The sequence below is a fragment of the Glycine max genome, chromosome 1 (genome assembly GCF_000004515.6).
Source record: "Glycine max cultivar Williams 82 chromosome 1, Glycine_max_v4.0, whole genome shotgun sequence".
Classification (NCBI taxonomy): Eukaryota; Viridiplantae; Streptophyta; class Magnoliopsida; order Fabales; family Fabaceae; genus Glycine; species Glycine max.
The window spans coordinates 53,677,329-53,818,335 of record NC_016088.4 but is presented as its reverse complement, the minus strand read 5'-3'; the positions used below and the strand labels follow the sequence as shown (position 1 = coordinate 53,818,335).

General features: G+C 32.7%; 16 protein-coding genes and 1 pseudogene across 32 annotated transcripts; 11 read left to right on the top strand and 6 right to left on the bottom strand.

The window, feature by feature from the left end:
* The first annotated feature begins 2,119 nt into the window (after nt 1-2,119).
* On the top strand, nt 2,120-3,582 carry LBD5 (LBD domain-containing transcription factor). Its single transcript, NM_001353947.1, has 2 exons — nt 2,120-2,443; nt 2,547-3,582. Exons 1-2 carry the CDS (start codon nt 2,260-2,262, stop codon nt 3,092-3,094), a joined length of 732 nt encoding a protein of 243 aa, NP_001340876.1. The 5' UTR covers nt 2,120-2,259; the 3' UTR covers nt 3,095-3,582.
* A 16,452-nt stretch (nt 3,583-20,034) lies between these two features.
* On the bottom strand, nt 20,035-22,284 carry LOC100815654 (peroxidase 51). The gene is made up of 4 exons (XM_006573592.3): nt 21,968-22,284; nt 21,631-21,831; nt 21,338-21,503; nt 20,035-20,557 (listed from the first exon to the last, which is right to left on the bottom strand). Exons 1-4 carry the CDS (start codon nt 22,181-22,183, stop codon nt 20,154-20,156), a joined length of 987 nt encoding a protein of 328 aa, XP_006573655.1. The 5' UTR covers nt 22,184-22,284; the 3' UTR covers nt 20,035-20,153.
* Nucleotides 22,285-30,531: 8,247 nt separating this feature from the next.
* On the top strand, nt 30,532-33,353 carry LOC100815123 (uncharacterized). Of its 2 annotated transcripts, XM_003517289.5 has the most exons (3): nt 30,532-31,069; nt 32,301-32,484; nt 32,569-33,353. In XM_003517289.5, the coding sequence occupies exons 2-3, from the start codon at nt 32,404-32,406 to the stop codon at nt 33,133-33,135; spliced, it is 648 nt and encodes a 215-aa protein (XP_003517337.1). In that variant the 5' UTR covers nt 30,532-31,069; nt 32,301-32,403; the 3' UTR covers nt 33,136-33,353. The 2 variants fall into 2 exon arrangements, with proteins under 2 accessions (XP_003517337.1, XP_014631748.1); XM_014776262.3 differs by lacking the exon at nt 30,532-31,069 and having other exon boundaries at nt 31,101-32,484.
* A 1,533-nt stretch (nt 33,354-34,886) lies between these two features.
* On the bottom strand, nt 34,887-38,830 carry LOC100814596 (BTB/POZ domain-containing protein SR1IP1). 2 transcript variants are annotated; one of them, XM_003517288.5, is made up of 5 exons: nt 38,262-38,830; nt 38,051-38,120; nt 36,990-37,604; nt 36,337-36,873; nt 34,887-35,683 (listed from the first exon to the last, which is right to left on the bottom strand). In XM_003517288.5, the coding sequence occupies exons 1-5, from the start codon at nt 38,360-38,362 to the stop codon at nt 35,150-35,152; spliced, it is 1,857 nt and encodes a 618-aa protein (XP_003517336.1). In that variant the 5' UTR covers nt 38,363-38,830; the 3' UTR covers nt 34,887-35,149. The 2 variants fall into 2 exon arrangements, with proteins under 2 accessions (XP_003517336.1, XP_040872624.1); XM_041016690.1 differs by lacking the exon at nt 38,051-38,120 and having other exon boundaries at nt 38,262-38,387.
* A 5,223-nt stretch (nt 38,831-44,053) lies between these two features.
* LOC100814070 (ribonuclease III domain-containing protein RNC1, chloroplastic) lies at nt 44,054-48,453 on the top strand. Of its 4 annotated transcripts, XM_041016685.1 has the most exons (6): nt 44,945-45,070; nt 46,134-46,250; nt 46,587-46,788; nt 47,015-47,215; nt 47,775-47,861; nt 48,034-48,453. In XM_041016685.1, exons 3-6 carry the CDS (start codon nt 46,633-46,635, stop codon nt 48,352-48,354), a joined length of 765 nt encoding a protein of 254 aa, XP_040872619.1. In that variant the 5' UTR covers nt 44,945-45,070; nt 46,134-46,250; nt 46,587-46,632; the 3' UTR covers nt 48,355-48,453. The 4 variants fall into 4 exon arrangements, with proteins under 4 accessions (XP_003517335.1, XP_014631738.1, XP_040872619.1 ...); XM_003517287.5 differs by lacking the exon at nt 46,134-46,250 and having other exon boundaries at nt 44,054-45,070; XM_014776252.3 differs by lacking the exon at nt 46,134-46,250 and having other exon boundaries at nt 44,110-45,070; nt 47,775-47,907; nt 48,034-48,173.
* Nucleotides 48,454-52,656: 4,203 nt separating this feature from the next.
* LOC100813528 (casein kinase II subunit alpha-2) lies at nt 52,657-58,292 on the top strand. Its single transcript, XM_003517286.5, has 10 exons — nt 52,657-53,143; nt 53,557-53,686; nt 54,487-54,681; nt 54,949-55,106; nt 56,044-56,134; nt 56,266-56,331; nt 56,638-56,720; nt 57,238-57,301; nt 57,383-57,451; nt 58,064-58,292. Exons 1-10 carry the CDS (start codon nt 53,058-53,060, stop codon nt 58,121-58,123), a joined length of 1,002 nt encoding a protein of 333 aa, XP_003517334.1. The 5' UTR covers nt 52,657-53,057; the 3' UTR covers nt 58,124-58,292.
* A 2,358-nt stretch (nt 58,293-60,650) lies between these two features.
* On the bottom strand, nt 60,651-62,217 carry LOC100499939 (uncharacterized protein At2g23090). Its single transcript, XM_003517285.5, has 3 exons — nt 62,001-62,217; nt 61,780-61,820; nt 60,651-61,046 (listed from the first exon to the last, which is right to left on the bottom strand). The coding sequence occupies exons 1-3, from the start codon at nt 62,074-62,076 to the stop codon at nt 60,927-60,929; spliced, it is 237 nt and encodes a 78-aa protein (XP_003517333.1). The 5' UTR covers nt 62,077-62,217; the 3' UTR covers nt 60,651-60,926.
* A 919-nt stretch (nt 62,218-63,136) lies between these two features.
* On the top strand, nt 63,137-67,053 carry LOC100812452 (acyl-CoA-binding domain-containing protein 3). 4 transcript variants are annotated; one of them, XR_001388599.3, is made up of 4 exons: nt 63,137-64,137; nt 64,304-64,409; nt 64,740-64,829; nt 65,851-67,053. XR_001388599.3 is itself a non-coding variant. In XM_003517284.5 (3 exons), the coding sequence occupies exons 1-3, from the start codon at nt 63,398-63,400 to the stop codon at nt 64,776-64,778; spliced, it is 885 nt and encodes a 294-aa protein (XP_003517332.1). In that variant the 5' UTR covers nt 63,137-63,397; the 3' UTR covers nt 64,779-65,170. The 4 variants fall into 4 exon arrangements, 1 of the variants encoding a protein (XP_003517332.1); XR_005892079.1 differs by lacking the exon at nt 65,851-67,053 and adding an exon at nt 64,925-65,170; XR_412928.4 differs by lacking the exon at nt 65,851-67,053 and adding an exon at nt 64,921-65,170.
* Nucleotides 67,054-70,372: 3,319 nt separating this feature from the next.
* LOC100805871 (molybdate-anion transporter) lies at nt 70,373-87,482 on the top strand. 5 transcript variants are annotated; one of them, XM_041016633.1, is made up of 12 exons: nt 70,373-70,842; nt 71,191-71,335; nt 71,976-72,144; nt 72,414-72,669; nt 73,602-73,690; nt 74,027-74,209; nt 74,298-74,383; nt 74,460-74,544; nt 75,537-75,774; nt 75,952-76,084; nt 77,787-77,884; nt 86,592-87,482. In XM_041016633.1, exons 1-9 carry the CDS (start codon nt 70,641-70,643, stop codon nt 75,669-75,671), a joined length of 1,350 nt encoding a protein of 449 aa, XP_040872567.1. In that variant the 5' UTR covers nt 70,373-70,640; the 3' UTR covers nt 75,672-75,774; nt 75,952-76,084; nt 77,787-77,884; nt 86,592-87,482. The 5 variants fall into 5 exon arrangements, with proteins under 5 accessions (XP_040872567.1, XP_040872565.1, XP_040872572.1 ...); XM_041016631.1 differs by lacking the exon at nt 86,592-87,482 and adding an exon at nt 78,812-78,948; XM_041016638.1 differs by lacking the exon at nt 86,592-87,482 and having other exon boundaries at nt 77,665-77,789.
* Nucleotides 78,483-84,070, bottom strand: LOC100811904 (probable prolyl 4-hydroxylase 9). 3 transcript variants are annotated; one of them, XM_003517283.5, is made up of 8 exons: nt 83,794-84,069; nt 83,538-83,669; nt 83,073-83,230; nt 82,389-82,491; nt 80,639-80,734; nt 79,894-79,959; nt 79,695-79,814; nt 78,483-78,909 (listed from the first exon to the last, which is right to left on the bottom strand). In XM_003517283.5, the coding sequence occupies exons 1-8, from the start codon at nt 83,929-83,931 to the stop codon at nt 78,823-78,825; spliced, it is 900 nt and encodes a 299-aa protein (XP_003517331.1). In that variant the 5' UTR covers nt 83,932-84,069; the 3' UTR covers nt 78,483-78,822. The 3 variants fall into 3 exon arrangements, with proteins under 3 accessions (XP_003517331.1, XP_014631721.1, XP_014631719.1); XM_014776233.3 differs by having other exon boundaries at nt 78,861-78,979; nt 83,794-84,070; XM_014776235.3 differs by lacking the exon at nt 80,639-80,734 and having other exon boundaries at nt 83,794-84,070.
* A 123-nt stretch (nt 87,483-87,605) lies between the features above and the next one.
* Nucleotides 87,606-90,380, top strand: LOC100811371 (protein CONSERVED IN THE GREEN LINEAGE AND DIATOMS 27, chloroplastic). Its single transcript, XM_003517282.5, has 7 exons — nt 87,606-88,056; nt 88,324-88,476; nt 88,628-88,705; nt 89,068-89,163; nt 89,681-89,716; nt 89,842-90,020; nt 90,102-90,380. Exons 1-7 carry the CDS (start codon nt 87,826-87,828, stop codon nt 90,262-90,264), a joined length of 936 nt encoding a protein of 311 aa, XP_003517330.1. The 5' UTR covers nt 87,606-87,825; the 3' UTR covers nt 90,265-90,380.
* Nucleotides 88,488-95,619, bottom strand: LOC100805332 (uncharacterized). 3 transcript variants are annotated; one of them, XM_041016620.1, is made up of 8 exons: nt 95,193-95,617; nt 93,336-94,229; nt 92,750-92,835; nt 92,034-92,174; nt 91,268-91,415; nt 90,654-91,125; nt 90,125-90,252; nt 88,488-89,219 (listed from the first exon to the last, which is right to left on the bottom strand). In XM_041016620.1, exons 1-5 carry the CDS (start codon nt 95,547-95,549, stop codon nt 91,268-91,270), a joined length of 1,626 nt encoding a protein of 541 aa, XP_040872554.1. In that variant the 5' UTR covers nt 95,550-95,617; the 3' UTR covers nt 88,488-89,219; nt 90,125-90,252; nt 90,654-91,125. The 3 variants fall into 3 exon arrangements, with proteins under 3 accessions (XP_040872554.1, XP_040872561.1, XP_014631697.1); XM_041016627.1 differs by having other exon boundaries at nt 88,488-89,193; XM_014776211.3 differs by lacking the exon at nt 88,488-89,219 and having other exon boundaries at nt 90,140-90,252; nt 95,193-95,619.
* Nucleotides 95,620-101,224: 5,605 nt separating this feature from the next.
* Nucleotides 101,225-102,968, top strand: LOC102660882 (uncharacterized). The gene has a single exon (XM_006573588.3). The coding sequence runs from the start codon at nt 101,625-101,627 to the stop codon at nt 102,615-102,617; it is 993 nt and encodes a 330-aa protein (XP_006573651.1). The 5' UTR covers nt 101,225-101,624; the 3' UTR covers nt 102,618-102,968.
* Nucleotides 102,969-109,728: 6,760 nt separating this feature from the next.
* On the top strand, nt 109,729-113,372 carry LOC100809958 (probable protein phosphatase 2C 63). The gene is made up of 4 exons (XM_006573587.4): nt 109,729-110,073; nt 110,724-111,109; nt 112,574-112,810; nt 112,974-113,372. Exons 1-4 carry the CDS (start codon nt 109,815-109,817, stop codon nt 113,223-113,225), a joined length of 1,134 nt encoding a protein of 377 aa, XP_006573650.1. The 5' UTR covers nt 109,729-109,814; the 3' UTR covers nt 113,226-113,372.
* A 4,164-nt stretch (nt 113,373-117,536) lies between these two features.
* LOC100809424 (probable esterase KAI2) lies at nt 117,537-119,207 on the top strand. Its single transcript, XM_003517278.5, has 2 exons — nt 117,537-118,250; nt 118,508-119,207. Exons 1-2 carry the CDS (start codon nt 117,883-117,885, stop codon nt 118,956-118,958), a joined length of 819 nt encoding a protein of 272 aa, XP_003517326.1. The 5' UTR covers nt 117,537-117,882; the 3' UTR covers nt 118,959-119,207.
* Nucleotides 119,208-127,158: 7,951 nt separating this feature from the next.
* LOC100808879 (suppressor of RPS4-RLD 1) lies at nt 127,159-137,689 on the top strand. Its single transcript, XM_003517277.5, has 23 exons — nt 127,159-127,437; nt 127,546-127,655; nt 127,952-128,613; nt 128,688-128,732; nt 128,895-128,996; nt 129,086-129,166; nt 129,691-129,757; nt 130,112-130,212; nt 130,333-130,440; nt 131,010-131,080; nt 131,216-131,272; nt 131,985-132,093; nt 132,173-132,253; nt 132,705-132,791; nt 133,091-133,297; nt 134,929-135,266; nt 135,351-135,437; nt 135,508-135,607; nt 136,106-136,197; nt 136,277-136,315; nt 136,424-136,514; nt 136,820-136,917; nt 137,004-137,689. The coding sequence occupies exons 1-23, from the start codon at nt 127,316-127,318 to the stop codon at nt 137,290-137,292; spliced, it is 3,144 nt and encodes a 1,047-aa protein (XP_003517325.1). The 5' UTR covers nt 127,159-127,315; the 3' UTR covers nt 137,293-137,689.
* Nucleotides 137,690-140,176: 2,487 nt separating this feature from the next.
* The window catches only part of LOC100804796 (uncharacterized), a 1,948-nt pseudogene continuing 1,117 nt past the window's right edge, over nt 140,177-141,007 (bottom strand).

Genomic DNA, 141,007 nt, shown 5'->3' with positions numbered 1-141,007 from the left:
AAACATTTATAGAAGACTAACGTTTCATGAGTGAGTAAGAGCGCGAGAGCAAGAGGACGAAAATGACAGTGCAAGAACGAGATGATAGCAAGAGCGAGAGCGATAACGGTGTGACTACACTGCTACAGAGAATGCGTGAGAGTGAGAGTGAGAAGGAGAGTGCAAGAGTGAGAGATGATTCAGAATGAGCATAAGAAGTAAAAGAGACAAATTTAATTTAACTAATACAATATCGATATTTCAAAAAACTGATGTTAACATGAGTTTGGTAATGTCAATTTTTGAAAATATCGATGTTAACGAACTCATGTTAACATCAGTTTTTCCAAAAATCAACATTAATTAACTTGCGTTATTTACAAATACGCCACCATGTTTTTGTTAATATCAGATTTCTAAAAAATCGATGTTAACATAATAATGTTATGTTCATTCTTTGTACTTGTGCTAGTGTGATAGTTATTAATAATCACCTAAAATCACAATATATTGTTGAAAATAAATTTTCCATAAATTAACATATGACTATTACTTACAAGTATTTGAAATCACGGGAGATTGTTGAATACATTTTTCATACAGAAATATTAATCTAATGTGACAGTTACTAACAAGTATTAAATACGTTTTTCATATATACACATGAGAGAGATGTCAACCTATTTTGTTAAATACATTTCTCATACATTCATAAGAAAGATATTAACATATATAGTTATCAACATACACATGAAATTAGGAAAGATTGTTACATACAATTTTTATACATTCACATAACAATAGATGTAAATCTAATGTAACAATTATCAATAATCACCTGAAATCTCAGGATTATGGTTGAATGTATTTTCCGAACATTCACACGAGAGAGAATCAACCTAATATGACATTTATTGACCAACACTAAAAATCACATGAGTTTTATTTAATACATTTTCATATATTCACATGAGAGTTGTTAATCTAAAGCACTCAAAATCGTGATACTAGTAGTTAATTTGTTAAATACACTCCTAATACATTTAGAGTGTGTTTGGATGGAGGAATTTAAAATTTTGTGAAATTTTAAATTTTAAGAATTTCAAATATTTCAATTGAAATTCTTTTATTTTTAAAATTTTGTGTTTGGATAAAAAAGTTAAAATTATGAGGGTGAAAAAAAATAAATGAAAAAAAGAAAAAATATGATTGGTGTGCTAGTTATACGTGTTCCTCACTTAGACCAGATAGATGTTCTAAAATTGGGTGTTTCTTGAAGAAGAATGTAAAAAGAGAATTTCAATTTTTTCTTGGAAGGAAATTGAAATTTCAGATTTTTAGTTGTTTAAAATTCTATTTTAAAATTTTAAAATTTTGACAAAAAAAACATCCAAATAAATTTTAAATTATAGAAATTCAAATTGTTAGAGATATCAACTTAATGTTATAATTATCAACAAGAACCCAAAAATCACGAAAACTCATGTAAATACATTTTCCATTCATTACACAAGAAACTCCGAACTAATGAGTACATGATCATTCTATCGCTAACTATCATCATTTTCTACAAAAACTTAAACGCCAGAATTATCACATATAACATACTGCAGCTCAGTACGTAAATTTTTACCGGAAATTCCAACAACCCCGAACAAATATTCTACTCCCTCAATGCCAAAAATAAAGCACATTAAAAATTCTTCTGCTTCATATTTCTTTCTTTCTCGTATTAACAAAGATATAAATATTAGTAAAATGTAGAAGCATTATTATTATTGGTGTTAATTAAAAAAGGCAAGATTAGGAACAGTTGCATGGACGAAACGCAAGTAAGAGTATAATTCCAGAGGTGAAAAGGACGGGCAGCCATCAATATCGGAATTGTGTGATGGCCAAAGAAAATATAAAGAATCCAACGGTGGAGGAACATCCATCCGCGGAGACACGGAGCCGCTCACGCCCAAGTCCTTGGAATCTCACCCTTCCATACAAACCTAGCACACGCAGACACACTCAGTCTCACTCTCAACTAACCTAACCCTAGTTAATTCTCAACTCAACCCAACCCTCTCCTCTCTTCCTCCTCCCGTCCCGTTAACGTTTATTTATACCCCAAATGCACCTCTCCTCAATTTCCATTCTCCGTTTCTCAGTCTTCCTTTCCTCTCTCTCTCGTTTGCATTCATGTGAGGGTGATTTTGCAGAGAGTTAACAGCACAAACCACTCACTCTCTTAACTTGAGGTTATTTTTTTTCTTTCCCCAAACCCAAAGAGGCATGAGTTGCAACGGGTGCCGCGTCCTTCGAAAGGGTTGCAGCGAGTCTTGTATCCTGCGGCCGTGTCTACAGTGGATCGATACGCCCGAAGCACAAGGCCATGCCACTGTCTTCGTTGCCAAATTCTTTGGCCGTGCCGACCTCATGTCCTTCATTTCCAACGTCCCTGAACCCCAAAGGCCCGGTAACTAATTTCTTTTTTTTTTTTTTTTTACTTTTAACTTAAACTTAACCTCACTTAACTCGCTCTTTCGTTTTTCATCTCTGATAACTTTTCTTTTTTGCAGCTCTGTTTCAATCTCTGTTGTTCGAAGCGTGTGGAAGAACGGTGAACCCTGTCAACGGTGCTGTTGGGCTTTTATGGACCGGAAACTGGCACGTGTGCCAGGCGGCGGTTGAGACGGTGCTCCGCGGCGGCACCGTCAGGCCCATGCCGGAGCTTCTCGGCCTAGACGCTCCCACTCCCACTGCCGATGACGCTTCCGAAGGGGAAGTTACCTGTACCGACAAGTGGAGAGTCCGAGATCCGAACCCGAATTTCCCGGGAACCCGGTTCCCGGGTTCGAGGTCCGATAAGGCCGGTTCTGGTGGCAAACGCAAGCGATTTGAAGAGCTCGCCAAGCTTCAGACGGCGACGACGGATCTCAATCTCCGGCTGACGCCGAGTTTTCTGCAGAACGCGGCTAGCTACGGCTGCCGGCAGGAAATTCGCTGGCCAGGGTCGCCGTCAATGAATTCCGAGGAGTCCGGGACGACGACGGCGTGCTTGGAGAGCGGGATCGGAGATCACTACGCTCACGACGGAGACCGGAAAGTGCTGAACCTTTTCATTTGAGAGTTCTCTTTCGCTCTCCGAGATTCGTGTTTGAGGGTTCTCGCTGACGCGTCTTTTTGCCTTTTTTTTATAACGCTTTATTTTGAGAAAGAGGTTTTCCCGGAATTGAATCCGGTGAGATTTTGTAAGAATACCGGCACAGGATTTTTCTCTCTGTTGTTCTTGCTAGACAGGGAGAGAAAGATGAGGGTTAGTCGGTGATGATTTTTCCTTTTTTCTTTTCTTTTTTTTCCCCTTTGAGCTATCAAACATGTTATGATGGTGTGACATGAATGATGAAATATTAAATAACTTAATACATAGTTCTTTTATATTCATCGATACTTTTAACAGAGTAAAATCTGGACAAGAAATTTGTCTATCCCATACATGTTTGAACGTTAAATATAGTTTTAGTGGTAATTGGTAAAATTTTAGATAATGGAAAAGCTTAATTTGAACGAATTGATAGAGTTAAGAAGAATGATATGAATATTCAGCTTTTGATTATTTGTGTATGGTTTACCAGCTACGCCCGTAACTAAAGAATTTGACCTGATCCATTCATAAACGGCATGTGGGAGCTGTCTGATGACTCAGACTCGATCCATATGTCGTTGTTATTTCCCTGCCATTCAAGCCTTCAACGTAGTACAATATTGAATTGCTTTTGCATCCATTTAGTTTTGTGCTTTTTTGATGTATAAAAATAAAATAAACAGGCATCTGCAGTTCAAAATGACAGCATCTGATAATATAATTTAGAGTCAAATTCCTTCAGCATAATTTTTCGAACAATTTCTAATCGAATTCTTAATTATGATACAAGCCATTAACCAAAGCCTTATTATGCATATATTTTACTTGTTTAGGAGGACTGGAATGATCATTCTCGAAGCAGGTCTGATTAATTAAGAATACGAGAATAATGCTGTGATAATAAAATGTTGAAGGTTTTAGAAGGCAGAGACATAGTATTATTAGTTTGAAGTTTGAACAACTTTATGGACAGTGGAAAAAGAAAACTTTATTGGTAAGGATCATTTTTTGCGGAATCCTAGACTTTGTGAACAGTTGAAATTAGTCTTAGAAGTCGCATTTACATGAACTTTAGCGGATGTTGTTGGGGAAATACGTTGCCCGTAAGTGTGCAAGTGTACACTAATATCTTGTTGTTTTGGAATCATCTTAGGACTCCAGCCCCCGCCTTTGATGGGGGGAGTATATATGATAAAAGTTGCGCAGAAACGAGAAAATAGAAAAATACTTCTATTTGGATTTATGTGTTTATCCAGCGATAAGTAAATCGATAAATTAATCAGTAAAAGGGAAAGGGTTAGAAAGAGAAAGAAGCATAGCTTGTTAGGTGGCTTTTGGAGTATGCAAAGGAGACGTACAAATTTACAATGACAGAGTGGGAATCGAGGAGCTACAAAAAAAACTGGTGATTGCTTCTTGTCCTTGTTCGTTTGCCTTTACCATAGACATAGCCAAAGAGCACGGCTGGCGTCAGCCTCTAGTTTTGGTCCTCTTCCTGTGTTGTCCAATTCTCTTTTATTTTTTTTCTTTTTTCTTGATAAAGTGTTGTCCAATTCTTACTGGATAAAATTTAAGAGAAATAGTATTTAGATTTTGTGTAATTTCTTTAAGGATCATGAGATAAATAAGAAAAGAAGAAAAATGTGAAATAAGATGATGAGAACTAGAGAAGTAAATAATATTTAATATATATCAGTATTTTTAGACACAATTATTTTTTTTATCATTGGAGAATGTTGAATTGCTTAAAATTACATATAACATATCCACACGTTTTATCATAAATATCTTGAAGTTGAGTATTTAAAATGCAATTTATAAAAAGCTTTGATTAAAAATATACCAAGTTTAAATTTTAGATTTGAATTCATCTTTATTATTTTATTAATTGGATCTTAAAGAAGTCCAAAAGAGAAACTAGCAAGTAAATTAGATTAATTACAAATGAATTGTTGATCAAACCAGTATTAAACTCAATCTTTTAAATAAGATCTCGTATTTAAACTTGTAAATAATGAAAAAATATGATTAAAAAAAAAATCTTATCAAAAAGTTAAATTTTCTTACAAAATTAATCATTAACAAAACTAATAAAAATATCATTGATATGAGAACCCTTATAAATAAACACATAATTAGAATTTGCATTAATATTTATTTTGCTAGTTATCTTTCACATTGTGTTTTTTTAATCTACTTCTAAGCTAGTAAGTCATAAACATTTACAACAATTTCAAAATTTTACTTTTTTTAATATTTTTTTTACTTATTTGTAGTATAAAAAAATGTGTTTATAATGGTTTCAATTTGATTAAATATCTACTAGCTTTGGTTTGTCTTCCAAGTCCAAAATGGGGGGAGCGAGTGGGAGCCACTTCACCACAAAGCCACTCAAATTACAATATTTTGCTAAATCGCGGATAATCCAATAATAAGAATGTGGAGAAAAGAAAGTAAACGAAAAACCATTTGAGGATGAGGTGAATGGAAAGGAAAGGAAAGCAAGTGCAGCAAAATGGCTTTATTAATTTATCTGCAATGCTGCGTCTCGCCGCATTTGGCATGGACCCCACGGAACCTTCCCCCATCAAGCAATGAGGTTCTACAGTTCACATACACCTCTACTTCCACTACATAACATGTTCAACGTCTGTAGCTATCTCCTACTTCCACCTCAATTTCTATCCACTCTCGATGCGCCTCACCTAGCCTCGTCTCCTCCCTGCGTTGGAAATTGAGTCACTCACTAACACCACCACACCTAATCTACACCCATTTATCCCATCATATACTTCACTCGGGTTAAATAGTGGCTCTTCACTCTTCAGAGCATTTATAATAAAAAAAAAAATTCATGGTTATGAATTTATTTTTGATATAGAGTCACTTTTGTTTTTAAAAGTGTAATTTATTAATAAATGTATATTTAAAAGATAAAAATACAAAATTTAGTCCCATAAAGTATGAAAAGTACGATAAGTATATCTGCCCGTTAATTTTTGTTTGTCATCGTAGTAAAATAGTCTACATGACACAGAGGGATAAATTTGTCACTGAAATGATTGTCAACGTAACCATTTTTAATTGTTAGCACAGGAGCATATTTGTCATATAATATTTTGTTGACTTTCGTCTCTCCACCGTGCAAATAGATGCATCCCTCAAAGATAAAAATACAAAATTTAGTCTCCGAATATGTAAAAAAGTACGACAATACATCCAACCGTTAACAGTAGATTATGACTAATTATTATACTTTGTAAAAATTTATAATGATTGTGACAAATTTTTTAACAAACTCGTAAATTAAATTGAGTCTAAAAGAAAAAAGAATACTCACTTTATAAACTCGTAAATATTTTTTTATACTTCCATGCTTGATAAAAGGTTCAAGTAAAAAAATGTTTATTGTAAAGCATGATAGTTAAATTAGATCCATGAATAATTTTTAGGAAAAATTACAATTACAATAACACTTTTAATTTGTAAAAAAATTCACCTCCTTTTGAATGATTTTTTTTTTAAGATTATGATTTTTTAAATGATGAGTCAATAAAAAATAATCGTGTATATAAAAAAAATTTAAAAATCAACAAACTTTCATTATAATTTGTAATTTGATTTCATTGCATATACTAATAGACATTTATATTTGATTATAAAAAATTTATAAAAAAATAATTAAATAATTGTGTTTAATTAAACATAAACAATGATTTTCTTATCGTTTTATAGTAAAATTTCTTCTTTTTGTGTGGATAAAATTTATTCAAGAGTTAATAACCAAATGATTGATTTTTTTGTAGCTGAAGAAAAGTAAGAAAGATCCGTCAAAGGAATAAAAATTCACTTTCATTGATAATATTTTATGCATGTTTCAACTATTGATGAAACTTAAATATTATGACAGAAATAGAGACCAGTGTGATATAACTCTCCCAAAATTTTGTTGTAATCATTATAATTTTTTAAAAATTATAATAATTAGTCATAATTTATTATTAACGTTCAGATATATATGTTGCACATTTTACACTTTTAGGGACTAAATTTTATATTTTTATCTTTCAGGGATACATTTGTCAGTGGAGTGAGAAGATGAAAAGTAAAAAAATATTATATGACAAATATGCTCTCCTATGCTGGCAATTTTCAGTAACAAATTTATATCTCTCTGCCACGTAAGCTATTTTATTAACGGTAACGGACGAAAGTTAACGGTCAGATATATTTGTCACACTTTTTATACTTTTAGAGACTAAATTTTACATTTTTATCTTTTATGAATATATTTGTCAGTGAATTATACATTTAAGGACAAAAATAGTTATTTATCCTTTATTTATAGTACGACTTAGAGTGTTACTTCCTCTACACTCGTATATAAATAAGAATCATTAATTTCACATTAATTAAAAAATAATAATTTAATAAAATTATTTTTATTTATTATTAACTTATTTATAAATTTTGTTGTTTATAATTAAAATTATAAGAAATATAAATAAAAAATTATGATTAATGTTATATTGAAAAACTAAAATGAAAATTACTATTTTAGAATAATTTTTTTTCCTGAAATACAAAAATTATAATGGGATGGAGGGACTAGTTAACATCATTTAATTTTATTAATTTCAAGTCCTTAAAAAATAAAATTATTTCTAAAATATTATTTATTGAAACTTGTTATCATAAAAAAAATAATTAAAAATAAAATTAGAATTAAATAAATACTATTTTAGGAATAATAACATTGAATAGGTTAAAATTAATTATATTTATTTATATTTAAGTCTAATATATAATATCATGTTTTTGCTTATATATGAATCCAAAAAATATATATTTTAGAGTAAATTACTCTAAAACCATCTAGATACAAATAACTCAACTTTTTTTTCCCACACTAACTTCCTTTGTTTGAAAATATTACACTAATATTTCCTTCTATGTTTGAACACATTATAATGACATTTCCTCACCACTCTTTCAAATCTTATACTAATACTTTTTTTAAAAAATATAATGAAAAAAAGGAATTATTTATATAATTTATTCTTTATTATATTTAATATGAAATTATATTTTTATTCTATTTTTTAGAGTTTCTTGTCAGAAATTATTTTATCAACATTTAACTAAGTTGTGTAATACAGTCTATTAAATGTTTCAGGAACATAATTTTTTAGGATTATGAATCATCATAAAATAAATTTTCAAAAAAATATAATAAACAAATAATAAAATTAACGTTATATCATCATTTAGTAGACTAAACGATGTTTTTGAATCCATTTGCAAACATAAAAAATAAAAAAATAATTTTAAAACATAAATGACGAAAAATATATAATGAACTAAAATATATTTTTAGCCAAATATGAAATTGTCAAAATTTATCTCACAATGTGGTTCAGATATTCCAATTAACATCTATCTTACTTGTAGCAATTACCGAAAAAAAAGACCAATTCATTGCTGACGCCTCACAAATGATAAAAATAAAAAATAAAAATTCTTAGTTGTGTCCAAATCACGCCTCAGAATTTTTCAATCTCACTTTTTCATTCGTTGTAACCAAAATGACTGCTAATCTAGAGCCTTTACTATCTTTCATATTTCACTATTAACTTTATATATATAATCCTGTTCTCCACTATTTCTCAAAAATCCCACTTCTCTATAACCTTCACCTCACTTTTCAATCTGGTTTTTTACTCTAAAAAAACACACTTCTCCATTCAAAAGTTTTCACTTTTATTTTTTACATATCTTTAGTTTTGACATGATTAATATTAACACTATTAATAATGTTAGTATTAATATTGTCATTACATGTGCCGATAAAAAAATATTGCCATTGCATGTGTGTGTATTATTTTGTTATTTTGTTAAAAGTTGTGTGCAAGTCTAAATATTAATCTGGAAATTCCCAGAATGTTGAATCAAACTCAAAGTGATCAATTATATTTAGATTTAAATTTCTGTATGTCTAAAAAAAATTGAAAAATCAAAAGGATAATTATATAGCAACATAACGATGAATAATTAACAAAAATAGTCAAGACAAAATAATTGTCAGATAATTATTATAACGTATGATAAAATGACATTTTAAGTGGAAAAAATGGTTAGAATATTATTATATAATTTTTATATTTTTTCTGATGTTTGTGAAAAATCCTTATTTTTTACCCCAAAAATTAAAAAAAAAATACAATACATGAGTTATTTTGATGAGAAAGAATAGGTGCATATATATATATATATGGGTCTGACACGTGGATAAAAACATGTGGAATATGAAAAGTGGATGCGGCAAGCAAAATTATTCGAAGGAGAGCAAAGGTGTGACGCGGATTTCACCAACGTTCCCTTTCAAGTTTCAACAATTAATTTTGGCGAACACGACAAATTCCAAGCTTCTTGGTGTGGATGCAGTCTCGCTATTGAACAAAAAGATATCTTCTGGTAATTCTCAACTTAAATATCCTTCTCTGAAATCTGAACTGTAGGTCCCGACTCGTTATTAAATACTATTAAATAATAATGTTTTCGTTATTTTTATCTAAGAACTGCTATAAAAAAACGAAAATTTTCCAAAACTAAAACCCACTGCCACTGGACTGTATTGCTTGAGACTTTTACTTGAAAAGAATTTCATTAAAAAAAATTAATTTTATCATATTACAAATATTCTTAACTCTAATGAAATACTTTTCTGTTAAAAGAAACTCTGTTGATGAAAAAAAAATTAATGGAAAATCCCTCTAAATTGAATTGGGTTATATATATAATTTTAAAACTTAATAAAAATATACTTTTAGTGTGACCTTTTGCAGACATCTAATTACGTATTACCAATTAAAGTAATATTAACATTTTTTATAATGATCATTTTAAAAAATAACATTAATTTTTTTAATTAATAAATTAAAAATTTACACTCCCTTTAATCCCTTCTTATAAAACCCAATCAATAATTTACAAGAATTAAATATAATAGTAAACGTAGTTAGTAACAAAAATATTGTTATAAATTTATGTGCTATTATAGAATTTCTCTTAAAATTAATCTCTTTCATCAATAATATATTTATTACTTTAATTTTTATTGACTATGCATATATTCATGTAAAGTGGTACAGTTTCTAAAATGTTAAAGTTAGATTCTCAATAAGCTTAACATTAATGTATTTCACTAGAGAAATACATTAAAGATATTTTTATAAATAAATAATTAGAGATATTTTTAAATGACATATTTTTATAAATAAATAATTAATGGAATAGATTATTTTAGTTTAACAAATAGTCTCATGTTGAAGGTTTGAACATGCACGTCTTAAATACTCAAAAGAAAGATTTTGTTGCCCATACTTTACTTGAGCATGAATATCTTGTCTGAAAGATACATATAATCCATACCAAAACAAAATTAAGAAAAATTATAACATTGACTTTTTTAACCATTTAATACTTTTGACTCTTTGGTCAAATTTTGAGACATCTTTACAAAGGTCAATTTTTTGAAAAGTTATGGAGATCGGAGCATAATTATACTTAAAATTTCTTATTCCTTCAGAAAAATGTATTATGCATAGATTAAATTTGCATTTTTTCCTACATATTTAGTGTGTGTGGTCAATTAAGTCATGAGTATAGATGATATCAACTTTCATATTATATATTACATTTAGTTATACGTTTTTATAGAGACATATAGGATACACTTAATTTTATTTAAGAAAAAGATGTTTGCCTGTTTTTATGATATTTTAATTTTTTTTAAAACAAATTTTAAAAATATAATAAAATAAGTTTTTTGAATGCTTACTAATTAGTTTCAAAATTATCTAATTATTATAAAATTTTAACATACTTTTTATTCAAAAAATTATATATCTTAAAAAAAACCATAAAGACTTTTATTTATGTTTCCTTGCATGTTACATCTTGTTATGGAAGGAAGAAAATAAATAGAAAAGAGAAAAAATGTAGATAATGATAATTCTTCTTTTATTTAATTGAATAAAATAAAGTGAAAAATAGATAAAATACGGTTCAGGTATATATATTATTTAATTTATTATTCGTCTTACTGATACGAGTATATGATGAGCGATAATTGGGGGTAATGTTTGGAATGTTTTTTTAGTATTTGCAAGTTGTGCCGACCAAGTTGGCACCTTGGGTCTACCTGAAAGTGAATTAATGCGGATGACGTTGTCACACTATAATTTGCTGCTCTAAGATTCCCTTGGATGTGCTATATAATGCTTAGCTTGGCAGTGACTAATTAATATAATTATCTTATTCTTTTTTTAGGAATGCGATTGCAACTCTTGAATGGCTATGTTATCTGTTTGCACGCAAGACCCCCAAAACCTGGCCCTTCAAATGATTTTAAAGTCGCTTCTTCTATTCCACATTCCAACTCCACAGGTTATATATATTTTCCAATTTCTATTATTATGATTACGATTGGCTCTACTCCACCAGTTTCGTCCAGGGTATAAAGGTACGAGGTCCTTACATCCAAGTTGCGACAACAACAACTGCAATTATCGAGATATAACGCCTGATTATCCATTTGATTTACTATTTCATTTTCTATTTAATATAACTAATGCTCAACTAGTACTGAATAACGCTCCTAAATTTTGAATGAGTTCCACGTTATTATAGCCACTGCAAAAGAAAGTAGCATAAAGTATCGTACTTGTAATATTCGTAAAGCTTTTGCATATGTTTCTTTCCGAATCTGTGACTTTGCATCGTGGTTATGACTGTTTAACGAGCATTATTACATGTAAATCTGAGGTGTGGGATTAATATTGGGACTAATATTCGCGTGTCCCCTCACCACATCATTATTTCCTTTTGTGTTGCCCAACTCTCTTTATGTCTTCAGTGAGTGATAATGATAGGAGCAGTAAAGAGAAAACTTCAGTACGTTCATAAGTAACACGCACCAGAAAATTTTAGCCATATACGATACTATTCTAAATTTGTAGATACGTGCTCTCAGAGCAATGTGGGACTATATCCATGACCATACATGGGTTGAGAACTTGACATCAATTCTGATTGACCATCACCCACCAGCAATTTTTTTTTTTATCACATTGATGTAAAACATCAATTAGTTAATTAATCTTTATAAAAAATTTGACCAATTATTTTTAATAAATTTTTTTAAGCATTTTATTTATTTATAATATTTAAATCAGAAATCTTATTTAAAAAAATGAAGTACTAAGTCACTCATACCAAAATCTTATTCATGCACCTATTAGCAATTGAATTTTGGTCCCATTTCATTACAATTTCCAACCACCCTTAAAAGGTAGGAAAACTCGTTTCATATGTTTCTTTTCTCCTTCCCCCCCTATTCATATCATCATGTGGTACCAGTGAGTTGTACTTCGTTTTTAACATTGATCTTATCACATTGTCTATGTTTCTTTCGTCTTTCATAAAGCACCTAAAAGCTTAAAAAAAGACGTCACGATAATATAATGTTCAATATAAATCATATGATAAGATAGAATACAAGTATTAAAACGAGTTGAATTCAATGGATCAATTATACAAATATTTAAAATAAAAAATATGTTAAAAATGATAATCCATGAATTAACTCATAAAATTAATTAAAATATATTAAAAGAAAAAAACATAAAAACTATTTCAACTAATCAAAGAGAGTTTCAAAAGAGAGAGTACTAGTTTATTAGAGAGAACCCCTAGCACTTCGCCTTATATCATACGTAATTAAATTGTAAAATTAATTAAGTAAAAAATAAAATTGTAAATATTTTAAGATAAATGACATCAAATAAATTTAATATTATATTATACAAACATTCTAATTAAATAAATAGACAATTTTTTTATTCGTACATAATTATTGCAGTTTTTTTAAATATAAGACTTCAAACTAAATTGCAACAATTTAAAGTAGAATATAAACTTATTATCAATGCAAAATATATCAATTTTTATTTGTAAAACTTAAGACACCGAAATTAATTAACTTTAAATTAAAATTAACGTGACAAGACAAGTCATAAATATCACTAACATTCAGAAGGGTCAAGATTTATAGGAAAGGGTGCTAAGGATGGCAAGATATTTTGGTTCTTTTGTTAAAGCAAGTGGATATGAGAAATTTTTTAAAGAATTCCGCGAATCAAATTAGCAGTAGTAAATAAAATTTTAGTAAACTTCAAAATTAATTTGATGAATTCTATGACCAACTTTTGAATGAGTAGTTGAAAAATAAGATGTGGATTTTGTGAAAATTTGTACATAAATCTTTTGTACTGATAAGCATTAATTTTTTTTAAGATATGAAACCATGAGGTTTTTTATATAAAAATTTCAAAGGAGTTTCAAATTTCTAGAAGAATGTTTTGAGACTTGGAAGAACAGTCTTTAGCCCTAGAACCTATTTTTTTGTCTTCTTTCAATCTTTCTTGTTCTTTTGACTAAATAAACAATATTTTAGCATAAAAAGAACTAGCAGTTAGCTAGGAGAGAATATAATCTATCCCTATAAGCAGGCATAGTCAAAGATAAATGATACCATACCTCACAAATATTCTTCAACAAAATGTTAGCTCTTTCACATTGTTATGGGCTTTAACCCTGAAACGTTGGCGACATTGTGCTTCTATAGAAAGGAGAAAAATAAGGGCCAGCTCAGGGTTAGATCAATGGAGCCCAAAACAAAAAGGAATGTTTAATTCCCGGCCTAAAGTTATTTTCCTTAGTCTTTTGGGCACTGGTGCGATGGTAAAACCAGAGTATATTTCTCTGTCGCAGGTTTTATGAAAACCACTTATGAACTTTTGCATTTGAAATCTGGCTGTCACCCAATTTTTCGCATTGTATGCAAATTGGTCTTCATATGTATAAACACCCTGCTCCTTCCTCCATTTAGTTTTTTTTAATAACGAAACAGAAATTCATAAGAAAAGAGAGAACTAAACGACTTAGAGAAAATGATCAGCTGCAGTTCTTGTATTATTCATCAATGGCGGAAGCTTATATACATGTGATGAAAGGTTGTTATAACCGAAAGCTAACCATCCTAACTAACTTCTTCACAACAAACTTAACTAACCTAACTGATACCGTTAAGAGCCCCCCTCAAGCTGGGAATGGATATTCATCATTCCCAGCTTGTTACAAAAATGCTGAAAAATGGTAGGTGTTAGGGCCTTGGTGAATATGTCCGCGAGTTGTAGGGATGATGAAACGGGAAGAAGTTTGATGAGACTTGAGTTAAGCTTTTGTCGGACGATGTGACAATCTATCTCAATGTGTTTGGTTCGTTCATGAAAAACGGGGTTCGTGGCTATTTGGATTGCAGACTGGTTATCGCAATATAAGGTTGCTGGTTGAGTGAATGTGGCGCGAAAATCTTGAAGCAGAAAAGTTAGCCATTGTAGCTCGCAGGTGGTGGAAGCGAGAGCTCGATACTCAGCTTCGGAGGAGCTGCGCAACACGGTTGATTGCTTCTTTGATTGCCAAGAGACAAGGGAAGAGCCAAGGTAAACCAAGTACCCCGTAGTAGATTTTCTTGAATCTTTGCACCCTGCCCAATCCGAGTCACTGAATGCTTGAAGTTGGGGAGTGCCTGTGGCGGCGAAGAAGAGTCCTGAGCCTGGCGTACCCTTAAGGTATCGAAGGATGCGAAAGGCAGCTTGAAGATGGGTATCGGTAGGAGTGGCCATATACTGGCTGAGTTGCTGAACTGCATATGTTATGTCGGGTCGCGTGTTGGTAAGGTATATGAGTTTGCCTATCAATCTTCTATAGGAGGAAGAAGAATCTGCTGAAAGAAGATTTTCGAAATTTGCTTGCAGCTTTGTGGAGTAATCCATAGGTGTTGAGTTGGGCTTGCAACCTAACATTCCTGAATCACATAAAATATCCAAGGTATACTTACGTTGACACAGATGAATTCCCTTAGAGGTGCGTGCAATTTCGAGTCCAAGAAAGAACTTCAAATCTCCAAGATCCTTAATTTTGAACTCGCGATCCAAGAGCGTGATCATAGTTTGTATCTCAGCCATGTTGTTTCCCGTGAGGATGATATCATCCACGTATACTAGGAGTATTGTAGTGATGACTCCGGTGAAGCGCAGAAAGAGTGAATGATCTGCATTTGATTGTTGGAACCCATGAGAGCATAGGAAGCTAGATAACTTCATGAACCATTGTTTGCTAGCTTGTTTAAGCCCGTAAAGTGAGCGTTGAAGACGACACACAAGCTGTGGATTGTCAACTGAAAGACCTAGTGGTATTTGCATATACACTTCTTCGTCAAGCTCTCCATGGAGAAATGCATTGTTAACGTCCAGCTGCCGTAGATGCCATTGGTTGAGTGCGGCTAACGCAAGGAGAAGACAAACTGTAGTAAGCTTTGCCACCGGAGAGAATGTGTCGAGGTAATCCAACCCCTCCATTTGGGTGTACCCTTTTGCAACTAATCGTGCTTTGTGTCTCTCTATGGAACCATCTGCCCGATACTTGATTTTATATATCCACCTACATCCAATAGCTGTCTTGTGAGGGGGAAGACGTGTGAGTCTCCATGTGTTATTCGACTGGAGAGCCTGTAACTCGACCTTCATCGCCTTAATCCAACAGTCATGGCGGGAAGCTTCGGCATATGAGGAGGGTTCTGCTGTTGAGGAGATGCTTATGAAGAAATTCCTGTGTGCAGGTGACAAACGTGAGTATGAGAGTACGAAACTTAGAGGGTAACGAACAACCGCCGAAGTGTTTGGTGTAGATGAAGCATGTTCTCTGTGATAGTCCTAGAGATATGTCGGGGCGTGTTTGGTTCTTGTGGAACGCCTAAGATGTGGAGGAGATTGCTCATTTAAAGGTTCATTGGATGAAGGTATTGATATCGTGGGTTGTGATGAGCAATCTTCTATTTGTGGGTCAAGGTTCTTGCCGGAAAAGGAAACCGGAGAAGGAGCTGAATTTTCTGAGTTTAAATGCTGGGTTTCAGAGTAGTATGGGAAATGATTTTCATAAAATGTGACATTGCGAGACACTGTAACATTATTAGAATGTAAATCATATACAAGATATCCTTTTGTATGCGTTTTAAAACCGATGAAGATGCATGGGTGTGCCCTAGCATCAAGCTTTTGCCGATTTGCTTTGAGAGTATTGATGTAACAGACAGCCGAAAACTCGAAGATGAGAAATATCGCATGGATGCTTATGCAACTTTTCGTAAGGAGAAACATTATGCAAATATGGTGTGGGGATGCAATTAATCAAGTATGCGGCATGTGGCAAGGCATAACACCAGAAACTAGGTGGTAGACTCGCCTGAAATAGGAGTGCGCGTGTGATGTTGAGTAGATGCTGGTGCTTTCGTTCCGCGACACCGTTTTGTTCTGGGGTCTCAACACATGTAGTTTGGTGTATGATACCTTTTGATGCATAATAATGATGCATGAAGAATTCGACCCCATTATCACTTCTTATGATTTTAACCTTGCCATTATACTGTGTTTCAATGAATGCAATGAAATTTATAATGACCTGTCGTGTTTCAGCTTTAGACTTCATGAGATGTACCCATGTAAAGCGTGAGCAATTGTCAACTATGGTTAGGAAATATTTGTGTCCATGCATTGATAGTTTCGAGCACGAACCCCATATATCCATGTGAAGTAAATCGAAAACGTGAGATGCATGTGAACTGCTAGGAGAAAATGGCATTTTCTTGTGCTTTGCATAATGACATGTGTTGCAGACAAAATTTTTGTTATTTCGTAGAAGAGGATATTATGTTTTCATAAATTGTATTCTTTCAGCTGAGGGGTGGCCCAACCTAAAATGCCAAAGATCTATGGGGATTACATTGCATTGAGGATGAGTGATAGTAGAGTTTACAGCTTTGGTGGTCAACTGGTTTGGTATTAAGTGATAGAGACCGTGCTTTGCTTCAACTATATCAATCTTCATATGGTTGTTCATTTCCTGCAGTATACACGATGTGGAAGAAAAAATTAATTCACAATTAATAGAAGAGACAAGCTTTGAAATCGAAATGAGATTGAACGTGAAAGCGGGTATATAAAGAACATTGTGTAAGGTTATATTGGGTGAGAGCTGAACTGTTCCTGAGTGAGTGGCATGAACATATTGGCCGTTCGAAAGTTTCACTGTGATTGGATTGATTCGTCTATGGGAGTGAAGGTTATGCAAGGAGCAGGTTACATGATCTGTGGCCCCTGAATCTAATATCCAGGGGGTGGAAAGTGCACTGGGAGAAAGTGACATACCTGAGTCTATTGGGGTATTAACTGTGCACGATGAAATTGAAGCAACCTGTTTGGGTTGAGTAGATGCCGTGTTCCCGGCGAATGGCTCCTGGATTAAGGCAAGAAGTGCCTTGTATTACTCGGGGGAGAAGCAAACGAACTCATGGGACTCGTGATGCTGAGCTTGATCATCAGTAGCTTTGCTTTCAACTGCCACTACATTGTTCACGGTGGTCCTTCCATTGTAAGGTGGCCCGAGGCCCAAGCAGGAGCCTCTGGGGGCGCCTCTCCTGCTTGGGCCTCGTTGCCGCAGTGGGTGCACGTTTTTCTTCCACTGTTACTCTTATTCCTTGAACCGTAATTAGAGGGCACACCATGCTTCTTATAACACACACTTTCCACATGACCAATGCGTCCACAGAAGTCGCAAATGGTCTTTGCAGCGCTAATGGAGATATCTTTGGGTTCGAAGTTAATACCTGGTCCGGTGTTGCCCAGCAGTTGCCTTTCCTGTTGAGCTACATAGGAGAATATTTTGGATATGGCGGGTATAGGATCCATGAGAAGAACGTGGGAACGAATATTAGTGTATTGTTCGTTCAAGCCTCGCAGGAACTGCATAGCTCTATCCTCGAGCTTTCGTTGAGCGATAACGGTGAATGCATTGCAGGAGCATCTGATATTACAAGAACAGATGGGATCAGGCCTAAAGTTCTCGATCTCATCCCAAATTACACGTAGACGAGTGAAATACTCAGTCACTGTGAGTGAGCCTTGCTTCATCGTCGAAGCTTCTTGCTGGAGGTCGGAGATTCGAAGAAGATCACCCTGTGAATATCTTGATTTCAGATCGCGCCAGATTTCCTCCGCTTTGTCCATCCAAAGTATACTTTGACGTATCGAGGTAGCCACTGAGTGAACTATCCACGAAACAACCATATTGTTACATCGACGCCACGCTCCATGCATCCTATCTGTTTTCAGTGGTTCAGGCGCACTACCATCTATGAACTCTACTTTGTTCATGGCACTTAATGCAGTGATCATGGACCTACTCCATGAGTGGTAGTTAGTTGAGTCTAGGACTGGGGAAACGAGGGCAGTGGCCGGGTTCTTGCTTGGATGGAGGTATTGATAACTCTCCGTGTTGTTGATGGATGCTTCATTCATGGTGGATTCTTGTGGGCAGTGGAAGAGGGAACGTATGCGCAGCAGAACTCTTCACTAGAAGAGCTCTGATACCATAATAACGAAACAAGAATTCATAAGGAAAGAGAGAACTAAACGACTTAGAGAAAATGATTAGCTGCAACTCTTGTATTATTCATCAATGGCGGAAGCTTATATACATGTGATGAAAGGTTGTTATAACCGAAAGCTAACCATCCTAACTAACTTCTTCACAACAAACTTAACTAACCTAACTGATACCGTTAAGATTTTTACCTTTTATTGTTAAGGGGTCTAGAGGTTTGAATTACCTCAATGTGATAGTCTTGTAAGTTTTGATCATTATGATATAACAGTTGGTCGGTAATGTAAGGCTCTTTTTGCCACGGGTTGAAATTCATTAAAGTTGAAATGCATGCATGCATCACTCAGATGCATGTGTTTTTTTTTTTTTTTTGACGGGTACAACACAAGACTTTAATGTGCAACTACGTGCTTTTCATTAGCTACCCAAGCAATAATTTTTTGGACTTTTGCATGGTTTGGTTGAATTTTGATTTGATTCAGAGTCTTTAACTCATTGTGTTTATAGTTTTATTTTGGTGCTTGGGTATGATGAACTGTACGATGTATGTTTCACAAGTCCATATACAAAACCACACAACAATGCAGACGGAGCAGTAAATTTGTCGGCATTGAAAGAAACCACAGGGCATTATAAGAAAAGATTATGATCCTGCCGAAACAGCTATGTAACTGCTATGTTAGTTATCAATTAAGAATCTGAAGGCCAATATACAAAATTTTAGCACTTCCCATGATAAGGTGAGCAGCAAGCTATGTCGTGTAGAACTCGAAAAAAATATTGTTTACCTTTTTTTCAATTTTCATAGAGACTAATACCTTAATGTTAATTATCGAGTTGCACATAAAGTAATAGTGGAATTTGTGGTTGGTTCTATAAATTATATGGTTTTCCCTTGCTTATTATCTGAGACATTTGAAGTTTATGTAATTGCTTGTGTCTTTGCAAGGTTTAGTGCTTGCAGAATATTTGTAGTAGCCCATTTACACCATATTGTGAATTAAGCCATGAGATGGATGAACTAGCATGCATTCAAGTGAGCAAAACCTTTATGTATGGGTATCCTAACCATGCCCAAATATCTTTGCATATATTTAGAGATCAATGAGTTTTTCTACGCAAAGAAGGTTACTATTAAGGTGTTTGATGTAGTTAACCAAGTCACACTTAGTGTGCATTTTACTGTTTTTTCAGCAAGACAATTTGTCTTGCAAATTATTACTTCCACATTACTCAAAATATGGTCAACGAATTGAATAGTTACAAACTTGCTTTGTTATGCCGCTATGATCGTGGTGGAATAAGTTGATAATCTAAAGGGAACAATTAAAGAGAAAACAAAACAGAGGAATCATGACAAATGAGAAATTAAATACTTTCAGTACTTATTATTTTAAACACAGGGTAAATAATATACATAACGAATTCCCCTGACTAGATAATAATGTCCCTCCTTAACATGAGTTGTTTTTATCGTAAATTAAATGACAGAACAATCGGTGCGAATGTTTCCATTCTGTGCATTCTTGACTCCAACTCGGCCCAATTTGGTCATGGCAGCAGCGAAGTTGGCATGAAAGATATTGCTGCTACTAGCAAAGGCATTTACTGTGGCCTTGGATCTTGAGTCCGTGAAGAGAACTTGGTCTGAAGAGAAGAGGCCCTTCCCTTGCTGAAGATTCTTGAAATAAACATTGTCGAATGACCGTGGAGTGGTTGGGTCCATATCGATTGCAATCCTTGGATCCACATTCCTTGGGCACATTGACCTTAGCTGTGTTGCGTATTTCTCGTTCAGTGTAGGGTCCACTCGACTTTTGCTCTTGAAATTGTATACTCTGTTCGTGAATTTGTTGCAATGGGAGAATCCAACAGTGTGAGCACCTGTAGTGTAGAGTGAATCAATTATCATAAAGAAATTCAAACTATGATTAGCTTGACTTTTCTTTTTTTCTTCTTTTTCTAGTACGAAATTTTAAATATCCTTTTACGAAAATAATCCTACACTAAGTTATATTTATGCTGTATTTTGCATTCTTATTTAATGAAGGAATTCAAGAATACTAAACTAAGTAATGCTGTATTCTTCGACAAAACTTCCTGCTACTTTATAAAAGAATATTAAATAAAAAAATTCAATATCTTAAAAATGTAAAAAAGTTCAATACTTCTCGTATAAAAAAGTAGAGAGATTAATAATAGGATTTAAAATTATTCTACCAAACCCTTTTCAAAATATTACTTTCTGTCCATTGTTAGTACTAAATGTAAAATTTATTTATAATTGTGTATTTATTGAGAATAAAAACAATATAAATATTTATTTTGTTGATGACTACTGTGAAATATTTTTTCTACGTTTTTTAATTCACAGTATTCTAACATACAAATTTGATAATAAAGAAGTTAAACTGATTAACAACATATTGGTTGCACGGAATTCATTTGATAGTAAAGATCATGTTAAAAAAAAGATTAATTCACGTATTTAGATTTGATTATAATTTTTAAATAGCATAATAAAACATGATTGAGAGTTAAAAGATAGTGGATGAAATTTACCCATTACTTAGAAACCCAATAATGGGATTCCCTTGGGAATACAGATCATGTGTTTAGAATTGAGTTATTTGGCTGGCACTCTTGTATTGGAAAGTGCGTTACCTGACAGAGCTATCATTTCAGTTTGGGTGAGGCCGTTGGCCGCAAACAGTGAATTCAGCTGGTTCAAGTTGAACTCTGCCTGAGGCAGCCTCCTATTTACATCTGAAGATTTAGATCTTAGCCCATCAAATCTTCCCAATTCAACCTCGTAGAAAGGCCCACCAGCCTGAAGAATGTGCAATTGCATTATAAATTTACAATTCAATAAAGCTTCTAATAAGTCACATCTCAAAAAATCAAATGTTTTTCACCGGAATTAGAGTCAGCTAGGAGTAATTCATGAACAAACAAACCAGTGCAATAACATCACGGGTTGCCATAGCTAAAATATCAGCACATGAAACTTTGTTCCTGCACAATGGAACTGCATCCACTGCTTCTTTTGCTTTAATCACTGTATCAAACCCATCTCCAGCTAGTGAAAGATTATCAGGGTGATCCTTCTCTGCTTTGTTGTTTTTTGTGGATGCAACCAAAACCGAGGCATCACAGCCCTGCGTAATATTACAAGCAAAGCATAAATAGAATTTGATTAGTTCAACTAGAAGACACTGTGATGGGGGGATTTTCTCTTTTACTTTCTTTTTAACATTTATGCGGTGAATGAATCAAATGCATGCAATTGATTACCTGCACGAAGCAATCATGGAAGAAGAGACGAATGGTGGCAGGGACCGTAACAAATGTTTGATGAAACTTCTTTTTGACTGCTTCTCTGACAATGTTTTCTACATTGGGGCAAGTTTTTGCATAGTGGTGTCTACTTAACTGGGCCGAAGTAGGACACGAATAAAGACACAGACTCAAGAAAAATAACCAGACAAGTATGAGGTTAAGCAGAGCCATTTGCTGTTTTTGCAGGTAAAGGAGGACTGCAAAAAGCAGAGAGGGGGAAGTGAGTGATGTCTTAAGTGGAACTTCCAAAGAGGGGAATATATTAGTACATTACTATACGAGCCAGTTGTATTAGAATCTTTTAAACTGTTTTTACGGCAAGAAAGTTAATTTTGAATAATAATAGAAGAATGATGCACCTTGAAAGTGACAACATTAATTACGGCCAAAAAGAAAGAGACCGACACTAGTGTAGTGAGGTTGGTTCGGTTTTGATCTGCCTCCGCCTTCGTTTCAGTTATGTAGTTTTGTCCCAGTGAAATTAAATTGCTTTGCGTAAAATTGCATTTAGCCTAGGGAGGGGAGGGACCTGGTTCGAATCCTAAATTCCCAAATTCTAAAATTTTGTGGACCAAAGTTGGTAAAGTGAGATATCCCTTTATCCCACTCAATCTGATGGTTAAAAAAAATATCACTAATGTTAAAACTCCTTAACATAATGAGTGAGTATATAATTATAATGTGACTTCCAATTTTTAAGACAAAATCAAATTTAAATCCAAACTTGCATCTTTTTTAATTTTACGTTTTGTTGCCTCTACTAAGGATAGAATTTCGTCATATCGTTATTATCTTTAATAATAATGCGGATAAAATGTTTTTAACTTAATACTGTATTGTTATTTTTTTAATATTTAAATAAGAAAAGTCATATTTTTTTTTGTAATTATACATCTAAAAATATTTTTATTAGTATTATATAAATAATACTTATTATGTTGAAAATAATAATGTGTTCTCAAATATAAATTAAGTTATTCGTATTTATTTTTAATTAAAATCAACTTTATAATATTAAGTTTATCTATAATTAAGTTCATTAGCTATAATTCAAATACTAAGCAGTAGTCAAATAAAGTGCCATTGAAATATACTACTATTAACACAGAACTATAAAATTTTATTTCAGGTGGCTGCTGGTGAGAAAAGCAGTAAACCAGAAGGACACATTTTGATTGAGGGGAAAATTTTAACAAATAAAAAAATATTAAATAATTATTTAAAAAATGGTGTGACGCGTCAAGAACGTGAGACAATCCGTGAATATTTCCGATCTTGATAAATTAACAAAATCAACAGACCTCGCCTTGCAGCGGATAATATGTGTTTTTTGAGTATGAGAACCATCACACACGTATACATGTACATCACGATGAACAATGATGCAGGAATCTTTACTATTATCAAGAAATTTTAACATTTTTTTTCTTTATTTGAAAGTTATTCTGTTGCGAGCAGAAGTTTAGTTTGACTGTTGAGACACGGGTCCCTTATACTGCGTGTAATGTCATTTTTTTGTTGGATATACTTCCCCTCTTTTCTACTATTATTTGGATAGTAATATCTTGTGCTGCCTTAAAATTTAAAATCTGTCGTTGGCATGTGAGTAGGGTTATTGACCGGCCAATTGATTTGAGTATTGGATATATACTTGAAGTGGTGTGAATAAGTGTGATTAGGTCTTAATTTAAAAGTAAAACCAATGTGGATTGATACTGTGTATTTGATTGATCAGATTAAAAAAAATATATATTATCTGTTTCAAAATAATTATTCTTTATTATTTTACACAAATAAAAAAATCAAGAAAAATAATAAATAAATAAATAAATAATCATTTTATAAAATTAACCTTACATCATCATTAGTTTATTTTTAAATTTTTTTAGTTCATCATTAATATATAATGGATATAAGTACAAATATTAATTTTATTAAAAAGATAAAACTATTATTATTTTGAGAAAAAATTATTTTTTTACACAATAATTATAATAAAATAAAGGAAGGAAGTATTTAACATAACTCCCTTAAGTTAGTCATAATTAATTAACCTAAGTATCAACAAGACTGTTTTATCTCCCCATTTGAAATTACGTGCATATTTAATTTCTTAATTTTTTTCATTAATTAAATTTATTTTTAAATTCAAGTAAATCTAATCTAGCTTTCAATGTTATTCTTCCTAAGATTCTCGAATTATTATTTTTTATCTAAATATTAGTGATGAATTTAAATATAAAATATTTTTAAAAACTTATAATTTTTTTTTAAAAAAAATACTTCCTTTAGATTCATATATAAGTAAACAAATATCTTATATATTGGATTTAAATATAAATAAATCTAATTAATTTTATTATGTTTAATGTTATCATTTTAAAAATATTATTCAGTTAATTTTAATTTTATTTTTAATAATTTATTTTTATTCATGATAACAAGTTTTAATCAAAGACACTTTAAAAATAACTTTATTTTTAATAATATTTTTGTCATCTATCTTATTTTTTATTTTCTTTATTTTTTATTGTATTGCATAATTTATTATATTTATGTTGTTTTCATCCATATATAAAAAAGGCGGGTTTATGATACGTTTTTAATTTTATTTTTATGTTGGTCATCATTGTGCAGTTAATTAACCCATTTATCTGTGTGGGAGTGGAGGGACTAGATGGGGGAAGTGAGTTACATTGTTGAGGGGCTTAATTTTGTAGGGTAAAATACTAAAGTGCTCCTTTTACCCAAAAAAATTAAAGAGTTTGTTATTTATATCTATATAAAAACTGTTTAGTTAATTATCACCGCGTATCAACTGACGGAACAGTTTTATCTTTTTTATTTTTGAATAAATTATTTTTTTTCTCACTTAAAAATCCATACATTTTCATGGGACCCACTCCAACTTTTATAGTGATGAATGATCAAATTAGCATCGATAACACTGTCGGTGATTCGTATCATATAACCTTTTGAGGTGATTTTGAACTTTTTAGCCGTTTGACGTGGCATGGATAGGTAACAACGGTCGTCTGCTGTGTAATTGTTTAACTGCACTTGATCATGATAGTTAAAATAAATTACTTTTACAGAATAAAGAACTATATAAATTTCAAAAACACGTGACGGTGGGATTATTATAGTGTATGGACACGCGTGATCTTAACATTTTTTAGATTTTTACGTGAAATGCACTTAATGCAGAGCCAAAAAAAAAAATGCAGAAGCTACTGAACAGAAGAAGCGAATGCACAATGCAGATTCAAAGATACATATGATGATTTCAGAGGATTGGATTCACTTTCCATGATTAGGCTTATGCTTCCAAACTGTTGACGATCGCGAGCTGGAGAATATTGCACATGGCAACCACACTACCAATAGAAAAAGACCCCATAAGGATATTCTCAAGTTTAAATTTATATCTCTTTCTTTATAATTTTGGTATACAATTAATTTAGATTATATGCACTGTTATTAGTGTAAAAAAATATCAATCTATTAAAAATTATGATGTCAAGTATAATTTTTAAGATAGTTATTAAAAATTAAACAAAATTATGACAAGTATTTTAAAATAATTAATAATTATATTTTTTTAATTAAATTTCCTATAATTATGAAAATACTTTACTGCTTATACTTTACTTTAAAAATTTTTATTTTTTAATTCTTTAATGAATATTCGTAAACATTAATTGACAAAAATCCTCCTTTAAAATTGAAAACAAAAGGATATTGCTGGCGATGCAATCCATATAGAACGTGACGAATTAAATTAAAGCAGTTTGTGCATCCTGTTCTTTACATTGCCCCATTGATTGTGGCAATTGCGATTCAAAAATACATATGCATACCGCAATTCAATTATCATGGTTTTCTTATTCTTACTATGGGCACCAACCTGCATAATTATTGGGTGTTCATGCACGTAAGATTATTCTTAACTCCATTTATGACTTTTCCACCTCTTTTTGCTTCCTTTATCCCTCAAACATGGCTGCTCAAGTGGAGTCCGTTGTTTTTGGTGTCCAGTTCTTATCCATTGTGGGGTGACTTTTGCTGGTATGAAGATTTAACTTTTGGGTTTCTTGGAACTTTTTCATAGTGCTTTTGCTTTCATCTCTTTTAATTGTCGTTGTCTTGCAGCAACAAATTATTCGTGTTGTTTAAAAAAGAAAAAAACTCCCTAGTCTCCCCTACAAAAAAATACCCTTTGCTAATAATTTTTCTTCTTCTAATAATGCATATATACACACGCAGAGAGACGCACACACTGTGTGTGTATATGTTTCAACTTATTTTTCTAAGAAAAAAAAGCTATTTTTATTCTTTTATAGGAAGTTTCAAATTAAAAGTAATAATCAGGTTTTTAACATATACTAATTTAAATATACACTAAATTGACAATACGTACATTCAGATATTTTTCTAGGAAGAAAGGAAAATTTATTTTATGAATTACAAGTAATGTAACTAAATGAATTGCTAGTAAATATAATAATTAGAAATATAAAATGATTTTATATCACGCCAGGATTTGTATAATTATTTGATATAAAATTATAATGCGTTAATTAGAAAAGGGCATGCATGCATCCTATTCCTAGTCTCCTTGCCACAACGAAATTAAAGTTCAAGAAATTTCCATTATATTAAACACACAATGTTATTATTAATGAAAGTATTTACATAGATTACAATTATTTTAGTGACTTGATAAAGTTGAGTAAACAGTAATAGGGATAATATTATATAATAAACACGATGCCATTAATACAAAAATATTCTTGAAAGCTTGTGTTGTGACTTCTGGGCTATCAATTATCATGCACATAGATCCGGCCATCTCTGCCGGACAAAAAGTCTTCAGCAACCGAATGGGAATTGGCTGATTCAATCGGTCATTTTCTCTGATAGTAGTATAAAGCTAAGACTAATTGAGATTCAATTTCAAGGAAATATAAAGAAAATAGTATAAAAACAATCAATTTCAAGGTAATTTGTTGATAAATACTAGTAATACATAATTTTATTACTCATTATGAGGTGAGCTTTTTTTTTCAATGTATAGAAAAGGTAAGTTTTTAAATTCATCCTTAAAAATATGAAAATTATTTTGGTCTCCAAAAATAATTAATTTAGTTCTTTAAAACAATAAATGTAAAATACGTACTTTGTTCTTTTATTTTTTAAAACTTTTAACACATTTTTTTATAAAAAAAATGGGAATCATGCAGTAACTTTATTAATCCTGATAATATTATCAGTAAGCTTTACCAATTTCTGGAAATATTAATTCAAACAAATGAAAGGTTTAGCATTAAGTAATTATTCTATTTGGTTTGAAATCGAAGTGTCTTTCTTGTTTTATTAATTTGGACATCGCTAGTAACAAGTAATCAACAATTATCTGCATGTGAAGTGTGAGTTGTAATGAACACATTATATAATTAGTCTTGGCTTAATGGTTGGGTTAGGGAAAGTAATTATGTCAATCATTTATACATTTCGAAGCTAATAATGTCCTGTGAAAAAAAAAGGCAGAATATTATGAGAACAAATATATAGTTATTTAAAATTTTGTGCCTTAATTATATGAATAAATGTTTTAAAATTTTATATGAATAATACAAATAATAATAAACCTTTCTATTTCATATGATAAAAATTAATAAAAATAAAGTAATTTTTTTCTATCCACAATAATCAAATTAGTATTAGAAGATTTATAATCATTCACATTATTTATCAATTGAGTTAAATTTTCTTAATAATAAAGTGAAAAAGTTAAAGAAATTCTATTCAGGATTTAGTATGTTTTATGGTTCCAAAACTTTTTAGGAATGTTACTTTTAGTTTCTAAATTAAAAAATAATCAATTTTAATTTTTATATTTTTCTTTCGTTATCACTACTATCATGTATCATAATTATCATAATTAAATGAGGTGAAGATGCGATAATTATCTTGATAGTATTCCCACATTATCAATTAGAATGACATGATGTCCAAATATAATTTTTTTGGTCAACTATATTTTTAGTATGTTATATTTTTTATCACATTCACTTAGCTCCTCAATATTTTTTTGGCAATCTTAATCCTTAATCTTTATCAAAATTCACTTATAGTTTCTTATCATTTTTTAAGCAGACTTAATCAGTCAATTATGTTAGTTATTAGTTTTGATCCCTTCTATCAAATATATCTATTAAGATATTACTTGATAAGTGAGGTGACATTTCATGTGGAATATTAGTTTAACATAATAATATGATAAAATATTATTAGTTTAAGAAAATTTTTAAGTTCTAATGTGTTATAAATTTTTTGACAGTGTTAAAGTGTCATAAAATGATTTGAAAATATGGAAAAGTATTATTATATATATATATATATATAAATATATTTCTTAAATTATCCTTCTGTTCATATCAAATAGACTCAAAACAATAACCAGAGCATGCCGTTTCGCGTCTAGGTGTTTGCCTTTTCCGGTTCTGTAACTAATGGACCCAAATTTAAAGTCTGTTTCTATTTCTGAATCCAAGACCCATGCAAATCGAATAGTCAGCAATGTGGGCTTTGCTTTTTCATTTAAGATTTTTTTTTCTTTTTATGATAGTTTTCTCAGTTTTTTTCCTTTGTCTTTTTGATAAATTTGGCTCGTCGACTGCTCCTATTTTTTCATAATAATTTGAAACTCAGTAGTTAGTACCCCTTAAATTCATTTTGAGTGTTAATTAAATTATAAAAAAATCTATTACAATAAGTCAATAATGTTCTCACATATCAATAAAATATTAATTTTGAGTGTTTTAGCTTTATCCTTGTATTTCAGTAAAGTGGATAGCAGATGCTGGGTAGGTAGAATACTTCGTTAAAAAAAGTCAAATAAGAATAATCTGTAAAAGTTAATAATTAATATTTAGTTTTATCTAAATTTGGGAACTTGGATAGAAGTAAAAATTGTCATTCGGGTCAGCAGTATTTTATTATAGACAAAAAGGTATATTCATAGAAAATTATTTTATCTTATTATTCAAACACCCTCCATAAGTTATTAATTTTGATAATAATTATCATAAAAATCACAATAAAACTAATTTTTAATTAATTGACTATATACATGTATACGGCCAATTAATTAAAAAATAATTTTATATTGACAATACATATTGATATATAATGGTTGTACTGAAGTTAAAACCTATAACATCATGTTTATTAATCAATTTCTACCATTAGGCCAACCTAAGTGATTCCAAGTGTGTTATAATGAGGGCAAAATATTATTATTTTTAGAAAGTCTTTTTCAAGTCTAGGAGACATGTTGCACAATTTCCTTTTTATTTCTTCATTATTTACCTTTATAAAGATCCATCCCAATAAAAATGTAAAAAATTCATTTCATAGGAGACAAGCATAAATGTAAAAATGCATAGGACATTTTTAATTCGGAATAAAAACAGTGTCACACTGCTCAGGAATATATACCTGAAAAAAAAAGAGACATAAAAAATGAAAGAGAATAAAAGTGATAAATAGCATGATATATGCAAAAATAGGACTGTAACAACTGTGAATTTAATTTACAAACAAGCTTTGGCATCAGCATTAGCATATTTCCTCCTCCTCGATTTAGCTATGTTCTTCATAGGCATGGATCAAGTGGGACCGAACAACAGCATAAGCCCGTGCAACTCTGGCTTTTCCCTTTAGGACACCCATAGCATAGGACCCACTGCTCCATACAAATGCACCTTTCTGCCCCGGCAACGCGTGCTTCCATTCCATGTCCATCTCTCTCAATTTCCCGGACCTACATTTTCTCTAACCTTCTTGTACTGTATAATCCACATTCTAAAAAGAGATAAGCCCAACCTAACAAGCATGTGGTCACCTTGATAAGAGCCAACATACATACATGTATCTAATCTGTATTTTTCATTACCTTTTTTTCCCATATATTTCCCATGGGATGCATGTAAGTTGTTTTATATAAAGTATGTCAGGTGTGTTATTGATGAGTTTGACTAACTACTGTTTTGTCTTGTTAAGAAATTAAAAAAAAATTATTATGAAATTATAGAAAAATATAAAAAGATCATAAACAATACAATATTTTGTATGACAATGAAAACATTTCTACCTTAAGAACACCCATTAATATTTTCTATTATTGATTAGCACATAAACATCAACTTACCAGTTACCACACACATGGCCAATTAACGTCTACAATCATTGCGCTGGGTCTTTGTGCCAAGTCATGCTAAAATCCCGTCAAACAGCATACTGTATCTATATTACATAGTGAATTAGTGTTATTGATACGATAAACCTATCATTGCTTGTCCTTTTTTTAAAAAAAAATAGGCACCAATTAATCGTACGGTCAGGATCAACTTGTCAGCGGAAAAGGAGATGCCAGTGCCACCCAAGTTCTTTAGTATAAGCAGCACGCTTCAATTGAAATTTGTTTATTGTTACTATAATCGGGATTTGAAACACAGAAACTAAGGTGCATGTGATTCACCTCAGCAGACTAAGCTGTTCTATTGATGATTTGTCTCGTGATCCTAAACAATTATAAAAACTAGTACTCCTATGTACTAAGTAATGAATTATTTCTTCTTTTCTTGACAGTTAATTTAATATGCCCGCATTGCTGGACCTGTCTGAAGCATCTCCTCCATAAAACTTGAATCACATTGGTCAAGGCACTGGGGTTTGTTTGGCATGCCTCAATCCTCATGCAAATAGCACTTTGGTTTCCGTGACTGTCTTTCAGAGAGAATCTTAAATTCTACTACAACGGTTCAGTTGTATTATTATATTTAATCTCCAACAGTATACATATTATATACTGACGATTCTGATATGGGAGTGTGAGAACAGAGTAGCAGAGAGTGTTTCTCAAACAAACAAGGTTGTCTCTGAAGTTGTTGCGAAAGGAGGATCTTCTTGCCTTTGCTTGAGAGAGTTCTTTTTTGTTGTCTTCCTATACAGGACAGAAAGTGTTATGGTATCTTCGGTTCATTCTCACAGGTCAGAAGCTATATTCTATTTCTTACAACTTCTTGTGTTGGAGTTCAGTGAATTTGTGTCTGTTAATTAGGGGAAGGGGTTCTTATACAATCAATTAATCCAATGTTCATGATAGAAGTTCTGTTCCGTATTCTTTTTTAATTTCTCCTGCTGATTGTGAAATTTATACACGTCTCCTTCGTCCCCTGTGGCCTGCTTGCAAAACCTTTGCTTTATCCCAGTCATTGAGTTTTTGCCATTTGCGTAACTTCAATGAGCGTGCGAATATTAATTTTGTTAGAATTTGATATCATGTCATTGGTGTGATAATTTATAAGTCAGGTTGTAACATTAGATTGGAGCGTGGGTATATATATAACAAGATCCCCGTGAAAATGTCGCTTAAGATTGAAGTTTGTTGTCTCATATACGAGGAATATGGTTTGTCAACCTTAATTCAGGATAAAAAAAATAAAATCAGTTGTTATTTGTTAAACAAAAGAATTGCGGAATTACTTCACTTTTTAAAACTTTTAGAGTAACAGAAGCCAATTGTCTTGAGAAGATTTAGTAAAGAAAAAAAAATTCAAGTATGAAAAGAGACAGAAATTTAATGATGATAGCAGGTACCAAGATAAATGAGAGAAAGGAATTCGTGAGTGTTTGGGCTAAAAAGTCAAATGAATAGGTTTCTGTAGGGTCATGACTTTCTTTTTTTTTAAAAAAAACAAAAAAAAACTCGGTATTCTTCCACAGGAAATTGGGAATTAATTTGTTGAACTAGTGAGATTTATTTAAAAGATTAACTTTTTAAAGCAGAATTAAGGGCCACGTGATCAAACCCTAATTGCATACTGTACTTAAGGAAAATTATTTGTCTACCATGCTATTTAATGATATTACATTAATCATTTTTAAACTGGGCGTATGAAAAGAGAAAACATTGCGTTGATTAACTATTAAAATACTGCAGCAATTGGAAGCATAATGTGAATAATGACATCATGTCTATATATTGAGCTATGCGGAAAGTTATTATGGTAGGAAAATTCGACAAACTAAAGGTATCCGAAGATTTTTTTTTTCTTTTTTTGTTGTTGTTGAGAGTTTATTTCATTTAATTGTGGTCCAAAATCTTGGAAGGAGATAAGCAACTGAAGTTGATGTCATCATTTTGATTAGGCTTCAAGGCTACTCTATAAACATTTTCATTGATCAACTACTTTCTAAGTTAGGATTTTCCTCATTTCAGCTAAACAGTGGTAACTAAAATGGAGGTGAAGTGATACCATAAAAATGCATGCCTGAACATTCCAACAAAAGTAGTTAAGGTACACTAGCTGAACTGATCTCCGATGGAGAAGCTTATTAGGCCATGCGATAAAGAATACATGAGAATTACCATGCTAAAACACCAAGACACTTTCAAAGAACAGGTACTAAATCTCTTTCTGTTACTTTGAGCCATTTGTCCTCAATCAGTGTCAATAGAGTCTTGAGTGCCCTGAGAATGTTTTCAGGTGTACGAACTTCACCGTTTGTATCGGATTCAGAACATATTGATGAAAAATATGGAAGCCACTAGAGGTAATGAAGTAAATCAACGAGGATGGAACTTAAAAAACGTGATTAGTTTAACTCAAAATGGTTATCATAAAGGCGCGCAGCAAAATCCTAAGTTGAACTTTGATCTTGAAAGACCTGCTAAGGAGGACATGGCAGAAGCTGACAGCGATGGAGTTCTGGAGGTTATAAATGAGACTGAGATTGAGCTGACACTAGGCCCTTCAAGTTACAAACGTAAAAAAGTGGAGACACCACTAACTTCAGATTCGGCACATAGGTTGTCTTCTTCTTCTACTGGATCTAGCCTTATAAACAAGACAAGATTGAAGACCCGTCATAGCAGTTATTCAGCTGCAGAAGAATTAAGTGGAGGCTTAATTGGCCTTGTCCATGTGCGACATTCGACCGCAGGGTGCCAAAGTGGAATTAGAAGGAGTTATGAAATTGAAGAACGATCAAGAGATGAGAGAACGAAACAGCCACCTTGGTTTTTTCAAGTATTGAGTCTGAACACGAACTAAAAATATTCTAAGGTCAATGTGATGTATATTCGATTACTGTTTAAGACTAACTTTGTGAATGATGTTTCTGTTAAATTTTCTTCTTAGTTACCAAGTGTTGTGAGGGTATGATGATGTCTTGTATAGAAGTTACTTGTTTTCATGGTTAAACAAGCCAATTATAATTCCGGAATCACATATGACTGATATTTCTTTGGTCTTGTGACTATTCATATTTACATCATAATCTTTACCTCCGAAACCATGAAACATGGAGCTAATATTGTTAGCCCCGTACCTGAAAGAAGGCTATATATGCTAGTATCCTCCTTTATTAATCAAATCATTTAATTAGGTTCCCACCTTGAAATTCTGCCTTTGTGGAGAGCAACTCTGGATATATAGTAATCTTTCCATAATGATAAAATTCGTCCAACCTTCCTACTTAGTCCTAACTAACACTGGGGCGTTTCTCACAGTGCATCTCTCCAAAGCAATTGAACTCATACAGCTAGTTGATTTAGTATATATTTGGATTCAAGTTGTGTAACTTAAGTTTGGATGAAAATTCATTTTGCAAACTGAGTTTGTTAAAACAACTCTCTTTTTCCTTCCATTTCAAAATGAGTTTTAAGGCAAAATTGTAACAAAACTCAATTTAAAATTAGACTCAACTGAAAACCAAACAAGATGGTTGGTTTTTCAGTTTTACTTTTTGAACATAATTTTAGGCTTTCAAACTGAAAACCAAATATGCACTTAGTCTACTCTAGATTGTGCTTCTAAGGAGACAAACCCGTGGTGACTGAAGATGCTTCTGTCAATGTGAAATGGAGAAAAAAAAATTCAAGGTTTTTTCAGCTCATGCTTCAATTGTACGGGTTTCATATGCAGATTGGTGAAAAAACTACGTAAGTTGTGGGTGAGGGGTCATTCCAAATAGGAGACGTGATAATATTATTGTTGCTTATGGAAACATATTAGGTAGGTACGCAAAATTTATTTTCTCATTAATCTGATTTTATTTTCCATGATGATTCATGAAATTACAAGCCAACAAGAAGTAGGAGATCTAGTTCCTGCCTAGTGACTACCATCAAATGAACAGCATATTCTCTTCCAAATACTTAAACATCTTTTAACATGTTCTGGTAAGGTTTGTCCCAAAACATCAACACCGAACCATGATCTCTTTCTTTTCATCATGATTAGGCTTTAGACATCAACACCGACAATGCAAGGCTGTCACTTGAACTATTAGTCTATTATTCCCTTTACCGAAGCTTTTTATTCCCAAGGACAAGGACTTAAATAATTTATACATAGACCCCACCAACTGCTGTTATCAGATGTTGTATTCTTCCAGTGATTTTATGGTCCATTTATCTTTAGGAAGACATGATCTCACTGTGAGAAGCAACTGACCCACCTAATTTTATGATATCGTGTGTGAATGTGAAAATGCTCTGGGTGATATTTACACCCTTGATTCGCGATTCATTATTAATATTGTGCGAAAGGTAGATGATTTCCGTTCCTATCTTTCTCCTTGATCGCAGATAATAGTACATAATGAATTTTATAGGGCTGTTATTACAACTTTACAGAATTATTTTCAGCAAGATGCTGTGAAACTTAAATATGAGAGAACAAAATAAAAATCCATTCTAGCGTGTTAAAAAAAAAATCCCTTGATATGCTGATATCTGGGATTCTCAACTGATTTATGCAAGATTGATAGGAAGAATTATGATTCTTGCTTGGACTGCCAATGTTAAATTTAGTTTATTATTCTTGTATTACAACATTATTACTGCCACTCACCGGCTAGACAGCAATCCAACTCTACAATTATATTAAATTTTCATCACACTTTACAATATAGTTCGCACCAAAGGATCATGATCATTACTCATACAATCTAAATGGTATCACATAAATGAAGCAAAAAACTTGGAAAGACTAATCCTGTATTTTCAAACCCCTGAATCTAAGGAAGAACCTTTAGTCTGCACACCAAGAACTACCAATGGCCTCAGGAAATGGAGTGGCGTCGATTCTTATTTGGTTTTGTGCGACCTTTGGGAAAAGGCAAGACACCATCGGCACGCACAAAAGGAGAAAGCCTCCCAAGTTTTTTGGACACTGAACTCATGAATGATCTTCGAGGCAAAGGAGGCTTATCAGCAGAAGGTGAAGCACTTACAGCAGGACTATTAACCGTTGACTTAAGCGTGGAATTTTCGATCTCTTTTAATCTCATTTTCAGTTTCACTAACTCTAATTTCAGGTCTTCATTTTCTCTTCGTAAGGTGGAGAGCTCATTTGAAACTGGATGAAGATCAGTGGAGTATACGTTCAGTTTGGAATCAACCGAAGATTCCCCACTTCTACTGCCATTCATGGCATTGCGAAGTCGTTGCTGTTCATAATAGAGAACTTGAACCACTGTCTGGACAGGTAGCCGGTCATTTTGAGCGGCATGCGCACATGCCTCTCGCGATAACTTCTGACAGTCCATCACGCTGCAAACTTTCTTTCTGTCCATGTCACTTAGAGCAGGATGAGCCTGAGAATCAGCAGTAATTCAAAATAAACTCAGGTGTAAAAAATTCTATATCAAAATAGTAGCAAATGATAATACTGTTTAGTCCTTGAATTTGATGATAATACTGTTATAAATCCAATTGCGTAATGTAGCAAATGAACTATGATAAGGTTAGATCTAAAGCCAATTCAACTTGATGAATAGTGTGTTTGGATAATACACAAAAATAAATTCTACCTTACAAAATCATGGTGATGCCACGAAAAAGTAGAAGTAACTACACAATGAAAAATAATTGATTTTCACACCATGAAACTAGTCCAAAAACACTAGAAGCCTGTGAGAATACTCTGTAGGAGAGGAGAAATTATTACATGGTACAAGACTACCACATGTTCATGGTCTAAGATTAGTATTTAGACAGCATGGAACTGAATATTCCAATTAACAAAAAGGTTAACAAAACTTAATTATGTGTCATGTGAAGATTGTCTAGATCATGATAATCTCAAATTATGTAATAATTTCTCGTAGGAGACAGGTATTTAATCTTGGTTAGTGAATTGTGTGTGTTAATTCTGTTGTTCAAATAAGAGGTATCAACAATACAAAAACTAAATTATCAAATCTGTGGTATGATTAATTTGATATATAAAAAGGATTGCAGTCTGCACCTTAAGAAAGATGTCTATGGCTCTATACATCCCATCTTCTGTTGGCCTTGACTGTTCAGGAATTAATTCTGCCAAACTGGTGAACTTTGTAACGGCTAAATTTCGGTCGGTGGCTATTTCAGCAATGTAGTTTTCCATTAGCTTTCCAACCCGCTCCATATCACTCTGTGGAGGAGAAAAGTATTCATCATCTGCATTGAAGACCAAGTGGTTTCCCGTTTGAGATTCAAGGTAATTAGACATTATCCTATGCACTGTATCCACGTCAAACAATGTGTCCCCAGTGAAAGAGTAGGAAGGAATGAGAAGATCATCTAAAACAGCTTGTCCTAACTGCATGCCCATCCTCTTCTCCAAGTCAAGCCTGCAAGCAACTGTTGTCTCAAGATATATTGCTGCCCGAAGCAGCATAGAAAGGAAGCTTACTGACATTGAATTCTTCTCCCTTGGCAAAAGGCTCACTATTGTCTCTAAAACAACCCTTTTTTCATGCTCTTGTCGCGGCTCAATCTTCTTCCTTGCCTTTCCAAATACATCCTGTTCCTCAAAAAAAAAAAGAAAAAAGGGAGAGATGAGAGTTAAGGACTGAATCCATGAATCCATAAAATCATATTTACTTTTAATATTTCCGTCTTTTTAGAGAGGGAACTCACCAAACCTCGTAGAGATTTCTGTGCATAGAGCATTAGAATGGGGCCAATTGCATACTGTTTAAACCCTCTTGCCATCATTGCAATTATGACTCTTTGGAAAATGTCAATTCTAAGCACAGTTAAATCTTCAGCCCACCAGTCAACTACTGGTCTCTGGTTTGATGCCATGGAAGACACTACTCCCACAGAACCACTCTCACTTCTTGCAGATGAACAGAATTGGCTTTCTTTGCATGCTATAAATGCAATGGCATCTATGCATCTACTCACCAACTTTGCTCTCTCTGCTATTGCAAGGAGATTCTCTGACATATGTAAAACAGACACAGCCCCTGCAATGGTCTTTAGTGCCACTTCATTCAAGTAAGCATCGGTCCTTCCCATCAAGTTTCCAACTGAATAGTCCTCTGTCATCTCAAGATACTCGGCCACACAGCACAGCGTAGCGATGTTTTCAACGTTTATTTCGAAGTTTATCCCATAGCAGAACTTTGCTGCTAGTTCAAATGCTTCTGCTCCACCAGGAACATCAGGGAGCTCAATGAATGAAACGTCAGCATCATTAGATTCTGAGACGAGTTTCCTAATGTATCCACACTTGGAGACTAATGGAAACTGCAATTACAGTAGGAGATGTGTAAGAGAATTCAATATTAATTGATGGCCAGCATAACAATAACAATTTTATACACTAAAATATTGCGTTCATTTACTTTTCTTGCTTCCTAATTCAAGTCCTATTTTTAGGCAAACAAAAAAAGGCTGGTAACAAGTAAATAGTTGATCGAGATGTTCACGTTAAAGAACACATTTGCCAGAAACTCTAAAAGTTCGGTATGAACCTGAGTTTAATGAGCTTTACAACGTGTCAACAAAAATTAACAAGAGTAAGAAATCGTTAGTTTGTTCTGTGTGAACTCAAGAACCAAGTGAGCTCTAAGCGTGAACAACTAACAAGAGTAAGAAATCGTTAGTTTGCTCCTGTGCTCTTGAATTATTCTGAGACTAGTCATTAAGTTTGATATATGTACCAAAGAGTCGTGTTTCAATTGGTTAGCTACCTTATGTAACGAAAAGGAAGCTTCCCCAACTTGAACGTTGACATCACTTGGAATCTCCTGAGAAAAAATCCTGTAATTAAGTAGTTCAACTCGTGTGTTTCAGTTAAGCTATCCAACAGAAGGTAGCAACGTACACAAGAAAAGCAGGTTGGGTACATTTGACATAAAAGCCACCAAAGCATTAGTTTCACTCAGAGGACAAGAAGCATACCATTCACTTGTTCTCTTCATGGCACTAGAAAGAAGCTCCTTCTTCTTCAGAGACAAGTCACTACCAGCAGGTACGGTTTTCTCTTGACCACGATCCATCATAGCTGACACAGATTTCTAGCTCACGCACGATGCTTTTTTCTATATTACAGTTGATGGTTTAGCAGAAAAAGAAATGAACAGATTGAATCAGTAATTGTATAGGCTCGAGGTAATCTTTTATATTTGTGGATTCCTCGTACATTTTCTACAAGCAAAGGAGTACTGAAGGCTAGGGAAGAGGTATTTATTTATCCTTTGGAACTTTTATGTTTTTTTTTTTTTTCAAATAAGAACTTCAACGCTGAACTTGGAAAATGTTGTGGAATAATGAGGATAGAGTTAGAACCTGAACCTCAAATCAGTTTCCAAGCAACGTTAATCCAACGAATGATCAGCCTAGTGAATTCCCAAAACAAGGTCTTCTTTCGTGAATAAGAAAAGCAAGTCTATAAGGGTAGAATAAGGAAATATGAGGGGTAGTATCGACATTATGAAAAAGGAAGAGGGGCAAATTCGAAGTGATGAAGATGTAGTTGATGGTGTGTGGTGTGTGCTTAGGGAGTTTGTGTGGAAAGGATGAGATCGTTGCATGTTGATTGGCGTCTAACGCCGTTTGTTTCCACATGGGAAGTTGAATTTCTTTCTTATTCCCGTCCACAAACTGCAAAGGTGCCTGGCTCGTTTTTGAATTTCGTAAAATTATACTTTTAGCCTCCCTATTACCTTTTTTCTACAACCAACAATTTAATTTGATTTATATATATATATTAATTATTTTTAATATTTCTTATATTATTATTTACTGCCACTATAATGTTTTAAAATTAGTAGAAAAGCATTTTTTAAAGTATAGAAAGTAAATTAACAATTACTGTTATATTTAAAGATAAAAACAATTATTTTAAATTTTCACCTTTAATTGTGACCATTATTTTCAGTTTAGTTTTTACAATTTGTTATGTATTAATTCTAATAAGCAATCATAAAAATGATAATTGTTCTCCCCAAAATCTAATTACACTGAGAGCTGATTCAAACTCAAAAGCAGCTCATTTTTTTAGGTATAGTAATGGTAGAAGTGCCTCATTCGTTTATGAAGTTGCTATGCATACTGATGTATATTAAGTGGCCTAATCTATTTATCTATCTATCTCTATTACATGTAATGTAATGTAAGTGCTAAAGACGTGAACTGTGCAAGTTGCTCAAGTTCTTTGTTTGACAGTAAAAAAGACTAGGAGTCTCAGGAAGCTGACCCTCCCTCACGTAAGAATACTTCTTTTTGGGCCTATCATGACAATATGGATAGCTTTGGGCTGACCTAAGCCATTCCTGGAAGGGAAACAATCATGAAAATTAATCGTGACTAAATTGAAAATAGATAAATATATCAAAATAATTTTTTATAGAGAACAAATTAAAAACAAATCTTATATGATCTAAAAATATATTTAATTTTGAAAATTTTATCGTACACTGTACATTATATAATTTCAATGAATTTAACGAATAATTTCACATTTAAATTTAAGTATTAATAAATCAACTGGGTTTTTAATTAAATAAATCGACTGAACATGTATCAATGGATACGTAAACAAAATCAAAATAAAAATGTAACAATGGTTTCAATTTGAATTGTGTTCTGCCCAACTTTCGCTATGGCTATATGTTTTTATGTTGTTAAGTGCTATGTTATAACATCATAATGAAAACAAGCAAGATTTATGTCAAGTCCCTTGATAATCTGGTTGTTCCTTTTTTTTTTTTTGTACATGGTCATCTGATTTTTTATGCTCGAATCTTTGAGTCGGATTAGGAGATCGAGCTTGGTATTCTAACTATAAACTTGGTCCAAATGCAACAGGATACACACTCATATTTCCTAAAAATCAGTTTTTAAAATTTATTTTATAAAATAATTCTTAAAAACTAGAAACACAATCAAACACACTCTAAATCTTGAGTATCTGACACAAAAGAATGACTAGATTTTTAATTTCTAATACATTCTTTCCTTTCTTTTCTCTCCCAATCTAATAAACAAACGTAGCATTAGAAGGTTGTACGAATTAAGATTTTACAGTCAATCACTCCCCCAAAATAGATTTTAAGGCATAATTTGTGTATTTGAACTCCAAATTTAAATATTTCGTTTTACTCTTGCACATGCTAAAATTTCATAGTAAACTATTCATACTAAATATTTGCATTCATAAGTGACAACTAAATTTGTACACATAGTCTTTTTTCTCATAAACTCGACTTTAATTTATTGTATTTTAAGAAATTACTTATCACCGTTTGATTTTTTTAATTTAAAAAATATGAACACAAAAATAGGTGATAAATATGTTTATTAATAAGTATGATTAAAGATTAAATATTATCTATTTAGGATTTAGGGTTTAGATATACAGATATAACTAAAGCAACCGTATGCATATAGATTTGGGTACGTATGATATTTACCCAGAAAAAATATGTGTTGGCAAGTAGATAATCAACATATATAGCAATCAATTTGGGGAGATGGTATATCCCCAGACAGTCCCATAATCACCTCCTTTCCATAAGAAACTACAGTTTCTGTGCTTTTTGTTTATTAATTATACTTTTTACTGTGTTAATTTCCGTGGGTGCTAGGATGTCTTCTACAATAATTGGTGCTCTCGGTAATAATAGAATATTGCTTTCGTACAGATAAGAGTCATAATTTAGGTTCGTGTTTTCACATCATGTATGAAAAGGGACCCTTTTAGAATGCAGACTAATCATCAGAATCTTGATTTATATCAATTCATATAAGAGTGGTTTCTCTATCTAACCTCTATGTTTTTTGAATTGGATTCAAACTCCGAATATTGCAGGACATACATATAATGGACATCCATCAATTAGAGGCTGCCCCATTGCTATATGCTTTCGTTTTCAATCAATCCATGCCCTCTACTACTTCGGCAACCACTCTCCAACAAATTAAAATCAAAACATTTATGACCTGTATGCATGGCTTTAAGAGATCTTGATTCATGGTAGGTAGACGTAGATCCAAAATGGTGAATGACATTTCGTTCATTCTAATCCAAACTTAACATTTGATTCCCTTTGATATGGTTTTTTATGGGGTGAAGTTGGAAGACAAAGGCGCAATAACCCCTGTGGGCAATCATGTTTGCCAACCAGCTAGCACTATAGATGTGATACACATATATATATTCCAGCTAGCACTATAGATGTGATACACATATATATATTCTTGACAGATCATCAGGTGTATAAGCGAATAATTTCCAAAATGGTGATAATTTTGATCCTAATATATTCTTCAGATCACCCTTGTAATGGCTTTTAAATTAATCTGGAGCCATAAGTCTTTCTTTTTCCTTTTTTTTCATTCACTTATGGTGTGTGTGTATATATATATATATATATATAAACAAGTTTCTCAGTTCTCAATAAGCATTTATGAAAGAAAAAATAATAAGATAAAAAATAATTAAGTTTTTCTAATAAATTAAAATCAGTTTATTTACGATTTAAAAATCAGTTTTTGAAAAAAATAAATGAGACTTTTAATAAACATTGAAAACACAAAAATATATTAATGTATAGGGAAATTAATTCATTTTTTTATCTTATAAATATTTATTAAGAAGTTTATTAAAAGAAATCTTACTCTAACTAGCTAGGAAACGGCTAGAAAATCAAATCTGCTCAGTATTAAGAGAAAATAGTCATGGGAGACATGAGAAACTGTTCCATAGCACGTGGGATGCGAGCAAATTGTTCAACCTTAACCACAAAATCGAAAAGACAAATAGAAGGAAAAATTAGTGGAAAAGATAGGTTGCACTCATCTGTTTGATTGATTGATTCAAACAGATTTGTTCCATTATATTTGGCAATTCGCATCAGTTAACTCGGACATTTGGGTCTTTAAGTTTTATAAAATGCATTTCAGTCGGGCCTATTTCAATTTTTAAATATTATGTTATGAAATGAGGCTAGAAGTTAATTAATTCTAAAACGTTGACGAAATGGTCAAAATTTTGATATTAAATTTGAAATCAAAGTCAAGATTGTCATGTTTGAAGATGCCAAGATAGTTATGTTTTGGAAGAGATGAATTTGAGATAAGAGTTTGAGTAAAAAGGAAGTTGATTACAGTTATAGTTAATAATATATATTCAAGACAGATATTTGTCATTTAGTCTGTCACTGTATTTGGTTCCTTTGGACGGTATCTGGTTCTGTATCTTTTAGTGCTAGAGTCTTTCACGTCTTGTGATTTGCTCTTTGCACCTTTATTAATAAATTTTTTTGTTGGCCTTTAAAAAAAAAAAGACATCAGATATGAAAGTCTTATTGAGTCAATTTGTTTAACATTTGTCTATATAAGATTTTTTAACCATTAGATACAAAAACCTATAAATAATAAAAATGTGTTCATCGTTTGTTATGGAAACACTTACGTACACCAATACATAATAATAACTATCACACTTCAAGATGCCTACTGATTTAATGAGTCGATTGTATGCTTTCAATTACTTTTGTCAATAAAGTCTTTACTTTTTTAGTCATTTATATTGCTTTCTAATTTACATTCATGCAAATTAAATTCACAGGTAAGTCACTTTCCATTTCACATTTATTCTTTTTCCTCTCGCTTCTTTTAATTTAGTCTTAAAATTTATGTGTTTACATTTCGAGCAAGTTTTGTTAGAAGTAATTTTCTGAGGATATGCTTTTTATCTTTAATCCAATGGATTTTAAAACATGCATATTTCAAGAACAACTCGTTCTTGCGCACATATGATTTACATCATGATGAATTACTAAGGATAGGATAAATACATGGATTTATCGTGGATTCTTAATGTAAGCATTCTTCAACAACTAAGCATTCTTCAACAACTATCGTAGAATCTTTTCGATAATTAATCTCGAACACGAACAGAAAAAATAGTTGGCTTATAGTTTTTCTCAACCAAATCTCAGTTCCAAATGAGATTTTAAAATGAATTCATAAGTAGTGATTACATTTAATGACACGTACACAATCTTATATTGGTTATTATTTTCTTCTCATACCTTTTGATGTTCAAGATATTAGACATAAATTAAGAAATATTTAATAGAACTAAAAATATTATATTTAAATTAAAATAGCTTTATTTAATACTTTAATATTTATACTTGTATCACTAGTAATGAATATTAAATAATGTTATATTTGAAAAAAAATATTAATTAAACTTTAAAATCCTAAAACATCAATTGTTTTTGAAAAAATATAGAAAACTAAAACATAAAAAAATATAAAAGAAGATGATAAAATGTAAGTCTCACATTTTATTTAAGGGTTATCTTGATTTTATAATTTTTTTAAAAAAATTAATCAATAAAAAATATATGTTAAAGAGTATTTTTCATAACACCCCTCATATATATCATATATTCTTCAAAAAGCATAATTTTAAAAATAATTATACATTAATAATACAACTTCTTAACTTAACAAATATATTTTATATATACAGAGTATTGTATTGATATTGATATTATTTATTTTAAAATATATCATATAATATTATAAGTATATCTTTTTAAAAATTTATCATTTAATTTAAATTAATATATTATGCTAAGAATCATATCACATGTGATGCGAAAAAAAAATCGCATTAACATATTTTTTCGGGTTTTAATGGGATTGAGTATCATTAGGGTTCACAAAATTAACCTATCAAGTATCAAGAATTCAAACGGATAAAGAGATGAGTAAATCCGTCTCAATAAGTCCCACAAGGCACAAACACTCATAAAAATGAAATCTAGCAAAGTATCGGGTGTGGCACACTGGCAAGCTGCTTCACCTTATCCAACTAAACCCTGTCATCTATGGTGTTGTGAAAGTGTGAAAGCCAGGAATCAACCATCTTAATGTTGGCATAACCCGAACAACATTTCCTACCACAGTCACCCTCATCCGCTAATGGAACTCTCTTCCTCCTTTCTATTCTCCCCTAAACCATGCTCATGCCCGCCACCTAACTACTCCCTCTCCCCCTTGATCAGAAACAGAAACCCCAATTTCCGAATTGTCGCGGTGGCCTTAGAGCCCCAACAGCAACAAGACTTCCCCAGCGGGAACAGTCCTCAGCGACTCCTCAAGGAACTCGCCGAACGCAAGAAAGCAACTTCCCCCAAAAAAGGACCCCCGAGGAGGTTCATTCTAAGGCCCCCTATAGACGACAACAAATTAGCAGAAAGGTTTCTCAACAGCCCACAACTTTGTCTCAAATTGTTTCCCTTGTTGAGTTCGTGTTTGCCTTCGTCGCGCCTCAACAATGCGGATAAATTGTGGATTGACGAGTACTTGCTCGAAGCGAAGCAAGCTCTGGGGTACTCCCTCGAGCCCTCGGAGACGCTCGGGGACGATAACCCCGCGAAGCAGTTCGACACACTGCTGTACTTGGCGTTCCAGCACCCGTCGTGCGAGAGGACGAAGGCGCGGCACGTGCGGTCGGGGCATTCGAGGTTGTCTTTTCTGGGACAGTACGTGCTCGAGTTGGCGCTGACGGAGTTTTTCTTGCAGAGGTATCCGAGGGAGTCGCCGGGTCCGATGAGGGAGAGAGTGTTTGGGTTGATAGGGAAGAGGAGCTTGCCCAAGTGGATTAAAGCTGCTAGCTTGCACAATTTGATATTTACGTTTGATGATATGGATAAGATCATGAGGAGGGAGAAGGAAGGTCCTGTCAAGTAAGTTCTAACTTTTATTCTCCTCTCCTGAGATAAGGTTTTGTCACCAAGTTAGCCTTTCGTTTGTTTATAATTTGAAATCATGGCTGTGCAATTGTGCTAGTGATATATAGTTAATAATACTTAATACTCTCTGCCAATCTGGAATTGTGTTATTTCTGCTAAGAGCCATCCCGTTGCCAGAATTCCATTTACTTATGGTATGTCCATGTACGGCAACAACAAAAAAGCCTTATCCCACTAGGTGATCGGCTACATGGATCACACGACATCATTCAGCATGGTTTTCAGAAATATTATTAAGTCTAAGATCTCCTTTGATGATATTCTCCAACATCCATGTATGGCAATGAAATAAAAATAGAAAATAACAATATGACTCTATGACCATTTTCATGTGTCTGGTCAAATTGAGTTGATTTATTAGGTTAACGGTTGACATGTGTATTTCTTGTCATGAATTAAGATTATATTGTTATTTGCTTTTAAGTTTGTTAACTGGGTTTTCTGTTTCCTCTCTTGGTATTCTTTTGAGTGATGCTTAAACATACATACAATATGTCATACTCGTATGTATGTGCTTGGGATGCAGAAGAATGGAGAATTCAGATTTGAAAATCATGTTGATGTTGTATTGGCTTCAAGCAGAACAAGTGACTGAAATGTAGAGTGATGTGAATCCTTGTATGCTTAGGTGTCATTTCCTTTTCAAGTCGAAGATGTTTGATGATTAATGAATCAAAATAATAAGATGCTTTGGCTAGTTCACTGTCTAAAAGGATGTAGGAAAGAGAAAGGAATTTTTTTGAAGATTTAGGCCTTTTTGTTTACTGTTTTTTGAAAAAAGAATTCTGTTTTCTAAAATTGAAAAATTAAAAAAACTTAATGAGTGAAAAGAGAGGTGGACTCATGCTTACAGTTTCAACATTTGAAAAGGATTCACCCTTACGGTTTCAGAACTCCAGCACTACTTTCTTCTACTACAAAGAGCAGGGGCTAGTAATGTGTGTCACAGTTCTCTCAGTCGTATACAGATATCTCTCAACTGTATACTGTTTTTCAGCTGCTTGACTGTCAAAACTCCATTGCCCACAACCTTTACAATCAACTCTAGGTAAACAGGTGGATTTGCAACAAAGAAAACTCAATTGAACAAAGCACTCAAGGAAAATATAAGAGGGTGAGAAAACATCTCTTGGTTTCTATTTTTTGGTTTTTAAAACTTTGATTTGAAAACATTTTTCAAAATTTAATAGATTTTGGATGAGAAATTGATTGCTGAGTAGTGTGGAATTGTTTTGAAACAAAATTTTTGGAAGGGAATTAAACAGACCCTTGCCTTTCTGCTTGAGAAGGGATAAATAGAAGCATAAAAGACTAGTTTGTCCACTTCCTCACGTTTTTTTATTGGTTTATGATAGAACCATTTTAATTAATGAAGTTGGTCTCTGTCTAATCTATTTGTGAAATGAATTGTTCACTACATTCTCAAATTTGTTATTCTATGCACATGCAGGTCAGTATTTTGGGCTTTGTTTGGGGCTATCTATCTTTGTTTTGGTATGCCAGAAGTGTATCGTGTTCTTTTTGAAGTCTTCGGAATGGATCCAGATGCCGAAGATTGCCAGCCCAAATTGCGTAGACAACTTGAAGATGTGGATTATGTATCTGCTGAGTTTGAAGGCAAGCTAAGCTGGCAAGATATCGTTGCATATAAGGCAAGCTACACATGTCTTCTGCTAAAGTAATATTTACTTTTTTGAAAAAAAAAGCTTACAAAGATCTATATATCATGCACATGGCTCAGACTTAATTTATTTCTGTTAGAAGTTCAGCTGGGTTTTGCTGCATTATTCAGCAATTTTTGATACAAAGTACCTGTCCTACAATAAAATACTTTAGTTTTTGATGATGACACAGAAATGATTACTGTTCTTCATTCAGCCTCCCGCAGATGCTCTGTTTGAACACCCAAGGCTATTCAGAGCTTGTGTTCCCCCAGGAATGCATCGGTTTAGGGGCAATATATGGGATTACGATACAAGACCCCATGTTATGAAAACACTTGGATATCCATTAGAAATGACAGACAGAATCCCAGAAATTACTGAAGCCAGGAACGTAGAGCTTGGACTTGGATTGCAGGTAGCTCTTCTATCACCTCTCACTCTACTTTTCCCTTTGGTGTATCAGGATATCAAAAACACAGATCTGGCTTGATTTGTGAGGGTAGGGCAATTTAATACCTTGAATGTGTCTCTGAACAAGTGGACAAACAAGTCTTTATGCTTCTATTTATCCCTTCTCCGGCTTCACATTAGATGGCATCAAATCTGTTTAGTGATAGGGAGGGTTTGTTTGTTTGTCTGAGTTGCAGAGCTATTTAGCCTACAGTGATACTTTCAAGGTTTTTTTTAGGAAATTAGGAAGGTAAACTTAAAAGAAGCAGAAATACTAAGAACTGGCAACACATTTGATAGTTAATTGTTCTTGCTCTGGACCATTTTAATTTTACCTGGTTTATGTATTGCTTTTTACTGTATTTTGCTCATCACTGCACAACTCACTTGAGAACAAGAAAGTCCTTCCTTAAAGTTAAAACCACCCAAATAAAGACTTAGCACATTAATAGTTCAAATAGGAAATAGCACACTAAATGTTATAACTTATAAGTTCTGATGTTGAATGTCTTATCTAATTGCAGCTTTGTTTCATGCATCCATCGAAGTTCAAATTTGAGCATCCTCGATTTTGCTATGAGAGATTAGAATACATTGGCCAAAAGATACAGGTACTATTCTGTCTGCTGTCCAAATGACAATTTGAATGAAGTTGTGGTAAGACTCTAGTTTCATTAATGGGATGTATCATATTTTATTGCTCAAGTTCTATTTACAATCTAATTTTTTTTTTCATTGGATAATGTATAATTTTTTAATATTATTATTTATTATTTTCTTAAGGATTTGGTGATGGCTGAAAGATTATTGATGAAGCATTTAGATGCTCCGGGGTTGTGGCTACAAGAGAAGCACCGTCGCCTTCTTATGAACAAGTATTGTGGAAGATATTTGAGGGCCAAACATCTTCACCGGGTTATTATATTTGATGAGAAGGTTCAAGACACTTATGAGCATAACCGGAGAAAGAGAAACCCAGCCACGACAGCTGTTCAACAAGCTCTTCATGGGCTTTCGTATCTTGTTTATGGGAAACGTGATGTGAGGCGTCTGATGTTTGAGGTTTTTGACTTTGAGCAGATCCAGCCAAAAGAAGTAGTTTAAATATGGAGACAAAAAGACTGATAAAAGCTCTTTTGTTTTCCTTTATTATTTACCTCCTGTTTTCCGTTTCTATCCCCTTGATTTAAGTTTTTTTTCATATTATCATTTGATGTGCCTGGTTGTAGGTGAATTGCAAAAATTATTATCCATGCAAAAATTATTATTAATTTGCAAACCCTCCAAACACCACCAAATCATTTTCCCACTCAAACCACCTTATTCTCCATTTAAGTTCCCAAATCCACACTCCTTTCCTCCAATTTCCCATGTCCAATATACAACAATTCTTTTATTCCAAATTCATATACAATCTTAGAAATTTGAGTGCTAATGGCTCTTCTCCAACCCACATATCTAGTCAAAATCTAAATACACCCCCCTTTCCTACCTTTCACTCAACCAATCCCTCAAACCAAGAAGTATCTTTCACATGTCACACCACCTTACACAAATCTCTCCACTAAATGGAATTTGAGTGCTAATGGCTCTTCTCCAACCCGTGTATCTAGCTGATATTTATCAAATGTCATTGATATTTTGTTTCCATGACATAACTATGATATATTGTTTCCACAATGACAAGGGGGTTGTTGTACTTTTAAGATGCCCCAAAACATAATAAATATTCAAGGGAAAGTGTTTTGAGTTTAGATTAAAATTATGAAACTTATAAAATTGATCTACATTTTATTTTCAGTGCTCGCTTCTCTTTTCTCTTAATCCCTGAATCGTAGTACTTGGGGTATAAGTTAGGACCATCTAGGTGGAATGCATATTACTATCAGTGACATAATATTAGCAATATGTCATAAATTAAGTTTTTATAATTTATTTCATCTTATGGGGCCAATATATATATATATTATATACTAGTAAATTTCTTAAACTTTGTGAGAGCAATTACTCCCATTGTTATATAAGGTGGATTCGTCTCCGATAACAATGAGAAAAAAAAATTATTAGATATGATGAATGTTACAAGTCCTTCTGAGGTCACTGCATGTTGTCCTAAGGCATTGAAATTCCATCAAATCTATTGTGCTTCCCTCCAATTCTTATCGTCTGCACGATGATTAATTACTATGTCTTCTATTGTTCTCATTTTGAATTCCTTCAAGACAATAGAAGTACCAAGGAGTCTATTCAACACAATTGGGAAATGAAAAAAAAAATTATGAGATTTTGTTACTAGAGTTCAAGAGAAAAATAAAACACCGAATTCTTGTTAAGGCTATATAATCCTTTGGTCCATAAGGATTTGTGGTGGCGACAATCACACCCACACCGAATTTTTTTTAAAATAAATTCATCAATAATAACAGGTTACATTAATTTATCTTCTATATAACATAGTAATATTGGGATCTAAATCAGCCTACAATATCTTATATGTACGGTACAATATATTATTTGTGAACAATATCTTATTCACGAACTATATCATATCCATATTGTACAATATATTATTTGCAGATAATATCTTATCCGTACCGTACTGTAGGACTTCATCCCCATACCCTCTACTCGCATCCTAACTTAACAACATGTAACCCAAGCAAGCCCAACGGACACCATTGTGCTCCGCTCCACTTTGCTTCAACGTTTACCTGCCCATAAAATATGAGTCTTGCACATCAGTGGTAAAGTAAGAGAAGGTGTGTGAAGTGTTTATGTCTAAAATTAATATATTGTGGTGGTCGATATTATGAAACTCATCGAAAACTTGCCATTGTGTTATGTATTGCTCCTGTATTAAGCAATTTAAGTTCACGCTGCATGAGCCCTGTAATCATGTATTGTGTGATGTAAGGATTTAGAGTCTATGTGTGAAGGAAACCCCTTCCCAAAAGAGATATAATACAACGACAAAATGGTCACTGTTGTGAGCTTTTCGGCTTGTGGCTTGTGTGGTCACCTGCTATTGTAGGATGGTAAACACATGATTAATTTAAGCCCAAATGAATAAGTTTGGCTGTGGTAGAATTTTTGGGATCAATTTGCATGAGCAATAAACAAGTGTCTTAAGCAAAAACTTCAAAAAAATTCTCATAAGCTAAAGATAACAGCTTCTGAAAAAATGTTCTTAAAAAATGTATTATTATCACATAGTCCCTCTTTTTAAGCTTATACAGTCCTGAGATCAAATTTTTGTATAGGATCTCCCTAGCTCATATAAGAGATTATCCAGTATCAGGATCAGGAACTTATCCTTCACATTTTGATTAATGATCCCCAAATAATCTATGGATAATCTACAACGTAGAATATCCTTGTCAAACATTTCATGCACTTAGTTAATTTCTTTATAATATGAACTATCACTTTTACAAAGATGGATGCCTATAAGTGCCTTTTATTCACATGTCTAGATTTAAGTAAACTTTTAAATTCTCCAAAGCCACAAGCTCCCCTATGGAATATTATACCAATTAGCCCATCATATTAATTATGTTTGCGGGATGCTGCCCGAGTAGTATTATGATAGCATACTGACCTTCATTATTATTGAAGTTTCTGAGAGCTAAGATAGAAGAACTGTTAGTGAAAATTGCAAAATGGAAAAGTGAGTTGAAAAGATAAGTGAAAGAGGAAGAGATGGTTTTCCAATCATTGACTGGGATAGTTGAAAATCTCTGTGATGTATATGCCAAGTTTATTATTTGTCAAGTTTTGCACCTCAGAATGATAATTGTTTGTTTATCTTAAAGAAAAAACTTCAAAAAGATTCTCAACTTATGAACTCAACTGCTGTAAAAGCTCTTTCATGCGACTTCTCCGAAAATTGAGATGCATATACTTACTCAATTCATTTTTCCATTTTATTTTCTTTTCGTATAAGTACAGAAGTTTATCCAAACAAGTTCATTAAATATTTCTATAAGCTTTTTAAACAAAATTTTCAGTTTTGTTTTTTCTACGTTCACGATATTTATTTATTGGATTAGGTTTTCACAACACGTGTCAAATTGGACTGATTTGCCATTCTGAGAGACTGCAGCGCTGGAAGTCAAGAATGAGCTTGATTTCAAGAATAAGGCATTATTTACCCAATGTATAGACAACCTCTTCATTCGACAGTAGTGTAACTTAAAATCATCAAGGAGGTCCGGGGCTTTACTGATTTAGGTTTGAAGGAGGCAAAGGATTTAGTGGAAAAAACTCCTTCCGTTATAAAGAAAGGCGTTTCAAAGGAAGAAGCAGAGCAATAATAGAGAAAATGAAAATTCTTGGTGCAAAAGTTGTTATGGAATGAAGTGATATATTTTGTTTCTTCCCGCTTTCAATATTTTAGTTGTTAGAAAATTTTGTATTGTTGGCCAAGGATACTACTTTGCTAGTGCTGTGTTAATTTTTTTTTTAGCACGAACTGGAATTTGATTTTATGCAGCTTACAATACAAGGGAATAATACTTTTATTTTATTGAGAGGGAATTTGATTTTATGCAGCTTTGCAACATTATTCTTCAATTCCCTCTCAATGAAATAAAAGTATTATTCCCTTGTGCAATATTGATTTGCAAACATTTATTTGCATTACTTTCTACAAGTAAATTAGTGTTTTTTGGACCTTTTTCTTGTATCAATTGAATTTTGTTGTGGTTACCATAAATGAGAAGCATCAACCAAGATAACGAACCTCATCTTTTGAATTGTGTTTGAAACTGGTTTTAAACAAAAAAAAAAAAAGTTTTCAAATTGATTTTGAACCAAAACTCAATTTTTGGTTTAAAATCTGTTTTGAAAACTGATTTCAAATTAGTTTTTTAAAAAAAATATGAATTTGACCAATCCATTTAATTAGATTTAAATTGAATTTTTAAAAATTCAATTCATATCCATCCTTACCGAATCCCAAGACATTGGTATCGACCCTTGTGTCCTACAACCATTCAGTGATTTACCACAACATGGACACCTCTACTCAATACTGACCATTGGTATAGTATGACCATCATTGAGGATAGATGTGTGATTTACAATGAGACTCTTGCTTAATACGTCCCTCTTATCGCCTTTCAAGACAAACAATCCCTGTCTCAAGTATGGATCTTTCATAGAACTATGTTACTATGCTAGGAATTGGAGTTGGGTATATTGGTCAGCCCAATTTACATAGATAAACAAATAGATTATATCTCATTAGCCTACAAATTAAATGGATCAGTATAATGGCCGGTCCACATTAGTCCGGTATTGGAGGGCTAGTTGACAAAAAAAATCATAAGACACAAACATGTGCAAGGTTTTTGCAATAATTTCTTCCTAAAAAAAGTAAAGAATCTTTCAGATGGATTCTAATTGGGTTGCTAACAGATATTTTTCGAGACAAGTCACTAATCGCCACGTCGATAGATTCTAGGGAGTAGGATAGACCCACAACTCGAAGCATATTAAACAAGAAAGAATCCCCGGTTGGAGATATTTTTAAAACGAACACCGGATCAAACGCAGCTTTATTACCTTGCCTGCGAAGCGTTGATAAGCGGAGGATGACATGGGCCCATGATGAGAGATATGCGCACAAATCATCACGCTATTAATACTACTGCTCCGCTACTTGCTGCCTAGGCTAGTGCGCACCCCTGTCTTCAACCTCTTACCGTGCGAATCTCTCAATTCATCAAAACTAACAACATCATCACCATCGTCGCACCGAAATCAATCGCCACAACCTCGGGATCTCAGATTCGACGCGCCAAATCATGTCGAAGGCGCGTGTCTACACCGATGTCAATGTCCTTCGCCCCAAGGAGTATTCGGATTACGAGTCTCTCACCCTTCAATGGGGGTAATGTTCCGAACCCTAATTTTTATGTTTCTTTTATTTTTTTCTGATCCCCAAAGTGAACAATCCACAATGAAGGGGAATTTTATTGTAGATAGTTTCTTAGCTGCTGTTTTGTTGCATTCTTCCCCATTCCTTGTGAATTCCAATGGCATAATGCAATTTTATCTAGCATTTTGTGTTAACTAACTGATTGACGAGGAATTATGCCATTTCCGTTGCTCTGATATGTTTTTTTATTGGATCGCATGTTTTTGCTTAGTTTTTATGTGGTAGGACCAGAGACAGAAGGTGGTCGAGAATCACCGTGTGCTGCTGAGTTCATTGATCGAATTTGTTCTCTGAATCCTCAATATAACTTTGTATACCATTTCTTTTTTTAATTTACTGAGCGAGTGTTGCCTTTTATTTTTCAGTGATCAAGATGATTATGAGGTTGTGCGAAAAGTGGGCAGGGGTAAATATAGTGAAGTTTTTGAAGGCATAAATGTCAATAGCAATGAGCGCTGTATAATTAAGATTCTGAAACCTGTCAAGAAAAAGAAGGTACTCCTTCTTTCGTTTGTCCTGCTTTTATCCCTACATAGTACCTGCAGACTGTGAATTAAGCCAGCCATTGGTGCTTTATCAGAACTTTTCTCTTAAAATCTGCTGCACAATGAACATAACAAATTCATTATGAGATGTTAAACATATGACATAATATAAATCGGTTTTTAACATTAAGAATATAATTGTATGGAATAATACTTTTAAGTTCTAAAAAAAAAAAAAATAGAAGGCATAATGGCATGGTATTCAACATTGATGCGATAATAGTTTAGTTATATAGCATGGCAGCAGAGACCACCATATAGGGTTTTAGGTGAAAATTGGAGATTCAAGCTTGATGAATTTTCTTGAAAAAAAGGCAAGTGTCATTGTAAAATATCCAGAGGAGTGGTTAAGGCATGTCTCAACTTATTCTTTACACACACACACACACGATGTAAGTGAAAACCACTATTATACCATTAAGTAGCTTTTTACTGGATCATTTTATCACAAAATCCACCGTTGGATAGAAAAGTCTTGTCACAGATACCATGTCTATAAAATTTTCCATTAATCCCGATTTGTGCAGTACTCTATTAATGTACAATTAAATATCAAGATTAACATAATATACTTTGAAATTAATAATATACTTGAGCAGGGAGAACATTTCCATACTGTTGGTATTAATAATATACTTGTCAGCTTCAATTGTTATTTTTTTAAAACTTATTTTGTTTCACGTACTATGCCATTTCAAATTCTTCTGATATTTTTTATTACTTTATGAGCTCTTCAATATCATTTTGCAGATTAAAAGAGAGATAAAAATACTTCAGAATATTTGCGGAGGCCCAAATATTGTTAAGCTTCTTGATATTGTCAGAGATCAACATTCGAAAACTCCCAGTTTGATATTTGAGTATGTCAACAGTACAGATTTTAAAGTTTTGTATCCAACCTTGACTGATTATGACATACGCTATTACATATATGAGCTCCTTAAGGTAGTATGATCCTTCAATCTCATGTATTATACTTGGTACTGCCATTCTTTATGTCCTCTCCGTAATCAACATATTGTTTTTCCATAAACAAAATTGGAGTATCATATCTTGAATAAGGCTTCATGTGTGAATACAATGTGCATCTATATACTGTATAGGGCCTATAGTCATTTGCTTCTGTATCCAGAAAATTATTACTAAATATTTGAGCAAATGTGTATTGTGAACCTTTCCATGTTACCTGAATGCTTTAGTTTTGAATTGCAGGCCTTGGATTACTGCCATTCTCAAGGCATCATGCATAGGGATGTCAAGCCTCATAATGTTATGATAGATCATGAGTTACGAAAACTTCGCTTGATAGATTGGGGTCTTGCTGAATTTTATCATCCTGGAAAGGAATATAATGTTCGTGTGGCTTCAAGGTACTGTTCTCTGACGAATAAACCATAGTTTCAAAGAACAGGTGTGAAATACAAAAGACTAAATGGTAGTATGTGACTTAAATTGAAACCAATAAGGCCCAAGTCAACATGATTTTTTTCAGAATGGACAGATTGATGGAAAATTGTCTTATATCATTTGTGTGGCAAGTTTGGTGTAGCCATAAAAGTAATTCTGAAATGGTGGAAGCATTTAGTACTAAGTATGGATCTGGAAGGGATTTTTGGAATTTTGGTTAATTGAGATGTGACCATTCTTGCTACCGAACATAGTGGCACTTAAGACTTGCAAAAAAAACATTATATGGTGAACTACTTTCACCAATTTATGCAAGATAAATGTTACATACAAATTGCAAATTTTCCTGGGATTTGAATAAAGCACCCTATTAATTGTGTTATGGTCCTTTCTCGGTTTTTATTCTGTAGTTCTCTAGCTTCTTGTAACAGGACAGTTCTACAATGTTTACAAAGTTAAATTAACTGAGGGTTTGATGTGAGTCAGAGTCTTCTGGTATTCTCGCTTACTCTTTTAAGCTGTCCAGTGTCCTTCCTCTTTTTTCTTTTCTAGCAGAAACACACTCTTGTCCTTTTATCTGGTAAAAATTAATCCCTAATCCTACACTCTAAAGTCTAAACATCTGTCAGCACTATTAGTATTATGTTGCAAATACATAATCTTCCATTTGGTTTGTAGTAAAAAGACAATCTTATCACCATCACAGCTCCCTTAATTTGATTTTCTTTTGACTTTTTTTTTTGTATAATCGTTGTTAGGTTAAAACTTGACAAGAAAAAATGATTATCAAAATTTTCCTAGGCTTATATTTTATAATTGTAACGTAAGGATTACCTGTGGTTTCTTTTTAAATGTCACTGACCCAACACAATTGTCATGTGTCCTGCTTTTGTTTCTCAGATACTTTAAGGGGCCTGAACTTCTAGTTGATTTGCAAGACTATGACTACTCATTAGATATGTGGAGCCTTGGCTGCATGTTTGCTGGAATGGTGTGAATCATAACTACAAGTTTCTGATTATATATGGCATACTCTTGACATTTATGCAGATGGTCTAAATTTGAGCATACATGATTAAAAATGTGAGATTCTGGTCATAATTTTCATTGTACTTTTTGTAGATATTTCGCAAAGAACCTTTCTTTTATGGTCATGACAACCATGATCAGCTTGTCAAAATAGCTAAGGTAATATCCATCGTGGTTTGCAATTGCTTATAAATGTTTGGTTATCTTGCTGTCACTGTACACAGTAATTTCATGTGTTAGTTCGAGACTATGATATATTGTCCTCTATTTAAGGTGGGTTGTTGAAGTATAAAATCATTGGCCACTGTTTAGCATATTAAAATATTCTTTTTTAATCAAGTTGCCCTTTCCTAATGATCCTTTATAGAGATACTTTTCTTTCCAGATTTAAGTTATTGTTATTATTGTTAGTGCTTGGTTATTTTTTTAAAGTTTATATTATTAATTATTATTTGTGATATGTAGGTGCTTGGGACTGATGAATTGAATGCATATCTTAATAAGTATCATCTGGAGCTTGATCCTCAACTTGATGCACTTGTTGGAAGGTATCATCTAACATTTAATCTTATTTATTTCACAGCAAAATTGATTTATTTATTATTAACTATTTATCATAAATATGAACTGGAAGTGTAACATTACATCACAGCAAAAGTGATGATTCAGTATGTGGTAGGCTTGGTTGTAGAGCACGTTATTTTCTGCATGTGTATACAAATTTCGTGCTTCTATGCTTGGGAGTAATGTAAGGGGATTTATTGTGATTGAGGGGATGGTTATTCTTTATTTATGGACATTTATTGCCATAAATAAATTATAAAAGCCTACTTCTATCAGATATATTAAGACTGGGCCTTGGATTTCTCGTTCGTAATCAGTTTACGGTACCACTGATACCTTTCTTTTTATTAATATTTTTCATTGCTGATTTTAAAAAAAAAATCACTAATTCCTCTTTAAGCTCTCCTTAGATGCGTGCTGCTTTTATTTTGACTTTATTTTCTGTTGGTAGATAAATGACTTGACACACATTTTATAATGTAATGCTATTTTCTGTTGCAGACACAGTCGAAAGCCCTGGTCTAAATTCATCAATGCAGATAATCAGCATCTTGTGTCTCCTGAGGTGAATCTTCAGTTTTCCTATCTGGCATTGACCTTGCATTTAGTATGGACTGCAATTTAACATTTCTTGTATGACATGTAGGCAATTGATTTTCTTGATAAGCTCCTTCGATATGATCACCAGGACAGGCTAACAGCTAGAGAAGCAATGGTAATGATAAAGAGCTCATTAATTTGTAGTTTTTTCAACTTGCAGTAACATGGTTCTTTTGTTGCATGAACTTTAAAACATTTTGGATTAACAAATACTTATATTTTGGAAAAATTATAGTTTTTGTCTTCTAAGTTTAATTTAGGTTTTAGTTTAGTTCTCTTAACTTTTTTTATATTCAATTTCATCCTATTAGTTCATCTTTCATGCCAATGTTTGTCTTTAACTTCTTGATTTAATGTGGTCTTCCAAGTTATTTCTTCATGTCAACATTTTGGACCAAGGTTTCTTTTGCACTGCAATCTCAAATCGTCAGTCAAAACTGTCAAATAGCCACTGAAACCTTTATAGCCACCCTGTTCCTGTCCAACCAACCTATCCCTGCTTTGTTCTCCGTTTAGACACCCAACTACCACTGTGAAGTCATCACATAATTGATCAAAAGACTACATTGAATAAGAGAGTTAGATGATTAAATTGAAACCTAAATTAAACTAAGAGGACAAAAATTATAATTGTCTTATTTTTTTCTCATATTGATTAATTGGTTAATATGTTTATTTTTAAGTTGTGTGCACTAACTTTTTGTTGTCATCTTGGTGTGTCCCGCAGGCACATCCATATTTCTCTCAGGTAAGGGCAGCTGAGAGTAGCAGAATGAGGACACAGTAACTTGATCACATATGGATCCATAAACTTGAGTTAATATATTTGGGATTGTTTTATGATACCCTAACGCGCACCTCCGTTACCTTCTGTTTATTAGAGATTAGTTTTCCTGGGGAGTGTATCGATATTATGTTTTCAGTTGAGGAATAATGCCATTGCCAGTTATTGAAAATTGAAATTGTCTTGAAAGTTGTGACTATATATAAGCTTAAAGGTGTGTGTTTTTTATTTTTTTAGTACATCTTAAAAGCGTGTTTGGAATTGGTTAGAGGCATTAACTTCCGTTCAACATGAATGAGGCTAGACACTATGATTCACAGTGGAAGTGTTCTGAAAAGTGAGAATGAGCGTTTAAACGGGTAAACTATAACATGTAAATGCATGTTTGGTTCAGTTTGAAGGTACAAAAATATGTTCAAAAGGTGTTAGATTAATTTCATTTCATAGGTCAAATTTACATCCTCTACACTAGATTATCTCTCCCACAAATTTCTCCCTGACAACCATTGTCCCCGATCACCGTAGTTGCCTTCTCTTTGCACAGATCCACACCCCAAATCCTTTTTTTTAGTGATTTTCTCTTCTCCTTTCTCTTCGCACAGATTTATCTCCCTCAATTATCGTAATCCCCTCCTTTTCCAGAGATCTTTCTAATGCTGATGATCACGATTTTCGTGTCTCTGGAATTGACTAGTTTAGGGTGTGCCACACCAAATCCGCAACAGATATACACGACGTCATCAACTTTATCGGAGCTGCACCAAATCTGCACTAACTTTGTCACCATCACGACTAGAACAAACACTGCGATGGGTTCACGTTTAACGCTCCAAAATCCTCATCTTCATGGTACGCTCGCACCAAATCTACAATGACACCGAGTTCGTTGAAGCCTAGATCTACGACACTAGATTCCTCAAGATCTACATTTGTTTCAATTCCTTATTGTTTTTCTTTATTTGTTTATGTATTTATTTTCCCTACTCGCTCTTTGGTGGAACTTTATGTTTGTGTTTATTTGACGTTGTTGCGTTTGTTGATTTCACGCAGTAAGTTATCGATTGCAAAGTTTTTATTGACAATGTGTAGTTTGAGTGCCTAGGGGATTCTATTTTGCCTAGGAGGATCCTTGTGATATTTTTTTTTCTCCAGATTTCTAGTGTTCACAGAGTTTAACAGGTTTTGGAGTCGGGAAATGCTATGAATTTCAGTGTGAAAATGTTCGTCTCCACCATTTTGGAGGGAGATGGGAAGAAGAGAAGAAAAAAAAAGTATTATCACCAAAAATAGTCTCCAGCGGCAGTTTCAGGAAGAAAACATGAATCTGGTAGGAAAGATGTAGGATAAGAGAAATAATGATCCATTTATATGAGAGTGGTTCATCCTAAAAATGGTCTGTTCAAAAAGTAAAATTGAAACACCTTGATTGTTTTTAGTTGAGCCTGATTTTGAGGTGCGTTACAGTTTTGCCCTCAGTTTGAAATGAATGTAAAGGGAATCCAAACTTAAACACAACCTAAATAACTTGGATTGTTTGATTTGAAAATCGGTTTTCTTTTTTTAGTTTTAATTATAAAATTATTTCACTAATTTTATTTTATTTAGGGTTAAATGTTTTATTTCCTGTGAAATAAAATGAGTGACTTTTGACCTTAGTTCTTATTTAAAAAAAAAATTTGTTTGTTTTCATCCTTAAAAAGTTAAAATCATTTTTTTTATCTCTTATTATATGACACTTGTTAACTGTAGGTGTTTAACAAAAAGCTAAGTGACCATCTTAGGTGACATCCACCAATGTGTATGGCACCACGCTAGCATGTGATAAGTCAACATTTTAAGGATGAACCACTTTGGTTAGCATAGAAATTCAAAGGTGAGTTTCATAACTTTTATTTCTTATGTATTTAGATTTAAATATTTTTTTTTCTCTATTTCATTCCCTTCACTCCCTTTCTTTCCTTGCAACCAAACTCGCCCTAAAATACACAAGCAAAGGAAATTTACTTGTAAGTAAACGATTTGAGATCTTGGTGGGTACTTGAGGACATGAGAATGAATCTTGGCATGTTTCCCACCAGCTGCATATAATGCAAAATCCGGGATAATATTTATATACTATCGTCTTATATCTCCAAGCATGGTGCAAATACTACTAAATACACAAGCAAAGTGTTGTACGGATATCAAACCACTTTTTTCACGTCAAAATACGGAGATAACACAAGCAACAAAATATTGCTTGAGTGAACATGGGATTGAATGACAATACACGTTTAACCAAGCACACTACAAAGCTGTGCCTTTGACACCTCAGTCTCAGACTCCCACACTTTCTAGATCTATTGATCTTTTAAAACCGAAAAAGACCAATTACAAGTCAAAAATTGTTTGGACTGTTAGCTTTTAGAAATAAAAAATGAATAGTAAAGTTTTACGGGATCAGGTCCACCCTGGTAAAGACTACATTTTGGTTCCAGACTCGTGAGCCGAAATTATTGATAGTCAGATATTTCCTCTGATAAGACTAGAATTTAGGTTTCTGTGACACACTTTCATATTAACACGAACCATCATTAAACAGTTACACCTAGACAGAAAGAGAAAGCATCACACAGTTTCTTGCCCTGTTATCAGGGAAATCATAATAAAATAGTTTTCCTCTCCTTGTCCCTCCTAATTCCCAAGGCACAAACACAGAAAAACACATTTTTATATAGATAGAAAATGGGGAAGATCTCTGTCAATAGGTTTTAAGGAAGAGGCCATAATGATATAAAGTTTTCTCCATTTGCAGTCTCCAATATGTTCACTTTTTCAGATGAGGAAAACAAGCATAAACATCAGATTTAGGGTGTTTGGCTTCAGCATGCTCCCTACACTTCACTTCCGATGTGGTGCACATAAATGTTTGCATGCACACCTTGCACTGCAATCATCAATCACAACATTATTGATGTTCAGTAAAGACTTCCAATTCTGCTGCAATCACTGCAGCAACATGTATATTTCAATAATATTACTAGAGAATATAAGTTGGCATACCCATGACTTTGATGCAAACAGCAAGTATGACTCTTAGTCTTTTCTTTGCTGTATTTTCCTTTTTGTTCCAATTAGTTTTAATGTTCTGAGATATTTTAAGTTCAGAAAATAAAAAGCATGTAATTGAGGTGATAAATTAAGAATTGGCGATTACCAGGCCTTGTATGAAACCAGAATCCCATTTTTACTGATTTACATTTTCCATGAACAGGGAACGTAATCGCAAAAGACATTCCAGAAATGAAGATAAATTGAAAAAATGAAACAGCCCTAGTCCCAAGGGATGAATGGAAAACACTACACAAAGAACTCTTTTAGCCGTAACAGAAATGCAGCCTTTATTAGCAAATCTATACAGCAATCTTCACCCAAAATAATGGAATAAACAATCAATTTGGACCCCTAAGTATTACTTTCTCCCGTGTAGTCCCCTCCCAAGTCCCAAGTATTAAATATCCATTTAGTAGAGAAGGTAAAACATCAAGACGAAATTGATCATTTATTGCAATATTAATTATCGAAGTTCATTATTCTATACAAGAAACCGTGTCAGAAATTCAACTTAAGCGGAGAAAAATAAAACGAGATGCTGTGAGAGATTACAAGCACCATATTACCTGAATCGACATTGCTTTCTTGTTTGAATCCAGCTGGCTTCCTGCGCATATCAAACAAAATACTAAAATCATGAACCAAGCCAGATCTAACACATACCGTCTCGATTTTCAGAAGAATTTTTTTTTCAATTTTTCAATTTATTTTTGGGCATAAAAAACGGAAGGCGTCAAAGGCTGGATTGGAACCCTAATCAATTGAACAACGATGAATGGAAAATTACCCTTTGAGGCGGCCTTCTGCTTCTCGAGGTTCTTCTCGCGTGCCATCTTTGCCTTTTGCCCATTGCCTCCTCCCATGTCTGATGCCGCAGAATGAAACCCTTAAGACCCTAAATTTCTTTTTCTCAAGTCACGGAAGCAAGCGCCGAAGGAAACACACGAATGGGAATATATGGCTCAATGGTCAAGGCCTGACGCTACACCCAAATTATTTGGTCGGACCAAGTACTTTCCATTTTATTTTATTTTTAAAGCCGCCGGGGTAAAGTTGTCTTTTCAATGTCTTTTATCAACCAATTTCCTATGAACTTTTCGTTCTTATTTCTTTCCCAAGTTTGTGCCATTCAAATATACGAGATTATTATTATTATTATTATTATTATTATTATTATTATTATTATTATTATTATTATTATTATTATTATTATTATTATTATTATTATTATCATTATTATTGATGAGGGAGTATTACAACTTTTTTTTTTTTAGAGAAGGGAGTATTACAACATCGGTAATTTTACGTTTAAGTCTAGACATAAAAAAATGTGTAAAGACATATATCGGATTTATAACAATTAATGTGCCATATTTAAACAAACTCACATACATTCTTTAAAGATAACATGTTTTAATTTTAGTAATTTATTTTCATATTTTTGTAATTTTAAAAGTATTATCTCTTTATTTATTTTTAGTTTAATTTAATAAAATAAATGTGATTAATTATACAATATATATTACTTATTTAAATTTAAAATATATGTCAAATAAAAATAAATGTTAGTAATATTTATGTAATGATGAGCATTTGATCTAAGAAATAGTAAAAGTTTATTTTTTATATACCATCTTCCTCGGTGCAAAGTTTTGTATATTACAAATCAATTAAAAATTATTGCAAATATATTTTTTAAATAATTATTATTATTATAAATTTAATAATTTGTGATTGAATGGGTAACATAAAAAAAAGTAAAAATAGATTATAATCGAATTTTAAATACTAATAGAGCTGAAATTATTCAACTCAAAAACAGGAAACTGTTAGATAGAAGTAGAATCCCTTCGCCTTGGGATTTAGTTATTTGGTAATTACAAAATCGTTTTAAAATTATCTTTCTACATTTCCCCCTTCTAAGTTCCTCGCCCCGGAGCTATTCGGGGTGGTGGAGGAGTCATTTTCCAACACCGACATGTATATGGCTTGAGTAAAACATTTACATGTTGCCACACCTAACATAAGTATGATATACAAATGAGAATATACCTTGCTCTTCTATGCTAAATCCACTTTCTTCCTATTGGTAACGTTATCATCAGAAAATAGTCTCTGACTTTGGTCCTCCCACTCACACACATACAAACTCAAATTCTTTAATTCTCTCTCCATTGGCAAGTCATGGAGCTCCTATGGGAGCTTGCCTTCACCATAGCTCTTTCTCTTTTACTTCCATTGGTTTTCCTCAAACTCCTTTCCGTGACCCCAAACTTCGAAGCAAATGAGAAAGTGGCTGTTATTCGGCGTGATCATGATCATCGAGTTGAATCTGATTCCAATAGTTGGGAAACGGATAAAGTTGTTCAAATTGGTGGGAAAATTGATGAATTCAGAGACAAACCTATAGTGGGAAAATTAGTAGTCCCGGAAATTGTGGATGTGAGTTGTGGATCGCCCAAGATACACAATTCAGAAAAGATTGATGGGGACAGACTTCACAACGAAATTGAACTCGAGGATTTGGCAGAGGATCCTGTTGTGGATGAGGGTAATGAAGGGGTTGTTAATATTAACAAAGTTGAGGTAGAATTGATGGAATGTGATTCTAGAGAGAACAAAGTTGAAGAGGTTGAGATCTCGCAGTGCGAAAGATATTATAATGAGATTGAAGAATCTAGTATGAACGAGGAAATGGGTGAAAACAAGGGCTCGGTGGTGGATGAGGATGATTGGGAAGGAATAGAAAGAACTGAATTGGAGAGGCGCTTTGGTGCTGCAGTTGTATTTGTCGGTTCCAAGAGCAATGCTAATCTTAGTAATGATGTGAAGATGAAGCTTCATGGTTATCACCGAATTGCTACTCAGGGTCCTTGCCATGAACCTCAGCCAATGGCTCTGAAGTTCTCTGCTCGAGCAAAGTGGTAATTGATTAATGATTGCCCTGCTTATTTATCTCCAAATACTTAGAAAAAGAAAAAAATTATAACCATTTCCCTCTACCTCTAGTTTTGGTTTGAGTTGCTTAGAGTTACAGTTACTTCATTAGATTCTTTGATGTAGTTAACTGGATCATTCTTTTTGTGTAAGGATTGCATGGCGACAGCTTGGGATTATGAGTCCAGAGGAAGCTATGGAGCAATATATCAGCCTTCTATCAGAAAACATTCCTGATTGGATTGTAGAAAATCCTTATGTAAGTATATCTAAAAATACTATTCGGTTGCTCACCCTTTTCTAAATAAGATAAGATATATATTTTATTTGATCTCTTTTTGGTCAGTTGTACTTTAACTTGATGAACAAGAGAAATTTTATCCTTTTTCTCAATTGTCCTGTCTGTACTGGAAGGAAGCCTATGCCTTCCCTGATTCCCAATTTACCCCTCTGTGTGGTGGAGGGATGATTTATTTCTTTATTAAATCTATTAGATAGAGCCTTGAAGCTTTATATTAATTATCCAGAGATGAATTTTTGTATTACGGATGCTACTATGGTTGAATTTTTATATTTCTTTTTATTACAGGATAATGCTAAACCGGCTTCTGCAAAACTAACCTTATGATTTGAAGGCATAGCTATTAGCTACCATGGCAAAGAAGCTGAAAATTATAAGGTATAACCATATAAGTTGATTGTTTCATTTTGAATTCCGACGCTTAGCAATTGAAAAGATTTCCAAAATGTAGAATTTATTGTTTTTTAAGGAAGTCCCCTGCCATTGGGTACTTAACACATGATAATGGAGTTGGGGTTTACCATATTTGGTATTCTTTGTTACCTGCACAATACTACAGATCCCTGGGATCAACGAACTGAAGAAGCAAATTCGCTTGTAAAATTATGGTTATTGAGTTGTAGTTGTAGGCACATTATCAAATAATTCTGCTTCTCTCTGTTAAAGAGGAACTGGTCTGTGTATGATTATTCAATTTAATGTCTACTCCTATTGAACTTCCATCCGTTGGCGTAGGTAAGATTTTTTGTCCAGTGTGCATATGTAAAACTGCGTAGGGAAGGTTGATTATAGAAGGATTTTTTTTTTTTTTTTTTTGGCAAAATCTTTGACTCACATAACTATAAGTAAGCGCCAAACAGAGAACCGCAACCATAATTCGCTTGCAGCAGAAATTATTTGAGCCTTGACGATAAATTGATTGCGTGTTAGTAGGAAGTAGGATTAGATTATACGTCATATTCATCAGTCTTTTTCCTCAATTTCATTTACATGAACAAAAAAACCAAAGTAGAGGAGTCAGATGCGTCAAGGTAAAATTAACTTCAAGATTTTTTCGAACGAAGATTAAATTGGAGATGGCAAATTGTAAATGCAAAATGCTCACAAGAGTATTCTCACTGAAAATTTCCACGAGGAGATCTCTTACTCTTAAGTGGGTACCGGATAGTTATTGCCCAATGTCCACGATCTAGTACAGAACAAAACTAGTAATGCTTGTAATATTTCTCTTAAGAGTAATCATGGTAGACACTGATATGAACAGAGTATAAATTCCTTGTATTCGAGGACAAGGACCTCCTTTCTATGCTAAATAAAATTGGTCTGAAATTCTTCTCCCTTTGTTTACTCATTGCTAAGGTATTTATACATTGTTCTTAGGATGAATTCGTGCCTGCAGGAAAGCAAAACAGAATTCCTAACAGTAAAACAGAATTTGCTGATTGCAATGCAAAGGGAATATTCCTAAGTGGTTGCAACTAACTCCTTCAAAGCAGCCAAGTAACAGCTAGACAGGATCTTCCAGTCGAGCTGGTCATTTAGTGATCCTTTTGGGCTATTGTGGTCAGTAAGGATGGTGAACTGTGGCCAAGTAAGTATTGACGCCACTTTCGAACGGTTGTGGTAATGGCGTGCAATTCTCAGCCATACGTGGATGTGTTTTGCATACGAGGGGCAAATGGCTTACTATAAAAAGTAATGGGATGTCCGTGTTGCATCAGTGCAAGCCCGAAAGCATCTGTTTCTAACACAAGAGGCAAAGAAAAATTTGGGAGAACCAGGACTAGTGCCTTGGTCATGGCGCGTTTGAGATTATCAAATGCAAGTTGAGCCTCAGGTGTACAGTTGCACAAGAGAGAATTGAGGGGAGAAGTAATTGAAGCATACCCGTTAATGAATTTGTGATAAAAGTCTGTGAGACCAAGGAATCCACATAAATCCTTTTGATTGGAAGGAATAGGCCAGTCTAACATAACCTTGATCTGGGATTGCTCAAGTTCAACTCCTTTGCCAAAGATAACGTGACCTAAGTATACTCCAACTGATGTTGCGCAAATAAGCACTTAGAATGCTTGAGGTAAAATTTCCATTGCCATAAAGTTTGGAAAATAAGCTCTAAATGGTGAAGGTGTGACGACAATGTTCCACTATAGATGAGAATGACGTCGAAGAACACAATAACGAATTTGTGCAAAAATGGTTGGAGAAGTGTACTCATTGTTGCTTGGAAGGTCGAAGGTGCATTGCAGAGGTCAAACGACATGACCCGATATTCGTAATGACCTTGATGAGTTTGAAACATAGTTTTCACAATGTCATCGTCGACCATTAAAATTTGATCAGAACCTTGACGTAAATCAAGTTTGGAGAACCACGACACATGGTCGAGATCATCCAAAAGCTCGTTGATTGTTGGCATTAGAAAACGATCTTTAATGGTAATGGAGTTCATGATAACGGTTAATTATGAGTATATTTTGGGGGGTTAAATTATAGAGAAATTTGTAATTTTTTTCTCTTCTAATTTTTCTTTTTTGAGCAAATAATTGTTAAATTAACATTATTTAAGTTTTTGTGCAAATAATATTAAAAGTGATGGATTTATGAAGTTTAGTGAGTAAAATAAAGCCCAAAAAAGCATGAATAATTAAGGAAATCATAGCTAATTAAGAAAAGAAGACTAATTGAGGGAATAATGGTTAATTAAGGAAACAAACTAATTGAGGAAGCATGACTAATTAATGAAAGAAGACTAGGCTAATTGAGGAAAGCACAACTAATTAAGGAAAGAAAACTAATTGAGGAAAGGATGACTAATTAAGGAAAGTAAAGACGGACTTAGTGCAAGAAGTCTGTTAATCTGCATCTATAAAAGAAAAAGAGAGAAGAAGGTAAAGACATTCACAAATTCCAACAAAATACAATTCTTTATAGAAGACAGAGATTAGAAGAAGGAGAAGCAGAGTCATTCCTTCTCTTTCTTATCTTTTCCCTCTCTACTAAATATTATTTTCTTCTTGTAATTGTAAAGTCTCCATAACAATAAGAAACTAAACCCCTGGGAACTTAACAGCCAATTACTCGTAATGTAATCTCTCTTCCTATTTATTTATGAATATTACATTTGCATTATCTTTTCTTGTGCTTAATATTATTGATCACCCATTTGCATGATAAGTTTTAGGGGTAGTTTGAAAAACATTATTTTCCAATAGAACTGGGAAAGTGTATCTAAATAAAGTCATTAGTAGGGATAAGTTGATATTTGTTTAGCTTGATATACATCTTTATTTTTAATACAATTTACTATTTTAGCTTTGCAAAAAAGGGATTTGGGAGAAAAAATAGATAAACTAGACTCTTTCGTGCAAGAGACCAAAGTTAAAATATACTAATAGATGCATATGTAAATTTGAATAATAATGAATAAAGAAAAATCATTAAGATTACGTCAAAGAATAACTTTTGTAAGTTAAGTTTCCAATATTCTCATCTTTTTTACATTTAATTAATTCATCTTTAATTCTTTTCTTGTTTGATTAAATTTTTGGTCAATAAATGTCTTGTATTCGAGGACAAGGAGCTCCTTTTTATACTAAATAAAATTGGTCTGAAATCCCCCCCCCCCCCTCCCCCCTTTGTTTATTCATTGCTGAGGTACTTATACATTGTTCCTAGGGGGGTGAATTTGTGCCTGCATGAAAACAAAGCAGAATCCCTAACTACAAAACAGAATTTATAGATTGCAATACAAAGGGAATATTATTCATAAGCAGTTGCAACTAACTCCTTCAAGATAGCCAAGTAATCGCTGGACAGTCGAGAGGGTCGTTTAGTGATCCTTTTGAGCCTTTCAGCATGGGCCTTAGGTATGTCTTCAACCCTATTGCTACCAGACATTCTCACTCTAAACATCTTGTTAATATTTTTTTTTATTTCTCTTTCTATAACATATTATACATTTATTCTTATTATTAGTTCACTAACATTCTCTCTTCTATCTTTTTCTCTCAGTGATTTTCATCTAAACTCTAAGGAGGTGTTTGGTTTGGTTGTTTTCTGTTTTCATTTTCACTGAAAACAGAAAACGGGGATGAAAATGTGTTTGATTGGATTTCTGAAAATATTTTTAGTGAAAATGAAAACAGGAAACAACAAGAAAATGAAAACAATAAATTTTCGTTTTCAGTTGAGAACAAAAATCTCATTTCGGGTAAAATGAAATTGTGGTAACAATGAATGTAATTTTAAGCAAATTTAAAAATACAAAAAGACAAGAAGTCAATATATCATAAATTTTAAGTATTTTTATTTCATGAAAACAGAAAATAAGAAGTCAAACTAAACATATTTTCAGAATTCTAATTTTTTAAAAATGAAAACAGTTTTTAAAAATGAAAACAGAAAATGAAAACAGAAAATGAAAATGCAAACCAAACACACCCTAAAGTTTTAAGTGAAGATGTCCACTATCCACTAACCATTTTTAAATTATGAATGCAAAATGCTAGCAATTACACTTCCTAGGTGGAGAGTTGTTCTCCATTATTCAATACGAAGTTAGTGCTAGACGCACATTTTTCCTTGCACTCGAAAACTACAATACGCATTACGTACCTTCCGCTCAAACGTTCTTCTGCAAACAAATGTCAAGAATCCGCTGTATGTGATATTGTAATTTCCTCACTGGGTTCCGTTGTTGTTTGAACAGAAAACACCAATTCAAAATTTCGTTAAATATAGTTGAGTTAAATTTTGAAAAGGAAAATGTTAACGAGTTTTTTTTAAGCAGTGTTTAAAAAAAATAGTAAAAATAAAATTCTTTAAATAAATAATGAAACATTTTAAAAAAATGTAACATATCTTTTGACTGATCATTTTAATTTTTAAAATACTCATTAACAATACCTCATTGTCCTAATTTTAATAAAAGAAATATTTATTCAATACACTTTCACTAATGGTTGGTTCAAGTAGAGTATAACTGCAAATGAACTTTATTTGCATGGTCATAGATTTGATTTCTCTATTGTGACTTATATAAGATTCTGGTATTTCAATAGTGTTTATTTAAATTTAATATCTTGGTTTTAAATTATTATTGCAATTAAAAGTTTAAGGAATATTTAAAATAAAAAAGATTTCAATGGTTCAATAACTGAAGTTTGATATAAAAAAATAAAAAAGTAAAAAAAAAGTATTTTAAGACTCAATTAAAATTAGGGTAAAATATGTTTTAACTTCTTATAAAATTTGAAAAAATTAATTTAATCCTCATAATTTTTTATATTAATTTGGTACTTAAAAATAAAACATTTTTTATGGTTTTTAGTTGCAATTCCATTGGAGTATAATTTGATCTAACTAACAAACTTATAACTTATAGGTTTGATTTGATTATAAATGAATTAAATAATTTATAATAGTTAAAACTCTCAAAATAAATTTAAAAATTTATTGGCTAAAAATCTCAAAAAATTACAACTTTATTACTTCTTAGATGATTTTTTCGTAATTTTTTTATGAGATTAAAGAAAAATATGAAATAATAATGGATTCTAATGTCTTTTTAAGAGTGTGTATGAAAGGATAAAAAAAATGTAATTAAGAATACTAGTTATTTAAAAAAATTATATAAACCTTTTATTTTTATAGAATCAAATAAATATAATTTTTTTCAAAAGGAATTAAATTAATACTTTTTAAATCTTATAAGATCTCACACATATTTTATTATTAAAATTATTAAAAATAAAAAATAAATTCAAGTAAAGTTATACTCCCTTTTTTTTTCTTTCCCAAAATCATATATTAAGCTACAACATAAACAAAATATAATCAAGCATTCTAGTTTTTATAATTTATACTAATATAACTACCATTACAATATGAGGAAAAACAGATTTCAGCACACCAACGGACCATGATTCATTCCTCCTGTTTTTAGCTCCATCAGCAGTATATAAGGAGCCACGGGGAGGGACTAATGGACTACATAACACATTAACAGTATGGGTATAGAATAACCGAACCATCTCTCGTGATCAAATCCATCCCCTCCCTCAGTCTCACTCTCCGTCTCTTCCCGTGCTCGAACCACGATCTAGGGTTTACTTCAGATTCCAACGGAACGTAAATTTTCTGGCATTCTCTTTTCCTGCTTCTTCAAACCGAAATTATAAAAAGCTGATGGGAGTAGTCGTTGAGAGCTCCGTTTGGGAGCCAAATCCATCCACATACATCTTCATCTTCGTTTGTTGCTGCTTCTCGATCTTCCTTTTCCCTCACGTCTCTAACCTCAACAGAACCTCCACAATCTTCGACCATGGAACCTCTCACCCGTTCCTCCGTTTCCAGCGGAACTTCCTCCTCCTCTATTCTCTCGCATCAGGTTCGCTTTCGCTTCGCTTTCTTATTCATTATAACACCGTTTGGTTTCGTAGACAATGTGCGCGATCAGATTTCGAAACTTCGGTGTTCTTTTGTTTAGGAAGTATTGAATCCTAATGAAAAACAAAATCTCTGATTAACTTTAGCCTAACTGAACATTTACTGCTATCTTAATTTTTGTTATCAAAATTTATTTATATTTTGATTTTTTTAATCTGTTGTTCTGTTTCTGAAGCAAAATTCCGAAACTCGTTTTTTCGTTTGTGTTAATTAATTACCCAATTGAGCTTTAGAACGGTAATGTAAGTGTGAATGACGGTTTCGTTTGTCTTTTCTTTCGTCTTCTCAGTAATGGAAGGTCTCTGGTCGGTGTTCGGGGAGTATGAATTAGCTTCTTATGGAATCGGAAGGGAAAATATGGTTAAGTCTCTCTGTTACGGATATACGACAGCTCTCTTTGCTGCTCCTTTCCTTGGCGTGCTTTCGGATTTGATGTGAGCCTCTAGTTTTACTCGTTGACGTTACTAGATCAATTATGACTAATTATGTTTTAGTAATTCAACGTTGTGTTGAGTATTAAAAGAGCCAGTCTATGCAATTGTGATGTTGATATAACACCAGACTATGGTATTTGTTTCAGTAAATATGATTTGCTTGTTTATTTATCTATATTACAGTATAGCATGAAAGTCCTTCCATGTGGAAGAATTACTGATGCTCTGAATGAGTATTGATGCTGCACAATTTACTGGAGTGTTTTCTGTTTATTAGTGGTTGTTTGAGATGATATTAGGATTTAGGAGTATTTTTTTTTAATGCAGCCTTTTAAGACATTTTCATTTCCGGTTGTTGAGGAAGAATATGATCATTATTCAGATGTCAATCTGATCTTCTTGTGATTGTTCTCACTTTTCAATGTTTCTATCATTTTGGTGATGACATCCTTCCATGTGTGATTTCAACTGTGAAGCTGGATTTGCTATGTTGAATATTGTTATAGGAAGCTTCTTGGTTATTCCAGAAGCATTATTACTGCTAAATTATGCATATTCAAGAAATATTTACATTTTTATATAAAAGTTTCTGATGATTTGTCACAAGATTAAACTAACATACTGCTTACTATTGGTTTAGAGGTCACAAGAAAGTTAGTTTAATCTTTTGCATCCTACACTTCATTGTTGGTGTGTGGAAGAAGATTTCAGAGCCACCAAGCATGTTCATGACTAGCATATGTCTCTCTCTCACCAATACAATATTTTCATTCAGTTTTGAGACCTGGATGGTCACTCAACATGAAAAGGTAATCAGTAAATCTTAACCTTTTATCTTGATTTCCACATAGATGCAAGCATCCACAACTTTGCCACTGGAAAGTGGCATAGTAGGAGCTTACTTCTTCCTGATTGAATAACTTGATCCAGATATTTATTTTTCTTTTCACCTTTATATGGAAAGTCACCTTTAAAGTGAAAGTATGTGGCTTCCTAGAAAAGAACATAGGAATGCTTAAAATATCTAGAATTAAATGTCAATCAGGAATTTTGTGTGTGTGTTTTTTTTTTTTTGCAGCAAGGGCACAGGCTTGATTCACTTAATGACGCATATTGGTTAATGACTTTCTTTGAGTCTGCATGTTTTATTGCCAGCCAAATGTTTGCAAATTGGCTGATTGGTAATAATACAGAAAAAAACACTGCTCCTTCGTCTGCAGCTATCTTCTTTGCTGCCATATGCTTCACTTTTATCACCAGAGGATGGACAGAAAATCCAGGATCAGCATCTCTTAAGGAGTATAGTCACGCATTCTATGCATACATTTTAGGTGGTAAGTTCACATGCTTCTCGTGTTCTTCTTTATTCTTATCATTTTATGATCAACAAATCTGCTTTTACTTTTTTTAACAACTCAATGCTATTAAGAATGCCATTCTTAACATTTGTTTGGCAATCAGACAACTTAGTAATAGTTTCTGCTATTAGATAATAGTTGCTATTTTGTCTTCAGAATATGTGCATACGACTAGTTAGTATTTAGTAGGAACTGCTTATAAGAATTTCTTTCTTTCCTTTTGTTTTCCACACATATATCTGAATTATGCTTTTCTTGTTGGTATCCTTTGCTTTATGGTTGCTCCCTTCCGTTGCTTTGATCAATACTGGTTATTTAATTCCTTTTCTGTGACAATTTATCCATTGTGAATTGTGATATCCTTATACTAGTTTCATACAAGTTATAAATGATCCACCATTTATCCCTTTGTTTGCAAGAAAAGCTGCGATAAGAATCTAGTGCAAATACAATAAGAGAGGAAATACACATGCAGAGGCTCAATTGTATTAAATTTGGATTTGGATCTCATGGTTTAAGATTTGACTTCTCTGAGTCTGACAGCATGGAAATATATAATGGAATTCATGAATGCTTATATCAAGTTGCTATTTGATTAATTTTTTAAAATTTCTAAGTTTCTGATTATTAAACCACTTGATCTCCTTGTAATCTTTTCATATATAATTTGCCATCTCAACAGTTTCATCTTATTTGATTTTAGTTATTTTATTTTAGTTTCCCTCTCAAGCTATAATTAGACCTGAGCTATGCATGATAATCAATCTGTATGTTCAGACTGACATGGGATAATACTTGATGTGGAAATGAGTTGATACTATTGAAACACATTACTGAATTTTACATCAATGTAATGAAAAGTTTGTCATGTACTGATTATATACTGATTGTAATTTTATACTCCACAGATAAAAGGATATGGCTGTTGGCGTGGGCACAAACTTGCCTTCACTTCTCTACTGGAATATTTTGGATCCTTTGGGCACCTACAGTGGTGGTATGACAACAAATTTAGAGCACATATTATGATATACTGAGTCCTCAATGTATGTGGAGAATATTTAAAACACTAAGACCATATTGCATTAAATGGATGTTTTACTGGCTTCCTTTTATCCTTCAGGCTTCTTTGTATTGGTGAATCTAGAAATGGACTTAATTGAACAAATTTATAAAGAATTTTTTTTCTCAGTCCATTATTGCAGGAAAATCTGTCTCCATGATTGAGTCATTATGAAAAGAGGCTTTTAACTTTTAAGTTATTGAAGCATTTATATTATTAGTCTAAGTCTTAGAATGCTTATATATACATTCCTAATGTTTCTGGTTTTAGGCCGATGGCCGAGAAGTGCAGCTGGGATTGATATATCCGTGCTTTCTGGGCTCAAGAATGCTAGGAAGCACTGCATTTCCGTGTCTCACTAGTGGGCCATCATCGCTTAGAACTGAGGACTGCCTTGTTATTGCATACATTATACTGGCTCTTCTCCTTTCTATTGTGGCTTATGACTATCAGGTGCAGTTATTTATATATTTAGAAAGTATCAAATATATTTTTGGTCAGATTTTTGAGCTGGAAGTCTAGAGTCTACTCTCATGTGCAGGAAATTGGGGTTCTGGTGACACTATTTTGCTTGTTTCATGCTTGTGTTGGATTTGTTTTGCCATCACTTGCTAGATTGAGGACCATGTAATCTCTTTAACTGGAGTTTTGCTTTTGCATTTTCTTAATCTTGGATTTTTAGTTGTATTTACATTGTTTGCAGGTATGTTCCTAATGAATTGCGTGGAGGGATGATGGGCTTCTCTCTTGCCCCTGCAAATGCAGCTATTCTGCTTTCTGTGGTGCAGGTATATTTGTGCATAATGTTATCTAAAATTGTAGGAAGCATGTAATTAACCAATTAAGCATTATTAACAAGAGTTAAATGAACCATGCGATGAAAGATAAGAGACTACTTGGTTTGAAATAATGTTCTGTTTTTATTTTCTGTCTCACTTTTTATTGCAAAAATGTCACATTGTTTTATTTTGTTTTCTATTTTGAAAGATTTGTGTAGAAAACAGTGAAAACAATAGAAAAGCTATTTTCAGTTTCACTATTTTCTATGCAAATATTTGAAAACACAAAACAAAATGAAAATAAGGCGACATTTTGGTAATTAAAAGTGAAAAGAAGAAACAAAAATAGAAGACTTTTTTATAAACATCTACTCAAAACAGACGCTAATTTTTGTGTGAGGTTTTAAAGTTGCAATGCTATAATCATGGAGGGTGGCATAAGAAGGACTTCATTCTTGTTAATTATCTAAATTCCTACACAGTCATTTCTAAAGTAGCAGATACAAGTCCTAGTTTAAATTCTTAATTGTGCATGCCACTTCTTTGAAAATAGATATAAGTTTTTGAGTACGGCTTGAACTTCTTGATTGCCCCAACTTGTCCCTGTAGCTGATTAACTAAATATGCTGACATTGCGTGTTCATATGACTCGTGAAGGAGGGTTAAATTAATGGAATACAATATTTTAGGTGTAATACAACTTTTGAGGGAGTGGCTATGCTAACCTGTAAGGTATTATACCTGAGGTGAATAGTTACTTTTGTTATAAATGTTTTGTAAATTTATTAAATATAATCAACAAGCAATAAATGATTGACAATGCACACTTGGTATCGGTACCCTTGAAAAAAAGATAGGTACTAAGGCAATATTCTCAATACATTGGCTTCTGTCAAATGATTTTGTGAAAGACATTGTGTTTTATTTGTGTTTCAACTAGTTGATGTGTGTATTTGGCTATTTGCTGTCATATATATTGGACTTCCTCTTTATTTTTGCAGGGTGGCTATTATCGGAATGTAGGAAATGCAGCATTAATGGCATTTGGCGTGTGTGGTTTATTGCTAGCAGCTGGTTGCATGCATGCCCTGAAGCAATGGGGGAAGCAACCATATAACAACTGGCATAAACAGTGAATGTATGCCCCTTTGGCAGGCTTTGGTAGTGGTGGATGACCTTCTCTTTTATTGAATGCATTGAGGAGTAAAGAGATGAATAACTTAGATGATGCGAATTCAGGCAAGGAGAATTAAATTTCAAAAAAGATACAAACATCGACCGACCGAACATTGAAAGTTCAGTTTAATTCTTTCTTTAAATTCTTAGTCCGTGAGACCAAGTTCTCTTCTAATTTGAGTGTCAGCCATATAAGTTACTCCTGACTAATGGGTTTCTAATTCTGATTATATATTGTAGCTTGCATACTTTCCTGCTTGGGTTTGCTTATATGGAGGATATATTCAATTGCACAAGCTTTGGAAGCTGCTTTCAGAATCTGTATCGGGTGACATATGTCAGTTTCTCCAGAAGAGCATCTAATGATCAAAAGGTGAAAATTGAATATTATGTTTTGTTCTTGTTAGCATATTAAGGTTAGTCATGTGTTATGGGCTGAGTTGTTAGTTTATTCCAAGTTTATTTGCATAAACCATTACACTGACTAACCCTAACATGCTAAGAGGTAAGGAGGTTTATATGAAGCCACAACCACAATGAAACCATTCGAAGCTCTGGTGATGTGATTTTTATCAATTTGATCAAGACAAGTTCAGTTAGTAACAACTAACAACTAACAAGTTGGTTTACTTGTTTTTCTGCCATATAGGACTGGCCTCTCTGTTTCTCTTCCTTTTTTAGAAAAAACCAATCATGTCTAAAAAAGTTTTAGAATTTTTTTAAAAGCTAAAATACATTAAAAGAAAAGGTACTAGTGGTTTAGTGTTGTTTGTTCACAAGTTAGAAACAGTAGTTTCTTTAAAATTAAAAGGACTAAATGTAATCGTGGTCCCTCTATTTTAAAATAGAAACATTTGACTTTCTATTTTAAAAAATTTGTAATTTTAGTCTTCTGTTTTAAAACAGAGACATTTGACCTTTCTACTTTACAAAATTTCTAATTTTAGTCAAATTTTCTTACTTTTTATTTCTTTTATTTAGATCTAATTGAATCATAGATTTAACATATTTATTCAAGATATTATCAAAAAATGGTTTAATTAATTATGATGTAAGAAATAAACGACATAAAATGTAAATAACGTTGAAGATTGTGCTAAAATTGCTGATTTTTTTAAAATATGAAGATCAATGTTGTAAATTTTCTAAAATAAAAGGATCACATATCTTTATTTTGATATATGGAAATTAAAATCACGGATTTTTTTAAAATACAAAGGGTCAAAATGTCTTTATTTTAAAATGAAAAGACCAAAATTACATATTTAACAAAATAAGAGAACTAAAATTACAGATTGAACAAAATAAGAGGATACAAATTGCATTCAAATCAAATTAAAAATGCCTTATCAATAAATTCTTACACTAACTGCATCCCAATCATAAATAGGCTGCTTGTTTTCTTTATAGAATTTAAGCTGAATAAATTATTTGTTTCAGACGAAGAGAAATGCTAACGTGTTTTTTCTGATACATTCTCCCATCTCCACTCAGATAAAATTAAATAAAATTCCTGTAACGTGGGGTATGCTAAAGGATACGAGTCTTATTTTTTATTAAGTGAAGTACCGCTGAATTCTATGTACTTATCAACTAGGATAGAATATGTTAATGTATGTATGTCGGAATGTTATTAGCATTCCTCTTCGTATGAAATCAACGTTTTGAATTGAAAATCTGTTATAACTTTGATTTTACATTTTATTTAATGATTTTCGCATATGATATTTTGAATCTTAATAAATTTCAGTCGTAATCAAAACTGTTAGAAAAAGTATTGTTAAGAGAAGCATTTCTCTCATCTCTTCATTTGTGATATGTAGAGATTAAAGATCTAAGGTATATCAAATACAAGGTTACTACTCAAAAACATTTTAGTCCAAGTTTCTAGAAAATCTTTAACAATTGACTTTTGAATGACGGGGCTCCTTAAGGAAATGTGGCTGTTGCTAGGTATCTTCGACAATATTGCTTGTGTACCCAACAATTTAAGTGAAGTGGTAAAAATACTTTTCACTTAAATTTTAAAAACCCTCTCCCTCACGCATTCCGTACATACTTTCATCGCAATGCAGCTTGTTCCTCCTCTGTCTTTGTGTTATCGTTGCCGCACCGTCATCATTGTCAGCCTCCATTGGTTTCATTCAGGCCGTTGTGCTTTTTCACAGTTAAGGTAATGTTTTTTTTTTCATGGTTTAGGATTGCGTTTGGTATCCATGTAACACATTCAGATTATCTAATCTGTATGAGTTATACGGATTAATTAATCCGTGTAACACATACAGATTATCTAATTTGTATGAGTTATACGGAATACAGATTAGTTAATCTTTATGTTTTTTTTAATTTATTTATAAATTATTTTTTTAATAGTAAATGTTTTTTATTTATAAAAATATTATTTTGATTTTTTGTTTTTAAATAGTTATTTTGTTAAATATATATGTATTATTTTTTTGTTTGTAAATAGTTATTGTTTATTTTTTAAATAAAAATAAATTATTTTAAATAGTATTTGTTTTTTTAATTGTAAATATATTAATTTTTTTTATTTTTAAATAGTTATTGTTTCTTTTTTAACAATCATATTAACATATTTATAATTTTAAAAAATTCAAAAAATTAATATTTCTTTTAAGTAAAAAAAATTAAAAATCCATATAACTCATACGAATTAATCAATATGTGAGTTACATAAAACTTACGGATTAATCAATTCATAACTTATATAAAAAAATTTACTTAAAAGAAAATAAAAAACACTTAAGGATATTTTTATAATTTATTAAGGATATTTTTATAATTTTATTTTAATGCTGATGTACATGTCTCTGGTGCACCTACCAACACCCTAGAAAGTGCACCTACCAACACCCTCTAGAAATGTTTATTGACTGTGATTTAACCGTATCCTATCTAAACACCGTATCCTATCTAAATGTGCACTGTCCAGCCCTTGTTTCACAATTTCCGTATCTAATGAAATTTTGGCCCCGATTATTCACCATGCGATAAACATTTTAGCTCAAAAATCTTAATGGCTATTAAAGTGACATGAATACTGCTACTGGTGGTGTAAGAATTTGAAAGTCAATTGCAGGTAGCATTCATCTAATCGTCCAGCACTTGATCCCTTATCCACTTTGTTGCCACCCACTTCTCTCCTTTTATGACGGGGCAGCTTCCATGGACTGATGTCTGCCAAAGTACACATAGAAAGATGGCCAAATAATGAGCGGTTGAGCTGAGCGCATCCAGTTCAGAATGTCTTAAAATTTAGCCAAAAAATAATCAGAATATTACAGCCGTCGTAAGTTATCCAGAGAATTAGAGAAATTAAATTCACATTTGACATAAAGTAATTAACTTATATAATGTGTTAGGTTAACACCCGTAGTTAGTTAACTGGTATGCTCTCATCATGTTTTGGTCTTAATGCCAATTCTATATTCTAAAATTTTATACAAAATTCTATTTATAAGTTTGTTATTTAATGTTATATAAGAGAAATATTTCACTGTTATATGCTCTCATCAAGTTTTCTGTCAAAATCAAAAGTTAGTTTATCAATTTAACCTCTTTCTTTTTGGAAAGGAATTTAACCTTTTTCTATCTTATATTAACTTGATTAATAGTTAAGTGGATCTAACTTAATTGGTTGAACCAGTGAGTGAGTTATTATTATAAATCCTCTAATATTGTCTTCAATTTTCACGGATTAAAAAATATTAACTTGATTAATAGATAGAAGATAAGAAATTAATCTTCAAAAATACCGAATAAAGGCCATAAATTTCAATGTCAACGATGAAGGCTAACATCTTTGTATATTCTCCTCCTTTAGAAGCTATATATATATATATATAGAAGCGAAGAAAGGATTTTTCGGTACCTCAAAACTGCTATCTTGTTCGCTTGTGATTGAATGAGTTAAAAATGATGATAACGATAATTGATAGAAGAAGAAAAAAAAAAACACTAACCTGATCAATAGTACCATTAGGTAATAATGAATAAAATAGAAGTCCATCCCCCTTGCGTGGTCTTACTCTTAAACCGATACAGTCCTCAAAATCATAGCTACCATCCCTGTTGAATCCATTCTGCCGAAAATAATGCGTTAATTACCTTGGAAAAATGCAAAGTGCATGAATAAAAATCTAACGACAAACTTGGTCTTACCTCATACGGAAACAAGGTCTCCCCACCTTCTGGAACATCAGTTAAATACAGCAAAAAAGAAGCTGCCTGCATGGAACTTAGTTAAGAATCGAACTTATTAAACTTATATGCAAGTTCAAGAGCCAATAATATAAAGCAAAAAAGCGATTTAATACTAAAATATGAGATGGAGATAAGTATAAGCAATTTGAGTCGAATTAGGTAACTAGAAATAGGAACAGCTCCAACGGGTTTGGATAGGATACTTCATTAATCATTATCTGTTTCCATATTCACTCTATCCTTCATCAACAAAGGTGCTATTCTACAAAAGCTTTCTTTTAAAAAAAAAAGTAAGTTCCTTTCTTTTTTTCGGTTTTCGATAATGAATATGTTCCTTTCTTTTCATCAACAAAGGTGCTATTCTACAAATACTTTTGATACTTCTCTTATATTTTTATTAACGAACTACAATTCTTGGTGTATTTTTATTTAGAAACAACACGAAAATTACCTATGAAACAACATTGAGTCTTGTCCAATTTTAAAACTTATTACACTTTAAACGTCTTTTACGAGACAAGAGTACAATTTAACATAAGTATTAACTCTTTTATATTCAATCCCCCGTTAAGTAGCCTTGGATGAATACCAAACTTGGTAGAAAATGACAAATCATGTGCCATTGTTGTCGGTCCTAGTTCGCGAACAACTATCCTCATAACAGCTTGAAAATAAGCATGTACGAGTTTAACTTTAGACGTACTCTTTGGCTCTGCAGTGGGCCAAATTCTGCCTCATCAAATGCATCATAATGAGGACTGTATTTTTGTCCAACCTCATAGCGTAGAATATTAAATGCCTGAAACATTGGTTATTTCTCAGATACTTTAGAATCACCCTAAAAGTAAAAGATTTACAAATTCAACAACATAAAATGGCACCGTAGTTGCAGATAATTTAGCTCAGATAGGAAAGCTAATATAATTTGTAGTCTAAATGTACAAGAACATTGGCTTTAAAGGTATTAAAAGTTGTTTTCCCCTTTCTTTTAGTAAAAAATGTATTACGGTTAATTAAAGGTGAAGGCAACAGCTCTAAACAATAGTTCTAGCCTACATAGAAGTTTTGATTGCAACTAATCAAAAGTAAAATTGGATATTAAAATTTTCCAAAATCGTAGTAGGTGATGTTATTTTCTCAGCATTGGTGACCTTATTTTTATTTATTATTTTATTATTTTATTTCAATATCAGTGACAACTGGTGGTTTGGGCCATGAAAATATAGAAGACAACATAGAAAATTTAGTCCAAATTCACTAGCAACATGAGAACTAGTATAACTTTGTTAGGGAAGGAAAGAATTAAGAAGACGCCAACTCATATCACTCCTATCATGTCAGTGGCAACACAAATGTGTCGTTGAACCATGAAAGATTCGTTTGTACAAAATGTACGAAATCAAACCTCATAGGCATCAAACAGCCAACCATGAAGAACAAATTCACCGTTCGAAATGGTACAGATTTACAAAAAGATTCTCTGAATTTCAATTAGCCCATCCCCACCAATGTGTGTTAATTTTAATGTACCATTTCCATCAACAGACAGGTCTTTCATGTAATAGGAACCTATGGTATTAAAATGATCTCTTGATACTGGACAGATATTAATATTATCATAGGAAAAAGGGGAAAATGTGAATCGCATGATTGTTTTTATGTTGAACATTGTTCACAGTTAATAGATCTCTTCTACATCAAGCAATAATAACTGGAACCTCAACAAAAGGGACCACCGGTTAAATACTGAAACAGGAAAGGATCAATCCAACTAAACACTACAAACTCCCTTAGTAGTCTCTACTCTGCTTCATTTCCCACATTAAGCTAACATTCCTTTACCTTCATGAACTGGATTATGATCCAACAAAAGCACCCAATCTTTTCTATTTTGTGTGGGGAAAATGGTACAACAGAAGTAAGGCAAGTAACAATTTAACATTCACGAAGCATTATTCTAGAGCATTCAAAGGTAAATAAGGTTATGTAAAAGTACTAGTGTGCGCCTATTAAAGAAACAATTTGGTGCTGTATAAACACGTTGTAGTAGTATTTTCTCTGACTTAAGCGACTAAGGGGAAAGATGAAAACAAAGAACAAGTTTTGCAGAAAATATAGAAACTGACACCAAAAGGGAAAAAGTGGCAGTTAGAACAAAGAAAATATAGAGTAGAGACCAATTATAATAAGGGTTCCATTGGCCACTTGTGCAAAAAGCCTTTTCTCTTCCCCTAGAATAACTGCTTTGCAGAAGTAATGGATGATGCTAGTTTTACTAGAAATGAAAAACTGTAAATTAACAGTTTTTAACTTTTTATTACAGATACAGATTCAAACAATGGACTAGCTAAAGCAAAAAACATAAGAAAAATCTTTTTAGTGAATCAGATTAACAAGCTTTTTCAAAATGCCCTTTTTGCAGAGCGAGACAGCCAGCTAAATAGGGATGTTACCTCTCCATGAGTCCTTGGTATTTTTGTTGCTTTGGCAATTTTCTCCTCAATGGAATCTAAAATGCCCGTTTCATCCTCAGAAGCACTCATAAAAACACCATAGCTGTAAAAAGAAAAGGTGGATATAAGCTTGCAATATATAATGTACATCTTTGGATTTTAGTAGAAGGTCCTCATAACCATAATCGCCAATTCTCCCATGAGCCAGATCATTTATCTTAGATTGTATTTGCACCATAAAAAGGTGCATAAAATCTTGGCATATTACCAAAAGTCTCAGTAATTGAAACTCCCACGAATTACTTGAGGAGATTTTTTTTTATGGAATTTAGTTTAGAACATAATAAATTATAAAACCTGTCATCTAAGAACCACATGTGGCCTTACATTCTTATCTTCAAGCAGACAGGAATTGAAAGATTCGGGAAGTCAAAACAAGATGTGTTAATATCTTGCTCATAAAGTTCAGTGTCTAAGTTAGAAGAGCAAATATAAAGGAATCTAACAGATTGCATCAAATTTCTCAGAACTTGAAAATCTGTTAGGCTCACCATAATAATCCCAATCAGAAATTGACTTTTTTCCGAATTTGTGATAAAATCACACATTTAACATTCTAATTTGTGCAGTTTTTAATGAAGTCAGAGAGTTAAGTATTCCACGGACACATAACGTACATACTACCTTGTTCTGATTCCCTTTGTACTCTCCTCCGTTTCTCCCTTGCGTAACACCAATGTTGACGGCTTGAGTCCTCCCCTTGCCATTTCAATTATGGTTTCACATTGTTCTGCACTCACAAAATTAGGAAAGTACAGAGCGCGAGGATACCAACTCAAAACCTAAGGAACACAAATCAAAGACATATTTATTTGAAAGTCAAAGCTCAAGTCAATCCTTCAACAGAGCTGTAAGCCTAAATTATCATATTCAGGCAACAATGATATTATTAACTTCTCATGAACGTTCATGAAATCAAAATGTTAAACGTAAATTCACCGTAGTAAACTAATTCACACATATTGCACTATTTCAAATAGGAATCACAAAATGCCACGATCTTAACAGATGAATAGCTGATTTTAAGTAACCTAGCAGAAGAACATTTCAGCAAAAACTCGCGAAGCATGAAAAAACGAGATCACGCACCTGAAAAGGAATCAATGTAATGTAATCGTCGCCGGAGTCTCCGGCTTTCAACAAATGATGCTCCGTCTTCTCGTGCGTCGATTTTTCAAGTAACCTCGCTCTCGGTATCAGCCTCAGGTCATATTCATGTTCCTGCAAATTCTCAGCGATCCGTTACTCCGAATATTTTCCAGCTAAACAGAACAAAATCAAAGGAAAACAAGCGTAAAATGTGAAAGAACAACGTGATTAGATTAGGAGTATTGAGAAGGAAAACCTGAGAGGGAGAGAAGAGACTGGAAGCAGAGAATCCAGCGAGAAAGAAGAAGATGCAAATAAGGAAGACGGAAGGCAAGTCGAGCTTGTTCATCCTCCAATTCCATCTCCAATTTCCTTTAACCGTTTTGGTTTTCATGTGGAATGTGTGTGTGGAGAGTTTTTTTCTGCTTTACGTTCTTCGAGGTGCAAATCGAATGCTAACTGACATTACCAAGTGCCAAGTCCGACACTTATAGAAGTTGACAATGCGCTTCTCTTTCTAACGGATTTCCAGGTGCTGCACCTTGTATATGTACTTGAAGGAAAATCGTAACGTGTCCTAAAAGATACTGGTTTAAAAAAATAAAAATAAAATTTTTTTTATTAGAAAGTATAAAAGTATATTTTGTTGTGATTTTTAATGTAATCTTAATTTAAAGATTCTTATTTGTTGATTTTTTTTTACACTTGTTTACTGGACAACCGTATTTAAATTTGCATCAAATACAATCTTCATGAAAAATTACAAATATAGTTATAAGTTGGATTCAGTAATTAATGTATATTCTTTTTTTTTGCTTCGGATTCAGTAATTAATGTATAGCAAGACATGTGCAAAAAAGAAAAAATCTTATTCAGACTCCTGAGACTTCATAAAAAAAAGACTCCTGAGACTTGTACTATAAAGTCCGAATAGTTAGAAAATAAAGAAGAATGATTATTTTTTGGCTTAATTACATTTTTTATCTATAACTTTTTTAATTTTAGTAAATTTATTCTCAATAAATTAATTTAATGGCTTTTATCCTAAATTTTAAAAAAATTTATAAATTTTAACCTCCATCATTTTAGCTGAATGTAAAATTTATAAATTTATTCATTAATTGTTCATTGAGAAAGTTGAATGTAAAATTCAGTAAAAGGTTAGAAATAAAGTTTGCCAAAAAGTACGAAAGTTACGGGAAAATTTGTCAAAAAATTAAAAAATTGAAAGTAAAAAATGCATTATCCTATGTCATTTTAGCTCTCCATTAATCAATTAACAAAAATGGCAAAAGATAAAATTTACAAGTTTCTTAAATGTAACACAAAATGTAACATATAAAATGGGTGAAACTAATTTATTAGGATGAAATTTGTCAAAAAAAAAAAGTTGGGAAGAAAAGCAATTAAACCTTTTTTTATTTATTTCCACGTGGTTAGGTTTCTAAATAATAGTGATAAGAATAATTGAACCTAAGTTTTTATTCATCTACTTTAATCTCTCTTCATTAGGTCAACCTAAATATATTTTTTATTTTTTGATATAGTATAATCTTTAGGTAAAATTGTATTTTTAGTTTCCCTAGTTGTCTCTAATTTCGATTTTGGTTCTCCTTTAAAATTATTGATGCATTTAGTACTTCAATCATGTTCAATATCATAAATGTGATCCCTAAGTCTAGATTTAAATGTTGACTGTTACAAAAGAATGTGACTTACTGCCCCTTGTCACACATTCTGATTTCCCTTGTTACACATTCTGATTGGATGTTGACTCTATCGATTATGAAAATGTATTGTTGTTGTCAACTTTCAATCAAACGTGACACGTGACAATCAATATTCTTTTGTAGCAATCAACGTTTAAATCTGAACTTGGGGATCACTTTTACGAGATTGAATATAATTGGAGGACTAAATGCATCAATAATTTTAAAGAGAGATTAAAATCGAAATTGGAGACAAATAGAGAAATAAAAAATGCAAATTTGGCTGATATTTACAAGTGTTTGGTGTCGATTTCAAATTAAAATTTGGTTGTTCACCTTATTAATCAATATGGACATTTAATGTTAACATTTATTGGATGAGTTACTAAGGCTAAATTCAATATTAATTGAAGAACAATATCATAAATACTTAAAAAGCTGTATTTAAATTTTTTTACCATATAAAGGATCTTTGATTGTGTACCTGTACCATATAAATTATTTTTTTGGTGCAACCATATAAATCCTTTAAATTACTTAAGTAAGCAACTGTTTCATGGCTTTTATTTTTTACATATAACATAGACTTTGTCAAATTTTTTTATCATTTTATCACATGTCATCAATGCACAATAAAAGAATCTTATTTATAAAGATCCATACCATATATAAATTTTGTATAGGAAATACTAATCCATTCCTTTTTAACACATCACTTAATTTATTTTTGAAAAATATATATTATTCACTTATATATATTATTCTGTATCAAAAATTACATATTCATTTTAAAATACAACCCCCCTAAATCTTAGTGGATTAAGCGGGTCACCCGTCTTGCCTCGCCTTAAACCCAGATTAAGACGAATTGGTGAATCAAATAACCTAACCTATCCTGCCATTTTTTGCGTTTTGATCCGTTAAGTTCAACTAATTTTGCCTTCCTTACTTAGCTTCCGTCCATACAGGGAGTAGAAAGAGTGAGTTTTCTTATTAGTGTATCGGGAATCATAGCTATTTATAAGTGTATTAATTAACCTATAAAAACTTCTAACTATTATTCAATGATGAGGCAACACTACACTAGTATCTACTTATTAAGCCCATACTACTATCAAATTTATTAATAACAGTATAATGAACTCACTTAATTTTAACCATTTAAATAAAAGTTACTTTGATAATAAATAATTAATATAATTGTTTTATAATATATGTTCTCATAAATCATTGGAAATATATAAACTTCCAAAACTGCTTTGCTTTGGTCATGTTAAGATTGATAGTGGATGTGTCGTTGCTTTTGCTTGCCAACTGATCGTATGCTCGTTCCCACTGCGTGCAGGCAACAGGAACAGATTGCAATTTGCGTGCAAGGGAGCAGCGGCCACGTTGTTCCAGCAACATTTCACTTGGCGTTAGGCATGGCACCCACGCGGAGCCCCGAACCTTACCTGTTCCCCGTCCCCATCTCCATCCCCGCTTTCTGTACTGAGAGTATTTTTTGCTCCGTTCTCATTCTTGCTTCCCGCGAGTCGGAAATTCCATTTTACATTAAAAAATGTCAAAAATTATTAAAAATATAATTTTTTTTGTTTTATTTCAATTTTTCAACAATAATAAATTTAAAGTTTAATTCTAAATTTAAAACATGACTAAAAATACTAAAATAAATCAATAATAATAGTAATAAAATCAGCGTAAAAAGTGAAAAAGGAAGTTAAGGAACTAAGTCTGAATATTTGATGCGACTTCTTAAGGTTTGGATAATGTTTGTGTTTTTGTGACTTATGAGATATTACTTATATATATGATAATTTTATTTTGTATTTTTTTTACTAATAAAATACTATATTAACTCTTATATTTGAATGTTTGATGCGACTTTTTAGAGTTTGAATAATGTTTGTGTCTTTGTGACTTATGAGATATTACTTATATACATGATAATTTTATTTTATATTTTTATTACTTATATACATTTTACATGATAATTTATACATATCATTGAGAATATATAAATAAAATTCTATATATGCGGGGATATGGGAATCCTGCGGGATTTTTTATCCCCATTCCCAAATTAGTTGCGGGATTTTTTATCTCCATCTCCGCGGGGAATTTTTCCCCAATCGCAGGATCCCGATTAGGATAGTCCCTGCGCGAATCCTGGGGAGAATTGCCCTGCCTACTTGGCAGTTTCTCAGACCACAAAAATATAAAAGCACGAAATGCATTTGGTTCGGATAATCTGAGTCCTATGGGCGTCTAGCGCATCAGATGAACGGTGCATGAGAAGCCCACGTGGACAAAAAGCTTGTCCACATAACTAAGAGGCAGGGTAGGGCCACAGGGTCTGTCTCTCATCTTTGAAAATGCTGACTTTATTTACTTGCTCTCCTCCTCCACGTAAATAATATGTGGTCCCTGGAACGAAGACATGAAAATCATTGTTGTTAATTGGTGAACATAATATCATCTCCTTCCTCCTCTTCCTCCTTCAAGTCGAAAATTGAAACAGAATTAAAAACCAAACACTACCCTGTTGCTTTGGTGATAGCTTAAAACTCAACAAGTAAATGATTAGACTAAATGTCTACTGTTCGCTAATTCCAAGTGCAAGACAAGCCAGACCTGGCAGCAGCTATGGCTCCTTGATCATCCATAATCACAAAGCTTCAAAATTTTCTCATCGGATTTCCATCAAGGCTAAGGCCATAAAAGATGAGATGGACGGAGAAACAAGCGGATCTTCAGGACGTAGCTGGGATCCTGGGTTGGAAATTGAGGTCCCTTTTGAGCAGAGGCCGGTATGTGTTAACAACTACACAATTGTGGCAATAACTGTTTTCTTTGGATGCTCTTCGAAATCAACATGATATATAATGTTGTATTATTAGCTCATGACTTTTATGGCTGAAACTAGCTAGTGAGTTACATATCCGGGCATGCATGCATAAAAACTGGAACGGTTCATGAGAAGGGATTAAAATGAATTATTAGTTATCAGGATTGTTTCACTAAAACTCGTTTCATTTTTCATTTTATGCTAACCCCGATTCCTCATGGTGTAATAGGTGAATGAGTACTCATCTCTAAAGGATGGAATCTTGTATTCGTGGGGTGAACTAGGTCCGGGATCGTTCTTCCTTCGCCTTGGAGGTCTCTGGCTGGCAGTATTTACAGTTCTTGGGGGGCCAATTGCAGCTGCAAGCTTTAATCCTTCAAAAGTAAGGAACAATTTTAAAAATGTGCATAATTATTGAAACATCTAATCAACTAATCAACTATGCATACACACGAATACGTGCCAGCTGCACACAACATTTATAACGCTCATAAAATTTCCTTATGTCTGCATTAACGTTCACAACCTTGCAGGAGCCTCTAAGATTTATACTAGCTGGTGGAACAGGAACACTCTTCATTGTGTCTTTGATTGTCTTGAGGATTTATCTGGTGCGTTCTAAATTCCAATCTTCCTTTTGTTCTTCATGTCACGGCCATTTCATTACTGGGGACAGGGGAGGATGAGGCAAGGCAGAGATTTCAAAACAAATTTGTCCTGGTGTAGTATAGCATGAATTCAAAACTGTGATGCATTTGTCGAAGGATTGGAAGTTGTCGGAACTCACTTTTGTAGTCATCATGCTTTCTGCTTATATTGTTGCCAAAGTGCACATTATAATGAGATTTTCAACTGAATGTAAATCTGTTTGTCATTCACACTAACTATACCCGATGAATTAAGTGACTGAGCTATGGCTGCACCTTCACACTAAAATAACTGTTGCAGTTAAGATAATTGAATTACAATGCAGGGTTGGAGTTATGTTGGTGATAGACTTCTATCAGCGGTCATCCCTTATGAAGAAAGTGGATGGTACGACGGACAGATGTGGGTCAAGCCGCCCGAGGTTAGCCTCTTCTACACATTCTTCCTGTACCTAGAGGGAACAGAACAAAAATATGCCTGAAAACATCACACGTGCAAAATCATTTTGATGGTGGTAGATTCAGTGCGCTATAAGATATATACACATTGCAAACTGAAAAATTTATGATTCTATCGACAGCAGAATATTGACAGTAAAATATGCCTCCCTCAATGAATATAAAAGTAGCCAATTTTAGACATTGCTTGCAATTTGGCACTAGGTAGGATAAAATCAACTGCTGGCCTTTTTACAAAAGACAGGGTCATTGGTAAAGGTGAACACATAATAGGGTAGCAACTTGTAATTGGCTTTCAAATTGTAAGAGATACTTCTAGATTAAGCAACAAGCAGTCTTCAGAATTAGTGAACATGAAGGATATGGAATAAAGTGTAGCTGAAATGTGCTAACAAATATTAATACTACTAAATGAACCAGTGACATGTTTCATTTCTGGAATTTCAGGCAATATAATCTGAAAACTTAATTTCTTTGCAGATCCTAGCTCGTGATAGATTGTTGGGCTCTTACAAGGTACTGGACATCACAAAGTATCACAGCATTGCTTGAATTCAGAAAGATTTTGGATACAGACTAGAAGAGCAATATGTTAAATTTGATTTCTTGCAGCATGATTCACGTATATTCCATGTCCCCAGGTTAAACCAGTCGTTAAATTGCTGAAACAAACTCTAGTTGGGACAGGAGCATTGCTTGTTACAGGAGTTATGCTATTTATCTTTGCTACACCATTGGAGAATTTTTTTCGAACTACCTTTACCAAAGAAGAAATTAAATCAACTGTTCAAGCTCCCAAGGTTAACACAAAGCTCTTAAGGTAAGAGAAGACATAAAGATCCCTTACTATCTTCCAGAGTTTTTCCACCATGTCATAGCAATTTTTTAATGCATACTGCAGAAAAGAGGAGCTGCTTAAATTACCAGTCGAGGTGATAACTGATGATGATCTAGCAGCTGCTGCTGCTGAGGCTGCTGATGGAAGACCTGTCTACTGTAGGGATAGGTATTATCGAGCATTAGCAGGAGGGCAGTACTGCAAATGGGAAGATCTGCTCAAATAAAGGATAAAAAAGAGGCAGCATATGTAGTCAATTTCATTTAGTAAAAGCAGTTTGCAATTTGTGGAGACTCTGGCCCAAGGCCATATTCTATTAGTTGAGAAAATTGTTTTAAGTCATTCAAAGCAAAGCCAAAGCCAGAAATAGATGGAGAAGAAACATAGATCAAACGTAACATTAACAATATAAAACATGTCATAATATTCATACTACTATTTGCATATAAATCCAGAGGGAAGAGCAACACATTTTTAGGGGGGGGGGGGGGGGGGGGGGGGGGGGGGGGATGTAAACAAGAAAAACAGGCTTAAATATATAGATAAATATATACACGTAAGTTCCACATGCCTATATGGGCAAGTCTACGTAAGCAGAAATTGTATTTGCTATACCTTGAGCTATTATGGCCAAGTAAATTCCAGGAAATTGTCCAGCTCCATGACCTCTCCAAGGGGATGAAACTCATTGTGCAGCAAAACAACTAGCTTCCAAAATACTGACCAAAATAAAGAATCTTTGATTTATAACAGAAAGGAAATTGCAGAGGTATATTCCACGCATAGAAATCCATGATGTATATCCGTGGATATTCGGATTGCACAACAACTATGAGACAAGTAGCGCCAGAAAATATTTTTGACAAAATCGATGTTGGTGCAAATCAGCTCAGGCATGATATTGGTTCCTTATATATTAAAACAGCACCAGCAGCCAATCCTAGACCAAGTGAAGTGATTTCAGTAATTGGCAAACATATCCATCACTAGGCAGATGAAAAGTTGAATTTGCTCTGTTCAATAGAGGCTCGTAATGAGTTTTCCTTTCAGTACTTACAGAGCATCCCTCCCAAGAGTCATTTCGTAACTGTAAATGGACAGGGAAATATTCTGAAATCAGTAAATCACTTAATAGAGATTAGTAAACAATTTATTGATCTTTCCAAATTGTTCTAGCAAGGACACAATAAATTCATTGACAGTGTCAGTCAGAAGCCCAATGGATATACCTATTGAACAAGTTTCTTGCACCAATGAAGAATTCGGAACATTTGTGCTCCAACAACATTCCTAAATGATCTCTTGCTTGCTTTGGCATATTCAAGATCAAGTGTCCGATATGCAAGAGCAAACAGATACATTGCTGGATGGAGTCTTCTGCAGATTGCAGAACAGAGACAGTCAGTATACTCCTCAGCAAATTACTTGGGTTGGGTCTTTGGGAGAGAATTTCTAAAATATTGATTAGCTTGTACCACTTCTAAATGTCCAAGATGAAACAAAATAGTTTAAAAAGGAGATATTTGATTCCTACTGTGAGAAAAAATTAGCTAAAAGTTTTCAGAATTCAGTAAGCAGAGGTAAGCTGAAGTTATTATAAAGTAGGTTTATAAATCTGAACAACTTCTCTTCTATATGAATGGTTCCACACAACTTAACAGTCAAGAGCCAATCAGATAATTCTTGTTAAAAAATATATGAAATGTGGCTGTGGCCTGTGGGCACTTTACCAAGCCAAAATGCATATCAAACAGACTTCAATAATTTCAAAAATAGATTAAACAAAATACAGTTTTAGTGCAAAATCCAAACTACAGATGCCAACTTTTCATTTCTGTGAACATTACAAATTTCCCCCAAGATCCATATTTATACATCATTCTATAATAATCATTTGATACCATACATTTTAAAAACAAAAATTTCTGTTGCTAACATTAAATAAGTTTTCACAAAAAAAGGAGAGAATAAATAACACCTAATTACTCAACTTACCTGTCAGCTTGCTCGCTATAGTCCAAGCCATCCCAGAACCTTTGTGATGGCATTGTACGACCATTCTTATCTTTGCCATATGTTTCAACATACCAACCCCCTATGTCATGGAAGCCACAACGAGGCTCAAATAGCCAAAATCTGTATAATTAAGGCAATGAAATTATTAAAAAGTATTATGGACAGCAATGAGAGAGCAGCGGACAATCTTCATCTTCATAAAACAACAAGTTACGGTACCATGAAAAATTCACATAAACTTGAGAATACGGCAATAAGTTCATTTTGGCAGTTAGAAGCAGTACAGATAATGAGAAAGAGTTCAAGAGTTCTGCGTAATAAATCCACAAACCATAATATTACTTCATCAATCTTGGTTCCTTCACCTGAGAAGGTGTGGCAACACCATTTTCCAGATAATTGAAAGCTAACATAAGTAAATTAACCCAATGACCACATTGCTTTAACCTTTAATAGAAGCATTGATTAGCCTAACATCAACACTAGGAAAAGAATGGAAAAAAAAATGCAACCATGGAAAGAGAAGATTGGTATGCATAAAAAGATCACATGTTCCGACACAAAAAAATCCTCTAAGAAATTATATAATAATAAGAAAACAGACAGCATCAGGGTATATGCGTTAATGAACCCCAAAGAGATTGTTGTGCTAACTCAAACATCAATACAGTTATAAAGAGATGTCAAAGCTTTACTTGCTTGGGGGTAAACGTGCTCTAGTGCATCTACATTCACAAACTGAAACTTTCTCACCCACTTCATACCAGTGCATATGCTTTACCTGAAAATTTCATCATACATTACATAATTATAAGCATCTAGCTATACCAACTTATATATAAGACTAAATTTCTAGCAACTAGCAAAATCCCAAAAACCAAACCACGTTTCTTCTCATATTTAAAAATATTGGAAATGGAAACAAACAAGACTTGGTGCTAATGCAAAAGTAAAATTCCCAATTAAGTTGTTAGAATCGATCAATATTCATTATAATCAGTCAATAGATATTATTGATTTCATTATTGTAACAAGTATTCTGATTGATTAGATCAGACAGTAAATATTTTATAAATTGGGAAATCAACCTTTGTTGTGCTTTTACTGTGATGGAAATCTCTCCTATTTCTTTCTTGTTGTAATCTTCCATTATGGCATATTGTTTCCCCTTTTTATAAGAGAGATTGTACTGTTTGACTAAAGTAAGAGACAGAAATATCTTCCAAATTAAGCTCTCCATTAGTTAAACCATCAAGACCATGGAAAAGCAACATTACATACCATCAATGTTCTATGCTTCATAATCACATGGGTCTTTGTACCCTTATCATTGTAGACATAACAACAACCTTCATCTGGACTGCTCCCAAGTCCAGATATGCTTCCCAAACGAATTCTTCTTCCAACTGCACCATTTGCAAGGTAATCTTTCCAAAAATCACTGCTGATATGTTTGGGATCTTCATATAAATTAAGGAACACATGAATGTGATCTTCAGTATCTTCTGTCTGCATCTCATCAGAACAGCATCTAGGTAGTGCCCTAGATGCTGTAGCAACCACTCTTCCACTGATGTGCAATTCTAGATGTCTATATGCATCTGATACAATACTTGAAGTTTTAGAGCTGTGACCTTGATGAGTTTCAAAATCATCTGATCTTTCTGCATTCCTGTGGACATTCAAATGTGTTATAGATTGACACAGGCCTGAATGGAAGGACCTAAAAGAAGTTAACTTCTCATTGTTAGTAATTGATATCTCTGGAACCCTGTTGGCTAGGCAAACCATCCCAAAAAGATCACGTCCTGAAACTAAGTGCAAAACCTCAGGAGTTTCATAGGAGGACCTCTCCTCAGCCTCAAAGCAGTCAGGAAGAAGCTCCATGGAATCAATTTCAGGACCATAGTATGCTGCATGAATAGCTGAATAAAAATCTCTCTCAAGTACATCAAAATAGCCTGTTCCAACTACCACCTTCTTTTCTGCCAAAATATTATTTATAGTTAACCTGTACCATTTTAACCATTCAACAACTTCCATCTCCTTGAATGTAGTAGCCTGTGATTTGTAAATATGCAGTTTTGAACCCTGTCCAGAATGCCTTTGCATAAGTTTTTTCTGAGACAACAGGTACATGTCATAATGGGCTCTCTTTTGAGAATCTGAAAGAATCTGCAATGCATCATAGATTATTCTGTTATGTCAATATTCCCTGCAATGTAACCAAAGAAAAACCTTACTCCAGTTACCCACACAGACTCCATGTATGCTCTTGCTCCGCAAGATTTCCCGTAGTTAAAGTCATGAAGTATGTGGTCATCTTGCCAATACGATGAACATATTATAGCCAATTAATTAGCAGAAACACTAACAAATATGTATTAGACCATGTAAAACATATTCAAAATTGGAAATATGTAGTCTGTTTGCCCCACCACTAACTTGATCCATGTTCCTATCAAGTAACCGATGCAAGCAGTACCAAAAATCAATGTAATAAAATGAAAACCAGACTGGCAGAAGCCAAGTTATCAGGATGATGCTATTTATTCAAACTTTGGGCATTACAAACTATCAAGGATCAACTAGAAATCCGTTAAGCGACTCCCCATCCGGTTTTTCATTTGACTGAACTATTGAATGCAGAACATCCTTCAAGGGAAAATAGACAGCTGTTCACATAATTCACATTAATATCCGTGGAGCTTCTTCGAACTCATTGCATCAATTTTCCTGTGATTAAGAGCTAACTAAACACGCAAACAATACAGACTATCAAAAGGTTACAATGAGCACGTTATTTCTCAATTTCGCAGCCATTTAACAATCAACTTCGATATACATTGGTCGTACTCAGAATATTCAAACAAAACCAATTATTCAGCCCACTAAACACAACAGTAAAGGAAACGTCCCCTAAACATAATATTATGGCATTCTTCAATAAGCCAAACCTGGTTGATTCGTTTTAATTCAAGCTCTAATTTAGCCAGGAATACAATGATTCGTTTTAGTTAAGCTGTCTAAAAAAATTTAGTCAGGAATAAAACCACCCCTACACTTATGATTGAGGCTATATTTATTCATCAACGACAATGATCATGATTCATAAATCAGAACATGATTTGCACAAACCTCATAGGCAGCCAGAATTTGTACAAATCGTCGAGACGCAGTGGAATCGTTCCTTGACTCAGCGAGGTCCGGGTGAGTCTCTTTGGCCAATTTGCGAAACGACGCTTTAATCTCGTCAAAGGAGCTCGTCTCGGACACTCCTAACAGCTCGTACGCGTTCTCAACGGGAAAATCTGTCCAAGCGGATTCGGAAGCGCTACTGAAGCCATGTTCTCTGCAGCACCGGCACAGAGATGCGACGGAATAGAGCGTTGAAATGGTGTTGTTTGGTATAATTGGTATGAAAAAATTTGGCCTCCGGTTATTGATTCCGGCGACTGAGCTGTATCCGGCACCGGCGACGGCGAGATAAGCCATGGCTATCCCTGTCTTTTCTGTTATTGTTATATAAAAATGTAATTGCAGAACCTCCGTACAGTAACAGTTCCGAAGCGAGTGGGTTACATAACTGCGATACTTTTTTTATACAGTAAAACTGTTTGATGAACAGTCATTGTAATAATTACGTGAGAATCAACTAAAAACAATTTTTTTATATAAAATACATATTAAATTAAATTAGATGATATAAAAATACGAAAATTAAAATTAAAATTTTACGTATATATAAAAATTAAAAACATATTTTTTCCTTCCTTAAATACACAAAGACAATGAAATACCATGCACCTTTTTATAGATATAAGACCATAGCCCCTCGGACTCTCGTTACTTCTTCGGTTAAAAATCAATATACATACTTATTACAACTCTTTTTGGTTCAAATTTCAAAAAAATACCTGCAAAATAAACTATTTTCATATAACCGGCTCAAATTCGTTTTATATTATTACCTCAAATTCTTTTTGATTTTAATAAATTACTTAAAATTTGATCTTATTTACCTTGTTAAGTCAATACAAAAGATAGTATTAAAACATCATAAATTAATTTCATTAGAAACATCTAATTACATCAAATACAACATAATTACTTTTCAAGTTTTACCTCCTACCAACCTATCAAATTCAACAATACAACTATTGAAAGAACCGAATAAATTCAGTTACAACTCAGTTTCTTCTATGACCACCAACATTCATTATAATTACAATGTTTAGTAAAGAAATGAACATCCAAAGAACTACAATTACAAAACCTAATAGCTTCACTTTATTCCTTTCAACAACAATATTTTTCTTTTTCCTTCCAATTTTACTTTTCAAGTGCACAACTTCAGCCAAGGATGCACGACATTCTTCTCCATGTGCAACAATTCTTTCCCTCAAATTTGCTATCTCTTCTACATTTGTTTTAGCTTCCTCCATTAATGAAGCAAGTTTCACCTTCACCTTTTCATTTTCGTGAACATACCGAATCAACTCACTCCCTTTTGCGGAAACCTTATTACCAGCCTCAATATCAACAATCCATTGAAAAAAATCTGCAAGAACTGGATTCCTACAATACAATACCAATTAAACACGGTAAAATCCAAAACAAAACACAAAATTGACATTTCCTTACATTCCAGTGTATGATCTCCAAAACCTTTTCCCCGGATGGTTCATACTACGCAACGTGAACATAATAGCAGGTACCTCACATTTGCACTTAACCATCATAAGAGATGACAACGACGATGATGACCCACCCTTTTTCCTTCATCCTTTCACCCATCAACCAAACAGCCTCCGTTAGGGTTCCAAAATAGCCTTAGAGTTCCAAAATCCCAAATGTCTCCCTTAGACGAAGAGGACGTCGGAGGTAGTCGACGATGTAGAAGATGACATCAGAGCAGGAGGCGACGACATGGGGGCTGAGAAGTGGCCTCCAGGGTCAACGAGTGGTTGGGCCTTCGAAGGAGTGTCATTGAAGATGGTGAGGGGTTCAGTTTGATTTAAATTTCATTTTTTAAATATTTAAAAACAAAAATTAATGACATGGAAAAAAAAGGCGCTTACGTGGTAAGTGACTATGCGAGATGACGTGACACTTTATCGATCATGTCATCACAGATACAGCCTAATAACAAGTACTAAAATGAAATGTAAAATTTTTTCAGGTATCTAGAGGAAAAAACGAGTGTTAAGTAATTTTTTGAACCAACCTTATTTTCGACCCAAAGCTAGAATAATGACTCCAACAACCACTTTGTTTAGGCAATGCTTGCGGCTTCTACAAATCACATGGATGATTCTTGGTATTCGGACACCAGTGCTACCCACCACCTAACACATGATCTTGGCAATTTCATGATAAAAAATGAATACAATGGAGGTGATCGTGTGCACGTGGGAGATGGTACTGGTCTAACCATTTCTCATGCTGGACATTCATCTTTTTACTCTAAAAATTCAAATATTCGTTTTACCCTAAAAAACCTCTTACATGTCCCTGATATAACCAAAAATCTTATCAGTGTTTCCTAATTTGCAAAGAAAAATGGTGTTTTCTTTGAATTTCATTCTAACAAGTGTGCGGTTAAATGTCAGGAAACTCAACATGTTCTTCTCAAAGGTCGCCTTAAGGATAAACTTTATGTCTTTGAAGATCTGAAACTCATTTCTCCAAGATCAAAATTTCCTATGTCTGCCTATAATTCTACTGTTCATGCTAATAATTTTGATACCTAGCATAATAACTCCATTTTTATAGTTGTTGTAGTGGATCTGGGCCTTTCTAAAAAATTTCCTTTTTGATATTTTCTTGATTTTTTTCTCTTTTAATCTATCATTTTCATATTTGCAAGTCATAAATAATAAAAATATCAATTCCTATCATTTAAGTCAAAAATAACTGTTAAATAAATATTTTTAATGATATTTCAGTATATTTTTATTATAAAAAATAGTTCATATTTAACAGTTATCACATAGAAGGCTAGGTCATTGTTCAAATAAAAATGTCAAACATGTCTTGAATCTTTGTAATATTCCATGTTCTGAGAATAATAAATCTACTTGCCAAGCATGTTGTCTTGGCAAATCACACAAATTACCATTTCCAGTTTCTGATTTTGTTTATCACTATCCCCTTGATTTGATTTACATTGATGTATGGGGTCTCTCTCCCACACCTTCAAAAACATTTGACTCAAACAGGTCTCACCTTGCTAGCTGCTTCCTCCCTTCCTTCAAAATTTTGGGTAGAAGCATTTAGAACTGCCACATTCATCATTAATCACATACCCTCTCCAGTGATTAACTACAAGTCTCCCTTTGAGGTTTTTTTTCATAAAACCCCTAACTACTCCATTTTCAAACCATTCGGGTGTCTTTGCTACCCTTATTTATGACCCTACACCAAAACCAAACTTGATTTTCGATCCACCCCTTGCATATTCCTTGGCTACAACACCAAATACAAAGGCTATAAATGTATAACAAATTATGGAAAAGAGTACACTATCAGACACATCATATTTGATGAAACCCAATATCCTATGATAACAAACCCATCCTTCTTTGCTCAAAATACCTCTGTTACCTCCACTTTCTCTACTCTCCCTCCCCCCATACCATAAATCAATACTACCATTCGCTCAAATCAAACACCAGCCAAACTCATAACTTCCTTAACTAATCTTATTCCTACTTCATCTCCTATTCATGACCCGTTACCACCAAATATTAACCCTACAATTCATGACCCTGTCAACTCAGCCCCTGAACAACCTCCTCATCCTATTCCTACAACAAATGTTCATCCTATGACTACTTAAGCTAAAACTGGTGTCTTTAAACCTAAAGCTTTACTGACAGAGATCACTCCCCGATGTACCAAGGATGCAATGCAAGATCCTCAATGATTAGCTGCAATGAAGGAAGAATACATGGCTCTTAAGCGGAATAAAACATGGTATCTTGTCTCTTTGCCTCCTCATAGGAAGGCTATTGGTTCTAAATGGATATATCGGCTAAAATACAACGTTTGATGGCTCTGTAGCCAGACACAAAGCTAGATTGGTAGCTCAAGGGTATTCTCAACGATCGGGTCTTGATTGTAATGAGACATTCAGTCCCGTTATCAAACTAGCAACCATTCGAACGGTCTTGAGCATTGTTGTCACCAAAAAATGGAATATACGACAGGTGGACGTTAACAACACTTTCCTAAACAGTTCCATTCAAGAGGAAGTATATATGCAGCAACCAGAGGGCTTCATTTCTATCAATCCTCATTTTGTCTGTAAATTGAAGAAATCTCTCTATGGGCTCAAGCAGACACCAAAAGCTTGGTTTTCCAAGCTTGCATCCAGTTTAATTTCCTTTGGTTTTAAGCCCGCTAGATGTGATACATCTCTTTTTGTGCATGCTACACCCAAATTCATCACATACATTCGGGTATATGTTGATGATATCATAATAACAGGCAACTCAAACTCTGCAATCCAATCTGTGATTTCCAAACTCCACTCTCTGTATCCTCTCAAAGACCTTGGTACCTTACATTTTTTCTTAGACATTCAAGGCAAACACACTACTACTGGTGCTCTTCTCCTCTCTCGATCCAAATACATAACTGATCTCTTATCCAAAGTCAGCATGCATAATGCAAAACCATAAAGACTCATCTAGCCCTTGGTTTAAAATTGCAAATGGATGGTACTGATTCTTTTTCTGATCCAACTTTATACAGATCTGTGATTGGAGCATTGCAATATGCCACCATAACACGTCCAGATATAGCTTATGCAATCAATAAATTATGTCAATTTATGCATAGCCCACTTGAAAGTCATTGGAAAGCTACAAAACGTGTTTTACGATATCTAAATGGTACTATTGATCATGATTTAGCATGTTATCCTTCACACAATCTTTTATCACTAGCTACAGTGATTCAGATTGGGCTTACGACTCCTCTGATATGAGGTCCACCTCAGGATTCTGTGTTTATCTGGGAAATAATCTTGTTTCCTGGTTTGCAAAGAAGCAACATTCAGTTTCTCGGTCTAGCACTGAAGCAGAATTCAGAATTTTAGCAGCTCTAATTGCTGAAATTAAATGGATAAAGTCTCTTCTTATGGTGTCGATTGTTAATGCATTCATATTGAAAAAGAGTGTGTGTGCCTATAAACATTCTCATATATACATATATATATATATATATATATATATATATATATATATATATATATGCGTTAATTTTGATTTATGTGAATGATTCAATAAAAATAATCTCTATAAAATGAACTTTCAATTCAACAGTATGTTTTAAGATAAAAAAATATTCAATTAAAAATTATTGAATGATATAATAATTTATATAAATTACACATAAATCATTTGATCTCGCCTAATAATTAGATATTATCTTAAAATACAAACAGAAAAAATAAATCAAATTACAATCAATGAAACTTTAAAACAATGACATCCAATCCTAAGTATTTATTCTATTATCATATGACACCTTTAATAAAATTACTAATACTAGTTACTTGCCTATTAATACCTACCTCGGGACTAAAATTTCATGTATTGCTCCCTCAAAAGATTACCGACAGTCGTCGGTAAGCTCCTTACCCAAAACAAGTGTTGCATTTGTTCTCATTTATATTAAAAAAAAAAAAAAAACTAATTTCTTACTTATTAAGAAAGTTAGTTATTTTTATTAATTATGTAAATTTTAATTAAAAACAATTTTTTTCCTAAATTACCCTTTATTTGGAAGCATCCAATAATAATATAATGAACATTAGAATTTGATATAATATATATATATATATATATATATATATATATATATAATTACAAATAACTTACTAAATATATAAATTCATATATGATAAAAGCTTATTAAAAAATTAATTAATATATCTTTTCAAATAGATACATTAAAACGTCTTAATAATTTAAATTTTAAATTTTTTTCACCTCTTACTTTCTTCAGTCTGAAAAGAAAAATGTTTCTTGAATAACCTTAAATTATTTATAACTTAAGAGAGAAAAATAAATGATTAATTTGATTAATAATAATATAATATGATAGAAAAAAATATTAATTAAATATTTAAAATTTTTTGTTTTCAAAATATAATCGGACCCATACTAAACAAACATATCGTAGATGTCATGAAGAGGAGGCACACAATGTGCACGGTACATCAATATTCGATTTTAAATATATAGCACACTCGACCCCACTCTTGAGGATTATTCATCCAGAAGAATAACATCAAAAGCGACGGTAGAGACGTACTGTCTCTGATAGTGCCCATGCCAAAAGGAGCTCTCGCACACAGTTCTTTTCTTCACCCTCAAACATGGAAAAGACATTATCTTAGGTCGCCTACACCGATAACTTCACTTCTCAATACTTGCACTTTTTTCCTCTTTATATTCCAAACTCTCTCTGTCACCGATCCACCCTCCCCTGTTCAAATATTTCCACTCACATTTTCCCTATAAATCCCAATCTTTCAACAGCACCTGTTCCTTTTGTGAGATGACGACAAATAGTACCCAGGGGAAAAAAATCCAACACTTGAAAGAAGAGGAGGAGGAGGAGGAGGAGGAGGAGGAGGAAGAAGCAGAAATAGAAGCATTGTCACTTTGCGATCTTCCTGTCAATCTGGTCGACCACGAAGTCCAATCAAAAGCAAAACCAGATTCTCAAATCATTGAAGCCCAAGAAGAAGATTTTGATTTCCGCTTATGGGGTGGCCCCTTCTCCACAGAATCAGAAATGTGTGCTGCAGATGAAGTTTTCTTCCAAGGCCAAATTCTCCCATTGCATCTCTCACTTAAGCGATGTGAATCCTTGGACCACGTTTCCGTGAGAGAATTTCGTAGCAATAGCAGTAGAAGCAGCAGCAGCATTAGAAGCCAGAATTCGTCTAGTAGCAGCTGCTCCACCGCCACTACAACCCCAAGAATCTCCAAACCCAGACTTCAAAATCAAAATCATTTCCACGCGCATCCAAGTCCCCAACCTCAGTTGAAGGTAACCGTTCCAAGACAAACAAGCTTCAGCAATCACGGTAGAAAATCATCAGCATGGGACTTTTTCCGTCTGGGTGTGGTGCCTGCACCTGAGATAGCATTGCAAGATCTCAAGGTTCGTAGTACCAACGGTGTTAGTAAAAATCACATGGGTCGCAGCACTAGCATTGGCAGCAACAATAGCAACGCCAATGCTAATGGCTCTGTGAAAACGAGTTACAGCGGCAACAAAAATCAGGTTTTCAAAAAATTTGGTGGCTTTTGGAGTGGTTGCAAATGTTCTGTTGAAACAGTGCAATCGGGCATGGCCATGATTAAGGGTGGTATTAAAAGCGCCAACACAACGCACGCAACGAAAGAAAAAGTGATCGAAAGGAAGAGGCAGAAACACAGACAAAAGCAAGGAAAGAGAACCATGTCGCGTCGTCGAACGTTTGAATGGATAAAGGAGCTTTCGCATGTAAGCTATCACGATGAAGAAGCTTTGTTATCTTAAACCTCAAATGCTTTGGCTCACCACACGCTTGTAATTTTCTGTTATTTTTTATTATGTTAGAATTTTAGATTAAATTGCCTTTATAGCCGCTGGCTTTTGTTTTGCTTTGTTCTGAATTAGAATTACATCATTGTGGTGGAGACTGGAGACTCTGTAATCAAAACTTGTTACCCTCGTGAGAATGATAGTTTTGCTTTTTCGTTCCTCTTTTTGACTGATGGTGATTGAAGGCGTGTTAAAGATTGAATATGTTTAGTAAGATATTGTTGGTGAGATCTGTGTCCGTGAATTATAAAATGATAAGGTCCGCCATAAGTGCTGATAATTTGGTGCTTATGCTTGTCATGACTGGAGGAACTTCGATGCTTAATGATTGGATTGGTTGGTTGGAGTATGTATGTGAAATAATAATGATATTTTCATAGCTAATAATTTATCCCATTCTATGATTTGTAATACTTGCAGCATTTTCTTTGTATGTGTTTCGGTGTTATCTTGCTTCACACATCTTGTGTGGGCAGGTGGCAAAAAAGTTTCTTTTTGGCCTTCTAAAAAAATCATCCAATAATAATAATAATAATAATAATAATAATAATAATAATAATATACATTTCAACACTTTTTTTAAAATTTGAAATAAGTACAATGTAACGACATCTTTTTAATTAATTCACATCAGTTAAGATAATTAATTAATTAACTAATTAATGATAATAAATTGTTAAAAAATTGAGCTATTATTTTTGAAAATACTCTGACTCGTTATGTTATTTTTTTAATCTAATTATTTTTTTACCTAATTAGTTAACGTGTAAAGGGAGAATAATAGTTATATATTTTATCTTATTTATTTGTTGCTAGTTATCTTTCTCAAACCTTATAAGATAGATAAATGGTTTATCTTATTAATTTATAATATTATTATTTATTAACTAAAAACATTTTAAAGATATTAAGGATATTTTAGTAAAAAAAATAATACAAAAGACATTTTTTTTATTATCATGTTACGCCTGTAAAAAAAACCTATTATAATCTTTAAGTTCAGTTTTACTGGTACAAACATAAACAAGGGATAAACATATACAAATTTCCAAAAAGATTCCAATATAAAGGGATGAAGAAATCAGGTTTTGAATTTTCATTGGAAGAAATTTTTATATATTTAATGTCTTGAATAAAATTATCTCTGAAAAAAAATATCTGTGAGAAGAAAAAAAAATCATTTTAAGACAATGGTAATAATTAGGATTGGTACTCATAACTACCATAACGTTCATAATCAATTATAATTATAATGATGTCTAATCAGTTTTATTTTATTTTATTTGTCAAATCCTGTTTTATTTATATCAGTCACCCAACGAATTTGGAATGGGACGTTAGGCCAACTCTCTGATTAACTAAACAAAACAGCATGCCTTAATCTAGCCCAAGTATGGACAGTTACGGATACTTTATATGGGGGAATTGCTTGGGGCACCAGCATTTTTGCTGGGGCACCCAGCAATTTCCCAAAATGTCAAAAATATCCTTATGGTATTTTCGGTTGTAAATAGCAGGTTAAATTTTTCATTTCTGCAGCACTATTTTTTTCGTAAAATTTCCGTGACTTAGTGTAAGTTGCTTCCGTTTAGGGCATTTTGAAAGCGTATTTGGTCTTTGGTGGTATACGTGCATTTTTTAGGAGTATACGGTAAATTTTTATCAATTTTCGTTGTCGGAAAAGGAGAGGAGTGCAAAAAAGAATTTGAGTACGTACGGATTGACAATCCGTATGTGGCAATCCGTATGGCCATACAGATTGTCAATCCGTACGTACAAATCATTTTTAATTTTTTTCTTTTAAAGTTTACAATGATAAATTAAATCAATTAGAAAAATTTAATTCACTTATTGCTTAAAACAAATCAATTAGAAAAATTTAATTTAGTTATGGCCATACGGATTACAAAATTTTGCAATGATAAAAGAAAATAATTTAAAAAATATTTTAATGATTAATTTAGTAATTGGTTAAATTTAACAATGATAAAAAAATTTATTTGGTCATTAATTAAAAATAATTTATTTCAAAAACATGACCAATTTTTTTAAAAAACAATGGGATAATGTTATACATGACAAAACAACTATTATATATAAGAACATTGTTGCAACAAATTTAGAATCAAGACATGATAAAACAATTATTATAAAACAACTAATATGTAATTAAAATGTTCATAATAATTAAAAATGTTCAAAATCCTAAATTGTTCATAAACACGACCAATAGAGCACACGGTTAACATTGGGATCAATGAATTCAAAAAACTATTTTCATGTCAGCGGTCAATGACAATGTCTCGCAAAACTATTTCCATCTGCCTCCAATATTCAGTGTCTTCCTATAATGAATGAACACGAGCCGACATTCTGCAACGTCCTTTAAGTGCAAATGCGTTCAGCCTTTGTCTTTAAGAAAATAATACATGCCACTTGGAACGTCCTGACAAATAAAGAAATGTTATGTCAACAATTTATGTTATGAAATTTAAAACTTGAAAAATAAAGAAATGCTGACAACTAAATTAGGAAGTTGCTTACTAGACTGCTACAAGTAACTTTCTGCTCAGTGAGATAAACCTTGAAGGTGACAGAACTTGACACTTGATGGTATAAAGAGTGTCATCTTGAGAATGATCTGGGCAAACAACTGGTCTTGAATATGATAAGAAAAAATGCACCGCTACCATAATAATACAAGGATACTAGATGATCTTCGGTCAACTAGTAAAAATCTCATAATGTTGTCTGTCCTGCTACAATGGTTGGTTGGTCCAAATCTTTGTTGTACACAACGTTATGATAGTTTCGTCTTTGTCAACCAAATGTCATACACCGTCCAGTACATCATTCCACTTGACAGCATATACCTTACCAACTTCACCGAAAATCTACATGTCATATCACAAAATAAGGTTGGTTAGTTACAGAAAATAACAAAAAAAATCAAATCTTAATTAAATCAACATGACTTGGTCCTTGGCATGAACGATCTGGGAAAAAGCCTCTGGTGGAGCCGTGACATTCTGCATGAATGGTCTGAAAAAAAGCCTCTGGTGGAGCCGTGACATTCTGCATCATGTTTGTCAATTCCCTCCATTCCCCGTGCTCTTTAATTGTTAATTCTAACATGGTTAACGTTCAAACAATTAACAGACATTCAAACACAAAACAGAATTAACATTCAAGTAACTATATGTTAATTCTTACTAGGCACATTCGCAAGAATATGTTCCAGTTCCTCATTGAGGCTGGTCCAACGTGATGACAACGCACGAGAGCGTGACATTCTGAAATATATTTGACAAAATAATATTTTAGTATTTTTGTTCTACTAACATTTTCCTGTTTCTAATCTAATTTTTCTTTCCGAAATCTAATCTAAATTGTAATATAATCCTACTAACATTTCTTAGATAAACTGAAAAAATAAATAAATCATTCATAAAATCAATAATAAACAAACTAAAATGAATATAAATATTTTTCGTTATTCCTATTTTTTTCCAAAAAAATGTTTTTTAAAAAATAAACTCTTACAGATTAGCAATTCATATGGCTCATACGGATTGCAAATCCGTAAGACAAGATTTTTTTTTTAAAAAAAAAAAGTCATATGAATTGGCAATCCGTATGACATTTTTTTTAAAAAAAAAAGCTATACAGATTTACAATCCGTATGACAGATTTTTTTATTTTAAAAAAAGCCATACGGATTGTCAATCTGTATGACAATTTTTTTTAAAAAAACAAGTCATACAGATTGACAATCCATATGGATTTTAACTAACAAAAACCACAATTTAAAAAAAAATCATATACAGATTGCTAATCCATGTCTCATTTTTGCAGACCACCAACAAAAACGCAGTGAACACACATAGAAAATGCCAATGAAGGAGAAGACAAACGCAGTGAACACCAAGAAAAACGCAATCAATAAGGAGAACAAGCAGTAACAACCACAAACAAACAACAACAACAAAAGAAGAAGGATAACTTACCTCGAAGGAGAAGAAGAAGGAAGAAGCAGCAACAACACAACACGATCACGGCGACAGCAGTAGCATGAACACAACACGAATGACACGGTCACGGAGGAACATAATGAAGGAATAAGGAAGGAGAACGGAGGAAGAAGGAAGAGAAAAAAAAGTTAAATAATGACTCGTATGGATGAGTCACTATTTGACTTTTATAAGAAAAAGTGAAGGGCATTTTCGCCCTTTCACCCGGATTGTTGGGTGCCCCAAGCAACCACCTTTATTTGGGTACCTTGATTGGATCATTGGAGGGCCGAAGACCCCAGAGGAAATGTTCTAAACTAAAGATAAAAGTAAAGCCCTTGCTATTGGCACCATCCCTCCCACTCAATGTAAAAAGACAAAAAATATCCGTTGTATTTAGTTAAAAATACCTTTGATGAAAACATATTTCCGTTGATTAAAGTTACACAATAAAAAAATTGTTTCTGTTATTTAATTTTTTTTTAAAAATGTTCAAAACAATTCAACGTAACAAAATGTTGTCATTGTTTTGTTTTTTTTTTCAAAACAAATTTTTAATGGAAGTATTTTTCATAAAATAATAAGAACAAAAATTTGAGTTTTTAAACTGTCAATTGAATTTGTTAAGAAAATGCTCCATCCATGTTATTATAATTGTTGTGTAACAGAAAAAAATTATCCCAAAACTAATTATCATTTTAATTTTTAATACAACATTAGTTACGTTTTTTTTTTATATTTCTTATAATATTATGCTGGCAATAAATCTATAAATGAATTAATGATGATATAATATTAATTTTGTAAAATTATCACTATTTTTATATTTGTGTAAAATTACAAATGATTATTATTTTGAGACAAGGAATAATCAATTGGAAGTGCCGACAGTATGACCGGATGATCCATAAAGTTAAAAATGAATAATTCTCTATAAAACGAAAGAAAAAACATTTTTTTTAAATCTTACAATTGTCGACGACCTTTCGTCTTTGTTTGGCTGGTGAAAAATTAGATAGCTAAAAAAAATCCAAATCAGATCCCGTGCAACAAAGTTTGTTTGCAGCCAAATATCTGCCATTAATTATTTAGTGTACAGTAATTTAAGGAAAAAATAGAATGTAATGAATGGTTTAGATTTTGGCGGTAGAGACGTGGGGGATGTAGAGGCGATAAAGGATCTTGGTTAGACATGTTTGGGGACGGGTTTTTTATGGACTGAAAATAATGTGAAAACATTTTAAAAATGATGAGATATACTGTATTACTTTTCACATATTTCTATTCATTTATTAATTTTTTTATCTTTCATTTATTTTTTAAAACACCTTTAATTTATATTTTATTTCTCACTTATTTTTATTTTTAATTACATCCTATTTCTTTTCACTTTACCAAATAGACCCTTCATGCTATGTTTGCATGTGGGAAAAAATCAAAAGGGTTCAAAAGAACCAAATATATTTCCTGGTTATTTCAATTGAGAAAAGAAAAAAAAATATAAAGAATATATTTGGTAAATTATTTCATAAGATAATTGTAAGTTAAAAAGATCAGTTTTAATTAAATAACATAGTAGCGCTTATCTTTTTTTTTTTTTTTTAGAGGAAGTAGCATTTATCTTGTTAGTTGTTACTTATCACGTGAAGATGTTATTATATGTGAAGGTAATCAAGTTGATACATTGGCCATGGCCAAGCATAGATTGGAAATTCAGGGTACAGTTGCATCTTTTTATGTTGTTCCTTCTTGTAATGTCTTAAAGGCTGATAATGCTAGTACAACCTTTTCTAGAGGTTTTTAGTTTCTAATAAATTATTCATTCACAAATCAATGTAAATTATTTATTATAAATCTAAAATATAATTTATATATTTAAACTTGTATTATAAATTTTAATCATATAAAGTAAATATTTATCATATTCATCATACATACTAAAATATTAATCGTCGAGAAAAGGGTTATTCCATTTCAAGCAAGACTGGGACTGGGACTGGGTGGGTGGGTCCTATATTGGAGTTAACTGACTGTAATAACCTAATAGGTTTCTGTAAAACAAACAAGCAGACTTTAAAAAAACAGTTTTTAATTAAATAACATATTAGAATTTAACACAAATTTAAATTATATTTAATAATTTAAAATGAATTGTGTTTACTTTTAAAATAAGAGACTCTTAAATCATCAGGATTTCAAGAGTAAAATTTAATTTTTTCATTCTCATTATCTCATAATATGTATTTTTACATTTTCATTTTCTTTTTTTTTTAGTTTTTCCTTATTTATTTATTATTTTAATTCAACAATTTCATCTATTTATATTTTTTTCCATCTCAAATAAATAACCTAATATAATACTCCTTTTCCACTTTTTTTCCATCCATTTTCATTCTATTTGACCTCTCGCACAGGGGTGGAACTGCCTATGCCTACAGGGGCACCTCAATTCTAAATTTCCCTTAAGATACTACATGTTCGCCCCCCTTTTTCATTGTAATTCCCTTTCTTCCTTCGGAATTGTAATCTTAACTCCACGACCCTTGTTAGGATTAAAAATATTAGGCAATGTCTTCTCCTTTTAGGTAGATAGAGTATATGTTGATTGCTATTTTCTTTTAATTAATTGCTCATGTATATTTATTTTATCTATAACTATTCCCTTTTACAATAATTCTTATATAAATAATTTTGATTTTCTTATTAATTATAACAACATTAATTATTTTAATTTTGTCATTTTTTTGGCACAGTTTGAATAAAATTAATTGCTTTTAATCGTGCCATTTGTGGGCACAGCTTGAATTATATTAATTGCTTTCAAATAGGTTTTGTCATCTATATGTTAGGTTTTAATTTTTTTTATTTGATAAATAAATAATTTATACAAGAAAAATTAATTTTAACTATGGATCATGGGTGATTCATGTGTTTGAAATACGTGTATGTATAAATATAAACACTCAAATACTAATTTTTCTAGGTTTAAACGCGGAATCCACACGTTCTTCGTCTCTCCCATTTACTGCACGGGACAAGACATCATAGTTTATTTATTGACTAACCCAAAACTCACTCCCTCTTTTTTCAAGTACCGCGTATACCACACCGAACAACACAACAGAGAGACAGAGCATTAAGGATGTTGGAGCTGTGCCGCAAGCCACTGAAGATGTGCTTCGGTGGTGGAGGCAACGACGACGGCCTCCTCTGGCACACAGACCTTAAGCCCCACGCTTCAGGGAACTACTCAATTGCAGTGGTGCAAGCTAATTCATCCTTGGAAGACCAAGCACAAGTATTTACCTCTCCCTCCGCAACCTTTGTTGGTGTATACGACGGTCACGGTGGTCCTGAAGCTTCCCGTTTCATCACCAACCACCTCTTCTCCTTCCTTCGCAGTAAGATGCGAAAAAAAAAATCAATTTTACATTATTATATACAGTAGTAGCTGTATTATCCAGTATGAAGAAAAATTACTATTAGATAGTCTCTGACAATTATATGTTCATGATCCTGGTTAACTTCTGTGTAACACATATTTAAGTTTTTCAAACTAAGATAAAAAGTTTTTTATATTGTTTTCAAAAAAATATGATGGGAAATACAATCAGGCATCCTGGAATAATAGTGTGGCCAGTTAGAGAATTAGCTACCCTATCAAAGCTATGAGAGTCAAATTCGCTAACCACCTCCTTACAAACCAAACTTTAAAAGTTTGATAACCGATGAAGGAATAGCCTACACTTTATTTGGTGCTGTATGGATATTAGTCTGAATGATGATGGTTTAGGACCATCTTTTTTTTTTTTCCATAACAGAGATTATTAGGTGATCTAATATCATGATTTAGACTAATTTTCACATTTTAAGTATTAATTGTTTTAGCAATTAAAATTTTTTAAATAAGTGTTACATAAAAATTAGTTAGGACCATATGTCTAGAGTTACCTAATAATTTCCCACTCGCAACAATATATATGTTTTGATCGTTTCATTGGTTTTTAAATTTTGACATAAAAATGACGAAACTGATTATTCAGAGTGGCAGAATTCACAACAGAGGAGGGTGGTTTGTCGGAGGAAGTTATAAAGAAGGCGTTCGAGGCAACGGAAGATGAGTTTTTGCGTGTAGTGAGGGAATCATGGATTGCGCGGCCACAGATAGCTTCCGTGGGTTCGTGTTGTCTTCTGGGAGCGATTTCAAAGGGAGTTCTTTATGTTGCTAATCTCGGGGATTCGAGGGCGGTTTTGGGTCGGAAAGCGTTGGAAGGAGAGGTGAATTGTGGTGCTGGTGCTGTGGTGGCAGAGCGTTTGTCCACTGATCATAATGTTGGAGTGGAGAATGTTAGAAAGGAGGTTGAAGCTCTTCACCCTGATGATCCACACATTGTGGTTTGCACTCGTGGAGTTTGGCGAATCAAGGGCATTATTCAGGTATAAATACATTTACCCTTCATCTATTTTCCTCTTCCTTCGGTTTTCTGTTCAACAATTGTTTGTATCTATTTTCTGCTTATATTTGTGTTTAACTAGTGATGTGAACTAACAAGATCAGCAAACTTCAGCTTCATTGGCACTAGGACAACTTTTACTTGACCTAGGCACCACATTCTGCACTTAAAAAAATATATTTGCATGTCTTCTTTATTTCTTTTTCCCCCCTAAAAAAATTATAGTTCCATGGGACTATTTGAGTGTGTTTGAGCTTCAATAAATTATGTCATGCGATTCTGTACGGTCACCTGGAAACTGAATTTTACTATGCATACAGCATTGCCCTGTGGTCCAACAGAAGTTATAACCAAAATAACTTTTACAAAAATATTGGTAGTCACCAAGAAGCTATTTGACAACTTAGTGAAAAAAGAGAGAAGTATAAATATAATAGATGAAATGTTATTTTAGACTCTGAGAGAAAAAATAAAGAAATATAGACATGATAGTGTGATAAAAAGAAAGAAAAAATAGAGAAAATAAAAATATCTAATAAATATTTGTGAAACATGAATGTTCATTTATAATTTATTAAACATAAATTTTCACCAACTTATAATTGATCAAAGAAAAAAAAAACGAAAATTGCTTTTTAAAAATAAAATAATTTTATTTTTTTGTATTTTTGATTTGTTTCAAATTATAAACCTTTTTCTCCTCTCTTGTTTTGCTTTTTTCATGTAACAGAGTTCCAAGGGTTAGTTTAAGCTTTGGTCGTCATCTAGTGCGATTTAGTGATTGTGATTTTGAGAGATAAGGAGTGCGTTGTTTTAGTTGTTCTCTTAAAAAGATTCCACCTAAGGAAGCAAATCTTCTTAAAATGAATATTTAGGCACAATATTTTGTTCCACTTCCATGTTTCGAGTCCCGTCACATGTTTTCGTCTCCTCTTGTTTATGGCCTGACGAGTGGGCGTGGATCATTGATGTGATTTTATGATGGATTACTTTACATGACATAATCTTGGTATTAAATTTGTCTCCATTATAGGACAAATCTGAGTGGAGCGTGTAATTGGTTTCTCAATAGGTCCTCATGATCTGATTCTGTAACCAGTAATCACGTTCAACTTTTGAGGAAAATCCTTTGGAAAAAAAAAATCTTACAACATTTCTTCCCAACTCGTGAGAAGCTATGCAGAAAGAATCAATCATTGATGAAACCAGTTAATATCATGGTTACAAAAAAAATCAGCTTATATCATGCTGGTACTAGTTTACCTCCATTATAATTTGTGTAACTCAAGTGATATTCTTCTTCCGCGTCATTCCAGAGCTTCTGTTTAAACTTTAACTAGTTTCATATTTTCAGTTTGAATTTCTACCTCCGTAAAAGCTAGTCCAGTGAACTTTCTAATTTTATAAAATTCGTAATGTTTCTCATAAACTATTTTTGGCCTTATAGGTCTCAAGATCAATAGGAGATGTTTACCTAAAGAAACCAGAATTTGACACTAATCCTCTGTTCCAACAATTTGTATGTCCACTATACTTGAGGAGACCTGTAATGACAGCTGAACCATCGATATTGGCGCGTAAATTGAAGGCAGATGATCTGTTTTTGATCTTTGCATCAGACGGGCTTTGGGAGCATTTAACTGATGAAGCGGCTGTTGAAATCATCTCCAGAAGTCCCAGAATAGTAAGTGTACACACTACACACTCAACAAACCTCCCGAACTACACACTCATGTTAATGGTTTAGTGTTAGACTATTTCTTAGTATATTTATGAGCACAAATTAAAAAGTTAGTATAAACAAACAAATAAACGATTGGTGAGAACTGTAAGTTTTATCATTGTAGGGAATTGCAAAACGATTGGCGAGAGCTGCACTAGAAGAGGTTGCAAAGAAAAGAGAAATGAGGTATGGGGATCTAAGGAAAACAGATAAAGGTCTAAGGCGCCATTTTCATGATGATATTACAGTGATCGTTCTATATCTCGATCATTCAAAAGAATCTCAAAATGGTAGATCAAGACGTAAAGGAGTTTATGATTGCATTAATACTCCTATTGATATCTTCTCTGTGAGCTCAGATGAAGCTGATCTTTAAATTGAATTAGCTATTAGCAGTGACTCTCCACGTACTGCTTTTTACACAAGAAATTTGTCACATACAAAAGTAGTAGTTACGGTGGCCAAATGAAAAGGATTGTAAAAGGAGTAATACTCATTATCTTAATCATCATATTTTTTTCTATTTCTCTAACTATCAAATCATAAAACCCACTATACTTTATATATATATATATATATATATATATATATATATATATATATATATATATATATATATTCTTTCTAGATATAGAATAACATATAAGATATTTATTGAATATGTAAAAATAAGGTAAACTAGTAATCGTAAATTATTATTATTAGGGATAAAAGTTTAGGTGATTTGACTTGGGTCCCAAAGTATTATTATTAGAGGAATGTTATTTGGAATTTCCCTAACACCTTTACAATAAGTAGAAAAAAAAGAAGACAAAAATGTGAAATGAGATGAAACCAATTAAAGATTATATTGTTAATAGTTTCTATAAAAGATTATTTTAAATTTATTGACCAATAACATAAAAATACTTGTTAATATTTTTATTTAAAATATAGGAATGTATTTCTTTTATTTCTATAAAGTTGTTGCAGCCTTTGGGCCATGGGCAGTTAGTTGGGTAGCAAAGCATTTTACGCATGTTTGATTGTATGTTTTCAATATTTAATAAGATGATTATTATAACTTTTACATCACAATTCTCTACTTTTTGTCTTTCTGATGGGTTTCCTAATTTGCAGATCAAGGCGTATAATATTGCAAAAACTAATACTTTTTCTAGGTCACTATATTATTATATAAAATTTTATTAATAATTAATTTCTTTCCAAAATTTAACTGAATATTTTTAATAACGTCTATCCACCATCTTGTTATTTTTCTATGGACGCTCATATTTTGTTCAGAAACAACATTTTGTAACGTTAAAGGACCTGCGTCAACATATAAGTATATGACAGTTTCCAGACCATATAGCACTGCACAGGTTTGACGCTCGTTATTTTGGTCTTCGGAGTGAGTTCCAATTGTCTTCTCCCTTGACGCCAACCTTATTGTTTCTCTCCGTCTTTTTAGACCATTGTTCCCAATTCCCACTATAGAATTTGATCGCTTGAGTCGTTATTTGGGGATTATATTTTCTGAGGAATGTATAATTTAGGGTAGTTTTAAATTCATATAAGATTTTAAAAGAAATTACCAAATTTAAATTTACAAAATATATATAGTTTATTTAGATGAAATTTAAAATATCTGGATATGAACAGTACCAGTGTATTGTTCCAGTGTTGGGCTTCTCTCAAATTTCATCCCATAATTTTTTTATTAAAAAAAGGTGAGAATATAAAAACCAAAAACAAGACTAGGAAGGAAGGTTTTCTTTGTGGTTATGTGAGATATTTTGGGATGCAGGTTGATATTATTTTCCGAAGAGAGAAATTTTAATAAATAATGATACACAAATGTTTTTTTATTATATTATAAATTTTATCATACTTATATTTTTTTTTATCTTTTTAAATGTTAAACAGCATAATAAATGTTGGATGTAACTTTTTTCAACTTTTTGCTTTTCAATGATAAGTTTTGTACTTTGTACGGTAACTTAGCCTATCAATGCTATTTAGATTTATTACAGTACAATTTTCGTAATAACAGCAGGTGTTCTTTCAAAAAAAAAAAAGAACAGAACAGCTGAAAAAAATAAATATTAAATTAATTCGTATAATTTCATGATTTATATTTTTTAGTTTTTATAGTTTAAAAATAATTTTTTTAATTTTTATAATTTACATTTTAATTCTCTTTTAATTCATATAATTTAAAAATGATATTTTTAATTTTTATAGTGTATTTTAATTTTTTTAATCCTATAGTTTGAAAGTAATCTTTTTAGTTCTTATAACTTATATTTTAAATACATCTTAATTCTTATAAAAAAAATATAAAAATAATTAGTTACAAATTAGTTATAAATTATCAACTATTTTTTATTTCAAATTATCTTGTGATAAATTATTTATGAATTATTTGTTAATATTTTTGTAGTTAATTATAATTGATAATATTATTCATATTTTGATGATAAGGATTAAAAAGAAATTAAAATATAAAGTATAGTAACTAAAAATATCATTTTCAAATTATATAAACTAAAAATAAATTAAAATGCAAAAACTAAAAAAATCACTTTCAAATTATAGAATTAAAAGAAAATTAAAATGTAAACCGTAGAGACTAAAAAAATCACTTTAAAACTATCATGACTAAAAGATACAAATAATAAAAATATAAAGATCAAATGAGTAATTAAACAAAAAATAAATTAATAACAATTCCAACTTTTAATAAATGATTGTGAGTGTATTTTATTTTCTACTAAGTTCTCCCACTTTAGATGAATCAAATATCAGTTCCTATATGTACAAAAAAAAAACATATGTACCAAAAAAATATCAGTCCTTATATTTTAAAAACGTAAATTTTAATTCTTGTATTTTTATAATTGATAATTTTTTTCCTCTTTATAAAATTTAAATATCAGGATGCGCGAAAAATCATTAATTATAAAAAATATGAAAACAAAAAATAATTGATTTTAAAATATAAGGACTAAGAACAACTTAAAAAAAACAATGAGAAACCTTAAACACTTGTTCCCATTATATTTATAGAAGGTAGAAAGAAAGAAGTAGATGACCTAAGTTGTGATACATTGCAAATCATTCAGCTGGTTATGTTAATTGTTTCAAATTAAAATAACTTAATCTTCACACCTTAATTTTTGTTTATACCTTATAATTCTTATTTTATTTTTCATCCAATTATTTATTATTTTTACTATTTTGTCTCAAGTCTTTTTTATTTCCTTTTTAGGTATATACATTTTAAGCTTACGAAAAAAAATCATTTTTAAAAAGGTAACCTAAAAAACTGGGCACTTTCGCGTTAGAAGTTAGAACCAAAATATCATTATTCTTCTGATAAAGATATGTATGTTGTGCTGTACCTCTTGTCTAGCACTGGAGCTCAGGCGCAAAGGCCAAGAATGGGCACCGGGATGCCGTGGTCTCTAGGTTTTGCATCTTTTGACGTAGTTTTCTTTTTCTTTTTTAATTTTTAACGTAGTTATGTAATTTTTAATTAATCATATTTTCAATTATATAAAAAAATACAAGATATTTTATCAAGTAAAATGTATCTTTTTTCATTATAACAACAACTGTGACTGTGATGTGAAATAGCCATTATAAAGAGTAACTTATCGATCCCCCCTTAATTAACATTTTAATGGAATGCCAAGAAGATATTGAAGCCATCGAATAAGAAAGGTAAGTTATAAGACGTGAAAAACACTAATAATGTTATTGTGATTAGGGGAAGAGACATTCTATCTCTTTCTAATTTTTTTAAATAATAAAAAATAGAAGTTAGATATAATTAATAAAAAATGATAAAAAAAACAATAATATAAAAATAGTGAAAAGTTAATATAAGCTAAAATAAAATTTTAAAATTTAAAAGTAAAATTGTTCCATAAAATATGTATAACAAATGAGATAATTTTCATTATTAATAATTATAGATTATACATATAAAAAAAACGTCAGTTTGAAGATGTCCAAATAAAGTAACTAAAAAATCTGAAAATATCTTATTCTCATTAATATTTTACTTATAATAATTGAAATAAAATAAGAAGAACATTTTCTCGCTTAGTTTTCAATTTCGTCATTTTGTCTGGCAATGACCTAGACCAAAATCAAGACCAGGTCACAGAACGTGCACATGCTCACGGCCCCATCGTGGATAACTATTTTTTGTTAGTTGGACTTGGGCTCGACCAGTTGCTCTCTAGTCTCTGTGAGAGTTTGATGCCTATAATGTTCCTATCAATTTGCAAGGATAATGCCAAGTTCCCATTAATTCGGATCCCATGGGAGTTGGGACGTGCAACTATCCACATGTTTGGATAACAGGAAAAAATAAATAATAAAGAAGAGAAAAGACAGAAAAAGTATTTTCTTTTTATTTAATTTTTTGTTGAAATCACATGTATCTCTTTTACTAAAATGATCTTGTTTGGGCAAGTAAAATTATTATAATTGACAATTTTTCACGAGTGCTTAACATAATACAAGTTAAATTACTAATTTCAATGATCCACTTTTAAAAATATTTTTTTCTTTTATTTCTGTTGAATTCAAATTTAATTTTCCTCCCCATTCCTTGTTTCTTTCTTTCTTTTTCTTTTAAGGATACATTGATTGCAACAAGATTAAAATCTAAAATATTGTACAAACTACTCGTTCCTTGTTTCTTTTCTCTGAAACCAGGGATAATGTATGGTTTTAGTTTTGGGATATATATTATCCACTTGTTTTCCTATCCAGTATCCAACGAACAAAGAAAAAAAAAATCCAGAATCCTCTTTTTGCAATTTATATTTTATAGTATTATTAAATTACATATATCGGTAGGTGTGGTGCTACTTCTCCTCTATATAGAAGTTCAAATATAGGGCGGGCCTGTAAGCCTGAAAGTCGTGCTTTCACACAGAGGTCGATAACTAAGCAAAAGTGAAAACAGAAACAGAGAGGCAACATTTCGCAGTGTACACAGAGAGGAAGAGGAAGGAGAAAGTTTGAGTGACAAAATGGGGATAGCAGCTGAAGCTCATAACGTGAAAATTTTGGGACCAGGCACTGAATGTATAGTTTTGGCTCACGGATTTGGCACGGATCAGTCTGTGTGGAAACACTTGGTACCTTATCTCGTCGACGATTACCGTGTCATTCTCTATGACAATATGGGTGCGGGTACCACCAACCCTGACTACTTCGATTTTGAGCGCCACTCGAGCTTAGAAGGCTATGCCTCTGATTTGCTTGCAATTTTAGAAGAGCTCCAAGTTGAATCTTGCATTTTCGTTGGCCACTCTGTTTCCGCAATGATCGGCGCTATTGCTTCTATTTCTCGCCCCGATCTCTTCACCAAACTCATCATGGTCAGCGCTTCCCCCAGGTAATAATTGACATGCAGTCATTTTTAAAATTTCATCACTAAAATTTTCGTCACACGTGAAATAGCAATTTTCCTCACTAAACCTCTTTTTTTAATCGGATGTTAGTATGTTAATTTTATTAATAAAAAAAAATCGAATCTGAATTTTTTTTTTCTTTTTTCTTAATCATCAAACTTATCTTATGTCTTCATTAGTTTGACTTTTGTTAAGCAAAAAATTGGCTTGCAATTACATTTATTCTTTGTTTTGGGGGAAGGTATTTGAACGACGTGGAATACTATGGAGGATTTGAGCAGGAAGATCTGAACCAATTATTCGACGCTATGGCGGCGAATTACAAAGCATGGTGCTATGGGTTTGCTCCTTTGGCTGTGGGCGGGGACATGGAGTCTGTGGCGGTGCAGGAGTTTAGTCGAACGTTGTTCAACATGCGGCCAGACATAGCGCTAATTGTGTCGCGAACCATTTTTCAAAGCGATATGAGGCAGATTCTGAGCCTTGTTTCTGTCCCTTGCCACATCATACAAGCTGAGAAAGACATGGCTGTTCCGGTGATGATATCGGAGTACCTCCACCAACACATTGGTGCTGAGTCCATCGTGGAGGTCATGGCAACGGACGGTCATTTGCCGCAGCTAAGCTCGCCGGATATCGTTATTCCGGTGTTGCTCAAACACATTCAACTTGATATTGAGTCAAGAAGGTAGACATCGACGTGATGTGACTCCGTTAGGAAAGAGAATCTCTCTGTGTGGTTCTTTCTTTCTTTTTTTTTTTTTTTTTTTTTTTTGTATTTGCTGTGTAAAAGAACAACTGAAATGGGGGGAATAAGTTCCCTTCTTCAACTGTCTATCTATATGTGTTTGTTGCATTCGAACTCGTTGTGGTAGAACCGTAGAGCAAGACTCTATTGTAGTGGGAATCAAATGTCAATGTCCGTCACTGTGTTGTGAACATTTCTCCCTGGTAAATTGGGGAACGGCTGAACAACCAGAAAAACAAAAACGAAAAAACCCGCGTAGTAATAGCATTATCAATTATTGATAAGGTTTAAATTTATGTAGCTGTGCTACTCCAGCTAAGGAAGCATTGAGAATTGATATTGGACTTGAGTTTTCTTAGGGACTTGATAATCCCTAGGGGTACGTGGACAAGATCTTCACGATTTCTTCAAAAAATAAATTCAAAAGTTGGAGGAAAGGGCTGCTTGGCCAAATTAAATGAAGGGGCGTAGGGAGCTCCACCATGAAGTTGCTCTCTCTTAATATAAAGGGTATTAGAGATCGAATTAAATGCACAACAATAAACAAAATCAGAGCACATAGAAGAGACTACAATCAATGATATCTGGGGTGTTAAAGTTTGGCCACACATCCGAGAGGTTCTCTTAAAAATCGATTCTTAAGGAGATGGTCTACCCAATTATATAAGTACTTACTATGCTGGTTAATCACTCGATGTGAGATTCGCAACACGTCCCCTTGCCGTCACCACAAAGCAAGAGCTAACGGCACTATCCACACCATCGGGCAGAATTGGCTTTGATATCATGTTAAAGTTCACTCGAGGGGATGTGTTGCGAGTCTCACATTGGATGGTTAACGAGCATGATAAATGCTTATATAGCTGGATAGGCTACCCCTTAAGAATCGGTTTTTAAGAGGACCTTTCGGATGTCTGATCGAACTTTAACCTGATATCAGAGCCAGTTATGTCCGATGGTGTGGATAGTGTTTGGCCAAACTTTAACATGGGGGAATATCATTGGTTAGCTCTGCCTTTGGGATCTGATTCGTATAAAAAAACTTTGGTTCCATTTGTTATGTTGTCAACATCTCCTCTCTAAATGGATCAGATTATGTGACTACAATACCCGATACTTCTACTCTTTCATGAAGGTCATACAGAGGAGGAACCAAATTTTAGCATCAATTAATATTTTATTTTTTAATTGAAAATGATTTTTAATCAAATCTCTTAATCGATGCTAACAAATACATTAAACGATTTCAACATCAATTTTACCAATGAGGATGGCGAAATCCACTATCAGTATCATGATAAAAAAAATTCAATTATGATAACAAATTTGGAAAGATTAAAAATCGTTTATAATCATAAGATAATTGATGCTAATAAATATATTTATTTTATAACATAATTGATGTCAAAATCGTTTAATCAAATCTCTTAATTGATGCTAATAAATATATTTACTTTTTTTAGCATCAATTAATATTTTATTTTATAATTGAAAATGATTTTTAATCAAATCTCTACTAATAAATATGATTTCAGCAACAATTTCGTCAATAAAGATGGCAAAATCCACTCAATGCACCTATTTCGCCAAAGGAGGATGATGAAATCCATTCTACCAAGCCTGTTTCGCCAACCCCAATGACGAAATGCTAACTAATGCACTCCAAGCTGTCACGTGGACGAATTCACTGATCATGTAAAATGCTTACCAAATCAGACGCTCGAGTAATATGTTTCAAAATTGACCCTTATTGAAAAATAGTTTGTAAATAAAACCTGTGTGGTCAATTTGCCGAGATTGGTGCTTATAAACTCTGTCCTTTCAAGCCTACCCCTCTTCTACTTCTCTTTGTATAAAGCACCTAAAAAATTATAAGGACTCTCTCTGGCATTCAGAGAACCTTTTTGTGGAACGGGGTCTCAGAAAATCAATTGGCTCCAGTGGGACAAAGTTTGTTTACCGAAGGATAAAGGCGGTCTCAGTATCAAGAACCTCCAGCTATTCAATATAAGCTTGTTATCCAAGTGCAAATAGAGATTCTTAACGGATCATAACTCGATTTGATATCCTCTGCTACAATTCAGATATGGCACGCTACATTGTCCAGACCTTTCATCAGGGGAATGGGTAAACTCCTCCCAATGGTGGCGAGACATACATAACTCAACTGGTTCCCAGATTGGTAGTCGTGGTTGGTTTGATGATTGTGTTCAAAGGAAAACATGGGATGGCAGAAGTACACTCTTCTGGGAGCAAAAATGGCACGGGGATGCACCATTAAAAGATATCTTTCCTAGATTATACCAGATTTGTTGCAACAAGGGAGCACTCATATCAGACATGGTTGATTTGGTTGGAGATTCTTCAATTTGGCTATGGGAATGGCGCAGAACTTTGTTTATTTGGGAAGATGAAGTTCTCTCGCAATTGCATAACATGTTACAGCAAGTGAGGTTAAATCCACTTCAGAAGGATAGATGGGTTTGGTTATTAGATGAAGACAAAGGTTTCTCGGTGACCCCAACTTATAATCAACTAATCTCACTTTCTATGCAACTGCAAGATTTAATTCCTAGGACCCGAAGCAAATTTTGGGTGAGTGAAGCACCCTCCAAGGTACTTGTTTTTTCATGGAGACTTTTGTTAGATAGATTGCCTTCGTGTGAACAACTTCATAAAAGGCATATTCAGATTCAAAATTTAGAAGCCTCTTGTTACTTCTGCAATTCAAGAAAGGAAACCACTCAACATTTATTCCTCATGTGTTTTGAATCTATTCGGGTTTGGCATGGGATTTTTGGATTGTTGGGAGTTGACATTGAGCTTCCACTGGAGATTAATTTGGCTTGTTGATTTGCGGAAGGAAAGGTCGTAGATGGAAACACTTGATTTGGCATGCCACTTGTTGGTGCATATGGAAATTAAGGAATGCTATTGCTTTCGGGGAAACTCTTTTTGATGGAGCAGAACTCTTGGAAGATATTAAGATCACTTCATGGCAGTGGTTTTTATATAAGAGAAAGAAGAAACCAATGATATTCTTCTCATCTTGGTGCAATAACCCCCTTGCTGTATTTGAACACATACAGTTAGGTAGACTTAAATACTTTTTGGTTATACGGTGCCACACTCTTGTATAGTGGATTGACACTTTTGGGATGTAAATTGCAGCTGTACAACTTGTGCATGCTTGTTGTTCATTAATATATGAAATTATACTTTGCCTTTCAAAAAAAAAAAAAAGATAGTTATTGAGCTAGGAGTGTAGATCCTCTGTAGTGAAATGAAGCATTATTTAAAGTAGTAAGCAATTTATTAGTTAGTTTAGTATTAAAATTATCTACCAAACCTTACTGAATCTTTTTTTTATACACACCTGTATTTCTATTTCATTTATTTTATTATGTTTTCTATTTTTTTTAACAACACGTATTCACCCAGTTTTATATATCAACATTTTTTTAAATGTAAAAAAAACAAATAATACTCTAGAATGAGTATAAATTTTGTTCTTTTTTTTATCCTTTGAAAGCGTTTAACACTTGTGATTATGTTACTATAAACGACTTTCCAAAAATAATATAACCATAGAAATAAAATTATATTTTTTAGAAAAGTATTTAGTTTAGTATTTATAATATCATAAATAATCACACTCGGTTATTATTTAGCGATTGACTTTTCAAGTGAAATAACACAGTGCACATCGAAAAGGAATCAAGATGCTTGCAAGTTAGAGTCCCATGAGCTTTGAATTGTACAGGAAATAAATTCCTTCTTTTGCTATTTTGAATGTGAAAAGGCTCAAAAGGTAAACAGAAATATAGAAGAAATAATAAAATAGAATACATGTGGGTGTGTATTTATGAAGAAAAAAAATCTAGTGTGATTAGGTGTATAATTTTGGTGTTAAACTGACCAATAAATTGATTACTGTTCTAAATAATGTTTCATTATACTGCAGAGTATCTGCACTCTTGAGCTAGTATTGTGTGTTTTATTAACGTTATTTTTGGAAAACACAAACTTTGTTCGAGTTACTTTTTCTTTGGGGAAAAGAAAAAGGAAAATTAGAAATCATCAACAAAGGAAATTAATTAACAAAAACTTGAAAATGACGTGGCAAAGTGATATGAGATCATTTGATTTTCGAAAAAAAAAAATATGAAGACAAGGAGACAAGTATGATAAAGGAATAAATAAGCCAAAAGGCAAATAATACATAAAAACCAAGTATTATTTGTATGAATGTAGTTCACGTAATTATAAAATAGTTTCTCGGTCATACACGTGTGTGTGTAGATGAGGGCTACAAAACTTTAGTGGCAACATAACATAATACTTACATGTAAAACACGGGTTCTTAGTTCATACGTGTCTAGCTTAGTTAACTATTACTTTTTTTTTTTTTTTTAACTTTTGGTAAGAAAAGCTTAAGAGAAGATATGTTGTCTTATTCTAATGTATTTGTTACACATGTTTTTCCTTTTTATTTTTTGACAAATTGTTTTTCTTTTATAGTTTATATTAATACCGAAAAATTATCCATTAATAAATGTTCATTACTAACTATTTGTGGATACTATTTGATTTTACCATGACCATCAAACAACTTTATAGATCATTTTTGGTAAAATGGAATAAAATGAAAATAAATTGAAATGAAAGTTTTAAATTAAAATAAAAAATATAAATATAAGTTTCATCTTTATTTTTCTTGTTTTCTTATCACTTTAACTGCTCATCCGTTTGTTTGTAGAGAAAAAAGTTTATTCATTTACCATGAAAGATAACAAAAAAAAAAAAAACAAAATAAGATAAGATCAATATTTTTATACTCAACCTTAATTTAAAATTTTTATTTTCAGTGGCCTTTTTGGGTCACAACAACCGCATAGTCCAGTCCCTTACGAGGGCAATTCTTTTTTATGTTCGTATATTTTACAATTAGATAGAATTTAATTTAATTTTAAAAATAAACTGTGGAACATAATTAAAATATTTGTTTAAATTGTTATTTTTATTTGTTTCCTAAATTAATTTAAACCATAAATTTAGACTAGAGCAAATATTTTTTATTAAAATAATTTTCTAACGTCAAAGGAATTAATGATTTCATTTATGCGATCAAAGCGAGTTTTCTAGAGCTAAGCCCCACTAACTTTTTGACAAATATTAAGTGTTGAAAATGACAAGAAAATTGGGATTTAAATTCATTGGTCCTGTGATTTGATATTTTGATAGCCTATAACAAGTTTTTGCTATTTACGTTTCTACCACAATAGTACATTACTATTATTTGTTATTTTGGTATAAATGATAGTATTGCAATTTGCACCTCATTCTTGACAGCCAGCCACCTTTACCTCTTCTTCTTCGCATCTCCAAAATAAAAAATCAAAGTGTATTACCTAAAAAATGTTTTTTATTTTATTTTAATACCTGACATTTTAAATTTTTACTTTTTGATATATGTTTCTGTCCAATAATGACGTGCAACAACACTTTATTAGTTTATCATTTCATCATTTAACATACAAAAACTAATAATGAATACCATAAGTAAAATTTTAGAAATATAAAATAGTAAAATAAAATAAAAAATTTAAGTAATAAATTAAAAAAAGGATATATAAAATGTATAAACAACTTTAAGCCTCACACAAAGAAAACAACATAAATTTTACAGTGAGCTATTTATTTCTTCAACAAACAGTACTTAAATATAGTCTCTAATCAATTTACCACAAGAAAGTGCGGAAGGAGCAAAGAACCTGAACCTGAACCACCATAATCCAATACACTTCCACCGAAAATCGTCCTCTTCTCCCTTGAGTTGAAGGAGTTGGAGAGCGAGAGATGCTGCGTGATTTCAATTCAATGGAAGAGATAGATTAATGAGATATGGAGAAGACAGAAAAGTGAGAAAGGGTAGAAAGGCAAAAATACTGAATACTGAAAAGCTACAGCACTCTCACAATTGTCTGTGTAATTAAATAATTAAAATTAGTAAACAAAATTAAAAAGTTCATGAAAGTATATATATAAACCATTTAAGTATAAAATTTTAAAAAGTTTTGTATTTTAAATGATAACACTAATATGTTTTAAGAATCAAAGTGATAATAAATAGTCAAATTTCAAAAATTAATTAAATAACTAAAAAAATTTAAGGATTTCTTTTAAATTTTCTTAATTTTAAAAATTAATGTAACATCACTCTGTACTTTTAAAACTTCAATAGTTTTTTACCTTAATTAAAAAAAAAAGGAGAGAATTGCAATTTTCAAGAATTAGCAAAATTCCTTAAAATGCAAAAAAAATATTTAAGAAAAATATTAATCAATGTTCTTATGGTGTTGATTAAGAAAGCAAAAGAAAAATATATTTTTTATTATAATGCAGAAAAATACACACATTTACTATCAACCATCTTAAAAGTGCTCACATATAATTTTCAATAAACCTTTCTATTTTTTAATTTTTTTTAACCAGCGTGGACGCTAGTTAACAAGAATCAAATCTTAAATGTCAAAGAGATGAAAGGAGTATATATATAATTGTATGTTTTTTTTTTTTGGTTAAAGTATGGTTGTATATGCTTGAATTTCATTGAACCGTTGATGGTCCAAAATTTATTGGGTTGGGATCTATTGTTATCAGCCCAACGGGTGGGATCCCTCACAAGTCCTCAATTATGAGGGAGTATCCATTTGATAAGTCCCGAACCCGTTACAAGGTCTCTTATCAGCGTCGCCATGCTCTGATCCTTCTTTGCCTCGTCAATGTATTCACCAATATTGCATGAAATCAAATGGATGCAAAGTATTGATGATGATGGACGTGAAGTCAAAAAACAAAAAACAACGTGCTCACTGCTTATATTGTAAAATAGTTGAAAGATTGAAAACTTGACATTAACAAAATATTTTATCCGATCCTCTTATTCTTTGCTCCCTCAATACTCTATCCCTTTCTTATCGTTAGCATTGCGGTGGAGTTCTATGGCCAAGAAAGGAATCTGAAGTTCAGGACTCGGAACTCTTGTTGTACTTCTTCCTTTTTGTTCTTTTTTAAATTTAACACCTACATGCTTAACCATTATTTATTACTCTTATGTATACACTACACCTGACGACATTAACAGCACATTTTCCTAATACAATTTCTATTTCTTTATTATTATTTAAAATTTATTAAAAATTATCAAATATCAACTAACATCTCTCTCAAAAAAAAAAAGAGGCATACTAACTTGTCTCTTCTAATACTGAAAAACAAAGCAGTCCACTGTCTAAATATTGAGTCAATTTAACTTGGATCGGAGTACTTATTTTACTTTCATAATTAGGTGAGGAGAAGTATTGAAAATACACATACTTTTTTAAATATTATTTTTTTTATTAATTAAAATTTATTTTAAACCACAAAAACAAAAAAAGATAATTATTAAATGTGATGTGACATCTATAAAAATTTGTCATTTTTAATAATTTTTAACAGATGAAGGGGAGTGTGTAAAATAGTTTGTCACATAATTTTCTTAGCATTTCTCTTAACTACAACTCAGACAAAATAATTAATGCAATCAAATTATACTTTGAAGATTGAAGTCATATTAAACCAACGCCTAGTTATTTTGTCATTCTTATTTGCATATCACTAGTCTAAATAAATAAAAATGAGAATAATTATTACTCAAACACATGCTTGAAAGAAAATACCACTCATCCATAAAACTATTTTTAATGTCATGAAAAAATGTCATTAAGTGTCATGTAATGTAGTTTTTAAAGTTATTTGATAAAAAAGAATAAATGCAAAAAAGGCTTAAATAATCCTAATAATTTGTTTTATATAATATAAATATAAGATTTAAATTATTTTGTTATTAGTTTAAAATTTTACATTTCATAATTTTCTTTCCACATTTTATATTTTCATATTGAATTTCATATTAGAAGTGAAAGAAATAAACTGAGTAATTGTTAACGGTTTTTAAACCACCAAACATTGTAAAAGCAAATTTAATTAAACCAATTTTAAAAATTAAAACATTTAAAAATTGAAAAATTAAATCGAATTTCAAAAATTAATTAGAAGGAAAAATAGTAATTTAGCCTTTCTTTTTCTGGCCACCTTCTTCTTCCTAGTTTCCAAACCTTTGCCTTTCCCATTTTACCCTCGCTCTGCATCTCCACCCCCAAATTTCTTTTTGGTCGCGACCTCGTCGAAACTCCGAAAGCAGAAACAACACACACATCCTCTCTGATCAGTGCACCTGGTTTCTGTTCTTGAGCCATGGCTCCTACTACCTCCCAGCGAGCCACGCTAGCCAGGCTCTGCAGCTCCAAGGACTGGTCCAAGGCCATTCGAGTCCTCGATTCGCTCGTTTCTCAGTCTGGTGCAATCCAAGACATCTGGTTCGGACCTCCATTCCTCTCCGATTCTGTTTCTTTTTCATCACGAATCACGATTAAGTTTAATTCTCTTCCGTGAATGCTAATGTGATGTTCAATGCTTGCTTTCAGTAACAGGGCCTTCTGTTACAGCCGATTGGAGCTGCACAAGCACGTAATTAAGGATTGCAACAAAGCGCTTCAGCTTGACCCCTCGCGACTTCAAGCCTACATTCTCAAAGGTCTCTTGCTTGTTAAATTCATCCAATTCTTGATGAATCTTTTTAACTTTTTGTACCCTGGGAAGTGCGATTTAAGTTCTTTTAAGAATAACAGAGGTGGTTACTGGTTGATGAATAAAAAGTTAAGAACCGTGTTGGAACTTGGAATTTATATTTTGATGGATTTATCATTTATTCGTTCTGTTTATGGATTATTATCATCACGCGACAGTTTTGTTTAAATTTTACCATAGAAAGAGTCATAGAGGCAAATGCCTTGTCTTTTGAACTTAGCACTGGTTGATTCTGTCATCTAGGTCACGCCCTTTCTGCATTGGGAAGGAAAACAGATGCTCTGTTAGTATGGGAGCAAGGTTATGAACACGCCCAGCATCAGTCTGCAGATTTGAAGCTGTTGCTAGAACTGGAAGAGCTTTTGACGACAACAAAACAAGGCAACAGTGCATTGTATGAAACAAATGGGTCGCCCGTTTCACAATCCGAATCAGATTCTCCGAGTGATGGGAACTTGACTGAAATTTGTGAGAATCAAGATAGGTTGAGTGTTCAAGATGAATTATGTGACAACGCAAGTGATAAATCATTGATCTTGCTGAAGTCTGCTGATAATTTTGACTTGCGAAATGAATTAAATATTGAAGATAGGGAGTCTAATAAATCTGACAGCCAAGTGAATGGAAGCCCTGACGTTATTGATAAACTGAGTTATAATTCTGAATCATGTAATGACTCAAGTGACACTTCAGAATCATGTGATAAAGATAAAGTATTTACCAATAGTGGGGAGTCTAGTAGTGACTCACTTGATGTTGCTGAAATTCTTAGAAAGCTAAGTAGTAAGTTTAATTTTCCCCATGAAAAAATTGGTGAAGCAAGGAAAAATAAGTTTTGTGTTGCTCGGATTTCAAAGACTAAGTCTATAAGTGTAGATTTTCGGCTCTCACGGGGAATAGGAGAGGTTTGTTTGCACAACTGCTGCATTGGTTTATTTATTTGTTTGATAGCATATTTGATATTATGATTGTTTTGCAGGTTAATGAAGGGAAATATGCTCACGCCATATCCATTTTTGATCAGGTGCAATGTTCTCCTCCCTAGTGATATTTGTGGTGTTTCCTTTTATTTACTTGTTAGTGATACTTGTGTCGTTTCCTTTTATGATATCTACTTGTTATCTTATCCCCCTCTTTTTCTATCATCAAATGACAAACTGTGGTCTTGTCTCCGTCATTTACTCAGATACTAAAAGAGGACCCTGCATATCCCGAAGCACTGATAGGAAGAGGGACTGCTTATGCATTCAAGAGAGAACTTGATGCTGCTATAGCTGATTTTTCAAAGGTATTTGAATTTGAACAAACACTATCTGAAAGTACATAGAGATATGGATATCTCCTCTATTTATAAGTAGTCCACATTGTATTTCTTAGGCTATAGAATTTAATCCATCAGCTGGTGAGGCATGGAAGAGGAGAGGTCAGGCACGGGCAGCCTTGGGGGAGTTTGTCGAGGTGAGGGTGGCTTACTCTATCTTAGTATCTGTCTAACATTTTGAAGTTTACCTGAATCTCATTGCTGTTTGAAATTTTATGTTTGTTGTTTGAAACATTGGCTATTTTAGTTAATCAATGCTTCATCTTAGGTATGGTCCATTGACACACACACACACACTCTGAATGAAATGGACCTATTCTGTTACAGAAAATGAAAAAAGGTCTGGAAATTTGGTTTTTACTTATGTTTGAATTGACTTATTTTAACTAAGGCGTGAAACTTGATATGGTTTGGCTTTGGGCATTAACACTTGGGTTAATTATTTTATTGTTAAACAGAACTAATGTGGCAGTCAAGAGTTACGTAGTTTCATGTTATTGCACTGTTATCTTATTATATGTTCATTGAAAAAAAGTGATTGAAATATGAAATTTTCAGTGACTCATGATGCCTCACTTGAGTCACTTTTGATTGCATATGATTTTCTTGCACAAATAACAATTCATAACGTGACATTGACAACTGTTTCCTGATATCTCAGGCTATTGAAGATTTGACTATGGCATTAGAGTTTGAATCTAACTCAGCAGATATTTTACACGAAAGAGGTATCTTGTCTGACACAGTCTTTTTCATTTTTTTATTTGGCTTACTGATTGGTGCTGGCATAATTAATTATGCCTCCTTTTATTATGATGGGTTAATGCATGTATCTTGTGGTAGCTCCTAGAAGTCTAGACAGAGGGACTTGACTTGATTAGTTTGATCACTTTTATGTGAAATGAGTTTATAGTATATATTAATAATACTATCCTGTATTTTGTTTACATCGTCACTGTTAATTTCAAGTTGAAGTTTGATTTAAAATTATTGTGGTGATAATGTTGATCTAATTATTTTCTTTTTGTAGAGAGTAGCTACTTATATATGTCTAATTTATGATTTTGTAAAATTCAATGCAGGAATTGTCAATTTCAAATTTAAAGAGTTTGATGCTGCAGTTGAAGACCTTTCAGCATGTGTGCAGCTAGACAGGGATAATAAGTCTGCCTATACATATTTGGTGGGTCCTAAGTCTTAACATTTGAATCCTCATTGACTATGGACCTTTATGTTGGTTTTCTTGTCTTTCACATGGGAATATATCTTCATCATTTTGCTGATCAAACGGTGTCTTTTACAGGGTTTAGCATTATCTTCAATTGGTGAATATAAGAAAGCTGAGGAAGCACATCTGAAATCACTTCAAATTGATAGAAATTTTCTTGAAGCATGGGCACACCTGACTCAGGTATCTATCAAGTATCAACCTTATTGTACTGATAGTTGTTGGCTCAGTTAATTGTTATCTGGAAGCTTGATTCTGAAAATCCTGAATCATCTGTAAGGATATTATTTTCTGGTTTAAATGTGATAAGTTGTATACTTGCATGCTCTCTGGTCTCTAATCATATCTTTCCTCACTACTTTCATCCATGCCATTTCTCTCTGCATGTATTATAATTTACTCATTTAACTTGGATTAAAGTTCACATTTCATGTCAGCTTAGTTACTTAATTCACATTTACATTTTCCTTTAGTAACTTGTAGGCTTAATTCTACGAAATAGGTTACATCATTCATGATTATTATTTCAAGTTATAGGCTTATAGCTGTTCTGTTGGATGATTTTGTTGCTAGCTTTGTTCTCAATGTGTGATGTTGGTAATTAATTAGGATTTATCACTCTTTGGTTTATAGTTAATTAGCTGTTAAGTATGAAACACATTTTTTGGCCTTTTATTTTCAGTTATATGCTTAAAGCTTCTATTTTACATAATTTTGGTTTAGTTTTATTCTGAACATGAGGGTTTTGGCAGTTCTATCAAGATTTATCAAAGCCAACAAAAGCTCAGGAATGTCTAAATCAGATGCTGCAAATTGATGGGAGGTAATTGTTGTTAATGAAAGGGTACCACGCCCATTACAATTGTTAGCTGGTAACCGGTTTATCATGTTTGATGTACTTTGTGCCCTTTGCTGTGTATCTGAGGGCTGAGGCTGATTACTTGAGTTTTGATGTTAGGTTTGCCAGAGCTTATCATTTGCGCGGCCTTTTGTTCCATGCAATGGGAGAGCATAGGTATTTTTTAACAACCATAACTGCCGATTAGTTGGAGAGTAAATATTTATTTGACGCAACTGTAGCTTGCAAACTTTCAATAGTCTTGATGATTGGGCCCACGAATGCAAGTAATGAAAACATTGAGATATAGTGGCACATTTACAACTTACAAGCAGTTATAGAACAAAATTTGGTGGTAGAGCATGGAAATAGGATGAAACCTTTCAAGGAGTGAAATTTTTTTAGAATACTGCTTCAGGAACTTAGGAGTGTTCATGGAGGAATAACTAGGATTACTTGCTCTTTTCCATGTCAACTATGTTGATTGAAATGGGATCTTTTTAGGGGGATGATTTCTGTATTTGTAAATTTTTGGTTGGCAGTAGAAGGTGCACTTCAATGAAGATTTGTGTTTGTGCCTGAAGTCTCAAAGCATGTAGTTATATAGTATTTATTATTTGTTTGAATCCAAATGTTAATGGTGAATTCAGTGGTTTGCAACTTGCATTTGCAATGCAAGATTTTAGAAATATAAATTGTGTGTGATACAATGTGGGTAGTGCCATATGATGATTTGTTGGTAGCTTTGAATTTATAATAGCAACCACATTCAAGTAAATTGCTTTCAAATATTTCATAACAATGGTCAGTGTTAAAATGTTTTGGTCTAGAATTTTACTTTCTACTACTTGATCTTGTTTATGACTTAGATTGGGTTTGACTGTGACAGGAAGGCTATCAGTGATTTGACAATGAGCTTGAACGTTGATGGTGCCAATGTCGAGTGTTTATATTTGCGAGGTTCATGCTACCATGCTGTTGGACGATACAAAGAGGCGGTATGATTTTAACTTTTTTTCTTTTTGGAGAAATGCTGGTTAACCTTTGCCACTCTACAGATTTATTTAATGATCTCAGGTCAAGGATTATGATGCTGCATTGGATTTGGAATTGGATTCAATGGATAAGTTTGTGCTTCAGTGCCTTGCCTTTTACCAGGTTTGTTGTATTGTAAAATAGTATATTTTTACATCTGTTTTTTCCCCTTAATACTATTTTATTTATCAAAAAGAAAACACAAAGTTGGGAGCGTGTAGTAAATTTTCAAAGGATGCATTAGGTTAGAGTGAGGGATTCTAACCTTCCAACATACAAACCAAAAGCTTACTAATGTCAACTTGCAAAATTCTTTTGACATTTTTTTATATGGAGCTTTCTCTTCTGCTCTACTTCATGTTGCTTAGATTTCATGTGAGTCTTCATTGAGAAACACTTGTGAGACTTGCATTCCCTTGATTAAGAATTTGTACATTCATTTTGCACATTAAATTCAACGATGAACTTATGTATTGGTTAACCACTAATGAATGTTAACATTGTCCTTTTAATTGTTATGCATTTGGGCCTAGCTGTATAATGTGCATCAAACTCTTTTTTCCCCCTTTTGCAGAAAGAGATTGCTCTTTACACAGCCTCAAAATTTAACAGTGAATTTTGCTGGTTTGACATTGATGGGGATATTGATCCACTTTTTAAGGTAAAGTTATGCCAGTTATTCCACATTCCTTTGACACTTTTCATCTCTTAATTTAACCCAACTAAATTTGTTATGGGATAGGATTACTGATGTGAACTGAACAATTAGGTATCTTGGTATTATAGTCACACTTGCTGAATGTCAGAAACTCATAAATTTTGCTTGTTTGCATTTAGCTTAAGTTGCTATTATGCTATATGGGTTTCAGAAGCATATAAACTTTTACTTCTATGTTGGAGTTGTGTTTTGTAATGCCTGGATTCTTATTTCTATGATATTTATGTCTTTGTTATATTCAGGAGTACTGGTGCAAGAGGTTGCATCCCAAGAATGTATGTGAAAAGGTTTACAGGCAACCTCCTTTTCGTGAGTCTTTAAGAAAGGGAAAACTTAGAAAGCAAGAATTAGTTCTTACGAAGCAGAAGACTGCTCTTATACAGGCAGCGGACTCCATTGGCAAGAGAATCCAGTATGATTGTCCTGGTTTCCTACCTAATGGACGCCAGGTAAAGCTATTTCTTTTTAATGTTAAGGTCGCCATATGTGGGTTATTAGTTTTAAACATTTTGTTTTCCTTTTTTTTCCATGGAATCCTGTTTTTCCTGTGGGTGGGACTTTTATCATTGCAGTCTTTTTTGTGAAAAACTAAATTTCTACTTTTTTCCCCTGTGTTAATATACTTTAGGAAAGGCTTTTGGCTTTTAGTAGATAACTTGTCTTTGATTTGGTAATTGCTGCCGAGTGGTGCATTTGACAAACCCAACATTCATTGAGTATATCATGGTGTGAAATTGTCCCTTATTATAGATAATACTCTTTTATCTTATCCTTATAATTTTGGAGTAATCTTTTATTTGGGATTTGAATTATGATCAGATATGAATATAAATTCATACAGGCTGAGAAGAATTTTTAGGCAGTTCCAAGTATTCTGAAGAGTTCAAATGAAATCAAATTATAGAAGAAAATAAGTAAAATGCGTTTTGTATGTATTATTTTTCATTTACATAATTTTTGCAGCTTCTTGAGTCCTTTTCTTTGGTGTAGATTTATGTATTATTGTACCCAAATAAAGACATGCTTAGGAAATTTTGAGGATGGAACAAAAGTAATAATATATCATGGTTGAATAACATTAAAATTAAGATCAAGACTGCATGTTAGAGAGTAAAGTGCAGAGTAATAAATATTACTGTTTAATGAAAAATCAGTGGTTCAGATTTTCATAAAATACAAGCATCTGGATAACAAATCAAATGGCAACCATTCTTTTGTTTTTTTTCCAGTGCTTACCACTTGCATTTTACATCTAAAGTGCACCTCATCCTTCATAGAAATTAATGTGGTGAAAGGATGCTACTTTCTGGTTGAAAGACAAGAACTGACTTCAAAACAGGTTTTTTACACCCAATAAATTGCTAACAAAGCAAAAGAAAATTTCATACTTTTTCCTAGAGTAAGAAGCATGCGATTGTCATATAAATATATCTTATGTTTGCTGTCAGTGTCACATAGTCCCAGAACTATGGATTATCTTATATCTTGGTTGAAGATTTTGCTAGAGTTCTATCGCTGAAAGATTAGCTATATTAGTATTAGTAGACAATAATTTTATAAAATAAAAAATAAGTAGGCTTCACATTAGTGAGTACTGGTTTTGTGGCTTTTCTCTGTACAAATATTCTCCATTTGCCCCTTCTTTTTAGTTTTATTTTTTTTTAATATTTATAATGTCATTTTCTGAACAAAGGTTGTGCTACCTTATCTGTAGCCATTTGCTACTGGGTTATGTATTATCTAATATCATGGGTTTAAAATTTAATAATGTGTTTGATCTCTTTATTAAGCTTGTCTTTTCAAGTTATAAAGTAATACATATGTTTGGCACTGCAAAGAAATTACATTCTTATTAAATTTCCATCTGAGACTGTTATCATATTTATTATCTTGTTCTCAGTACTTGACTCTTAGTATCTGTAACTTGATAGATTTTCCCTTTATTAATTTTCAAATTTTCATGTTTGAACTTTAAAGCAACTTTTTCAGCCAATCAATGGTTGTAATTATACTTGTATTGTTGATATTTCTTTCTTTTTAACATGTGTATATCTCTAATTCTGTTAATATTATTTATCAGCATCGTATGGCAGGATTTGCTGCTATTGAAATTGCACAAAAGGTCTCCAAGGCTTGGCGTTCCTTTCAAGCAGAATGGAAACATTCTAATAAAAATAACTCAAACTCAAAGAATGGCAAAAGGGCAAGGAGAAGGGAAAGAATTAATATGCTCAGTCAGAATAGGGGAGGTGCAGGTTGTAGCACAAGTAGTGCCTCTGAAATATCTCCTTCATATGGCATTGCAGTTGATAGATCATCCAGCCGTTCCATGTCATGGCAAGATGTTTATTCAATAGCTGTTAGATGGAGACAAATTTCTGAGCCTTGTGATCCTGTTGTGTGGGTGAACAAGTTAAGGTATTTCATCTTTGGGCCAAGTATTCTTGCAGACCATATTGTGTTCCCACGTTTTAGATTTTTATTGGTTTCTTTGCACTGCAGTGAAGAGTTTAATTCTGGATTTGGTTCTCACACTCCTATGATTCTGGGACAAGCCAAAGTTGTCCGTTACTTTCCTAACTATGAAAGGTAAAGACCCTGTTTAAGTTCTATATTGGTAGACTGGCTCTGGAATGCTCATTCTTTTTAAACATCACAGGACATTAGATATTGCAAAGACTGTCATAAAAGAGAAATCATATGTCTACAGCAAGACAGATCAGATCATTCGTCTTTCCAAAGATGGGAAATTAGAAGAGGTGATTTGTATATTGTTGAATTAGACCCAGTGCTTGTTTTATTGTTGCTTTATTTACTATGCAATAGGCCTCCACCATGACTTGTAACCCAGCTGGTGTAGCTTTGGAAAACTTTTACTTTTCTTTGCTCACATTAGTAATGATTTTTACATCTTAAGTTGTTAGTTGAAGACATAAATGATTTTTACATCTCAAAAAACTATGAACCATGTAATCTGAAATTTTTAGTTGGTTTCATTTTCTTAATTAACTGATAGAATATGACTTCCCTTCTATATTGTTTAAAGCTTAAGGATTTCTAAGTATTAGTTAATTTTTTATGAATAAATGCTTCCTGACTCTCTTGCTGGGGATTGTTACTGATTCTTAATAATGGTCTAAGGTTGATGTTACATGTTCTGATGTTACTCTTTTTTTCTTTTTTAACATAGTTTGAATAATGATATTTCAGTAGTTCATGCTTTTATGAAAATGGAGACTTCAATATTTGATGTGCAGGTCATTCATGCCAATTCTGTCTCTGATCTTTATAATGTTGTTGGTGAGGATTTCTGGTCATCTACTTGGTGCAACAGTACTGCATTTGAAGGGTATGTGTATGTAGTGCAAATGGTGCTTGGGGAACATATAATGTTTACAAATACTTATTTCTGGATGTTAATGCTTCAGGAAACAACTTGAGGGGACAAGGATAACACTTGTAAAAATGTAAGCTTGATAGAGTGAAAATTTTGTTCCCCATTTCCCTTTCTTTTGTTGCTTAACTGTTCATACCTGTATATTTTATTGTGGAAATTGATGAATATTTTTTTCCAGGGGGGAGAATGGTTTTGACTTTGCAATTAGAACACCTTGTACACCTGCTAGATGGGAGGATTATGATGCAGAAATGGCAATGGCATGGGAAGTACGATATTGTTTTACCGAATAACTTTGATTATATTTTTTTCACCAATATATGACCCCATGGGGCCACTTTATGTGTGGCTTGCTTCTGAAAGGAATGTGTGTTTTAGTCTTTACTGATGATCCTATGTCCCTTTTATCATTAAACAATGGTTGATTGCTTTCATTTGAATTGTTTAGAAATTTGCTGACAGTATTTTTCATTTTTTAAAGTTTCATATGAATTCATATGTATTTACTTTTAAAGTTACGTGATGAATTGTGACAATTTACCTTGTATCCATCTTGATATTGTTAATCTGTCAGGCTCTCTGCAATGCTTACTGTGGTGAAAATTATGGGTCTACTGATTTCGACGTGCTTGAAAATGTGAGAGATGCAATTTTAAGGATGACATATTACTGGTATGGCATTATCAAAATACATAAATTTCTAGCCTCTGGGAGCATTTGAAGTTGTCATTCTGTAAATCTATCTCACTGTTTTTTAGGTATAACTTCATGCCACTGTCCAGAGGATCTGCTGTAGTCGGATTTGTAGTCATGCTGGGTTTGTTACTTGCTGCCAATATGGAGTTCACAGGAAGCATCCCACAAGGTTTTCAGGTTGATTGGGAAGCCGTTTTGAACTTGGATCCTAATTCCTTTGTGGATTCTGTCAAAAGTTGGCTATACCCATCTCTGAAGGTAACAACCTCATGGAAAGACTATCATGATGTTGCGTCAACTTTTGCAACAACAGGGTCGGTTGTTGCTGCCTTGAGCTCTTCTGATGATTGAACTCCTTGGAATAATGACAGGTTAGTCAATGGCCAAGTTATTTTCAATTTCTGTTTTTCTTAATTTCTGGTCTTGTACTGTTGTTTTTGCAATTAATTACCCAATACAACAGAACGGTTCAATTCAATGTCTCTGCTAAAGCAAACACAAGGTTCTATCTGCTTTTGTACGCTTCTGTATGCTCACCTAATAACTATATTGCTGCTGGTCTTTCATAAATCATAACCTGCGGAAAATGCAGCAGAACCGTAAAAGCTTTGACATTTACTTATTGATCTTCCTATTGATGCTTAATCTGTATGCAGTCTTTATAAATTGTAATAATATATGATAGCCATTGTACAGTCTTGTAACTTAAGGCGTTGGATGATGAAATTATCATTTATCTTTTCCACTATTCCAATAACCACCACTACTTTGTCTCTGCCCCGCCCCGTAAAAGAAAACAGATGAGAGACGTAATGCCGTTTGTTTGTATTTTCGTTATTAAATTGTTCAAGTGAGAATGATGGGGTACCCATTACGTTATTCTTAGCATTTTTAAACACTCCCAATCAAAACTTCATTTCCTGATTTATCGTTTATGGTACGTCATGGTTCGGTGTGCATTCACTATGCAAATGTTTCAACCTGAATATCATTATTTTATGTAGGATTAGGTGCATCAATCCAATTTTAATGACCAAATAATCTCTAGATTTCGCGAGAGATCCTGCACTGATTTTGGAAGTGGAAAAGGCGCAAGTAGATAATTAGCGGTAAAAGTCATAAGCTCGATTTTAACCGAGCCAAGCAGAAAAATAAAATTCATCGAAAAGTCCTAGGTCAAGTCTCTTTTTTTTTTTTCCTGAAAAAAATTATAATTTTCTCATTTAGTTATAAGATATGTATTTTTTTAGGTTAAATTAACGAGTAAGTTTTTAAGTTATTTGACAATTTTTAACTAGGTCTTTAAACTAAATATATATAATTTAGTTATCGATCTTATATATTGTATATAATTGAGTTCTTGAAATTAGTTTATTGCGGCTTGAAACTGTAAAAAAATGACAATTCGTAGCTGTTTTAAAAATCTTAGGGACTCAATTATAAAAAAATTACAAGATCAAAGGACTAATTCTATTTTTTGTTAGTTTAGGAGCTTAATTAAAAATTCTTAAATATTTGGAGATCTACTAATTAATTTTTTTTATTAAATAATTATACTAAACATTCATTTGTTTTGTGACCTACTGATTAATTTAAAAGTTTTTTTATTAAATAGTTATACTTGTTTTTTTTATTTAGGCGTAATGTTTGTTCACTTTTTAGTCATAAAAATATTATGAACTCATCTAGTTTCTTTAAATATTTAATCCTTTTAAAATGGGGTTAAATAAAAAAAAAGCGTGTTATAAAAATAGATTAAATAAAATAAATAGAATACGAATGAAATTAATGGAGAAATTATTAGGTATAAATATCATGAAAACATTTGCTTCTCTTTTTAACTCAGAAAAATGTGACTTTTGGCCATATGAATTAATTTTTTACTGTTGTATTCCATGCACTATAAGCTCCTCTTATATTATGTGTTGAGTACATAATAATGTAGCATAACTTAATTATTGTATCACCTATATTTATTTTCATTTAGAAAATTAAAGACAAGACACAAAAGCCCTAGGCCTAATTAACATGGAGAGTGCTACAAACATCTGACAAAAGCATCAGATTAAGAGAGGAAGGGCACTCATGCAGGATTTCTAACTTTACAAGAGAAAAGGATCTTCTCTTAGCCAAGAATAGATATCCGTATATTGTCCTCTCTAAAGGTATGTTAAATACAAAAACTCTACTCCCTAGCTAGCAACTAATTAAACTACGAATATAGTTAACTCCAGCTACGATCAAGTCCACTGCAAGTTGAGAGTCCGTCTCGCAAATGAGAAGCCTTCACAGATAACAAGTAACTCGATCAGCACGAAGGCTGGTTGTGTAACCGCAAAAGTATTACCTATTATTATATAGCATTATTTTCTTAATTCCCTCATCCAACTTCTATAATTTAAGAGTAATGATACATATATACTCACTTTTTAAACACTTAATTAACTCTTACAATTCTTTTTTATTTCTCACATTATGTCACATCATAATATTTATATTTTTTTCTCTTTTATCTCTTTTTCACTAAGTGTATAATGATACATTAGATGTTTGTGAATACTTTTCTATAATTTAACTCCTTTCTTTGTCTTTCTCCACTTTTGATAATAAATTATATTTTCTGTCAATATTCCATCAGTTCCATCTTCTCAAAACTATCTATTGTATCCTAAGAAATTTTTGCATTATTAAAAATACATTGTATCAGATGAATAAATCCTCGATGGGAGTTTACAAGTGTCAAATTACATATTTTCTTCTAATTTTTACAACACATATTTATAATATTTACGACTTCTCCTTTTTCTCTTATCTCCTTTTAGAAACTGTTTTTCCCCCCCCATATTCTCTTGTATGCAGTGTGAAATAGGCTATGAAAAGAAAATAAAGACGGAAAGAAAAGAGAAAGCAACCTAAGAAAAAGTCAGATATATGCATACATCTAAAAGAAATGCAAGAAAAAATAAACGTGCAAAAAAGAAAAATCTCTTCTTTTTTTGGGTACGGATATATGCATATATCTAAGGCTCTAACTGAAATAATTATTTTCCAAAATAAAAAAAATATTGCGTATGTAATAATGTATATATGTCCGGCGAACAAGTGTACCGAATACCTACTCGTGGCCGGTACAGTAACTATTCAACAGTACCATGCATGAGCTTTTACGCGGGAAACAAACAACACAAGACAATTTTTCCAGACACCAAACAAAACCCTTCTACAACTCATCACCTTACGATTTTCTCCTCCTCAACTTGAGAGAATCAATTTTATTTTGGACCACAAATTCTTTCACTTCTTCGTGAGCGCCGTTTTTCCAACTTGACTTGGCTGAAGCAAAGAGCCACGTGGCGTTCATCTGTTTGTTAACCATTCGGGCTGCGGAGTGTTGGATCTTGAATCCCTTCCTCTTGAAGCGGTTGCTAACGAACATTATACAATCCATCAAACTCTCCTTGGCGAGCCACTTCATGTCCAAGCCTCTGATCTTCTCCACAAACTCTTGCTATGAAGACACGCAACACTCGCCACATTCGATAGGCACAGTGCTCGAGTTGTATCACTGAGTGCAGCTTCTGGATCTCTAAGAAGCAAGTGACACTGAACTCTATTGCTATGAATCACTATTCTCTCTTTCTTAGACTTTAATGGACACAAACTCAAAGCCTCTGTGTACTTCACCACAGCTTTTTCAATCTCCCTTGACCCAAATTCCCGATTCCCTTCTTTTTTCAAAATACCTGCCAACACTTGTTTTTCTCTTATTTCTTGCTCACTCATTAGGCTTTCTTTTTTCACTCTTTCCACCTTCAAGTCCCATAGCTCTCCTAATGTTCTCTTGGTTCTTTCACTCTTCAACTCACCAAACTTGACTTTGTGGTAATCCTGTAAGAGAGTCTGCGTGATTGCTTGTCCTACTTTTGGTTTCCTTCCCAAACTTCTAATCTCAACCAAATCAGCAAGAACTGGAGCAGCTTTATCTATTACTTTATACCTTCTAACTGGATCTCTTAGAAGTTGCAAGAGACTATCAATTGCCATGTGTTGCGTATCATCTGAGGAT

Coding starts and splice junctions, on each gene's coding strand:
- LBD5 (NM_001353947.1), top strand. CDS start 2,260: ATGAGTTGCAACGGGTGCCGCGTCCTTCGAAAGGGTTGCAGCGAGTCT. Junction 2,444..2,546: donor CCCTGAACCCCAAAGGCCCG/GTAACTAATTTC, acceptor TCTTTTTTGCAG/CTCTGTTTCAATCTCTGTTG.
- LOC100815654 (XM_006573592.3), bottom strand. CDS start 22,183: ATGGCTCTGCTTAACCTCATACTTGTCTGGTTATTTTTCTTGAGTCTG. Junction 21,832..21,967: donor TCCATGATTGCTTCGTGCAG/GTAATCAATTGC, acceptor AATATTACGCAG/GGCTGTGATGCCTCGGTTTT. Junction 21,504..21,630: donor CCCGTGATGTTATTGCACTG/GTTTGTTTGTTC, acceptor CACATTCTTCAG/GCTGGTGGGCCTTTCTACGA.
- LOC100815123 (XM_003517289.5), top strand. CDS start 32,404: ATGGAGAAGCTTATTAGGCCATGCGATAAAGAATACATGAGAATTACC. Junction 32,485..32,568: donor AAGACACTTTCAAAGAACAG/GTACTAAATCTC, acceptor GAATGTTTTCAG/GTGTACGAACTTCACCGTTT.
- LOC100814596 (XM_003517288.5), bottom strand. CDS start 38,362: ATGATGGATCGTGGTCAAGAGAAAACCGTACCTGCTGGTAGTGACTTG. Junction 38,121..38,261: donor ATGAAGAGAACAAGTGAATG/GTATGCTTCTTG, acceptor ACTTAATTACAG/GATTTTTTCTCAGGAGATTC. Junction 37,605..38,050: donor CTTCCTTTTCGTTACATAAG/GTAGCTAACCAA, acceptor CTGTAATTGCAG/TTTCCATTAGTCTCCAAGTG.
- LOC100814070 (XM_003517287.5), top strand. CDS start 44,304: ATGGAACTCTCTTCCTCCTTTCTATTCTCCCCTAAACCATGCTCATGC. Junction 45,071..46,586: donor GAGAAGGAAGGTCCTGTCAA/GTAAGTTCTAAC, acceptor ATGCACATGCAG/GTCAGTATTTTGGGCTTTGT. Junction 47,216..47,774: donor AGCTTGGACTTGGATTGCAG/GTAGCTCTTCTA, acceptor ATCTAATTGCAG/CTTTGTTTCATGCATCCATC.
- LOC100813528 (XM_003517286.5), top strand. CDS start 53,058: ATGTCGAAGGCGCGTGTCTACACCGATGTCAATGTCCTTCGCCCCAAG. Junction 53,687..54,486: donor AACCTGTCAAGAAAAAGAAG/GTACTCCTTCTT, acceptor ATCATTTTGCAG/ATTAAAAGAGAGATAAAAAT. Junction 54,682..54,948: donor ACATATATGAGCTCCTTAAG/GTAGTATGATCC, acceptor TTTGAATTGCAG/GCCTTGGATTACTGCCATTC.
- LOC100499939 (XM_003517285.5), bottom strand. CDS start 62,076: ATGGGAGGAGGCAATGGGCAAAAGGCAAAGATGGCACGCGAGAAGAAC. Junction 61,821..62,000: donor GCAGAAGGCCGCCTCAAAGG/GTAATTTTCCAT, acceptor TGATATGCGCAG/GAAGCCAGCTGGATTCAAAC. Junction 61,047..61,779: donor AGAAAGCAATGTCGATTCAG/GTAATATGGTGC, acceptor TGATGATTGCAG/TGCAAGGTGTGCATGCAAAC.
- LOC100812452 (XM_003517284.5), top strand. CDS start 63,398: ATGGAGCTCCTATGGGAGCTTGCCTTCACCATAGCTCTTTCTCTTTTA. Junction 64,138..64,303: donor TTCTCTGCTCGAGCAAAGTG/GTAATTGATTAA, acceptor TTTTTGTGTAAG/GATTGCATGGCGACAGCTTG. Junction 64,410..64,739: donor GGATTGTAGAAAATCCTTAT/GTAAGTATATCT, acceptor TTTTTATTACAG/GATAATGCTAAACCGGCTTC.
- LOC100805871 (XM_041016633.1), top strand. CDS start 70,641: ATGGGAGTAGTCGTTGAGAGCTCCGTTTGGGAGCCAAATCCATCCACA. Junction 73,691..74,026: donor TTTGGGCACCTACAGTGGTG/GTATGACAACAA, acceptor TTCTGGTTTTAG/GCCGATGGCCGAGAAGTGCA. Junction 74,210..74,297: donor TTGTGGCTTATGACTATCAG/GTGCAGTTATTT, acceptor TCTCATGTGCAG/GAAATTGGGGTTCTGGTGAC.
- LOC100811904 (XM_003517283.5), bottom strand. CDS start 83,931: ATGAAAACCAAAACGGTTAAAGGAAATTGGAGATGGAATTGGAGGATG. Junction 79,815..79,893: donor AGACCTTGTTTCCGTATGAG/GTAAGACCAAGT, acceptor TATTTTCGGCAG/AATGGATTCAACAGGGATGG. Junction 78,910..79,694: donor CTAATGGTACTATTGATCAG/GTTAGTGTTTTT, acceptor GTACTTTGGCAG/ACATCAGTCCATGGAAGCTG.
- LOC100811371 (XM_003517282.5), top strand. CDS start 87,826: ATGATTAGACTAAATGTCTACTGTTCGCTAATTCCAAGTGCAAGACAA. Junction 88,477..88,627: donor CAAGCTTTAATCCTTCAAAA/GTAAGGAACAAT, acceptor ACAACCTTGCAG/GAGCCTCTAAGATTTATACT. Junction 88,706..89,067: donor TTGTCTTGAGGATTTATCTG/GTGCGTTCTAAA, acceptor ATTACAATGCAG/GGTTGGAGTTATGTTGGTGA.
- LOC100805332 (XM_014776211.3), bottom strand. CDS start 95,549: ATGGCTTATCTCGCCGTCGCCGGTGCCGGATACAGCTCAGTCGCCGGA. Junction 92,836..93,335: donor TGAAGCATAGAACATTGATG/GTATGTAATGTT, acceptor TGAAATTTTCAG/GTAAAGCATATGCACTGGTA. Junction 91,416..92,033: donor TATAGCGAGCAAGCTGACAG/GTAAGTTGAGTA, acceptor TGCAATCTGCAG/AAGACTCCATCCAGCAATGT.
- LOC102660882 (XM_006573588.3), top strand. CDS start 101,625: ATGACGACAAATAGTACCCAGGGGAAAAAAATCCAACACTTGAAAGAA.
- LOC100809958 (XM_006573587.4), top strand. CDS start 109,815: ATGTTGGAGCTGTGCCGCAAGCCACTGAAGATGTGCTTCGGTGGTGGA. Junction 110,074..110,723: donor CCTCTTCTCCTTCCTTCGCA/GTAAGATGCGAA, acceptor TCAGAGTGGCAG/AATTCACAACAGAGGAGGGT. Junction 112,811..112,973: donor TCTCCAGAAGTCCCAGAATA/GTAAGTGTACAC, acceptor TTATCATTGTAG/GGAATTGCAAAACGATTGGC.
- LOC100809424 (XM_003517278.5), top strand. CDS start 117,883: ATGGGGATAGCAGCTGAAGCTCATAACGTGAAAATTTTGGGACCAGGC. Junction 118,251..118,507: donor ATGGTCAGCGCTTCCCCCAG/GTAATAATTGAC, acceptor TTTTGGGGGAAG/GTATTTGAACGACGTGGAAT.
- LOC100808879 (XM_003517277.5), top strand. CDS start 127,316: ATGGCTCCTACTACCTCCCAGCGAGCCACGCTAGCCAGGCTCTGCAGC. Junction 128,733..128,894: donor CCATATCCATTTTTGATCAG/GTGCAATGTTCT, acceptor TCATTTACTCAG/ATACTAAAAGAGGACCCTGC. Junction 131,273..131,984: donor CATGCAATGGGAGAGCATAG/GTATTTTTTAAC, acceptor TGACTGTGACAG/GAAGGCTATCAGTGATTTGA.